Source organism: Onychomys torridus, chromosome 2 (genome assembly GCF_903995425.1).
Source record: "Onychomys torridus chromosome 2, mOncTor1.1, whole genome shotgun sequence".
In the NCBI taxonomy this organism is placed as follows: domain Eukaryota; kingdom Metazoa; phylum Chordata; class Mammalia; order Rodentia; family Cricetidae; genus Onychomys; species Onychomys torridus.
Window position 1 is genome coordinate 151181452 of NC_050444.1, and position 141504 is coordinate 151322955.

General features: G+C 51.8%; 2 protein-coding genes and 1 long non-coding RNA gene across 15 annotated transcripts; 2 read left to right on the top strand and 1 right to left on the bottom strand.

The window, feature by feature from the left end:
• The first annotated feature begins 366 nt into the window (after positions 1–366).
• On the top strand, positions 367–48902 carry LOC118578850 (RAP1 GTPase activating protein). Of its 12 annotated transcripts, none has more exons than XM_036180094.1 (26): positions 368–509; positions 2261–2296; positions 23296–23389; positions 29023–29058; positions 30060–30107; positions 30826–30864; positions 31229–31414; positions 34699–34802; positions 35037–35115; positions 35479–35532; positions 36457–36540; positions 36732–36832; positions 36964–37093; positions 38020–38175; positions 38638–38709; positions 39177–39263; positions 39555–39692; positions 41332–41463; positions 43209–43286; positions 44105–44214; positions 44915–45028; positions 46174–46297; positions 47018–47067; positions 47334–47468; positions 47635–47675; positions 47950–48902. In XM_036180094.1, the coding sequence occupies exons 1-25, from the start codon at positions 466–468 to the stop codon at positions 47669–47671; spliced, it is 2268 nt and encodes a 755-aa protein (XP_036035987.1). In that variant the 5' UTR covers positions 368–465; the 3' UTR covers positions 47672–47675; positions 47950–48902. The 12 variants fall into 12 exon arrangements, 10 of the variants coding, with proteins under 10 accessions (XP_036035990.1, XP_036035987.1, XP_036035988.1 ...); XR_004944297.1 differs by having other exon boundaries at positions 369–509; positions 46965–47067; XM_036180096.1 differs by having other exon boundaries at positions 370–509; positions 46965–47067; positions 47365–47468.
• An 8882-nt stretch (positions 48903–57784) lies between these two features.
• LOC118577736 lies at positions 57785–60561 on the top strand. Its single transcript, XR_004944222.1, has 3 exons — positions 57785–57825; positions 59875–59951; positions 60200–60561. It is a non-coding gene; the product is annotated as an uncharacterized LOC118577736 (long non-coding RNA).
• Alpl (alkaline phosphatase, biomineralization associated) lies at positions 60090–115367 on the bottom strand. 2 transcript variants are annotated; one of them, XM_036178363.1, is made up of 12 exons: positions 115277–115367; positions 79267–79420; positions 74231–74350; positions 73594–73709; positions 72515–72689; positions 71774–71949; positions 68651–68794; positions 66654–66723; positions 65332–65466; positions 61989–62180; positions 61510–61629; positions 60090–61013 (listed from the first exon to the last, which is right to left on the bottom strand). In XM_036178363.1, exons 2-12 carry the CDS (start codon positions 79325–79327, stop codon positions 60748–60750), a joined length of 1575 nt encoding a protein of 524 aa, XP_036034256.1. In that variant the 5' UTR covers positions 79328–79420; positions 115277–115367; the 3' UTR covers positions 60090–60747. The 2 variants fall into 2 exon arrangements, with proteins under 2 accessions (XP_036034256.1, XP_036034255.1); XM_036178362.1 differs by lacking the exon at positions 115277–115367 and adding an exon at positions 114677–114818.
• Positions 115368–141504: the final 26137 nt, after the last annotated feature.

Consider the following 141504-nt stretch of genomic DNA (forward strand, 5'->3'; position numbering starts at 1 on the left):
TCCCCAAAGGTGGATGTATGAGGGATCCTAGACATATTTCCAAACCTAGCCCAGGATCCCTCATGCATGCTGAGAGTCCTGAGGGGTTTCAGCTGAAACAACAGGAGGGTCCTTCATTCTCTGATCTGCAGAACAGGCTCCAGGGCACCAGCCAGGAGGCTTATGGGCTGTGCACGGTCTGTCTCGGCATTAATTCAGCTTCTCATCGCCCTGGAAGCCAGGCTGACCCAACTTTCCCAGTGGGACACCCTTGGCACCTCTCCCCGGGGAGGACTGGAGGTGGCTATGTAGATGGGGCCATGCGGCGGCCGGCGTGGGGGTGGCGCTCTCGGAAAGTCCCACAGCCTGGAGCGAACAAGCGACGCTTTCTGCGCCGGGGCCTCAGCTGGCTGGCTGGTCCGGGCCGGGGCGGCGTTGCCAAGGTGACCCCGCGCTGGGCAGGCTGCGGGCGGCGGCGACAACACCATGAGCGGCCGGAAGCGCAGCTTCACCTTTGGCGCCTACGGAGGGTAGGTGCGCGGGCAAGCGCTGTGCGGGGCTTGCTTGGGTGCGGTGGTCCCCCCGTGGTGGGGAGGGCTGCGGAGGCTGAGGCGAGCTTCCATCCGAGTCGTGAGTGGGATGAGTGAGCTCCCGCGTGCTCTGTTGGGTGTTCACGTGCACGTGTGGGGGTGAGAGTAAGTGTGGATTGCAGTGTCTATGAACATGAGCGTGAGCGTGTGGAAGATGCCAAGATGCCTGGACGTGTGTGTGTGCCAACTGGGTGGGCACAGGGCTAGGAGTGTGTGGTAGGTAGACAGTCTCAGAAGGCTTTGGAAGTTGGTCCCTAGGAACCATCAGTAGCCCCTTTCCTACACTGACCACCTCACTTGTGGAAGCCAAACACCCTATATATTTCCTGCTTGACCTGGAGGCCAGGGCTGGGGGCAGAGTAGTATATGGCCCATCTTAGGGTGGCTCACCTCCTTGACCCTAAGCACCCACCTGAGGGATTCTGAGGGATCCTGAGGGATGGGATTGTTGCCAGTAGCAGAGATTTGGCAAACCAGAGGGATCTGGTTACACAGACTAAGCCAAGTGGTCCTTGCTGGGCCAGCCAAGGGGCTGCGTGACCTTCACCAGCCTGAATTCATAACTCTCAGAGGGACACGGAAGGTTTGGTGAGGTGCTGTGGGGTACAGTCAGAGCCCCTAGCTGTGTGTAGGGGAGGTCCAGTCCAATGTGCTCTCTTCCTGGCTGCTCAGCCTCTGAGGGGACCTCCTGCTGAGGGACAGGGTGGGCAGACAGAGAAGTGCATTTTGGGGGTGAGACCCTGGATGTCAAGCAAAGCTAGGTGCCTGGGCTGGGTGGGGCTTCCTGGTCATGACATCCAGGGGCAGCCAAGAAGGTGAGGACAAAGTCTTCTCTGTGACCTTGGGTGAGCCTTGGTCTTCTTGGTCTTACTTCTTCCCAGCAGGAACTACTTTGCACCCTAGCTCAGTACCCCAACCTCAGCCATAGCAGCCCAGCCTCCCTTCCTCACTGCTCCCTGCTTGCCTCAGGCAGAAAGCAAGGGTTGTTTATTTTCCCAACAGCTGCCCAGTCCTGTGGAACCCCGCTAGGAAGGAGGGTGGAGCCCAGTGCTCCCCCACCCCAAGGTGCCCTCTCCAAGAACAGTGGGGCAAGAAGCTGGGGAGGCCCTACCCGCCCATTCTCCTTTAGGCTGGGCCTACAGGGCTTGGGGAATGCAGTCTGGGGGTGGGGTGCCCATGCACTCAGGCAAGAACATGTGTTGAAGTGAGGGGGGATTGTCTAGGTTCTCAGGTGATTGGTTCCCGGGTGGATATGAGCTGGGACAAGGCTGTGGGACTTGGAGAGGTCATGGGATTCTGCCATAAGCCATAGACACCTAGCTTATCTTCCAGCCTGTCCACACTCCTATAGCCTTGTTCTGACCGGAAACTGGGGCCACACGGTCCTACTCTGCTTGGCTCAGAACTACTGACTCCACCCCTGCCAACACTTATATTCCCTGCTTCCCTGAGCCCCAGACCCCCAATCCAGCTTCTGGTCCTTACTTGCATAGTCCCAGCCCACCTACCCAGGTGTCGTAAACTGACTTTAAGAGTCTGGTCACACACAGAATTTTGGAGGGCATCGGGTACCTTTAGCAGCAGTGCCTCCTCAGGCCACCAGGGGGCAGGATGGAATGGAGTGGGTCTGGTGTGCCCCGCAGGGCCGCGATGGATGTCCCCTCATGGGCTGCCCGCTTGCTGTGTTTCAGGGTGGACAAATCCTTCTCCCCGCATCAGAGTGTGTGGTGAGTACTGGGGACTCTCGGGAGCATCTGGCTACCTTGGCCTCTCCCTGGGGGCACCCCAACCCATTCCTACCCTCTATAATGACAAATTAGATCTACCGGCCCCTCCAGGAAGGACATGGGAGACCTTTCCCCCAGAACCCATGTATTCTCCCCACACAGTTCTGTCTGGAGCTCAGCCTCAGAGTCAGATCTTAGCTCATGCTGGCTGAGTGGTCACCAGCGCTTTGCCAACTCTCTGAACCTCAGTTTTCTCATCTGGGAAATGGGGGTATAGATGTCTATTTAGTAGTGTGAGGTTGGGGAACTCAGGCATGTGAACCTGGGCTGGTATATGAGAGACCCTCATTCAAATCGTCCCTTGAATCGTCCCCGTTTCCATTCTCCAATCCTTGCCCTGGTGGTGTTCCCAGCTGGGCAGGTGGTGGCCTGCCTTCTTATTGACCCCCAAACCCTCTAATCCCATTCATACCCAGTCCCAGAGCCACTTCCTGTGTCTGAGGCCTCCCTCTCTTTGGAGAAGGTGACATCTGCAGCTTCCCCAACACCAAGAGGTGCCAGGCAGTGGGTGGAGGTGCTGCATCACCTCGGGATTCTCACAGCGCTGGGCACCTGATGCCCCACAGGCGGGCACCTCCTGGCTTCCCTGGCACCAACATCACATGGCCCTGCCAGCTGTTCCTACAGTAGCCTCACCCCCAGAGAGAGGCCCCCCAGTGGCTCCAGCCTCCATTCTAGGTTCCTGTCCCTGCTGGGGGCTTCCTGGGGTCTGCACACCCCATGGTGATTCAGTTGCTATAAGATTTCTAAGCAGCCCCCATGGGCCTAGGACTCTGGGAAGCAGGAGGCACACACAGGTGTCCAGGCTGAGCTCCAGAGCTACTTTCTCACCTCCTTTTGTTACCAGCTGTGCAGTTGGGAGCCAGTGACTCTCTCTTTCTGAGTTTTACTCCTGATGCCATACTGAGTCAAAGTGGTGTGTTATGCCCAGAGTAGGGGTTAGAGCAGGGAGATGAACAGGTGAGGCAGACGGTTCACTTGCAAGGTTTCAATCATCAATACCTGCCATTTGTTGGTCCCTGCTGTGACTGATAGGCACTGGGTATGTGCTGACCACACCTCCGATTGGGGACTTCTCTCTAATTATGTACAGACGAGACAGAGAGTGGACAAGTGACTGGCCTAAGGTCACACAGAGTTGAGATTTGAACTTTGACCTGATGTAGAACCACGGGGACCAGCAGCTGCCTCCAGGCATGTCTGTATTCAGCTCTGAGAAGAGAGATCTCCAGGCCTCTGAGAGATTCTAATGGGGGCAGGTATGCAAGGCTGTCGCAGACGAGCACTCTGAGCCGAGAGCTAGAGACAGGGTACTACGGCTGAGAGTAACTGGCCAGCTGTCTGGCTTTGACCTTCCCCGGGATGTAAGGATCTTGACACCTCAGGATGCACCTGTTACCTACAATTCCTTGCCTTGTCCCATGGGTGCATGAGCCGCTGTCCAAGGTGCTAAGTACAGGCGGGTCCCACCCCCACCCCACCCCCACCCCACCCCGCCGCCAACCCTGACCTAGCCTAGTGAGTGGCCTAGCAGCCTTCTCCACAAGTCATAATCTGATACCTGCGCTTTGCCTCTGCATTCCTCCCTAGCAGGAGTTTATTTCTCACATGGCCTGCGTCTCTAGTCACCAGGGACACTTGATTAGAACAACCATGATGTTTTGCTCATGCGTCTCCCCTGCCATCCCCACATGCTTCCTCCAGGCACCTTCCTCAGCTGCTGGGTGGTGGGGGAGGGCGCTCTTTTCTAATCCCACATCACGCCTCCCTCTCCCTGGAACGCCCCCCCCCTGTTTATCTCACACACATTACTGACTGTTCCCTGGTTAGCAGAAAGAGCATGGATTGGGAAGGCTGACAGGTGTGGGTGGAATCCGCCTCTGCCATGTTCTAGTTGGGGACCTTGGGCAGGTCAGTCCCCTCTCAGAGCACCGCCTGATGCGCAACACGTTTGTTGAGTTGGAAGTTTCTACAAGGCAACTTCTGTGGCATTGAATGTGTCCACGTGACTCTGAGATAGGAGGCAGGCTCTGTACTCCTCCAAGTGGGGTGTGCTGAAGTTCCTCCAGGACTTGACTTCTTATACCTGTGTGAGTCCCAGATCAGCAGGGCTCTGTCCCCCGCAGAGTGACCACACCCAGCCAAGTGCCAGTGGATATCGTGGAATGAACCTGTGATTCTGCTTCTGCAGCCCTAAGAACCCAGCTATCCTGGTGTAGGGGCTGGGCATTTAAGGTCGGTCCAGACAGGGGCAGGAAGATAAAAGGTATTAGGGCAGCTGGTGGACTTGTTCAATGGCAGAGGCTTCTGGGAAGAACTGTGGGGAAAGCAGTTGATTCACCCTTAAAACTAGGAGCCTTGGAGGCAGAGGCAGAGCCCAACAGACAGGGCGCTGATGATTCTGGTGGCCTCAGCCAGTCATGACATCAGGCCTGAGAGTAGACTTCTGTTTCACAGGTCACAGTTTAGCCAGAGTATGGTAGAGGTCATGCAGCTGATGGAGGCTGGATTTGAATCCAGCTCCCTCTCTTCCTGGACAGGGGATCTTGGTCAGGCGTGGAAACTCCAGAAACAGGAATCTTCCTGTGGGAAGGGTAGAGAGAGGCAAGTGACCCCCAAACACCCCCAAAACAGGAGCCAGTGCAGAGTATTCCATAGGGAGGGCTCACTGCCACAGAGATGTGTCCCCAACACTGCGGCCGGCCCCTGTATTTCCCTTGGATTATTTTATTCTGGAGTAGACTTCCATCCCCACTTTACAGATGAGGAAACAGACACAGAGGGTTAGTGGCTGACCCAGGGCAGGAAGTCAGTGACTGATGAATGGGGCCTGTCAGTTCCAACAGTCTTCCAGACGCAGGAATCGAGAGGCGGCCTGAGGTGGTGACGCAGGAATCGAGAGGCAGCCTGAGGTGGTGGCCCCTGTCCTCAGGAGGCTCCTTCAGCCCACAGACAGCCAGATCTCTTCGGGCCTGGTACTGCTGCAGGAGGCACAGGCTGGCCTCATTAGCTCTGAAATGCCAAGCAGGTACAGCCTGCTGGGCCACCTCATCTATTATGCATCTGGTGGGCAGGCCCCCGGTGGGCAGCGGGGCAGAGCCCAGGCTGGAGCCAGCAGCTACTTCCTGAGCCCACACCTGCTCCCAGTTCTGGGCAGGGACCTTTGGGAGCAAACACCAAGGCTGGGCTGGCCAAGGCAATTCCATCTCTTCCAGCTAAGCTGGAGTGAGGAATCCCACTGGGCACAGGGGCAAGAACACATTCCAGCAGCCACTTCTGAGAGGGATCTAAGTTCCTAGACCTAGATGGGCAGAGGTGGCTGATGTAGTCTGAGGTGTGCATGTACTCTCCTGGTGGCCCAGAACCACAGAGGAGGGGAGCCGTGCTTATTTACCATGTATTCACTTGGCCTCAAGCAACTCTTGTGTACCTACTCTGTGTGGACATGTTTCCAAGAACTGAGAATCAGCAACAACCATTGAACGCCTACTATGTGCGAAGAGTTTGTGGCAACCACTAAGTACCTACTGTGTGCCGGCGGGGTTCCAGGTGCTGGAGTTAGTGAGCCATGAGACAGGCTGACCCTTCTCCTGAGACATCTATGCTTGGCCAGAGCTGGCTGTACTTCTCTGGGCCTGGGTATCCTCATTTGGGAAATGAATAGGGAAAAGGATTGTAAGTAGACAGAAACTGGCCTCTGATCTTGCACTGAAGTCTGAAGGAGGAAGCTAGCTGCTGGGGCTGTGCCACCACCCTTCACACAGGTAGACACACTGCCCCGTCCCAGTGACTCCACAAACCAGGTGTGGTTCCTGGGCCAGGAGGAAGCTGAGGCTGGGAGAAAAAGTCCTGAAAGGTTTTTTAGAAGATTCAATGTTTAGACTTTTGAGGAAAGGTGGAGCTGGGAAGAGCTGGGGTATCCAGAGAGCAGCAGGTGCAAAGGTCCTGAGGCAGGCATGAGCTCAACACATTCTGTAACAGCGAGGAGCCAGGTGTCTGGAGGGCTGAGGGAGTTTAAGGTCCGAGGTTGGGAGAGGCTTGGACTGTGGGAGTTCCACAGGTGAGATGGGACCTTAGGTATGCCAGCCACTGACCTGTGGAAGCACGGAGTCTCAAGTGTCTGCAGGCTTCACGGAGTCCTAGAGAGTGCAGGCCTCCTGGAGTCTTTGGAGGTGGAAGAGGCTTTGAAACACCTCTCCTGGCCTTCCACTTGGCAAGGAACCACTGCATTCACTCATGACCATTTAGAGTGTTAGAGGTGCCTGGGGGGGGCTTGTGAGAAAAGCACAGCCTTACTTTCAGGGACTTCATGGACCTCTTGAGTCCCTTGTACCTCATTTGAACCCTTCACCCCTTTTATATTTAATTACATTTATTTATTGGTGTATTTATTTGTGTGTGTGTGTGGGGTGCTAAGTGCCACAGCTTTCAGTAACCAATTCTCTCCTTCTACCGGATGGGTCCTAGAGACAGAACTCTGGTTTTCATGCTTGGCCGCAAGCCCCCTTAGCCCTGCTATCATGCCTTCTCAAATATTCCCAGTGACGGGCGGCTCCCTGCCCTTGAAGTGGCCCTGTGCAATGTTAAGCAGTTTAGATGGGTATCAGAGGGTCTTCTTTTCAGCTGCCTGAGCCTGTACGTGTTCTGGGGTCCCCCCTCCAATGTACACACAGCCCTTCAGAGAAGGGAGCTCTCTGAGGCTGCTCTTCCTGGTCAGAGTTGCATGTTTGCATCCCAGCTCCCCTTTCATCCTGCAGCTCACTTACTGCTGCCCTGAAGCCACAGCCACTCTCCTTGATGGGGCCTCAGAGAGACACACCCTCTCTGCCAGGACACTTCTTTATAGATGTAGGAGACAAGAGTCAGGTCCCTTCTGGGTGGGCTTTGGTCCCGGACTGCTGCAGGTTTGCAGTATGGCCTAGGGAATTGATAGCCACGAACACCATGAAGTTATTTTGTGTGTGTGTGTGTGTGTGTGTGTGTGTGTGTGTGTGTGTGTGTGTGTATGTGTGTGTGTGTAGTATGCTTTGCCTGGCTGTATGACTGTGCAAAATGTACATGCAGTGTACACAGAGAAGGGAGGACAGTGTCAGATCCTTCAGGATTGGAGTTACAGATGGCTGTGAGCCACCATGTGGGTGCTGGGAATTGAACCCAGGTTCCTTTGGAAGAGCAGTCAGTGCTCTTAACCACTGAGCCATCTCTCCAGCCCCAAAGCTGAGGTTCTTGTTCACGGTTCCTGGTTTTTCTTGCTTGGCCCTATATCCTGCTGGTGCTCAGACTGCCCACTCTGTCTCAGAAAGATCTGAACTCCTCAGTTAGGCAGACTCAGGTTTAAATGCCCACTTTGGTTTCCACTCCCCCACTGTATGGCCTTTCCCATTATCCACACCATGTCAGCAGTACTGCTGAGAAATGACTCCACTGTGGGTCTTCAGGGTTGTTTCCTGCCTTGTGAAAAAAAAAAAAAAAAAAAAGACTCATTAATCCACAGAGACCAAGTGTCATGTACCTGAGCAGCTGGGGCGAGGGGATGGTTGAGGAGGTGCCCTCTTGGTATCTTAGGGTGCAGGGATTTATGAAAGATCATTGCCCAGTGGTCCAATTCATGTATTAAGGTGGGGGAATGACCTGAGGGCCAAAGCTTGTGCAAACCAGGGGACAGGGTGTGTGCAGTGGAGACAGCAAAGAGGCCATGCCTCTTGGAGTTTCTCAGTCCAGCGAGGAAAAGGATGAGGCCACACTGAAAGTACAGACCATCACGGCAGAGAAATCAAGGTGGTAGGAGCCTGAAGCGGATGTTCACATTCCACCCACAACCAGGAAACAGAGCCGTGAATGCCTGCTGTCAGCTCGCTTTCTCTACTTAGACAGTGCAGGATACCAGCCAGGGAATTGCCACCCACAGTGAGCGGCTCTTCCATCCAATCAAAACAATCCCCACAGGCATGCTCAGTGATGCTAGATTCCATCAAGTTGACTGCTAACACTAACCATCTTACTACAGTGACCCAACATGGGCTGCATGGCATTGTGCATGTGTGAGGCAGAGGGGCCAGGAGACAGATTGTATCTGGTAGGGAGTGAGCCTCATGCAAGAGAATGTTCTAGCAGATCATGGTGGGGAAGAGCAGATAGCGTGTGTCGGGCACAAAGCCTGGGCTATGTATGCCTGGCCACTGAGGGCAGCTGAGTTACCCACCAGGCCATGTCTCTGACCTCCTTTAGGGGACTCTGGAGTCTCTGAACCCCCAAACCAGGACTTATCCTGGACTCCTCTTTGAAGCTGCATTGTTCCTTGGAGCTTTGGAGCCCAGTACCCTGATGATGCTCAGTGCAGGCTGAGCCACACACCATGGATTCTGGGCCTAGATTGTGGCTGTTTGGATTTAACAAGCTAGGGAGCTTTTCTGGACTGCAGTTTCCCCCCTTGTTAGGTCTTTAACCTGCAGAGATGGAGAGAGAGAGAGAGAGAGAGAGAGAGAGAGAGAGAGAGAGAGAGAGAGATTAACAAAGGAAAAAAAACAAGACCCAGGGAAGAAGGAAGTTCATGATGTCAAGCCACCACACACAAATCCAGGCTTGCTGTGTCTCTTGCCCAGACCCCAGGCAGATCCTGAATGAGAAAAACTAGAGAATGGGTAAGTTGTTTGGGACCCTGGCAAGAGTCCCAAAGAGTTGGCTAGAAAGTGTTGCACAAGGCAGTATGCATCAAGGACCAACTTAGGGTCTGACACAGAGCTGACCCTGACCACGGTAGTTACTCCACTGTCTTTGAATACACAGCAGGTCAGTCTGCTTGGTATCATGGAGGCCTCTGCCTGCAGATGAGGAGACTTTCCCCAGTTCCCCACGTGAATGAACACACTACTTACTGGTGCCCTGACACTGGCCCACACAGACTGGCCACCTCAGCTGATGGCTCTGCGGAGTCTCTCACCTGAGTTCTGCTTTCTTCCTCTATGCCGTGGATGTATGGGATTCCCTCTTCTGGGCCAATGAGGTAGGGGGACATGCTGGATGGAAGCCTCCCTGGTAACCCTGGTGACCCTCGTGGCCCTGGTGACAATTGGATGTATCACTTCTTGGAGGATTTTTTTAAAAAATTCTCCGTAAAACAAAGATTGTCCCCAATACAGTCTCAGCTAGTGAGGCCACAGCAGGGCTAGCCTATTTGTCCTGGTCTGGCTATTTGTTGTGTGCGTTTGGGTTAGAGGTTTGCCTTTGTCTGAATCTGTTTCTGCTCATAATAAATACATAAATGGGGATCTAGTCACCACAGACATGTCCTTCAAGGCTTGCTTTCTTTTCTTTCATTCCTTTTTGTTGTTTTGAGACAGAGCCTCTCTGTTTAATCCTGGTTGTCCTGGGACCCTATGTAGACCAGGATGGCTTCAAACTCATAGAGATCTTCCTGCCTCTGTCTCCCAAGTGTTGAGATTAAAGGCATGCGCTACCACGCCAGGCCCTGTAAAGGCTTTTAATTAGCTATTTGTTCACTTAGCAAATACCTTCCAGGCTCATGTCCTGGGCCAGGTGTTATCTGAGCTGCAGTTTGCAGGGAGCCAGATGAATGAGGTCCCCAGCCTCCCACAGCTTCCTTCCAGTTGGGAGTGGGGGAGGCATAAGAGGAGCTAAGGGACCAATGAGGTGATTTCAAATGGGTAATGTGGCCTACAAAAGGAGTCTGTCTGCCTTGGAAGGATACTGGGGTGGCCCCAAGGCCTGATGGGAAAGGCTATTGTGAGAAGAGTGGCCCAGGCAGCAGAGGCTCTGTTTTAGGGTCGAGAAACAAAAGGGATGATGTTCCTGTCGCTTACCTCAGCCAGCCTGGTGACAGTCCTCTGCCTTCCTTAGCCAGCTGCCTATGAGGCCAGCCAGAGGTTCCTTGAGGCCTCTTACACAGGTGCCCATGTGCCCAGGCACCTCCAGGTTTACCCTCACAGGCTGGTCTAGTAGACAGCTGCGTGGTGAACATAGGATCACATGAATACATCTAACAAGCTGGGCTTCCAGTGGATCTCACTGTGCACTGAGTAAATTCTGGTAGCAAGGTTCTGTGGGCTTGATCCAAGCATTTGAGGCATGCTGGTTAGTGGGGCACCTCTCCCGGTTTGGTAGGGACTTCAGGGGAGGCTGGAGAAGGGTAGAGCATGTGAGATTCTATTGCAAGCGGGGACAAAGTGTGTGTACAGGCCTGGAGTTGGGACTTGGGAGCTGCAGGGGCTGGGGAGGGAGGACCAGACTGAAGGGGAGATGGGGGCCACGTGAGACAGCACATCTTCATTCTCACACAGAGTGAAGCCATTAGGCAGGTGGGTGGCACAATCCCATCCGAGTACACTGGCACGCAAGCCCACGCACACCCCAGACACAAGAGCTTTCTCTGCCCCCTCTGCTTCCTGTCATGCACACCCAGACACTTCCCACCTATGCTGCAGCCGCTCTCCCCCCCCACCCCACTCTCTGCACCCCCCACTCCACTCGCTGCAGGGAACCCAGTACTCAGAAGGGACAGACACACCCAGGGCAACCAGCCTGGCTCCTGGGGCCTAGCCCCTGTGCATGAGGTGGCTGACTACCAGAGAACTTTCCCATGAGCCTGCAGGGTGGGGCTGCTGCCACCCCTGCACAGTGAAGGAAACTGAGGCTCCTCCACACACAGGCCACACACACAGATCTTGACACAGCCAGGAACTGAACTTGGGGCTCTCAGATCTCAGTTCTTTTCTCAGCCCCCTACCCTCTGACTCTGGCACCTGCAGGTGGAGCTGCTCTGCCTTCTCCCTGAGACTGGGACAGGTGACTTTCAAGGCCAAAGTCTTCCACAAACAAGTTGATTGACACAAAGTTATTCAGAGCTCAGGGAGGGGGCTGGGCCAGCCAGTACCCACCTGCCAGATGACCGGGAGGTTTCTGAGGTGGGACTGGGGTGTAGTGGGGCAAATGTACAGCTGGTGGCCAGATGGGCACAGAGCCTGTGTTTGCATTTACAAATGAGATAGACAGTGTTGGCTTCCTGAACACTGGTGTGACACTAGTGTCCTTCCTCAACCCTCGGGGAAAGAGTGTGGCATGCCGGGGAGGTGAGTTTCCGGCTCTTCTCTCCTGGCTCTGGGTGCCGATCTCCCTAGGTCAGCTTCTCTCACTCCTGGTGACTGGAGAAAGGAGCTAGGTTCTAGCAGTCTGAATAAATGCTCAGTTTCCCCTTGTCTTTTTTTCTTTTATCGATTATTTGCCAAATACTTCCTTCACATCCTTTTTTTTTTTTCCTGAGACAGGGTTTCTCTGTGTAGCTTTGGTGCCTTTCCTGGAACTACTCAGTAGGCCAGGCTGGCCTCGAACTCACAGAGATCCACCTGACTGTGCCTCCTGAGTGCTGGGATTAAAGGCGTGTACCACCACCACCCGGCTTCACATCCTTTTTATCTACAGTGTAATAATCTGTAATTTTGCTGGGTGGTGGAGGTGGCGGCAGCGGCAGTGCACACCTTTAGTCCTAGTACTCGGGAGGCAGAGGCAGGAGAATCTCTGAGTTTTGAGGCCAGTCTGGTCTACAGAGTGAGTTCCAGGACAGCCAGATATACACAGAGAAATCCTGTCTCAAAAATACAAAGAACAAACAAATAAACAAACAAACGATCTGCAATTTCTTGTGGCTCCATTAACTTTTCTGCATCTATATCTACAGTTCCAAACCCATATTTGTCTCCTGTGGCTGTGATGACCTCTCCTTGGTCCAAACGGTCTAAGCCCAGGTCTTGCCAATCTATCGAGCCTTTTCTTACATCAGTCTTGTCTCAAAGTTTCAAGACCTACAGAGGCTGATCCTCAATTCTGTCTAACTTCAAAGATGGAGCATCATTACACTGTCAGTACGCACGTGGAGCCTTCTGTGCACCTGCATGAGGATCAAGCTCACTGCATAGCCTTGGACCCCATCCATTCCCAGAGGCTCATTGTGCTGAGGGGCTGGGCCAGACAGTATGAAAACCCCAGGCACTAGCTTGAAGGCTGCAAGCAAGGGGTGGACACAAAGGACTGGAGTCACCATGGCTCCTCTGTTTTCTTAAAAGACAGGGTTGGGGCCAGAGAGATGGCTTAGCTGGTGAAAGGGCCTGCCTCCAAGCCTGGCAACCTAAGGTTGAGTCCTAGAACCCACATGGTGGAAGACAAGAACCAACTTCCCCAATTGTCCTCTGATTTCTACATGTGCATGAGGGCATGTGCTCCCCCAAGTAAACACACGTTTTGTGTTTTGTTTTTAGAAAGGAAGGGTGCTTAGTGAGGTGGTGTGCATCTTTAATCCCAGCAACTGGGAGGCAGAGGCAGGCAAATCACTGTGAGTTCAAGGCCAGCCTGGTTTACATAGTGAGTTTCAGGCTAGCTAGGTTACAGTGTGAGACATCATATTAATTAATCACAGTCAGTCAATCCGTATAAAAAGGCGGGGTCTAGGGCTGGAGAGATGGCTCAGAGGCTAAGAGCACTGACTGTTCTTCCAGAGTTCTTGAGTTCAATTCTCAGCAACCACATCATGGCTCACAACCATCTGTAATGAGATCTGGTGCCTTCTTTTGGTGTGCAGGCATACATGGAGGCAGAATGTTGTATACATAATAATAAATAAATAAATCTTTTTTAAAAGGCAGCGTCTAATTGCCACCCACCCTGTGAGTCTTTTCCTCAGACTCCCAAGGACCTGGGCCTACATATGGGGTGTCAGGGTTTTTTATTTAAAAAGAGTTTTTTTAGCCAGGTGGTGGCGGCTCATGCCTTTAATCCCAGCACTCGGGAGGCAGAGGCAGGTGGATCTCTGTGAGTTCAAGGCCAGCCTGGGCTACAGAGTGAACCCCAGGACAGGCTCCAAAGCTACACAGAGAAACCCTGTCTCGAAAAAAAAATTTTTTGAGACAGTTTCACAGTCTCAGTTGGCCTTGAATTTACTATGTAGCCAACAATGACCTTGAATTTTTAATCCTCCTGCCTCCACCTCCCAAATGCTGGGATTCTGGGCATGTGTGCCCCTATGGTCGACTTTTCTCCTTTTTAAATCACAAAACTAAGATCTCAGGAAGGGCTGAGGCTAGCTCTCAGTGGTAGAGTGGTTGTCTAGCCTGGGCAGGGCTGGAGGAGGGATCCTATGGCACGGTGCACTTGGCTCTCATTAAAATTGAAAATAGAAGCCGGGCGGTGGTGGCGCACGCCTTTGATCCCGGCACTCAGGAGGCAGGGGCAGGCAGATCTCTGTGAGTTTGAGGCCAGCCTGGTCTACAGAGCAAGTTCCAGGATAGCCAAAGTTGCACAGAAGAACCCTGTCTTGACCACCCCGCCCCCCCAAAAAAATTGAAAGTAGAAAAGTGTGTCACCGAAAAGGCAGAAGCTGTCACTGTCCTGCTTCTTAGACACAAGCTGTGGAGATGTTCACATGTAGTTTTGATTTTTATGAAAGATGGCATATTTTTATATTTTTGTTGCAGCTTCCCTTTCTGATTCCCTCCCTCCCTCCCTCCCTCCCTCCCTCCCTCCCTTCCTCCCTTCCTCCCTTCCTTCCTTCCTCCCTTCCTTCCTTCCTTCCTTCCTTCCTTCCTTCCTTCCTTCCTTCCTTTCTTTGAGACAGAGTTTTGGTAGTCCTGGAGTTCATTATGTAAGCCTCAAACTCCCAAAGATCTGTCTGTCTGCCTTGGCTTCCCAAGTGCTGGAATTTAAAGGTATGCACCACCATGCCAGACCCAGCTTGCTCTATTTACTTAACATTTCCCAAACCATTGGGACCAGAGGCCTCCATTATCCCTGCCACCTGGTATTTCACACTTTGCATGTACCTTGAACTATTTTCCAGTATTCATTTTATATTATGGTGGTGAGGGCCAAACCCAGGGTTGCACACATACTAGACAAATACTTTATCCCTGAGCTATATGCCCAGCCTTTGTACAGTTATTTGGGGTCGCTGTCTCACTAAGTTACCCAGGCTGGCCTGGAACTTTCCATTCTGTCTCAGCCTTTAGAATGATGGGTACAGGCTTTTGACCGTCAGTGTTTTAGTTTTTGCGATGCTTTGGGTAAACTCAGAGTCCTGTGAATGTCCTGCTGGTAGATTCGTCTTCAGTGCATCAGCTTCCTCTAATGAAAACCCTGCTGGCATCGAGTTGCCCGATCTCTGTGCATCCTTGTGTGTGTTTATAGAAGAGAAAGTAGAAACTGAGTTTCCAGGCCAAAGAGTGTATCTTTTGCTCTAGGAGATAACATTGCCTGAAATACTGTAGTTGTATCCTTTTTGCCCTGGTGCATCTAGGGAAATGCTGAAAGTTATGGGGGATTTATCCACTGCCCCATCCCTGGGATCTTAAGCAGCTAGCGGGGGTACCCAGGCATCTCTCTGCACCTTTAGCTGATATCCAGTGCTGCCCTGCCTTGACTTCCAGGGGACCAATCCCCCACACAGCTGGCTGTCTCACTGCTCATATTTACCTTCTAGAACAGAGACTGGTCTGTTGTCAGCAAAGAAAATAAAGAAAGACAGAAAAGGGGAAGGTTCAAGAATAGCATTTACCACGAATGTTCTGTGTATAAACTTATGAATTCTCACAGGCTAACATTGTTATTATCCTTCCTTTTAAATCTAAATGTGTGTGTGTGTGTGCACACAAAAGGCAAGCTCTGTGCCACTAAGCTAATTCCCCAGCTCTTCTTTCTGACTTGTTTGTTTGTTTGTTTGTTTTGTTGTTTTTTTAAAGATTTATTTACTTTATACCAGGCGGTGGTGGCATGTACCTTTAATCCCAGACCTCAGGAGGCAGAGGCAGCTAGATCTCTGTGAGTTCCAGGCCAGTCTGGTCTACAGAGTGAGTTCCAAGATAGTCAGGAATACACAAAGAAATTCTGTCTCAAAAAGACCAAAAAAATAATTTATTTTATGTGAATGAGAGTTTGTCTGTCTGTCTGTATGTGTGCCATGTATGTGCAGTGCCTCCAGAGGCTGAAAAAGGATGTCAGATCCCCTGGAACTGGAGTTACAGACAGTTGTGAGCCAACATGTGAGTGCTGGGAATTGAGCCTGGGTCCTCTGCAAGAGCAGCCAGTGCTCTAACCACTGAGCTATCTCTCCAGCCCCTCTTCATTCTGATTTTATAGATGAGGAAACATAGGCTCTGGGTGGTTAGGTAACTTTTCCAAGGTTACAAAGCAATTAAGTGTCAGACTTAGGACTAAAAGTGGGTAGCTTCATCTTAGGACCTACTCTGTGACCTATACTGCCTCTGCTGGCAGAAAGAAGTTCATAAGTCATAAAGTGCCTACTGTATACTCAATTCTAGGCTACTCAGAATATACATATGGCATCTAATTTATTACAAATAACAACCCTGCCAAGTAGGTGTTTATTATCCCATTTTGGAGACAAAAATACTGAGGCTTGGATCAGAGAAGCACCTCTGAGGGGTTTAAGGTCTTCTCAGTGAAATGTTTCCTTCTGGGTTTTGATTCCAAACAACCGTTGGCCTGTCCTCCCATCCACCTTCTGTGGGGTCTCCCAGCTAGCCTGAGACCCAATTGTCCAATGTCAAGGCTGATGCTCAGAGGGAGGTGGAGTCACCCACCCACGTATCCAGACATTCAGACACAGAAGCAGGGCTTGCCCTTGCCATCTTTGGTCAGGAGACGATGACCTTTTCCTTCTCCTGAGGTTTCTGTCCCAGCCCGGAGCCCTCAAGGTGGTAAACCTGATCTTTAGTAGGGCTGGTGCAGAGGGGAGGGTGGGTTAAACAAGGCCTCAGCATCTTGCTGGTAAAGTCAGAGGCATCATGGGCACAAGCTAGAGAATCTGAGTATCAGTATGAATTTGCTGGGGGGGGTGTCACCCACAGTGGGGGGGTCACCCACCCTCACCCCCGCCAACATCCAGCACCATTGTCTGGTTCAGAGCAGGCGGCAAACCATGTGCTTTGGGTAAATGACCAAGCGTAGGAATGAAGGGCATGGGGACGGGGTGGGGGGTTGCGTGGGGCACTGATGGGCTGAGTGAGCACAGGAATGCTAGGAGCTTGGAGAAGGGGGACCCCCTGGGCTGCAGAGGCTGATTAGGACAATAGGTCAAGGGTGGGGTGACACAGAGACTGTAGGCAGCTATGGAACTCTGTGGCCTGTGGGTGCTGGAAAGGGCACTCTGGCTACTCTTGCTCTGTGTCTAGGGTGGGGGTGGCAGGCCCATCTGAGAGAGCTGGCACATGATACTCTGTCCTATGGCAGTGTAGGCAAGGACTAGAAATAGACAGTGTGAGCTTCAGGTATCACCATGGGCAAGTCCCTGTCTTTCTGCTAGGGCTGCGGTTTTCTTCCAAGTATAGCATGGATTGTGTTACCTGCCAGTGGATTTCTGGGTAGCTGGTACAGAGGTCCTGGGGGAAGGCTGGTGGTGTGTTAATTGGAAGGTGCCTGGCTGCATTAGCAGATGTCCCCAGCAGGAAAAGTCCCAAGCTGGGTCTTTTCAGATGCCTTCTCCTACAGTATGAGAGCCAGAGTCCTTGCCTCAGGACCAGGGAGCTGGGAGAGCCAGGCCACCTGAGCTGGGCAAGCCAGCACCCCAGGTTGGGGCCAGCCCATGACCTCCTCTCTGGCTTGCCAACCTGCTGTTTGCTTAGGAGGCCACAGCCTGGCCCAGCTCCGGGATCCGGGTATCTGGGCTCCCAGCCAACACATGGTAAAGGCCCCACGTGCCACCTTCCTGCCCACTAGTGACCCCGGCCTGGAGTAGAAAGCCTCTTATCTGCATGCTCCATGGGGACCCTGGCAGCTGTAGCCCCAAGCCCATCCTAAGTCATTTTGGGGGGACCTGGACTCATCTCCAAAATGGGTGGTGGCAGCAGTGACCTCGTTAGGGGGTGTTGTTTTGAGGACTAAATGACATCACTGTCAACAGCAGCTCTTGGCCCCTCTCCACAGCCTCATGCTCCCTTCCAGTTGCTATGAGGTCAGAGGAACCTAAGACCTAAGGATCCAGGAGTAGAATAGCTCAGGCCTATGTCTGGCTGCCTAGACTCCTGCCTCCACCTGAACAGAAGACCCCTACCCACCCACCCCCAGCTCCCCACACCTTGCTTTGAAACCTGTTCACCTGGCTGTGCCTAGCCACATTTCCTGGTACCTGGGCACAGGCAGGGATGGGCAGGCAGGGCATGGGGCATGGAGGAGGGCTGAGCCAGATGGCTGAGCTTCGAAAACAATAGGCCTCTGTGCCCCCTGGGGGGGCAGCCCTCAGGCAGCCTTTGGCTCCCATTCTATAACCAAGCCCTCTTAGACTCAAAGCCCCAGGCTGTGCTGGGAGACTGGGGCTCTAGAGGGCATGCCCCCCAAACTCCATTCTCACTGGGAGATCTGTGCCCTTTTCCCACCAGGTGGGTAGAAGCACTTGGCGGGCAACCTCTGCCCCCAGTCTCTGCTGGCAGGCACAGGCTGGCAGGTACCCCTTAGGCCTCTGTCCCTGGCTAGCTCTGCCTGCCTAAACCTTCCTAAGCTGGCAAGCTCTCCCGACTACTGTATCTGGTTGCCCATGTGTGTGCCAGGTGGGTGTCCTCAGGACAGGACAGGCAGAGGAGCATGAGAGGTGGAGGCTGGGAAGGAAAGTCAGCAGGGGCCAGTTGCACTGGGGCCTTCATGTTTTGGGGACACCCGCGTTGGCTTGACTACCCTTCCGGTGCTTGGCATCGGCGTACTTCAGGGTTCTAGGCAGTCCTTCACAGAAAGCCCCTCAGCTCTCACTCTGTAGATTCAAGAGAAGATGGGGCTGTCTGGCCACTCTCCAGTTGGGTCACAGAAGGAATGTCCCCTGAGGAAGTGTGCCATCACTTATCTTCAGCCTGCCCTAATAAGTCCAATACCCCTCATGTTCAAACCTGGCTTGGACCCTGCTGTTTTGCAGGGCAAGACCTCATGAAGCATCAGAGCCCTGAAGGGTGTGTTGTGGGGGAGCTTAGCTTTTCATCTCTGATCTGCCGTCGAATGCTGGGCCACCTCCACATGGCACCTTGACCTCCCCAAGCCTCAGTTTGTCTTTCTGGGCATGAGGAGCCTGGGCCAGAGCCCTATCTGCCAGCTCAGTTGTTCAGTTCCGGTGAGAGTCCCAGGAGAGCCGATAAAGCAAAGGATAAAGAAAAGAAGCCTTTGAAAAGCTCAGAGCCTGCACCCCGCCCCCCAGGTGTGATTATTATTGTTACCTTGATTCAGTGATAAGTGCGATGCAGAACAGTTGCCAAGAAACCAGGTGCTGTCTGCAGCAGCTTCCAGCTGGCCCACTCAGGAGCTGGGCCCTGTCCCCTAGACCCCTGCCTGACTCTTTCTCGGGAAAGATGGACACCACCAAGAGGTAAGGAAACTGGGCCACCTGGCTTGTGACCAGGGAGTTGCAGGAGCTGAAGGTCACTCTAAAGTGTGCCTGGTCCATGCTCCCAGGTTGGCTCTCCCTGTGAAATTGGGCAAGTCACCTCGTATGTGGCTACAACCTGTTTGTATGTCAAGGATGTGCCCAGTGCAGATAGGGCAAGCTTGGAGCTAAGAAGGCCATGATAATGTCTGCAGAAGTCCAGGGCTGTGGGCAGGCCAGTTGATAAGATGAGGGGCCTGTGTGGTGGACAGCTGGGACATACGTAGTGGAGTCAGACCCCAGCCTTGCCCTTTCCTTGCTGTGTGATCTTGAGCTGCTTAGAGAAAGTCTCTGCTTCTGTTTTCATCTGGACGAAAGTTTGATGAAGCCACACCTCAAAAAGCCATTGTGTGTGTGGGGAACATCAAGATGGTTCAGCAGGTAAGGGCACTTGTCACCAAGCCTGAGGACCCAAGTTTGATTCCTGGAACTCACCTGGTGAAGGAGAGAACCAACTCCTGTGAGTTGTCCTCTGCACACATTGTAGTTAGCTTACACGCACATGGACGTACGCACGCACACTCACGCGTACACACACATACACACACGTACGCGTACGTGCACACATACACATCGTTTTCTTTTTAAGCACCTGTAGTGGTGGAAGGAGACTGTCTGTGTGAACTGTAGAAGCCGAACAGGGTATCTGGCAGGTGGGGCCCTTACCCCGGCTGCTGGAGTGTGAAGAGTGGGAGATACTTTTCACTGAGCTAGGCCTGAGGGTCAGGAAGTGTTTTGGAAAAGTGGGAAGGGGACAAGATTTAAGGAACCGCCTCCCGTGTAAACAGAATGACAGAGACGAGGATGGGCTAGAAGAGACGGGAGGGACCTAGAAGGCCAAGCTCGTGAAGGTGGTGGGAGGTGTGCAGAGGCCAGGGGCCGCAGGGATGAGGCTGGAGAGGAGCAGGAATGTCTGAGCAGAAGGCAGAGTTGAGGGGAGGGGGAGGAGAGGCTAAGTCGGTTGCTTCGAAGTGTTAAATGAACAGCTGCTATTTGCTAAGAGGCTCTGTCAAGTGGGGTTAAAGGGATAATTACTTCTTCACCCAGATCCCTGGGAGTGTTATGGTCTTGGACTCACTGAACGTGACCTTCGGCAAGCACTCAATCTTGCAAGGTTTTAGTTTCTTCTCTCAAAAATTAAGGACCCCAGCTGGTAAGATGGCTCAGCCGGTAAAGGTGCTTGCCACCAAGCTCGAGGACCTGAGTTTGATCCCTGGGACTGTGGTGAAGGGAGAGAACGGATTCCTCTGAGTGATCCTCTTTCTTATCATTATCCATGTGTCGACCCTGCTGCTGGTACTGGCATCTCTTCAACTGTCAACAGGGTGTGATCAGCAGTGCTCAGCCTTCAGGCTGGGATGGCTCTGTCAGGATTGTTCCCTCAGGGTTGGCCACACGTTAAGGAGTTCAGATCTTGACTTTGGGGGCCTCAAATGGGTGCAGAGGCCTGCTCTGTGCGCCTTTCTGAGCCTGTTTCCTCATGTAGGAAATAGGCAGTTTGAAAGCACTACCTTGTTAGGTTAGAAGGCTCTTTGTTATGCATGTCATTCCACCCATCAGGACTGAGGACAGAATGTCCTCTACCCCAGTCCCACCCCTCCTTTCCCCAGTCCTTTAGGACACAGCTGAGGAGTTGCCTAGCTGGGAGAGGGCCAGGACTCTGGTCAATACAGAGGAGGAAGCCCAGAGCAGGGAGGTGAGGGGTGGAGGTGGGGGGTAAGTACAGGATGAAGGTCCTAAAAAGGAGCTGAAGTATCCCCCCCATACACACACCCCACAGCTGTGAGACACACACCCTCGTTCTGTTCTGGCTTCAGTAGTTCTGAGAGAGATGGATGGGATCTGGGGAGCAGGCTAAGTTACTCTATTAGGACTTGCCAGCTGACCAGCAGCTACAGCAGCTATCAAAGCCTGATTCTGTGGCTATGAAATAGATAGAAAATACCAGTTATTGAGCCTGGCTATGGAAATCACCATCACATGCAGCCAGAGGGTCCCAGGAAAGTGGTCCTCACTAAGAGCACCTGTCCAGCCTCAACAGCACTTCAACTAAGCACATTCTTCTTTTTTTGGTGGGAGGAGGTTCAAGACAGGGTTTCACTGTATAGCTTTGGCTGTCTTGGAACCCACTCTGTAGACCAGGCTGGCCTGGAACCCAGAGATCCATTTGTCTCTGCCTCCTGAGTGCTGGAATTAAAGGTGCCACATTCTTCTTTACACTGCTGTGTGGGTAGAGTTTATCATTGGAACCACCAGCCAACTCTCAAATAAATGACAGGGAAACTTAATATTAATTATAAATGTTCCACCAATAGCTTATGCTCGTTACTAACTAGCTCTTACAACTTAAATTAATCCATATTTCTTATCTACCCTTTGCCATATGGTGGTACCTTCTTTCAGCATGGCATGTTCATCTGCTTCTCTTGCATCTGGCTGGCGACTCCTCTGACTCTGCCCTCCTTCTTCCCAGCATCCTCTTTGCCCTGAAAATCCTGCCTAGCCATCAGCCAATCAGCTTTTTATTAACAGTGAGAGCAATATATATTTGCAGTGTACAAAGATTGTTCCACAGCACTGCTGGGCACCAGCCATGCTTGGTCAAGTCTGTGAGCTTTGAAGTCCAGCTGTCCTTTGTCTGTAAAATATGGGGGTCAGCAGGGGGCCTGAGAGCTGACCCCAAAGGTAAAGGGCTTACATTGTAAGTATCAGGACCTAAGTTCAGATTCCCAGCACCTAGGTAAAAAACTGGCACAATGGCACACATTTTTAACCCTAGCTATGAGGAGACAGAGACAGGAAGATGCCTGGGTTTCAATGACCGCAATAGCTCACTAGCCAATCAGTGAGCTCCAGGTTCAGTGAGTGCCATTGCCTCAAAAAACCAAGAAAACAAACAAACAAACAAACAAACAAACAAACCAAGATGGAGATCAATTGAGGAAGACATGTGACATTGACCTCTAGCTTCCAGATACATGCACACCTACACACACACACACACACACACACACACACACACACACACTTATGGGGGGAGGAGAGACAGACAGAGAGACAGAGAGAATAAGTAACCCAAACTCCAGTACAATAAGGGCAGAGTGGGTCTCCACAGAATCTACCTGAACACTGTTATGGACCCCTGTCTAATCTTCCACCCTCCCCCCCTTCCCCACTGTCAGCGCACACTGAGACAACACAAGTTGTGTTGAGCACATTCCCTCGCTCACCAACCTTCCATGGCTTCTTCCTGCTGCCCACCTTCAGCCTGCCAGTCAGTCAGCAAATACTCAGTGGGGCCCTACCTGGGAGAGAGTTTGTTGTGGGAATGCCTGTGAGTGCCTAGTCATGGTGCTGAACTGTTTTGGAGACTGAGGCCCAGAGGGACTGCTGTGTCCTGGACTCAAGCCACACTAGCCAGTTAGTGTCTGCCATCATGCCTACACTGGTGCTGTGGCCTCAGAAGGCTGCTGCCACCAGGTCTGTCCTTTTGAGTCAAGCAATCTGGGACACAGACCTTGGAAGAAGTTGACAGCCCTTGGGGGTAGGGGTCCCCTGTGCTAAGCGGGGCTGAGGCTGGTTCTTCTGACCCAGGGAGACGCAAAGAGGCTTAGACTTGCCAGGGTTGTCTTCTGGGCCAGGATCCTATGGGTCCTCCCTCTCCTGGGTGTGTCTGCCTGTCTCTGCCTGACTCAAGCCTGCTACAGGCCACTGAAGCTCCTCTGGAAGGTGACTCACCCTCTTGGGACTAGCCTGCCTTGGTGGAACTGGGGCTGGGGTGCAGCCATGTCAGTTGGCCTCGGGCAGCGATAGAAGCCAGGCCTGCTTCATCAGGGCCATAGGTTCCCTGAATCTGGGAACCACTGGGCACATCTTCCTCTTGACCTGGGAGGTGGACTCAGCGGGATTGTGTGGGAGACAGGTGCTGACTTCACTCTTTAGACCTATCCTCTGTCCTTGAAGAGTTGTAGGTGTAACTTCATCTAGGCTTAGTGTCAGATGGGTCATAAACAGTGGCCTGTTGTGGGCTGACTATGTGACCTCTGTGTACATCGTAGTCCATGTCCTAAAGTGGAAGTGAGGAGTTGTGTCTCTAAGGCCTAGGGAGTGGCTCACACAAGTCTGGCCACAGTGGGCCCACTGTGTGGCACTTACTGGCATTAAGAATAGCAGTCTTAAGGCTGCTGCCCACTAAAGACCCTGTGAGGGACCCAGAGAGCTGGGGAACCTAATAGCTCCTGCTTCTCCAGCAACATTTGCTGTGCCTGACTCAGTTCCCATCTTCAGGATGGGCTGGAGAACTGGTGGAGAACTTGGGGGTCCACACCTCTGACCTCTGGGAAGAGGAGCACGCTTGTTGGCCCTGCTCAGGGAGCTATCTCCTCCTGCCCTTCCTCCTGGAGAGCTCAGAGCCCTACCTGCCTCGCTCCCCCAGTTCTTAGAGGACTCTTCTTCCCAGAGGCCCCAAATCTCCCAACCCGAGCCTCTCCCTGACCTCAGACTCCTTTTTATCTTCCAGGAAGAGTGATGGACCGAAGCAGCACTTCCCTCAGGCACTAGACCTGCTACTAGTGGACTCAGTCCCCTTCCACCCTGCCTCACCTTATCCTAAGGTAAGTGACCCCAACCTATGGCCCTGGTCTGTGCCCTGCCATGCCAGGGCTGGGAGATGCCTAAACGTGGCTATGGGGAAGATATCAAATATTTGGTCGATGCCATTGGGGCTAAGACCCCAAAAGGACACCATTCCTGACCGTTGGGTGGCTTGTGTGGTCTCAGAGGTTGAACCGATGTCTAGAAGTGTCAGAGGTGGAGCTTAGGGATAAACTATTAAGCAGAAGCTCCTTTGCCTTCTCTCCATTATCATCTTGGCCACAGCTGCCCCCACCATGGGCCAGATGTGCTAACAGTCCCAGACCACACGCATCAGGATTGGATAAAAGGCGTCTCTCCCACAGCCTGGGCCGTCTCTGGCTCGAAGCCGTACGGTGAAACCTTTTTTGGTTGCTCTCATCAACAACCAAGCTTTGCCTGGAACCGCTTAGTACCAAACTTAAAGATCCCTGGCAGGCCAGGGCACAGCCCCCACCCCCAGAAGCCTGGCCAGGAGATGAGTGTGCATTCATGGTTTCTGCACAATGTCAGGGGCCAAGGGCAGCTGGTGTTTCAAGGGATTTGGTCAGTGCCACATAGTACTTAGTGTCTTGCCTATAGTGTCACTCTGTCCCTCAGCTCTGTCCACTCTGCTGTAGCCACGGCCGTCCAAATCCAAGCTCAGTGATATCGTTATTCGCACAAAGGGCTGCAGGCTGGATGCTGTGGGGCCAGGACCAGCTGATGCTTTCTGGCCAGTCTGTGGCTCATGGACTCTCCAGTACTGTGGCAGGGTGTTCTGCAGTGACTAAAGCCTGCCTACAGCCTCCTTGCCCTTGGCCCTTTCATCGACCTCAGGCAGGGAAATTGCTCTCAACTGAGATCTAAATGCTCAGAGACGTGAAGGAGTCTTCCCCGGGGTTGCACAGCCAGGAAGCTTGAGAGGAACATCCTCCAGAGCTCTAGAATAGATTGACGCCTTTCCTAGGCCAAAAGGACAAAGGACTAAGGAGTGTTATCTACGTGTTGGACTGCTATCTCCATGGAAATCCCAAGCAGCATGCTTTAAGTCACATACAGGCCTCCTAGGATCTTCTGCCTTCCCTGGTGGGCAGCAGCCCCAGACAGGGCCAAAAGGGTCCCCAGGAAACAGAGGCTTGATGGCAGCCACTTGTTCAAGCAGCTGGCTTTGTGAGTGAGGTCTTCCTGGGCACTGGACTGTTATTTATCCTCTTTGGGCTTTTCATCTAGGAAGGAAGGTGGGTGTAGCACATCCTTGGAGCCTTGCACCTCAGACAGCCCAAGGCGGGTCCTTCTGATTACCATGAATGACCCTTCAGCCTCCTGGCCTCCACCCAGTTGGCTACCACTTTCCAATTGTGCTAACACAGCTCAGTGAGTTTCAGACCACTCCATTCCCACAGTCCACCGCTCCTCCAAATTAGGACCCATTCTCTGAACAGCTGTCCCTTTCCAGGGCTGGAAATCAACTCCCAGACACTGAGTGATTCCTCTGGGGTTTCCAGCAGGTTACTGGCTCCTGGAACCAGGCCTTCGATATCCTCCAGTTTTCTTTAGCACCCTTTTTTGGTACATATTTATCATGATACTGGAACTAGTCTGAGGGGCACACGACCTCCCTGTGCATAAGGGCAAGTTCTGCCTATAACAGAGTGGACAATGTCTTCTCTATCAACCTTGCCAGCTCACCACTGGGCGATGCCTGTGAAGTGTTGGGAATAATCAGTCTGCCTGTGTTCTCAGGGCTAGGCAGGGGAATTCTCTTCTCTTTGGTGAGCCACATTTGAATAGACACTGGCTGCCCTCTGCAGGACTCAGGGACTATAGAATCTACATACAAGTGCACAAGTCCTATACCTAGACACTGGGGGCCTGGCCACAGACAGACAGACAGACACAAGCACATATCTATAGCATATTCAGACTTGCACATGAACACATGAAGGAGATGGACAGTAAACACCCCTACACATCCCTTCCAACCCACCCCCACACTTCTGTGCTACAGAAATGCAGTTTGTCACATACAGCCACAACTAGCCTTGGAGTTGCACACGTACACACTAGAAGCACGCACAGTATCCACTCTACCCAGCCTACATATCGCTGGTGATATGAGCAGGCTTGGCCTCCCCCAGGGCCAGTGTGGGAAAGGATGTTCCTCTGGCTGCATTGTGATGGGTGCCCGGAAGTGTGCAGGTCTGGAAGTGGTTGCGTAAATCAATATTTGCTGCTGTTAATTATTAAAGCCAAAGCTACTTGGTGTCTGGAATGCACATCTCTGGCGTTCCGCTGGCTCTCTGGGCCCAAGCCTGACCTGGGGCTAGGTCTGGGAGGGAAAGGAAAGTACTGTCTGCCTTCCTTGCAGAGGCTCCCTGGCCCTGGGGACAGAGGGTAGTGGGCAGTGCTTCTGGGAAGTTGCAAGAGGTCTGGCCCCCCGAACTGGAGGACAGCCCTACCCCTGCAGCACCCAGGATTCTCCAGCCTCTGTCTGGAGGATGGGTGCTATGGCTGGGGACCTGTCCCCACTGCACAGTGACTGCACCAGCCCAAGACACAAGGACAGTATTGTCAGATGGGAGGACTTCAGAGGCCTTGTACTTCATATGGCAAATTGGGTCAACAGAGGTGCCAGAGACTCCCTTATACACTCTGAATTTGTAGCAAGGCCAGAGCTAGACCCTGAAGAACCTCAACTATAGAATACTGGTCCTAAAGTTCACATGTGCCTTTCTCTGCACTCCTGGCTTTCCCCCAGGGTTGGGCAGGGTGCTGAGGTGGAGAAGAGGTGAGGAGGAGGCAGTTCCACACTCTTCCAGGGATCCCTGGTTTTCCTAGTGGTATGATCTCAGATAAGCTATTGCACCTCTTCGAATGTGGTTTTCTTATCTGTCTAATAAGGATAGCCAAGTACCTCTTTGGCTATAGCAAGACAGTGAGACACGCAAAAGGGTCCAGCTAAGAAAGTGCTCAAGAAAATCATCATCTCCAGGACTCTTGCATTCCCTGGGCACAGCTGTCTGTCTCAAGAACCTTGTCCTTGAAGCCCAGAGGCAGGCAGGGTCTCCAGCCTGGAAAGACACAGCTGCAAACAGAAGTGCCTAAGGCTTCCTGCGCGCAGGCGCAGTGTCCCAGGCCGCCGGGGGGCGTGGTCTAGATGTCCCGCCCCCGTCCGCGCCTCCCGCACCTGGCGCCCCGCCCCCCCGGGCCAGGCCGCGGGGCGAGCCCAGAGAAGGCAGAGCGACGGCGGGACGGGAGCTGGGAGCTCGGAGCTCCGGCTACGGGGCCCGGGGCCGGGCCGGCTTGCAGAGCCACCGGGTCTGGGGCTCGGGATGGCGCAGCCGCGGCCCCCAGCACCCCAGGGCCGTCCGCGGAGGGGCTCGCTGCCGGCTGTGGCCGGCTGGCAGGTGAGGACGTTGCAGGGGCGGCCTGGCCAACGGGGGACCCTAGGGCCACCGCTCAGCCCAACTACCCCGAGTCCGGCAAGCAGTGCCCGAGCCCCAGCACGGTGGATGTGTGCACTTTTGGACTGACACCCGGACCACACGGAGCACCCTAGTCCCATGGGCAGTTTTCCACAGCTGCCCGTGGGACATACGTGAGGACACTGGCTGTTGGGCTGTAGTGGCATTGGATGTGTGTATGTGACTGCTACTGGGACTATTTGTTGCCTTTCCTACACGGATGAGGTACAGATGTCACAGGGTGACTTTGTGGTGGCTTTTCCCCAGGTCGGATGCCCTGACTTCTGGCTACACCACTCCTAGCCTTCCTTTGCCATGTGTCAGGGCGTCTGCTGCTGCCTGTGGGGCTGTAACTGTGGGTGTTACTTGTTGCTGTGTGTGTACACTCTGGGTGACAGTACCATGTGTCAGTGTTTATGTAGTTATGATTCCGGTGCAGCAGTGTGTGATGTTTCATTGTGCCTAGATGTTTGGTCACCTTTAGTGGGCCCCCTTCCCTCCTCAGCCCATTGCTGGGTGTCTTTGGAAGGGGTAGGGTCAGAGGCTGTCTGGCTGCCCCGAACAGATGGAGGCAGTGTTGTAAAACAGTCGAGCTGACAGGTGTGTTTGTCTTCCTGGACGTTAGGTGTATGTCTGTGCTGTCTGCCAAACTGCCAGTGGGATCTGTTCTTCCAAACTCAGAGGTGTTGGGTGTGGTCACAGGTGACCATGGCTCAGGGGCTCCTGGGTACTGCTGAAGTGGACTTTACAGGCTGGGTCTTGCTCTGTAGGCAGGTTTCAGACCTGTGCACATGAGGGCTTAGCTTCTGTGACCTTCACGATGTGCATAGGTGGTGTTGGGTGGCTGTACTCAGGACCCCGTGGAGCTTGACAACCCTGGCAGTTGCCTGGTTTCTCTTCCTTTTCTCAGAACTCTTGTCTGCAGTGTGGGGTGCTGTCTTGGGTCTGTTGTGCAGCATGCCTTGATCCTGGCAATGATGCCTGGGATTCTGTGTCTGTTTCCCTGAGCACCTAGCTGTCCCTGCCCAGGCCAGTGTGTCTCCGGGCCAAGGGAATGATTGTGTTTGCATGTGCAGTGACTGGGGTGCAGGCTGCACAGGTGTAGGTTTGCATATGTGTGAATCTCAGGTACATGGACCTGAGTATGTGTTGTGTGTAACTCAGGACAACAACATGTGAGTATGTGTGTTAGGTTATGTCTTTAAGAATTACTATGCATAGGTGCCATATGGACCCCTGTGTGTTTCTTGCTACACAAAAGGTATACCTGGTGCAGTGAAACTGTTCAAATCATGGTGTGCAGGCCTGTGTGTGTCCCACAGACAGAGTGTGTGTTTCCTGGTACACAACCTTAGCACGTGTGTGTGAGCTCAGATGGCTCCACCTGGGCAGTAGGAACTGCTCAAAGTGAACCTTGGAAGGGTTGTGGGGAAGGCTGCCCTGGAGACTCTGGGGGCTTCCCAGGCCTGGCCCCCAATCCGCCAGCCTCCATCCGGTAGGGATGCCGCCTTCCAGGAAGACTCAGAAGGGAGTTGGCGTTGAAGAGGCCCATGCTGCCAAGCAGCTGCCAGACGCTGCATTAACCCTCTGTGTGTCCTGATTTACCTTGGACAGGCTGGCTTGTGCATGTGGGGTACATGTGGGCTTCTGCACAGGTGAAGGACCAATGGCAGGCTAACATCTCTCCCCAAAGTGTCCCCAGCACACTGCTTGTCTGGCCCAGGCATTGGTAAACTGGCTCTTCCTGAGTGTTGGTGAACCACAGACCCTCTCTCCATGCCTGGTGCCTGGTGGGTCTTAGCTCTAGGGCTGGGTACTGGGGGCCCTCGGGAGTGCATACGCCAATCTTGGAAATGATATCTTGGTATTGGCAGAGGGGAAGATGTCTCTTCTCCTGAAGTAACTTCCTCCTCCTTCAGGAAAGCAGACTGAGTAGGGTGTCTGCCGGAGACCCAGGACCTAAGTTCTGGGCTCCCCTCCCTAGGTGACCAAGCTGGCCAAACTCTGGGGGGTTTGCCTTACAGAGCCCTCCCACAAAGTCCTGGTCACTTCCTCTGGCACCTAATGAGAGGACCAGGCAAGCTGGGGTGGCTAGAGCCTGTTCCAGGCTTGGTAGTATCAGCTGGGCTTCCCTCAGGATTGACCTCGCTCTCCCATCTCTGTTCCAGAACACAGATCTGTTTGAGATGATTGAAAAGATGCAGGTAAGGATGGGCCAGGGAGCCCCAGAGCTGGCTGGGCTAAAGGTGGCGATCCGCTGCCTGCCTCCTCACTGTGAACTCATCCAGGGTCCCAGCTCCCATCCCTTCCTGGGTCCCCAGCAAGTCTTCCCCACATGTACATACCAACCTAGCTCATCAGAGTCTTGGGAGGCTCTTGTGCAGTAACCCCATGCAGGATGGAGGAGGGGTAGATGCATAGATGCAGGTGGGGGAGGCATTAGTGAGCCAGGCAGCCTGGGCTGCAGCCTGCCCCTTGCTTCACCCCTGCTCACCCTCCACCTCCCAGCTCTGCTCTGTTTGTGGCATGGATGAGTGTCTGGATGGCGCGGGTGGGGGGGGGGGGGGGTAGGGGGATGGGAGGGTGGGGGTGGGGGGCTGGGGGGGCAAAGGGTAATGGGGTAGGATGAGAGGTGGATTGAAAAAAGCTCAGGAGCCTCCTTCATGTCAACACTCTGGCTTGCCTCCCTTTCCTCCAGTTTCTCTCCCCCCCCCCCCCCAAGCTGAGGCCCGAACCCAGGGCCTTGTGCCTGCTAGGCAAGTGCTCTACCACTGAGCTAAATCCCCAACCCCCTCCTCCAGTTTCTTTGCCTCTTCCTCTTCCCTCTCTTCCTCCTCCCCCTCCATCTCCTTCCCCTCCAAGTATCTCCTGATGCACTAGCCCCTCCCTACAAACACCACACACACACACACACACACACACACACACACACACACACACACACACACACCACATGCCTGCGTATACTTCCCTGCCCCCACTCCCAGCAGCACGTGCGTTCCTGCACAGAGCCCCCAGCTCCTCTCTGCTGCTGTACCTCCCTCAGCTCATCACCACGGGGATGTCAAAGGAATGATCTGGCCAACACCCCATTCTGCAAGTGCCCCTACATACATGGGCATCTCTCTCAGGGCTTTCTCTTCAGCCCAGGGAGGGCTCTGGTGGAAGGCATGGCAGAAGGGTAACAGTATACCTTCTCTTGCAGGGAAGCAGGATGGATGAACAGCGATGCTCCTTCCCACCACCTCTCAAAGTAGGTGGACCATTCACCCTACTGGGCTGGGTAGGGTCCAGGAAGAGTGTCCCAGTTGCCACTGTGTGTCAGTATTGGTGAGCAGGGCACCTGGCCCTGGGAATTCGGCAGCTTGTAGAGCCTTTGCCCCGACTCTGGCAAGAGCTTTCAAGCCAGCCCTTGCTGCCCTCCTGCACCACCAAAGGCACCTGCCCCTCCAGGCCACCTCATACCAAAGTGGAAGCCTTGGTTGCTGCAAAGATGGTTGCCATCACATGGTTGTGTTTCCTTATTGGCTTGTGAGCCCCTGCCCGACTCAGCCCAGGTCCTCAGATAGGCATGTACCTCCATTGATTTGAGAGTCCCCTAGAGGATGTGGCTGGACCCAGGGGAAGGTTCCAGAGCTACAGGCATGTGCTGAGCTGTAAACTTGAGGGCTGGGGTCTCAGAGCTGTCCTTAGACACCAGGTGCTTGGTAGGAATGTCACTTCTAAGGTCCTACTTGGAGTATTGAACCTGTCTGTCCTGGCTTTCCTCAGGGGAAGCAGGGAACCTCCCTTGTCCCTGGCAGAAAGCTTTGGAAGATATGAGACTCAGGGAACCTCTGAGCAAGCTAGTGTGTGTGCGTGCGTGCGTGCGTGCTTTGTGTGTGTGTGTGTGTGTGTGTGTGTGTGTGTGTGTGTGTGTGTGAAGGGTGAAGCCCCACCTCAGCTGGTCCTTGATTGTTTATATTTTGCAGACGGAGGAGGACTACATTCCCTACCCAAGTGTCCATGAGGTACCAGCCTCAGCCCCACACCCACCCTTCTTACCATGACCCTGGGAGGCCCTCATGCAGGCCTGTCCCATGGAGACTCACTTTCCAGTCCTAACAGTTCTGAGGTTATTTGAATCCGAGGCCTCTGGGCCACGTGTTTCAGCCCATGGCCCTGGGCCACACTCTCTTCCACCCACTCCCCCATCTTTTGCATAGTGCTGAGAGGTAAGGAGCCAAGCAGGTCCCCAGCGGGTGGATGAGAGCCTCGGGTTTCACACGCTGGACTGTCCCATAGTACCTGGTAGTCCTGGGGCTGAGTTGGGGGTTGCTCTGGGGCCCTTAGTGGGTGCCATGTGGAGTAGCTCTCAGCTGAGTCCCCCTCTAGGTTCTGGGGCGAGAAGGGCCCTTCCCCCTCATCCTGCTGCCCCAGTTTGGGGGCTACTGGATTGAAGGCACCAACCACGAAATCACCAGCACCCCTGAGACAGAGCCCCTGCAGTCTCCCACCGCCAAGGTCAAGCTGGAGTGCAACCCTACAGCACGCATCTACCGGAAGCACTTTCTGGGCAAGGTAAGTGGAGTGGCTGACTAGAGTGGGAGGCGGGGCCCCACAGAAAGTGGTGTTAGGCTGAAGCTGGTTCAGTATCCCGGAATTCTGAGTCTCAGGGAGCATCATTCATTCACTCGACAAATGTTGCAAAAGGCAGACAGGCATGGTTGTGAGGAGAAGAGACCCCATCGTGGTTTGTGCCTTAGCTAGGTTATCTACTGTGTGCCTCAGTTTCCCCATCTGCAAAAATGGCAGTTGTGACATCCATCTCATGTGGTTGCTGGGAATCCTTAATGAGGAGATGCCAGTAGGGGGTTTTGAATGGCATCTCAAACCAAGTAAGTGCTTTTCAGCATGAGCAAATTATGAGCACCAGCTGTGTACCTGGTCTCTGAGCACCAGTTGTATACCTGGCCTTGCACTAGATATGGAAAAAAAATTGAACCAGACTTGGCCCTCAGCAGCCAGGGGGAGGGGCTGGGAAGACACAGGAGTGTCATAGTTTGACTTAGACTGATGTCACCACAGCCTCAGAGCTAGGGACTCTGCCCAGTAACTGCTCCGTAGGCTGACCCACAGTGACACTCTGCTGAGTAGTTACTGAGCAAGGTGATAACTCTCCCCCTAGTTATCAGGTGTGCACTGGGAATGTAATGGCCAGCACTTGGGAATCTGAGGCAGGAGGATTACCAGAAGTTCAAGGCCTACCCTGGCCACAGTGCGAGATCTTGTCTCAACAGGAATGAAACGAAAGAAGTTACTGGGTGGGAGCTAAGAACCCCTGTGCTGGGACCCTAGATACCCCCGGGTGCTGTCAGTGTGCTATGTGCTCTGGGGCCTCAGGGCCTGGGTGCAAATGGCACCCTCCTCCTATTGATTTGGTCGTGTTATCTTGGGTGTTTTATTTAACCTTCTTTATTTAACTGCTTCCTTATCTGTAAAAATGGGGGTAAGACAAGTACATGCGAAGCATATAATAAACATGTGGCTGATGGTAGCTGCCACCACACCTGTCTGCTCCCTCTGTGAGAGCAAGACTCTCCCATTCTTGCGGAAGAGGAAGCGGAAACTCAGGTAAAGTGACTTGGTCTAGATCAGAGTGTGTGTGTGTGTGTGTGTGTGTGTGTGTGTGTGTGTGTGTGTGTGTACTAAGTGCACATAATAGAAGAAGGGGTACCCTTGCAGGATTAGGAAGCTATGTGGCCTCAGTGTGGCCCCAGGGTACCTGGCTGCTTCTAGGAAATACTGGTGCTATCTGGTTGGAGGTGGGGTGGACCCATTCGCTGTGTGGTGACTAATCCAGCCAGCCTTTGCCTGGGGACAGACCCAGAGCACAGCACTTGAGTCTACCCCCTGGCTGAGCCTGGGGAGGAGGGAGGGAGACCTTCAGTGCAAGTGCCTACTGTCTAGTACTCTCAGTTGTGTCTAGGAGTCAGGGACTGTGAGCCTGGCACATAGCTGGCACTCCAAAGTTTACTAAAGCGGGGGAGGGGTCTTCCACACAGCAGATTCTAAGGTACAGGTGGGGCCTGTGGTGACCAGGGTCACATCAGCAGGACAGAGGGGAGGTGGTGAGGTGGCTAGGGAAGAGGCAGTGTCTAGCACAGGACCACATGTTGGTAAGAGACAGTGAGGGCAGTCTTAGGAACCGATTTCCTGAGACCACGATCCCACCTCCACTGTATCTCTAGGGCTTCTCTGACCTTGTGGGGAACTCCCAGCCCTGGACTTCCTGGCCAAGTGCCTGCCACTCATCTGTGGACAGTGTCAGGCATTGGGGGTTCCTCCAACCCTGTGCGTAGGCTGAGGTTCAGGGGGGCTCTGGTCTAGGTCTTCATTGGACCTAGCTCAGGGGAGCTGCAAATTCGAGGGCACACCTCCAGCCCTGCCTCTTTCTCCACCCTGCCTCCAAATGCAGTGCTCCTGTTTAAACAAGATTCACTTCCAGACTGATCCTCAGGGCGGGTGTGGCTGAACATCTCCACTCCCAGGCCCAAGCCAGCAGGGGGCCCAGGGCCAGGCTGGGGCTGCAGGGCCTCACTTCCCCCCAAAAGGTCCCCCCCTCCCTGAAGGCCTGGGTTCCTATAGAAAGGTGCCATTCCTGACATAGGCGTCCCCTCTTCTCTAGGTGAGGAAAGCAGGAACCTGCCTGGTTAGTTAGGATGCGTCACTTCCTGTTTCTCACGGGCCTTGGCTTCAGGGGCCACTGAGCCACAGGTTGGGCAATCAGCTGTTCGGCTTCTTTTCCTTCTAGTGCCTGGCACATGCTAGTGGCCCCTATCCCTTCCTTCCCCTCCCTCCATTCTGTGGAGGTCAGAAGAAGGCATTGGATCCCCTGACCCTAGATTTACAGGCAGTTGTGAGTCACCTGACATGGCTTCTGGGAACAAAACTCAGGTCCTCTCTACAAGAGCAGTCCATGTTCTTAACTACTGAGCCACCCAGCCCCATCCTACACTCTTCTTTCTTGAGGCAGCCGCACTGTGTAGCTCAGGCTGGCCTTGAACTCGGGATCGCCTGTCTCAGCCTCCGTAGGCTGGAATGCCAGGTGTTCACTACCACGCCTGTCTAGTTGGCTTTTCTTTTTCCTTTCCTTTCCTTTCCTTTCCTTTCCTTTCCTTTCCTTTCCTTTCCTTTCCTTTCCTTTCCTTTCCTTTCCTTTCCTTTCCTTTCCTTTCCTTTCCTTCTCTCTCCCTCCCTCTCTCCCTCCCTCCTTCCTTCCTTTCCTTCTTTCTTCTCTCTCTCTCTTCCTTTCTTTTTTGGTTTTTTTGAGTCAGGGTTTCTTTGAATAGCCTTGGCTGTCCTGGAACTCACTCTGTAGACCAGGCTGGCCTTGAACTCACAGTGATCCCCCTGCCTCTGCCTCCCTATTGCTGGGATTAAGGCATGTGCCACCACCCTGGCTAGTTGGTTTTTCTCATTGAGCGATTGCTGGGTACTTACATACATACACATACATATACATACAGACACACAGATATGCATGTGGCTCTGACTTTAATAAGGAGCCAGAGACAAAGTTCCAACAGGCATTCTTGAGCATGGTGTCAGGCACTTTACCTCACTCCCCTGCCCCATCCAGGTGGCCTCCCTCCCATCTAATAGAATAGGAAGGTGAGGTGTGGAGAAGCAGGTGTGCTCCCCAGGCTGCCCAGCTGCTAAGGGGCGGATCCATCTGATGCAGAGTCCGCTGTTGCCCACGGCATCTGCTGCTTGGCGATAGACATCAGCCGGACCGAGTTGGCTGTCTTGCTTCCAGAAGCCAAGCCCTCAGCTCCCTCACGTGCTCTGCCCCTCCACCACAGGAACACTTCAATTACTATTCTTTGGACACTGCTCTTGGCCACCTGGTCTTCTCACTCAAGTACGATGTCATCGGGGATCAAGAGCATCTGAGGCTACTGCTTAGGTAAGGCAGTGAAAGGGGGAACCCCAAGACAGTAGAGGTGACTGGAGTCTAGAATTCAAGTGCACAGTTCCCCGTACCTGCTCTCCTGATGGAGGCCCAGAGAGGAGCAAGAATTTGCCTGAGGTCACCCAGCAAGGTAGTGCCTTAGCCAGGCTTGGTGCCCTGCTGTCCCCCTTGGTCCCCCTGATGTCTTCCCACTGTTGAGTCTCTCATCTGCTAGCTTTCTCCTCCCAGGACCAAGTGTCGGACCTACCATGATGTCATCCCCATCTCCTGTCTCACCGAGTTCCCCAATGTGGTCCAGATGGCAAAGGTGAGGCCATGAGCATCCTGGGTTTGGCACTTCCGGGATCCCCAGGCCTGCATAGGGCAACTGCTTCTATGGGCAGCCTCTTACCTGATCCCACCCAGTGTGCATGCTGCCCTGTGTTGTCCTGGGGCCCTGCACATGTGCTTCTAACTCTCTTTACAGCACCCACAGATCCCATGTGGCCCCAGTTCTCTGAGCCCCATTAGTGAGGGCCTCCAGTCTTTCACTAGCCTCTGTTGCTTCTAGACAGGCCCATATCCCCTCCTTTCTGCTGCTGTCTTCCCTAGACTTGCTTACCAAGACGCAGGAAGCCTCTCCCTTTCTTCTTGACCCCATCTCACACCCTCCCTGTCATTTTTTTTGCAGCTGGTATGTGAAGATGTCAATGTGGATCGATTTTACCCTGTGCTCTACCCTAAGGTACCTGCCCCGACTTGTTCACTCAGGGTGGGTGGCAGCGGGAGGAGTGAGCACCTGTTGGTGCCCCTTGTGGCTGGGCATCTCCCCCAGGGCCTCTTGTTTGCCCCTGTCAACCTTACCTTGCCCACAGTGTGCAATAGAAAACACCAGAGGGCTCTGTGTTTACTTATGGATGCATAGCTGATCAGGGGCCTGCCTGGAGCCTTGTTCATGCCTAGAATATCTCAGTGCTACCTGGAGAGCTTCCTAGGATGCTCTGTGCTCTAGATTTCTTTTCCATGGGCCTTGCCTTCTAGAGGATATGGAGAGGCAGAATAGCACTGATAGCCCCATAAATGAGCCCCTAACAGATGCCCTTACAGTCCCCATGATGCTGGCTCCTGTGGCTGACAATGATGGAATAAATACAGTGGCTTCTGTCTTCTGAAGGATAGGGCCTTGAAATGTCCTGGGGGTGGGGTATGTCCTGGATGAACTTTTTCATCAGGCTGTAGTCCTGAAAGGTGAAGGAAAGGGTCTCAGAAATCAGGTCCCATAACTTGGTTTCAGTGGGAGAAACAGGCTCAGAGTGAGGAAGGACCCACCTGCTCAAGGCCCCAAAGCAAGCTGGTTGGACTTGGGGTATTTAGGAGCATGAGAAAGTTTGCTGAAGTGTCAGGGAGTGAGCTGGGCATTGCAGAGTGGTTTGCGATGGCCTTGGCCATAAGAGGCAGGGTTCATGGTAGAACTTAGAAACCCAACAGAATCAGAGCCAGGTCTCAGGCCTGTGCTGACCGGAGGCAAAATGTTGAAGCTCTCTGAAAGCAAGCAGCAGGGGAGTGCTGGGGTCTCCCTCTGACCTTGTTTTGAGGATGGTGTGTGTGTGTGTGTGGGGGGTGGAGCATAGTGATACTCCCAAGGAACACTTCGCCTTGTTCTCTATAGGCCTCCAGGCTCATCGTCACCTTTGATGAACACGTTATCAGCAATAACTTCAAGTTTGGAGTCATTTATCAGAAACTGGGCCAGGTTTGTTTGCCCACCCCTCCCCTGGCCGGTCCCTGTGACCCACCCCACCTCGCCCTCAACTGTCACTTGCCAGAGCACTCAGTTTCCCAGGAGCTTGGGGACTGCCCATGGCCACTCTGGGAGAAAATGGGGCTGAGGGAGGGCCACTCAGGAGCTGCAGTTTTGTGACTTTGCCCCCGGGTGGTCCCCAGACATCCGAAGAGGAACTCTTCAGCACCAATGAGGAGAGTCCCGCCTTTGTGGAGTTCCTGGAGTTTCTGGGCCAGAAAGTCAAATTGCAGGACTTCAAGGGGTAAGTCCCAGGGTCAGATGGATAGAGCAGATATGACCATGTTCCTGAGCCGGGAGGGAGCCCCATCCTGGCCCCACGGAGGCCTGACTGGAGCTGGAGACTGAGCCATGGCCTGGGGGTCCTGGGGACAGGTTCCGAGGAGGCCTGGATGTGACTCACGGGCAGACAGGGACCGAGTCCGTGTACTGCAACTTCCGCAACAAGGAGATCATGTTTCATGTGTCTACCAAGCTGCCATACACAGAAGGGGACGCCCAGCAGGTAGCCTGGGCACCCATACTTGTGCCCCCATCCCCTTGTCTCTTCAGTATCCATCATGCCAGACTCAGTGATGGCTCTGTGATAGAGATACGGAGGAAATGACCCGTTCCCCCAGGGTGGGCTGTAGGTGGGACAGGGGAGGTGGGAAAGCCCTGGCGTCTGCCTCTGTGGAGCAGTGATAATAATGGCATCTACAGGGTAGAGACTTAGAGGAGAGGGAATGTGAACAGAGTAGATTATACACAGCAGGAGCCCTGCCTGGGTGAACTTGTATTTTGGCGAGGAGCAAGAGGCATGCATGGTGGGGTCCTGAGCCTTAGCAGAGCCAGGAGTTGGGAAGTGCTTTTAAGATAAAATGACAGGCTGCCAAGTTGCTAACAGAGGGAAGTGAGGAGTCCCACGAAGAAAAATAGGGGGTTCAGGCATGTTCTTAGACCTGACATCCAAATTCAGTTCTCTTGGCATTCCCATCAGGCCATCTGCTTGACTCTGCCCCCAGCCCAGGGTGCTGAGAGGGTAAAGATGATGGAGAGGTATATCCTTGCTGGCTTCTTTCCGTGGCTTTCCCTTTTAGCAACACTAATGTCTTTGTTCAGTGATGGACCATGTTTGGGGGTGTTGAGATAAGATTGAGATAGGGGAAGGGCTGAGGTGGGACCTGGGTTTGAGACATAGGTTCAGGTCCCCAAGGGCATCAGGAGACCTTGGAATCACTTTCTCTCAGCTTCCATTTTCTCATCTGTCAGAGGTATCCGAGGAAAGGGGAATCATTTTAAGACAGGAAGCACACATCCTAGATATGCTCTCTGCTTGCTCCATTCCCCCTCGGGCCCCCCCTCCTCTGGGCACCCTGTCCCACACCCTGCATGGCCAGGGCCCCACACCCTGCATGGCCAGGCTGTGAAGGCCTGTGGCCCTGTGCTTAGTTGCAGCGGAAACGGCACATTGGGAACGACATCGTCGCTGTGGTCTTCCAGGACGAGAACACGCCCTTTGTGCCGGACATGATTGCTTCCAACTTTCTGCATGCCTACGTGGTGGTGCAGGCAGAGGGGGGTGGCCCCGATGGCCCCCTCTACAAGGTAGGTGAAACTGGGGCCTCCCAGGGCTTGTGGGCTGTGAGGAAGAAGGGCCCCTCCTTAGAGGGGCCACTTACCTCCCATTCTGGTCTGGTCTCATCCCACCTCCTCAGCCTTCACATCCTCATGAGGTCTCCCTACCAGCCCCATCCTGCAAACTCAGGGCAGTGGCTAGAGGAGCTGAAATTCTGGTTTAAAAGGTCCCCACCAGGCCGGGTGTTGGTGGCACACGCCTTTAATCCCAGCACTCGGGAGGCAGAGGCAGGCGGATCTCTGTGAGTTCGAGTCCAGCCTGGTCTCCAAAGCGAGTTCCAGGAAAGGCTCAAAGCTACAAAAAAAGGTCCCCACCCAGAGCAGCCCCAGAGCCTCCTGAACCCCGTGGGATAGGAACTAATTTAGGGGTTTCTAGGTGCTGTGAGCAGGGTGGGCCCTGGACCCCACAGAAACAGCTTCCTCTCCTTCCAGGTCTCTGTCACTGCTAGAGACGATGTACCCTTCTTTGGGCCCCCCCTCCCGGATCCTGCTGTGTTCAGGAAGGTAGGAGGCAGCCCAGCTCTGTGCTGGGGATCTAGGTTCCCCCTCACCCTTCATCAGTGCTGCTTCTCTTTATCTTGATAAATGCTGTGACTTTACAAGGCCACAGAGTAAACCACAGGGCTGTTGGACGTTTTTCCTAGATGACTGTGGTCTTTCATTTTTCCTCCCTCTGAAGACTGTCCTCTAAAATGGTTTTTTTGGGGGGATGTGTGTGTGCACACACATGTCCCTGTCAACTCCTCAGTAGCTACATGGCAAACTTTGGTTTGGTTCCCCCCCTCCCCCTGCATGTTCTGCTGGGCCCTCCCAAGTTGGGGGGTCCCTTGCAGGTGCCTAGCTAGAGAGCTAGCCCAAGGAGTGAAGGTATGGCACAGCTCGGGAGCTCTAGCCGGACTCACCCAGCTCAGCCCCTGCCTGTAGTGTTCATCTGACCCCCCTTTCATCTCCTCCACTCTGGGGGCTCCCAGGGGCCTGAGTTCCAGGAATTTCTGCTGACGAAGTTGATCAACGCTGAGTACGCTTGCTATAAAGCAGAGAAGTTTGCCAAACTGGAGGTAACGTGGACTGGAGGGACGGGCGCCCTCCCTGGAGGGAAAAGGCATGTTCAGACCTTGGCTTGCGGGGCTGATGGGGGAAGACAGAGCTACAGGTCAAGTGAGAAGCAGCAGAGGGCAGTGTCCAGCATGGGCTGGAGGGGGCAGATGCCATGCAGGAGGAGAGAGTATTGGGGATGCCAGTGCAGGTACCTAAGGACCTCCCGATGCCTCGCATAGGGTAGGTGAGGCCAGGATTGGAATTGCCAGGCCAGGGGTTGATCTCTGGGGTTTCTCATGGCTGACCCACAGGAGCGGACACGAGCTGCCCTTCTGGAGACACTCTATGAGGAACTCCATATCCACAGCCAGTCTATGATGGGCCTGGGCGGCGACGATGATAAGCTGGAGAATGGCAGTGGTGGGGGCGGCTTCTTCGAGTCTTTCAAGGTGAAGGCCCTGGGCTCTACGCTGGCAGGCTGGGGCTTGGGTGGGCTAATGGAGGAGTGGGCCATGATAGCTAGAGGCAGCTCGGGTGTGGAGGAGCCTGGGGAGGGGCTCGTGGTCTTCTCCTAGAAGCGGAGTCTGAGGTGGGAATTATGGTTCTGTGAGGGAGGTGTGGCTAGAGGAGGGGTTAGGGCTGGTCTCCTAGTGTGAGTCCTGGGGATGTAGCTAGAGGTGGGGTCTGGCTGAGGGCTCATATCTCTGCTTAGAAGTGTGGCTAGGATTGAGGGCATAGCTTGGGGGACCTGCACTTTCAGGTGCTTTGAGATTTGGAGATGTGCTCTGTGTAGAATATGAAGTGGGGCTCTCGTTTCGGGGTAGAGTTAATGGCTGGAGGGGCTCAGGGGCAGGTCTACCTGGGAGCACCACCAAAGGGTGGAATCCTCTAGATGGCAGCAAGGAGCCGCTGTTGCCATGGGCTGTGGGCAGAAAAGAGAGGAGGAGGAGGCCTGTCATGTCTATAAGAAATAGGCTCAAGAGGCAGAGGGACCTCGCCATGTGACCTTCTCTGGTCCTTTGTGATTTAGCCAAGAGCACGAAGCCCCTGTGTTTATATCTGTTTTGCCGCTTACCAGTGTGGGGATCCTCCAAACCTCAGTTTATCTGCTGAGTAGGGAAATGGGGTCATGACAGCTCACCACACAATATGTTTTTTAATTATTTGCTGAGCAGTTAAGTTAGCATAATGTGGATGTCAACTCCTGCCCCATCTACCAGGATGCAAGGACAAACTAGAGCTAGGCAGTGGAGTGGGGCTTCTGCCTCCTTTGGATGGGGCCTGGACCCACCCAGCTGCAGGGCACTAAGCAGTGTTTGCTTTTCCAAGTCCACCAGTGGGAGGTGGCCACTTACTCAGACTCAGCTACAGTGGGAACTGTGGGTTCATATAAGAGGATTAGTCCAGTGGCCCACAAAGGACACCAGAAAATTGGCCTAGAGAGCCCTGGCCGTACCACCAGAGTCAGGGACCCATGGACCGAACATAGGTCTAGTGTTTTCTTTGAGCAGAATCTAGGGGTTTCTCATCTGGCTGGTGCCAGGCAGTGGCCCTGGATTGGATCAAAGGATGCCTCCAAGGCAACAGAGTCTACAGGGAAGGGCATAGGATTTATCCCTATGGGCCCCAGGCTCCCCTCTGCCTAGGTCTTCTCCTGGGTAAAGTGGTCATTACACAGTCCCACCTGATAGGGAGGCTTGTATGACAGAGTCTGTGTACACTGTCTGGCTCCCGGGGAAGCATTTGATCTAGCATGGTCTGGAAATGGACAGAAAGAGGGCAAAAGGACCCCGAGAGGGCCCCACAGGGCTCCTGATGAGCCTAGTCAGCCAGGTACCTGCTCAGTATTGCCTGCCATGACATCTACGAGACAGCATGCTGGTGAGACATCCAGAGAGCCCTCTATATACCTGCCTCTTGTGTGGCACAGAGGGAAACTGACACATCACAAAGAAGGGGGCTTCCTAGGGTCGCCCAGAGGGTGCCATGGGTGAGGAGGGACCACATGCCTGTGTCCCTGAGGTTTCCTGGAAGTAAGAGGCCCCCAGGAAGCCAATACTTCCTTTACGCCCACCCCTACCACCGCAGAGGGTCATCCGGAGCCGGAGCCAGTCCATGGATGCCATGGGACTGAGCAACAAGAAACCCAATACCGTGTCTACTAGCCACAGTGGGAGCTTCACCCCCAACAACCCTGACCTGGCCAAGGCAGCTGGAATAGTGAGTGTCCCCCAACTTCCTCTGCCCCCCCACCCCCCGCCCCTGGGCCCTTGGTTCTCCCTGCCTCCTGAGGCCTGGCCTTACCTCTTCCCACTGCCCTATTGTTCGTGTGCCCATGCTGGGCACTACTGGACTTGGTGTAGACACTGCTGTCCATGGTCAAGTGCCCCAATCAGGATACTGGGATACTGTTCCCCATCCCCTTGGCCTTCTCCTCCTGGACCTTTGTTTATTTGGGTGTGACTTTCTGCAGCCTCTGTGTCCCAGTCCTAACTAAATACCTGCTGTCATTTGTGTGCTGGGACCTGGGCTGCTGTGTGGGCATTTACTGCCAAGCCTTAGGTTTCTGGAAGCACCTCTGTTGTGTCAGGCATCACTGTGTGTCGGGACCTGGGCTGCTGTGTGGAAAATGCACTTTGTGAGCACCTACTCTGTGCCCCACCCTGGGCTGCTGTGTGAGCACCTACTGTGTGTCTGAAAATGGGCTGCTGTGTGGGCATCTACTTTGTAAGCACCTACTGTGTGCCCCAACCCTGGGCTGTTGCGTGAGCGTCTACTGTGTATCAGGACTTGGGCTGCTGTGTGAACGAATGATGTGTGCTAAGCCCTGATTATCGGGGGACATCTTCTGTCTTTCAGGATGTGTGTTGCTGTGTGGACATTTCTTGTGTGGCATTCTGTGTCTGCGGCCGCCAGGGCCTCAATGCCTGTGACTGCCTTTTGTGTGTCTGGAACTGGGCTTCTGTGTGGGCTTCTCTTGAGTGAACCCTTTCACTATGATTACTAATTGTCTGCCAGGCTCTACATCTGCTCCCCACACTCAGTGAATTCTACAAACCTAAATTATGACTTAGTTGCTTGCGCCACCTAGTGGCCACCTCAGACACTGCCCCCAGTTGCCCTCTCATACCTCCACCCACTAACTCACCCACACTTCCATCTCCCCAGCCACCTACCCATCCACCTGTCCATTCATCTACCCATCGTAAATCCATCTACCCATCTGTCTACCTATCTGCCCATTTGTACATTCCATCCACCCACTTACCTATCCATCCATCCATCCGTCCACTTATCCATCAGTCCATCCATCTGTCCACCTACCCAGCCTCCCTTCCTTCTCTTCCTGTCTGCTGCATGCCAAGCCCTGTGCTTCGTGCTGTGAGGCTGTGTCATGTGGCAGGAGTCTCCCCTCCCCCTTCCATCTCTCGTGTGGTCTGGTCTGGCCAGGGGAGCAAGGTGAGGTCTCTGCTGTCCAGTGGTCACCAAGCCCATTGTCATCTAGGAATTGGCCCAACTTCTCCCCAACCCAGGTTCTCAGCCCCTCCCTTCCTGCCCGTGGAGTGGCCTGGCCTCCTGTGGGTGGCTGTGGAGGGGCCCCGGGTTAGGGCCAGGCCAGCAGCACCGCCATGCAGTAACCAGACCCATTTCTGGTTTTGTTTTTGCACAACCTACCCCTCTCTTCACATGGCTTCCTCTTCTTACTCCTCCCGTTTCCTCATCCTTCTCTCCCTCCCCGTCCATCATTCCTCCTCTTATCCTGTCCGCTTGCACCCCCTTCCCACTCTTCCTGTCTCTCCTCCTCGCCCCACTGTGCCCCACTGCCCCTCCCTACCCCTCGGTTTCCCTCTGCCCATGTGGTGTGCTCTTGCGGTACCCACCTGCCACTGCCTCTTGTTTCTCTCTCTGCCTCCTTCCCTCGTGTCCTCTCTCCCGCCACTCTGTACCTCTCTGCCCCACGCCAGTCATTGCTTATTCCCGGGAAAAGCGCGAGTAGATTCGGACGCCGGGGCAGCGCCTTAGGCATAGGAGCTGTGGAAGAGGTTGTCATCCCATCCAGGGGCCGCGGCTCTGGAGCTGCCTGCACGTGCTGCTCTCTGCTCACTCTCAGGACGGAGGCCATATTGGGGACGTTGCCCCCCTTCCCAGGACAGGCCCAAGGGCGTGCAGGGCAGAGTCCCCAGGCCCTCACTAGGAGACTCTGGCCCCGGCCTGGCCCCTAGAACCCTGACTGAGTCCTTGCCGGGATCTGGTACTCAAAGACCCTCTGCCCAGCTGCACGTCTCCCAATATTGCCGGTTCTGCATGAAGTACCATCTCTCTCCTCTCCCTGTGTCCCCTCCACACCATGAGCTGCCTGCAGGTCCTGTCCTTCCCTTCATGCCTCCTCAGGGCCCACTTCCTACCTCCCCATGCTCTGATGCTGGGCATCCCGCCATAGTGTGTGGAAAGGGGATGTCCCTATTTGGGGGGCAGCCTGAAGTCTCAGGGTGCAAATGCCCTGGTAGGGGCTAGGGTTGCCACTGCTTTCTCACTACTACTTTTAGGCTGCAGCTCCCATGAGGCCCAGGGGCAAAAGGTGGGGCCGTCTGAGGATTAGTCCTTCCTTCTGACCCTAGTGGCTGCCCCCTGCCCTTCTCGGACTGAGGTCCAGCACAGCCATGCTGTGTGTTCTCCGGAGCAGCACTGGCCCTCTCTGGGTCTGCCTGTCTACCAGGCGGCCCTCCTCCAGAAAGCACGTTTTCTCTCCTTTCTTGCTCATCACCTGTTGGCTTCCGGGCGCGGTGGCAGGGCCCCAGGGGGAGGTGGGGGCCACTGGGGTTCCGAGGCAGGTAGGCACTGAGTTGGGCTCTCTTCACAGTCCCTGATTGTCCCTGGGAAGAGCCCCACAAGGAAGAAGTCTGGTCCATTCGGCTCCCGCCGTAGCAGTGCCATTGGCATTGAGAACATCCAGGAGGTACAGGAGAAGAGGTGGGTGAGTGGGAGCCTGACCCGCCACGGCATCCAGCCCGCCTTGACCTGTAGGGGGCGCCAGCGCGTCTCCCACCCTGACTCATAGGGGCCCCCAGCCTGCTGCTCCCCCCACCCCCCACTGCACTCTGCCTCATACCCTGCAGTGAGAGCTATCACCTAGGAGGAAATGCTCCGTTCCACTGGTTCCCTGGGGCCAGCACCTTTCAGATCAAGAAACAGCTTGCCAGTTCATTCAGCCAGCAAGGGCGGAGCATAGAGAGGGGCTGGCGGCATCTGTGAACGCCTGTGGGCAAGGCTGAGCCCAGAAAGCAGACAAGAGGTCCTTACCCTATTTCAGCTGTGTAGCCTTGGACATGCCACTGACTTCTCCGAGACTCATCAAGGCAAAGAGCAAGCGAGATAGGAAAACAGCCAGCAGCCTAGGGCTGTGGTGCAGGTTCCCTGTCGGGAACACAATGCAGTAGGCAGCAGTCTCGCACCACCTGGACTCAGCCTCAAGCCCAGGGGTAACCACATCCTGGCTGGGCGTCCTCTAGGAGACCATCATATCCAGAGGAAGGGCCAGCTAGCCAAAAAGCCCATCTGAGGCTACACCATGCCCATGACCACTCCTCACGGCCTGGGCCTCATTCTACCCACTGCCGGGCTCGGTGCTGAGTCATCCCCCCCCCCCCCGCTGCCCCCGTGTGCCCCGCAGGGAGAGCCCTCCAGCTGGCCAGAAGACCCCAGACAGCGGGCACGTCTCACAGGAGCCCAAGTCAGAGAACTCTTCCACTCAGAGCTCCCCGGAGATGCCCACGACCAAGAACAGGTAGGGCTTCGGGGTACACTGGGCTTAGGGAGAAAGCCTTCCATTCTGTCAGTTTTCTGACGTCCCATTGAGTGCCTGGTGCATGCTGTACCCGCTCTGTACTCCAGAACACAGCTGCACGCTGTGTGTACGTGGGGCCACAGAGCTGCAGGCCTGGATAATATACCTAGCAAACCATATCTGCACAGAGAGTAGGGGGAGACAGCAGGGGTGCAAGGAGGAATGAGGTGTCCTTAGTAGGTCTTTAGACAGAACTGAGAGAGGAACCTGCCCTGATGGACCTGGTAGAGATAGGGTTCTGGGAGGGACCCTGCAAGTGCAAAGGCCCTGAGGCACAACTGATGGATAGAAAGGCCACAGTCAGTTGGAGCAGACTGGGGGACTGGGCCCATTGGGTAGTGGTGGGAACAAGGTTAGAGGGCTGGGTGGAGACCTGCTCATAGCTTTGGAGGCTCTGTGAGAGCTTTGAGTTTTACCTTAAATGGGATAAAAGCCCATGAAGAGAGCCATGTTTTTAGACATGCTGCTTGCTGAGAGAGGCTGGTAAGTTGACAGGACCAGGGGCCTGAGGAGGCTGTTGCTCTGTTGGGCCAGTCCCTGCTGGAGTAGGGTGTGGGGTGGAGGTCAGGGGGATTCATCATGAGCTGGAGAGTTCGACTGCTAAACAGACACAGAAAAGTGTGACAGGGATAAAATTGGGTTGTGGGATTTTCTGGATAGGCAAGACTTTGGGCAGGAGACACGAAGGCCCTGCTCTATCTTGAGCGGAGTGGCCTGAGGCTGAGTGCCTCCCTGCTTGGGCTTCCGTGTCTGTGAGATGGGTCCCATGATAGCAGACCATCTCAGGGGACCAATGAAGTTTACCGGACTAAGCCATTTAGTGTCACAGTTGTTGAGCACCAAGCCAAAGCGATCAGACTTTCCCTGGGGCAGTGAGGAGCCACAAGAGGGCCTGAGCATAGCGGGGCCTATCCAGATGACAGGAACAGCTTCGCTGGGAGTCCATGGAGGCTAAGAGGCCGGGAGAGCTGTAATGGTAGTCATAGGCTGCTTGGCTGGCTCCAGGCTGAGCTTCGGGGAGGGCGGGGAACCAAGGGAATGGGGTGGAGCACCTGCGGCTGCCTGCTGACGGCACTGTGTGGCAGAGTGGAGACAGCTGCCCAGAGAGCCGAAGTCCTGCAAGGCTTTTCCAGATCCTCATCCAGTGCCAGCAGCTTCGCCAGTGTGGTGGAGGAGACAGAAGGTGTAGACGGAGATGACACAGGCCTGGTGAGATGCCCAAGGGGTTAGGGCCCCCACAGGGGTGGGACGGGGCCCCTCAGGCCTCTGGAGGTGCTTTGGGCAGAGGGATAAGCCTCTGGCTGTGGCTGAGGTGTTGAGGGGGACGTCCCAGCTCATAGGAGATGCAGACAAATCTCAGCCTTCCACGGCTCCCCGGTGCTGTCCAGAGAGACCCCTGAGGACCCAGGCGCTCCTCATGCCCTGTCTCATCTCTTCTTGAGACATTCTGAGCTCCTCTGCAGTCCCTTAGTGTCACAAGCTGACCCCACCCTCAGGCCTTTGTTCCCAACATTGTCATTTCCCTACCCTTCTCCTTCCCCCTGGGCCAGGCCGACTCACACTCTCCCTGTGGCCTGGGCCTCCCCTTCAGGACCTTGGCCATTTTTCATCTAACATACTTCCAGTGGGTACCTGCTACTGGCCTGGCCTGTACCCTGGCAGACACAGGTCCTGCCCGTTGGCCTTCTAGCGTGGAGTTACAGGGCTCTTCACAGCCTGTTGGCCTCTGAGACTTCAAGCTCCCTGAGGTCAGGGACTGGGTCTCTTCTATCCCTGAGACCTGGACCAGGAGAACATATGCAGATGTGTGTTGAGTGAACAAGGGATGGGGGTGGGTGGGGGCTGTGGGCGGGGCTGACCTCCCCCCCCTCCCCAGGAGAGCGTGTCGTCCTCAGGAACTCCCCATAAGCGGGACTCCTTCCTCTACAGCACATGGTTGGACGACAGTGTGAGCACCACGAGTGGGGGCAGCTCCCCAGGTATGAGGAGAGCTGTGCTGGGTGGGGCGGGTGGGCCACAGGCGGCAGGGCCTAGTCCATACTCCAGAGCGCGGGGATGGGTGGGACAGCCTCTTTCGTGGGCCGGTGGTCCAGGGTAGGTGGACTGGCCTCACAGGACAATAAAGGGTAGCTGGGAGGTGAGTTAAGAGTGAGGTTACCTAAAGGAGGAACTTGGCAGGCTTGGGGAACCCCAATACCAACCACCCATCCATGCCTGCGTCTCCTTGGTGCCTCCTCTTGGCCAGTGAGGTGGCTCCCTCCTGCCCCCTTTCCCAGGCCTCACGCGGTCACCCCACCCAGACGCCGGCAAGTCGGGGGACCCTGCGTGTCCCGAGATCAAGATCCAACTGGAAGCATCTGAGCAGCACACACCCCAGATGGTATGAGGGACCCCTCCTGGAAGAGGGTAGAGCTGGTTGGGGACAGAGATCCAGGGAGACCCCGATGGCTGGATGCTCCTCTAGGCCAGGAGGACTTGGGCGCATCCAGTGACTTCTGGTTCCCTGTGTCTCCTGCCCCCACCTCTGGCTGCATCTGTCCCCACAGGGCTGCTAGCTGCCACCTCATCAGAAGGCAAGACTGAGCAGGTCAGTCAGTACTTTCCTGATCCTATGGGGTAGAGGAGGAGACTGTCCTTGGTGGCTGGGGACTTGGGCTGGTATTGGTGCCTCGTGGCCTCAGTTTCCCTGTATGTGCAGTGGGGCTCAGAGTGCTGCCTCACCTCTGCCTATGAGTTTTTGGGGAGCTTGATGGAACCAAAAGGAACTGGGCAATCATGGACCATGGGGAAGGCTGGGGATGCCCATGGGATGGAAGGAGCCCATGCCTGGCCCTCCTAAGCTGTCATCCTCTTCCTGACAGATGAGGCCTCAGAAGCACAAGGAGAAGATGCTGCGTCACATCCAGGCAGCTGGCCCTCTGCCCCACAGCCACCCCAGCCCCTGGTACCCCTGCCTCCAACCCCCCTGGCCCACCCATCTGGGCTGTCTCCGCAGGGCGGAGCCATCCAGAGCTGGAGTGGATGCTGCTGGCATCACCCTCCCCACCCTGGGGTGAGGCTCTGGGTGTGGGCAGGGACTGTGGCCCTGGCTTGTCCCCATCTGAGCCTCTGTCCCCGGGGTCCCTTCTGGAGTCACAGGGAACAGAGTAGGAGGAGAAGGAGCAGTGTGTGCACACACTCCACTGTAGAAGCAGCTGGTGCAAGGTGTGCAGAGTGAGCAATGAGCAGGGAGTCCTGTGGGGCTTCTGCTGTGGGACCTTGGGCAAGGCACTCTCCTTCCCTGGGCATCTACTGCACGTGGACAAGATTATTTCAGAGGTCACTGAAGACTGAGTCCATGCACCTGCCCCAGAGGGGGCCATTGTCCTCCTGGGGACCTGCTGTCACACTGACTGCTTTCTGAGGCCCCAGGTGGGCTACGGGGCTGAGGCTGTTGTACCTGTCACCCTACCTGAGCCCCCAGCTTTACCACAGACCTGCCAACATCCTTTCACTGCCTCCACACAATGGCCGAGTATCCCCTGTTGGGAAGAGGGTCCTCCCTGGCTCCTCATCACCCAGATTAACCCTGCCACCCCAGGCTCCTGGGCATTCTGGGCTGAGGGGGTCTCAGCTGGTCTGGAGTCCAGACCATCCCCCTGCCCACCACTGCCGTGGAGGGGGCTGCCAGGCATAGCTGCTGTGAGCCATGTCCTTGTGTATACCTGTTCACTCTTAGGGGCCATGCCCAAGTCAACACCCACTGTGGAAGCCCTGCGGCTATATGTACGTCAGTAAGGGTTGTACAAAATAAATTCTATTTATCGCTATTGTACTGAGAGTTGACCTGGCTTTGTGTAAACCCTGACTAGACACACTTAAGACAAATGCCCAGAGGACCCAAGGTGGAGGGAATGAGCTTGTCCCCTCCAGTGCTGCTGAGTCTGGGGGCCCCTCCAAGGCCAGGAGGCCACAGGGTCTGTGAACACCAGCTGGGGCCTCCTCTCCATGACCCCACTCTTCCCCCTACCTTGTGCCCTTCCCCATGGAGGAAAAGTGTGGCTCTGGAGTCAGTCCTGATACCGTCTCTCCTTAGCTTGGTGGAAAGGAAGTCGGTCTCTTCTTAAAGGAGGAGGGTGAGCCTGTGACCTCCTAGGGGCTAGATCTGTGAGTATCTAGGGAGCTGGTGTACACAGTTACCAGACAGTGGCCAGCACACAGTAGGTGCTCAATTAAGAAGTATCTCCTTTCCTTGCTCATGTCCCGCAAATCCCAAGGGTTTCCTTTGTGTGGCCACCAGGGGGCACCAAAGGATCGCCAGCAGGGACAGAGGAGAGGTCAAAGTCACCTCAGGCGCTCACAGTGTAGCATCACAGGCCAGAGGAGGAAGAGGTCTCTGGGAGAGGGACCTCCGTGTGGAGAGGGTAGAGAGCCCCTCAAATTGGGAGGGGTCTAAAGTCAGGACCGTCCTAGAGGGGGTGAGATAGGCTAGGGTGAAGGCCAGAGACCATATGGTCTTGAATGCCAAGCCCAGGGCCATCATGCAGATAGCAGAGAGACACTTAGAGCTGTGGTGGCTGCTGATGGAGTCTGGGTGGGCCTGGCTGGCTGGAGGAGCCATGGAGGATGGGTTTCTTCAGAGACAGAGCCACAGGAGATTCATGGGTGGGACAGGGGACTTGAGGGTGGTGGCTATCTAATTGAGCTCAGAGGGAGCAGTCATGCTTAGCTTCTCTAGAAGCTTGGTACTCCTACCTCACTCCCACCTTCCCAGGAGGATGCTGAGGTATCCTAAGACACTATGAGGCTCTCTGAGATGTACCATGCCTTTCTTGACAGGGCCCTTCCATGACCCTCAGCTGCCTCAGGCCACCCAAGGACCATGACTCATACCCAGATTCCAGCCTTGACCATCAGGGTTTGGCTCCAAGCTGCCCTGGCTCAGTGGTTCCCCCTCCTAGGTCACCCCATCTCCCACCAGCTCAGCTCTACAGTGCATTCTGCCTCAGCCTAAGTTATACAGCCGTGACATCCAGCATAGGGCTTCCTGGACTGAGTTCACTCTCCTGGTAACCTTGGCTCTCCGGCCCTTCACTCCCTCTTCTATGGTCCCTGGCCTCACCATAATGGTCTCGGTACAGCTGGAGCCAGATAGTTGTGTGTAGGGGCTGGAGGCAGAGCTGAGGGAGCCTCGGAACAAAGGTAACTGTAGACATCCTTATTGCTAAGCCTTCAGACGGTGCAATCCACTCTGTGTCCAGTGGTGTCCCAGGGGCTGGCTCCACACAGGAGTAGTTGAGAGCCTCTGGAATGCTTCTAAGCTCAGCACCACAGGATTTTGGGCTGAGCATCCCTTCACAGGGCTTCGCTCAACTGTGTATCTACTCCTCTGATCTATCCCAGAGCTGAGCTAGAGCAGCAGGGCCCTGGAACAAAAACAGGTGAACAGGCAGGAGAGCAGGCCCCGGCCAGCCCCTCCCTCCCCTCTGCCTGTTTGCACCAGCCTGGCCGCAGGAAGAAGGCTCCAGGCCTCAGCGCATGGCCCAAGCCATTACTCTCAAGCTCCAAGGTGGGGCTCAGGGAGGCTGAGGATGCATCTGGCTTCTGGGATCAAAGTGGACAGGACTGTTTCTCTTGTCCCCACGCCAGTTCTGTGCCTGCCCTGGGTTCTGAGGTGGGGAGGGCAAGCCAGGACACCAACCCGAGGCTGGAATTAGGGTTAGGGCGGGGGGCACCAGCTCCGGGAAGCAGCAGGCTCTGTTAGAAATAACCCTGGTGCTGGAAACAGCAGCACTTCCCCAGGAGACAGGGGAATACCTCACAGTCCTGGTCCCCAGCTCCCTGAGGGCACATATCACCTTGACACAGGACAAACTGACTTATGGTCAGGGACACTGTCATACTTCTAAGGAGCCATGCATGAAGCCTGATGCAGAATCCAGGCCCCAAATGAGGGCCTTCACATACCACCCCACCCCCCACAGCAACTCCAGGACAACGTTGCCAAAGAGGTGGCTGAGGGCCAAGGCTGGTTCAGTACCAGGGGACCAAGACCAGGCTGTTCCCTGCTTCTCAGGCTGCAGGGGGTGCTCAGCCAGGGACCCTGGAATATAGAGGTCTCCCTCCCTCTCTTTCTCCTTTCCTGAGCCTGCCCTATTGAGGCAACAGCCTGGGATGAAGCCTCCTGAAATAAGCAGATCTGGTTAGTGAGGCTAATTTTAAAAGCCACTCTGGCGGCCCCATGGGCCCTTCTGGGAAGCTGTGAATGTTCCTATGTGTGCCCCTGGGAGGAGCTCCTACTGAACACACCAGGGTGCTTCCTAAGGCCTGTGAGCCCAGGCCTAATGCTTGGGCTTCAGGCCCGGGCTCCCCTCTGCCACAGTGTAGACCCTCCCCCACGGCAGCTCAGCATCTTTAGCTTTCTGTCTTGGTCTCTGGACCATCCCCACCCCTGTCTTCTGCTTCTGGGTCTCATGCGCCTCTGTCACGGTGTCTCCTCTGTCTCTGGCCCTCTAGTCCATCCTCTACAGTTGGGACTCCACCCCTCTCCACCCCTCTCCACCCCTCTCCACCCCTCTCCAGGCCTATCTCCCAGGAGGACTGGGTACAGCGTACCGGACAGTCCATAGCCTGCTCTGTGCAGGCTGGTGGAGGTGGGTGTCCACCTGGGATCGAGGGCAGGAGTCCCAGGGCTGACAAGAGCTAGGTCCGGCATGCAGGGGCCAAGTCCAGGCAGGACCTGGACCATCTGGCCAGGCCAGGTGCCAGCTGGGGGAATGAGCTTCAGGGTAAGGGTTGGCAGGCAGCAAACAGAAACATGCGGTAGCCAGTTAAATTTGAATGTCAGGTAAACACAGACTCATTTTTAGCTTAAGTATACCTCATACAATATTTGGGACATACTTATAGCAAAAAAAAAAAAAAAAAAAATCCTGTTTACCTGACATTCACAGTGAACTAGGCGCCCTTTTGTATTTTAGCTGGCAGACTCGTCCTGGTGGCCCTATGAGTGAGGGGCGGCCTCTCAGAGACAGCCTGTTCTAGGGTAGAGGCACAGGTCCTGCCTGCCAGGGGGTGGGGGTGGGAGGGCAGGGGGCGGGGCTCCATTTTCAAATGTGGAGAGTCTTTGGGAGACATGGTGAAGGGCACACGCCATCTAAGCACAGTCACGTGGCAGCAGAAGAGAGGGTCGTATGTCCGCTGCTGAGCCCCAGGAGCAGGCCCACAGTGGGACCTCTCTAAGTGTTGAGTGAATAAAACTACTCACAACCCATCCCTGTAGGGTGTGGGGCACATGGCCAGAAGGGGGCTCTAGCACCCCGCTCCTAAGTTTCTGGGAGTCAATGCCTGGTGCACTGGCTCCAGCCCCAGGCTCTCCAAAGGCAGCTGCAGTATGGAAAGAGGAAAGGGTTGAGGGCTCCTCTTTCCCTAGCCCACTTCATCCCAGGCCAGTGTTAGGGCTCAGCTCCTGTCAATGGTGCAGGAGCCGGGCCTGAAGCAGGGAACGCTGCCTTCTGAAGTGGAGGACCAGACCTGAGGTACTGTTCTATGCTCTTTAGGGGGCATCTGAGCCATGGGACACCTAAGACCCAGTGCGTTGGAAACCCTTGACCCTGGGGGATGAGGTTTCAACCATGATTCCATAGTCCACTCATCTCAGGGGTCTCCATGGAGGGGGAACTAGGGGAAGGTCTGAGTCCCTCTTATCCCTCTCAAGACAGAGCCCCTTAAATAGCGTATCCACCCACCTAGCCACTCATTTATCCACTCACCCATCTATTCAGCTACAAACATCCACCCACCCATCCATCCATCCACTATCCATTCCTCTACCCACACATCTCCCCATATATCCACCCACCCACCCACTCATCTACCTATGTATCCACATACTCATCTATCTACCTATACAGCCATCCCTCCACCCACTTATCCATTCACCCACCTACCTACCCATCCATCCATCCATCCATCCATCCATCCATCCATCCATCCATCTGTCTATCCACCTACACATCCAGCCTTCCACCTACCTATACATTCACCCATCTACTTATCCATCATCCATCCATCCATCCACCTGTCTGTCCACCAATACACCTATCTATCTGCATATCTAGCCCTCTACCCACCTACCCACTATTCATCCACCTAACTACCCACCCACTCATCTACATCTATCCATGTTAGCCATTTATCTACCCACCCACCCATCTATCTACCCACACATCCATCCATTCACCTATCTACCTGCCTGCTATCTATTCATTTATATATCTATCCATCTACCCACCTATCCATCCACCCGTCCACCTGCCCACTCATCCACTCATTTGCCCATACATCTACCCACACATTCACCCATCCATTTACTCATCTGCTCATCCATCCATCCCTCCCCCCAATCATTGACCCATGCACCCATCTCCTGCTTATCAGCTCATCTTTTCAACAGCTCATCCATCCACACAATCCTTCCTTCCACCACACTTCCGCCCTTGCTGGTTTGCTCACCATTTCTATTCACTCAGATGACTCATCCCCTGAGTTCCCTGCCCAGGTCTCCTGCTGAAGGGTCTCAGAGCAATTTGTCCAATTCTATAAGGGACACCTATGCTGTGCCATGCCTCATTCTGCTCCTGGCTCCAAGCCTGACAAGTCACTGGAGGCTCAGAACCTCAGTATTCCCTTCCCTAGAATGGGGCCCACACTAGCAGCTCTCTCCCAAGGTCTGTGAGGATGATAAGGCTTGCAGGTGTCCAGTGGGCACCAGAAGGGAACTGCTACCACTGCTCATTTTGACGATCAGGTCTAGGTCCCTGAAAGGTGAACATGGGGAAGCCAACTGGTTTTATGGCCATCACTGACTCAGAGATACCTGCTTCCTTGGGGGCTGAGTTGCCCCTCATCATCCACATGCTGCAGTAAATCCTTCAGAGAAAGTGGGATTCGGAGGGGGTATAGGGCATCACCCTTTTCCCCTGCGGGGGGTGGGGGTGGCTGGAGCCTGTCTCCTCCTACACTGAAGGCCTCTATTACCCCAGGATATAGGAAGGGGGCTGGGCTGACACCCTGTGGCCTGGCCAGGACCTCTGTGTCATCTTGTTAGTAACACTTCAGCTCTGAGCCTATAATCATATCTGTCCGGGGAAGAACCAGCCCGGCATTCCTTTAAATTGGGCTCTAATTGCGGCTTCTAGTGGAGTCAGATGGAACCCATCCCCCAGCTGGTGTGAATCAGTGAGGTTGTCCTGGCCTGCTCCCCCCACCCCCGCCCAGCCCAGGACCCCCCAGGAGCCATGGTGGGGCTGTGGCTAATGTCCCTGGAGGGTCCACTCTGTGCCATGCTCTGGGTCGGGCACGTTCTGTCCAGGAGACCATGTCATTTGTCCTCTGCTCTTTGACACAGGGACTTCAGCTGGGATGTGGCTGAGTCTGATCCCAAAGCTTTGTTCTTGGCTTGAGGCTCAGAAGTGCTCCCCCTCCCCGAGCCGTCCAAGCCTCCTTCCTGGGGTCTCCCAGGGTCTCCCGGTCACCTGCCTTCCTCATTCACAGTTGTTTCAACCATCTGCCCCTTCCCTTGTTCCAAAGACCCATCTGCCCTCTGCTTGCTAGTAGGCCTCCTGCACCCTCCCCCAGTTCAGAGTTGTGTTCACCACTCTGTTCCCCAGCCCATCCATCCCCCACAGACGTGGGAGCCAGGCCTGGAGAGTGGGGTGGGGCTAGGAGCCAGAAGCAGTTCCCTCTTCGGTGGGCAGGAGAGGAGCCTGCGGCTCTATGTTTGTTCTGGAGACCCAGCCGCTTCCCCAAGGAGACAGCCAGTGGTTCCCAGGCCACAGCCCCTCAGGCGGAGCCAGACCACGGCTGGCCAGGCCCCGACAGGCTCCGCCAGGGCCTGGCGCTGGGTGGTCTGGGCAGCAGCCAGGGAGGCCTCAGTCCTGGCCTCAGGGAAGGAGCCATGACCAGAGCCAAGCTGAAGGGGACCTGGAGGGGTCCCGAGGTGGGGGGGGGGCTGGACATGGGGCAGAGGCAGGCATTAGGCATTGGGGATGCTCAAGACTTCAAGCCCCAGATCCTAAGTCCAGGAACATCACAATTGGATGGTTTCCACCCAGCTCCTGAGTTGGCCCAGGCAGAAGCCCACCATAGAACTGACAGCCTGTGGCAACCTGACTCCAATCCCACCTCCTCAAGACCTGGGCTTTTCCATCCGTACCATAGTTAGGGGACAGCTCAGAAAAGGCTCCTCCAATTGGGCAGTGGCCCAGGCTGGAGGGATCTGTCTAAGTTCATTCTCAGGAGCTTCTCTTTGCCCTCCTTGAGTCTGGTAACAAGTGCACCCCATTTCTTCATCTACATCTCTCCTCACCCTCCCAGAGATGGATGGCTCTGGAGTAGAAGGAACACCCTGGCCATTGGCTCTCTGTAACCTTGGGCAAATCACTTCCTCTGTGTGCCTAGAATTCTGCGTATCCCCGTGATCCTGTCTGTGGGCAACTGGGGCTCTCCCTGTGCCTCAGGCTCCCCTGACTGCTCACTCCACCTCTCCACCCCAAGGTCCAGTGTGTGCTACCATCTCACTGTGATCCAAACCCAACTCTACTTATTCTCCCCGAATCCAGTCCTCTGTAAATGACACCTTCATCCACTCAGGCCCTGGGCCAAAAACTTAGAAGGGAGAGCCCCTGATTCTGCTGTTTCCTCTCATCTCCACATGCCATCTGCCAGACAGTGCTGCTGGCTTCAGCTCCCTAACATGTCTGTGATCCAGCCACCAGCCATCACCACCTGCAGCCCTGAGGACATAAAGGCTCACAGGCTACATAGCAGCCTCCACTGCCGTCCAGGTTCCTCTGACAGCGGCTAAGGCTATTTTTACAAAGCTAAGGTGCAGGTCACAGCCCTCCACTCTTTGGGCCTCACAGTGGCTTCCCCTCTGCTACCAGAACACACAGGCTGTCACATAACCATAGTCTCGGGCTTGCTCTCACCCACCTACCCCCACTGCCCTCCGTCTGGCGTCCTCTCTTTACCCCTGGGACACATCAGTTCCTACTTGCCTGGCTTTGTCCCTGTTTCCAGTGACCTGTCCTTCAGCTGTCTACAGGGCCACCATCTTCCAAACTGGGTCCCTGTTCATGTCACTTTCTCAGTCAGGTCTTCCCTGATTACCAGCTACATGGCAGTGCTCAGAATTTGTTTCTTATCTGCAAAGTGGCCCCAGCCATGGAGTACCACCTGCCCTCTGACCTGAGACCACTACCTGGAACTATTGGAGGAAGAGATACAACTCCTGAAAGTCTTTTGACCTCCATGCATGCGCTGTGACATACTCCTATATCTATGTTCACAGACATGTATCATGAACATGTGCAATAATAATAAATTAGATTAAAAAATTTTAAGAAGCCTGTGCTCTGAGCTGGTAGGTTTGGATCCCTGACTCCACGCCTCACTGATGCCAAGCTTTCCTGAAACTTACCACCTTTCTTGCTGAAGCTGTTGATTCATCTGTAAAATGGGATAATAGCCCTAGCCCTCCAAGAGTGGGTAGTAAAAAAATAAATGAGCCCATGCATGTCAAGGAGCACTTAGGGACGGACCCAGGGAACATCATGGAAATTGCTGGAGTCGGACCGCTTGTGAGAGCATTTCTGTGCCTACTGTGCGGATAGCCTACTGTGTGAGGAGCCTGTGTCTGTGTTCCCACAGGCAGAATGTAGGTGGTCCAGCCCCATCCCTAGTCTGTTCTGTCCTTTCTTTGCTATCTGCTTTCATGGCTACTCCACCTGGGGGTCACTAGTGCCATGAAGGAGGCAGAGGAAGCCACGTAGGGACTGGGAACCCGAATCCTTCCCTAAGTGTTTAATCATTGCCCCCTGCATCCTGGGGAACACCCCAGTGGGAGGTCTTTAGTTCAGCCCAGGGGGTAATTACAAACTTAGCTGTCTGGGCCTCTCCTCCAGTTCTCCCCAGGGAACCCACAGTCCTGTGGCTTGTGGGGCTGGAGCACTTGTCCTGGGGTAGATTAACACCTTAGAAGTACAGGAGGGGGTGGAACCTTCCATCTGCCAGTGATTGGGCCTGGAGCAGGCTATCATGCCCTTTGGACCTCAGCTTTCCCATCTGTAAGTGAGGGTGATACTGCCAACCAGACAGGATGATGGTGGGACAGATGTGCAAAGCTTGTCTTTCCCCTAGGTGGCAGCTCACTTCCATGTCTGGGGCACTAAGTATGGTGTGTGTCTCACAGTAGGTCTCTTGCTGCCTCCAGCTCTTGATCTCAGGGCATTTGTAGGGATGACACCACTCAGGGACAGGCCTAAACTCCTCCTCAATAACCAGGAGCCAGATTGCTGAGGGCAATGTCTGGGCCTTTTCCCACAGCCCCAGACTTCCCTGCCTGATCTGGTGTAGTGGTCTTAGTGTGGCTGCCCAGCCTCCAGCATCATAGAAATTTCCTCAAAACTGGCTGCTGAGAGGATGCTACACCAATGGTGCTCATTTTCCAGGTCCTAGACCTTCTGCGTCTCCTCAGGGTCTTTATCGGCAACCTGCAGGCTTTTCAGACCGGCACCTGAAGCCCTGCTGCCCATGACGCCTCTTCTGCGAAGGTAAAGGGCAGCTGCCCAACTCAAACTACATTTCCCAGCATCCTTTGCACTTGGGTGGACACGTGACCAGTTCCTACCAATGAACTCCAAGTGGAAGCTAAGACTGCTCAGGACCCAAAGCAGAGTGCTGGCTCTTCTACCGAGGTACTGGCCAGATAGAAAGGACACTGGTGCTGCAGGTAGAGATAGTGGCTTCAGGTGGGAAGGGCCTGGGTCTATACCTCTTAGCCAGGGTACTCATCCGTTGATATGGAAATAGACTCACACTGTGTTATGAAGAGAACCTGCCTGCCCATCTTTGTCCTTCTTGCCTGAGAAACCTGAGGACAAAGGGACTTGTGAGCCACTGGATGCCAATTGTGATGGCTGTGGTTGCTGGGGACAGAGCTGGGCCCATGCCTAGACCCCTGGCTCAGATTGGGAAGCATAGGCCACATGATCAACAGCCAGGGTGACAGCTGTCCTATGATGTGTGGGAAGCAGGACCCAGCCCTCTGGGGCATGAGCACCCGGACAGCTTTGACAACACCTCACAGAGGAAGAACTGCATGTTCCCAGTGGGGTCTTTGGTGCCCACAGCATGCTAGGCAGGGGTGTTGGGGGCTGCAAGGCCTTGCCCCAGTCCACAGCCCCTGTGGTTCTGATTCAGCCATGCTTACCCCCTTTCACACATCCCAAGGCTCAGCGCATGCATCTATGCCCTCCAAGATCCTGACTCCTGTAGCTGGTCTGGGGTTTCAGCCCTTCAAGAAGCAAGCTGGAAACTCAATGTGATCTTTCTCTGGTCCAGCCCTTAGCCAGTGAGGGGAGCTAGAGAATAAACATCCCATCCATCTCCTCCACACCCTGGGCGCGACTCCGAAGTGAGCCTCTTGTACCTTGCTGCCAAGGCACACAACCCTTGTTCTCCTTCTGTCTCCACTTCTTCAGTTTAATAACTCATGCCCAATTCACCCCGAGACACGAAGCCACAGTTCGCACGCCCTTGTCTCTAGTCCCTGTGGAGATGACTTTCTTAGCTGTTAACATTGATGGGCTGCAGGTAGTGCTGGGAAAGGTTTAAAAACGGACCGCTTCCATGCAAATAGAAGGAACCGCTTAAATGATAGTCCAGGGACTCAGCAAAGACTTCGAAGGTATTGGGCTAACGCCTCAATTCGCTGTGATACACAGTTCAAGGTGAGGCAGGGGGGTCTCTGTCCTGGAGAGACTGCATAAAATTTAATCTCTCATCCCAGCATCAGCTTGGCTGTGCTTTTTTTCCCTTTTGGCTTTGACTGCCAGGGAGCTCGGAGAAAAATTTGCTCAGTGTCCTTTCAGACCTGAAGGATGTCCACTCAAGATATTCAGTCTTGGTTCCTGTTTAACTGGTGTGGATTGTGAGTCATTGGCATTGGCTGGTACTGGGTGGGCAGGAATTTGGAAATGTATTATAAACAAATAAAAGATGTCATTAACTGCAGGAACGTTGGCATCGAGCAAATCTGGATTCAAATCCCTGTCCACAACGTGGGGGACCTTGACAATCATATGGCCTCCTGCTCTGTGGGTGTTCTCATTCATAAACGTGGGTGATGGGAAGAGTTTCCTCAAAGAGGAAGTTGAATGACTATACACAACACCAGGCCAGAGTTACTGACTACAGGCAGGGGCCACCAGTGTTCACTCTCATGAGCCAAGTGACTTGAGGCAAGAGAAGCAAACTTGGGGGACTCTGTGTACCCCAATGTCTGGAACATTCCCATGAGAAGTGGGCATGCGAAGATCAGTTGCTAGGGTGCTAGAAGCTATGCAAGAGAAAACACATGTCCACCCCATTCACCATGATCCTCTAGGACTGCGTGAATGAGCGTGTGCTGCACAGCACATGTGTGGGAAGTCGGAGGACAACTTTGCGGAGCCAGATTTCTCCTCCTACTTTCCATGGGTTCTAGGGATCGCACTTGAGTTGTTATGCTTGTGCGGCAAGTGGCTTAATGGACTAAGCCTTCTCACTGGCCACCGCCATGAAATTATTGAGTCTGTACCGTGCCTGGCACGCGCTCAGGATTTGCTGAAGGCAGTGAGCTATGCGCGCACCAGGCTTATGCAATGTATTTTGTGAGTGTCATGCTGTGAAGGTGCCCCAGGTCACTGAAGCCTTCCCTGCTGTGGGTTTAGAGACAAAAGACTCTCTTCTTTTTCAACTCACAGTGACCCACAAGGGGGTTGTCTCCCATGGTCATACTCCGGGGCCCTGAGACAAAGTCAGATTCACGCCGTTGCAGCTGGTGAGTGGTGAAGCCCCTTGACTGGCAGGAGCCCTGACATCCCTGCTCCCCGTGCCTTACCCTGGGACCCAAGTCCAGTTCTTTCCTGAGTGATGGGCCTATTTTGGTCTCTTTCCCACTGACCACAAAGACTCAATGCTGGCCTCAGAAATATTTGGGTCGTTTTTATTTAAATGTCTTGTGTTCCCTTTAAACCAACACCAAAAAGAGAAATTAATTTTTTTTTCTTTTTTTGCTGTTCCAAACAGGAGAACCGCTTCAGTGAAGGGCTGGCGTGTGTCTCTGGAGCTGGGTGGGGAGTGTGCATCCTGTCCGGCGGCCACCCTGGGGAGACAGCCAACCCCGGAGGTGGCTTCCTGGGAGTCACAACCTGAGCAGACCTGGTCTCCCCTCCAGGAAGGGCTGGGCTTGGGGACTGGCTGTGACTATGGGGCCCAGTGTTCCAGAAGGAAGGGATGAGGGGAGGGAAGGTCAGATCTGGAATGTTCCATGGAGGTTGCAGGGTCTGGAGAATATATTTGATAGAAAAATAAGGTGCTTTGGGAATTTGTGCAGTCTGTGCCCTGCCTGCCCAAGAGAGACCTGCCCTGCTGGCCAAAGGGTAGTGAGGAGGGAGTACAGGTAGAGCCTGGAATCTTCCAGCCCATGAAGGATTCCGGACGGAAGACAGGCAGCAAACTTCTGTTCCTTCTGGAGGCTGCCTGGGCCTCTCCCTTGAGTGTGGGCTGCCAGGTGGTGGGCCACATAGGGAGGGGGCTGGCTATCCATTGTGGGCTTGTGGGACCTGGGCCCTCACTCAGAACAGAGTGCTTAGTGGGAGCAGTGCCAGCGGAAGCAGTAGGGGCCCTAGGGCGGGGCTGCTGGTGGAGCTGGCCGAGGCACAGTGGTCGACGTTGGCCCCAATGCAGGAAGCATATGCCATCACGTGGGGGATGTAGTTCTGCTCATGGACGCCGTGAAGCAGGTGCGCCATGGGGCCCTTGGCAAAGACTGCCACGTCTTCCCCGCCGTGGGTCTCATGGCGCAGGGGGACAGCAGACTGGGCCTGGTAGTTGTTGTGAGCTGTAGGCCAGAAATATCTTTTGAGTGCCTGCCTGGGCCTCAATGCTGTGAGAGAAGCACCCCCTTTTCCTTCACCTCCAGACTAGCTTGAAGGACCTTTTCACAGAAGAGGAAGCCAGGGCCCAGGGTGGTGGTAGCGGGAGAGGGTGGGGGTGAGTAATTCATCAGAGGCAAGTAGGTTCAAACTCAAGCCTGCCTGACCCAGAAGTCCACACTCTCTGGCCCCTACAGAGTATCCGTCCAGGAAAACACATATGGTACCTACACAGCCCCGGCACCAGGCTCATCAGACCCATTTCATCTTCCAGGGTAAAGTCCCGGAAGGCAAAAGGAGAAATTAAAGCCGAGAAAGGTGAAATCATGTGTCCAAGTTGCTAAAGTACTGGAGAGAACCCAAACTGAGGCTCTGACCCAAATTTGGGCTTCTCCAGGACCACATCAGCCCATGTTGGAGGGATACCCTTTCCCCTCCCAGCCCTGGCCTTGGTGGTCTCACCATAATCCACCATGGAGACGTTCTCTCGTTCACCATCCACTACCTTGTAGCCAGGCCCATTGCCATAGAGGATGGCTGTGAAGGGCTTCTTGTCTGTGTCACTCAACATGGGAGCCAGACCTGCGCAGGGAAGGGGTCCCAAGGTCACACCTGGAAGTCTGCTTAGAAGCTCCTTGACCAAGCTTCTCGGGGTCTGTGGCTTGGTATTCCTCATGATCCTTCAGGACCCCAAACTACCTCCATGAAGCCGCCTTCCAAATGCCAATGGCTTTCGCCCCCCCAAATCTTTTCTCCTCTCCCCATCCTTCTACCCTTTCTCTCTCCCGTCCTCTGGGCTGCCACAGTCCACTTGCTCACCCAGATGCTCAGCTTGCTTGTATTCTCCCACCTGTCACCAGTATCTCATTTTTCTTCCTCAGTCCGCATGGGATCCCAGCCACCTTGCTGGCTCTCCCACCCCCAGGTAGTGGCCCACTCACCAAAGATAGAGTTGCCCCGGGGGGTGTATCCACCGAAAGTGAAAACATGGGAATGATCTGCAGTAACCACGGTCAAGGTGTCTTTCTGGGAAGTCATAGCACCCGCCCTTCCAATGGCCTGGTCCATCTCCACTGCCTCATGCAACGCCTGCTTGGCCTTGCCCTCGTGGTGTCCATGGTCAATCCTGCCTCCTAGGGACATCACGACAAAGGACTCCCATGAGGTGACAGGGGAGGGAGCCATGCCTCCACAGGCCCCAGGACACTGTCATCAGATTAACATCTCTGTGATAGGGGATGACAATGACCTTCATCAGGGACTCCCCAGGTCCACCTCAGGCATCACACATAGTCAAGTGACTTTCAGAGGGCAGGCAAGGAGAATGTGGCGCACAGGCCCACGTGGAGAAGGCAGAGTCACTGAGTCAAGGGAGAACTACAGGGTCAGAGCTTGGATCTTTCCCCCATCCCTCGGCTCCCAGCTCAGCAAAGGCAAGGCAAGGGAAGGGGAGCATGTGCAAGTCCCTACTGTGTGCTGGGCATGACAAAGATTTCACAGCAACCCTGGGCATGGTAATTCAGCCCTGTGTGTAGATAGAGCAACTGAGGAATCCTGGGGAGTAGCATTCCCATAGGGGTATTGGCTCAGGTCTGACTCATTCCAAAGCCTGTAGTTACGTTTCCTTCATGAACACATAAGCAGAAAGCATGGGGACTTCTGGATCTTCACGGTGGCACAAGCCCCCAAGTGTCTGGGAAGTGTCATGGTGGCCTTCCAGAAAGGCCAATGGAAGGTTGAATCCCAGGGAGTATTATATGCAGGCCCTTAGCAACTGCTTTTCTTTATCTGCCTGTGGGACGCCACCTGGTGGTCACTTCCAGTTCAGAGGGTCCTGAGCTGGGGCTCCAGGCGGAGCTCCCTCCCCCACTAACTTCGCCCTCACTGCTGGCCTGGCTGGTTGGCAGGGCAGGCAGGCTGGCCTTCTCTTTGTTGTGGTTCTGGGAGCAGCTGGCCTGGCAGGCTGGCCTGGCCTTGCTCACAAAGAGGACCACTCCCGGGGGACCCGTGTTCACCACCACTGGTTCCTGGCACTTCCTCAGATCTGAGGCCTGCTTAGGGGCCAGACCACTGCACTGGTGGGAACCCCAGGGCTTGGCAAGAAGGTAGCCTAGCTGAGCTGGTGGCCACTGGTCTCTGGAAGGTGGAGGGCCCGAGTAAGCATGTGTATATTGGGAATGTGTGTGTGTGTGTGTGTGTGTGTGTGTGTGTGTGTGTGTATGTGTGTGTGTGTGTGTGTGTCCGTGCGCCCAGACATACCCACATGTCTGCGTGGGCTGAGTACATGAATATCTCAGCAGGGCCATGCAAGGGACCACAGAGGGCAAGGGCTGTTGAAATTCTGGAAGATTCTGGAAACTTTGTTACTTCTCATTGTTGCTTTGGCTCCTATGTAATTACAATGATAGCAATGGAAACACTGAAGCCTAACTCTCATTGTCTACCCCCCAGGGCTTATGTGCTTGTTAGTTATGGGTGTGTGTGTAGACACTGGAGATTGATGCTACGTGTCTTTTCTCAATTACTTTCTCCTTATTTATTTTTAAAGTACTTTATTTATTTACTGGTTTTTTGAGACAGGGTCTTGCTGTGGATATTGCTCTATAAATAAAATACTGATTGGCCAGTAGCCAGGCAGGAAGTATAGGTGGGACAAGCAGAGAAGAGAATTCTGGGAAGAGGAAGGCTGAGTCAGGGAGACGCTGCCATGACAAGCGAGATGTAAGGTGCCAGTAAGCCAAGAGCCATGTGGCAAGGTATAGATTTATAGAAATGGGTTAGTTTAAGATATAAGAACAACTAGCTAGAAGCCTTAGCCATTAGGCCAAACAGTTTAAATAATATAAGAATCTGTGTGTTTATTTTATAAGTGGGCTGTGGGACTGCCTGGGCTTGGCGGGAGCTGGAGAGAAACTCTCCAGCTACAGGGTCTCACTGTGTAGCCCTGGTTGTCCTGGAACTTATTATATAAACCAGGCTGGCCTTGAACTTACTATGTAGACCAGGCTGGCCTGAAACTCAGGGATCCGCCTGCCTCTGCCTTCTGAGTGCTGGAATTAAAGGTGTGTGCCACCACACCCAGCTTTTATTTTTAACTTTAATCATACACACACACACACACACACACACACACACACACACACACGGTTATGCACATGTATGCAGTGTCCATGGAGACCAGAAGATGGCATCAGGTCCTCAAGAACTGGAGTTAGAGGCAGTTAGCTGTGAGCTGCCTGATGTGGGTGGTGGGAACCAAAGTTGATGGGAGAGTAGCAAGTACTCTTCACTGCTTAACCATCTCTCCAGCCTCAAGATTTTCCCCCCAACTCTCCACCTCTCTCCTCTCTCTCTCTCTGTCTCTGTCTCTCTCTCTCTTCTGTCTCTCTCTCTCTCTCTCTCTCTCTCTCTCTCTCTCTCTCTCTGTGTGTGTGTGTGTGTGTGTGTATAGGGGTTAACTACGAAGGCCAGAAGAGGGTGTCGGATCCCATAAAGCTGGAGATACAAGTGGTTGTGAGCTACCTGATGTGGGTGCTGGGAACTGAACTTGGGTCTTCTGCAAGAGCAGTACTTGCTCCTAACTGCTGAGCCACCTCTCCAGCCCCTCCACCTCCATTTTTTTGAGACAAGGTCTCTCAGTGAACCCGAAGGTTACAAATTCAGCTAGGCTGGCTGGCCATTGAGCCTTAGGGACCCACCCATCTCCACCTGTCCAGTGCCTCACAGATGCTCATCACCATGCCTGACTTCTTCCGATGTTTTGTGATCATGTCCTCATGCTTAGGTGGCGAGCACTTCACTGACTGAATCGTCTGCCCCAACACTTAGTCCTTGCTTTATACTTCTGAGCGCAACGGAGCCGAGTCACCGCTCTAGGACGGGACAATTTTTGGCCTTATTTTACACACATGCTTAGCGAAGGTCCCATGGCTGTGGTGACAGAAGGACAAGAACCCCACCACCATCTACCTCCCCGGCCTCTGACAGCCACAGCGCAGGTGGAACTGTTTTTGCATGGGTGATGCTTAGAGGCTGGATGGCCCTCCACAGCCAGGTCCAGAGGAAGACGGCTCCTCTGCCAGGAAGCCCTCTCAGATTGGGTTGGTGGAAAGGCAGTTTCTCCATCCTCTGAACTCCCTGTCTTTGCTGGGAGCTTCCACCACATCCTTCCCTAGGAGGGAGTTCTCTCTTCACCCCTAAACTGGCAGCTCTCCTTGAAAGCTGTACCACTTCACCGCCTAACCCAAGTCATGTTTCTGAACGGTTAGTCTTCATCGGCCCTACCTTCCACCAGCAGGAAGAAGCCTTTCGGATTCTTTGTCAGGATCCTGAGGGCCACCTCCACCATCTCAGAGAGCGAAGGGTCAGTCAGGTTGTTTCTATTCAACTCATACTGCATGTCCCCGGGTTCAAAGAGACCTGTGGGCATAGGTAAGAATGTGGGCGCCAAGAGTCCTGAGCCTGCAGGGAGGACCCCAAGGAACCTGGGGCGTCATAGAGGATACAAAGTGATACAATATCACAGAGGATACAAAGTGATACAATGTCACAGAGGATACAAAGTGATACAATGTCACAGAGGATACAAAGTGATACAATGTCACAGAGGATACAAAGTGATACAATGTCACAGAGGATACAAAGTGATACAATGTCACAGAGGATACAAAGTGATACAAAATCTCTATGCTCAACTTGGGGCAAATGTAGGAGGCGGGATCTTACCTGAGAGACTCTGGATCCAGACCAAATTAAAGTTTTCATTATCCTCTCAGGCCGCCTCATCAGGGCCACGGGGTCTACAGCTCACCTGACCAGGGGCACGGGGGTGGGGGTGGGGGTGGGGGGGAGGTGGGGGCGGTGCGCACGTGCGGGGCTGGGGGGGGGGTGGGGGAGTTGTCCATGGCCCACCTCTCAGAGGCTCTGAGTGGCCCAACAACTTGCTGTTTTCAGCAGGTGAAAGGGCAGATCTGAGACTCAAACCCAAGAGCACACAGCACCATATCTCTGAGGCAGTGGACTCTGGACCGGGCTCAGAGGGGGCAACATAAGCACATTTATAGGTGAGGTCTGAGGGCACAGCGGCCTGTGCGGTGAAGCGGCAGAAACTTAGGGGTCATTGTCTGTTCTGCTCGCTGGCCCTGGTTTACTCCCATATGAGAGCCATCTCTGACCCCGTCACCATGCGGCGACAGCTGAACAACAGCTGTGGGGAGCCCAGTGTACCCTCTATGCCTCCCGAGTATCTTGGAAGCAGAAGCTCCAGGATGGTGTGAGCCACTAGCCTCCTGCAGCTCAGGCCCTGTGGCCCTCCTGCTGGCAAGATGGCCTCTGTGCAGTAGGCCTCTGGAGTGCCTACTGTCCTTGCTGGTCCCACTCTCTGGGGACCAGGGGTCACCCTGACAACTGGCAGAGGCTGCCTGGCTGGTTCTGCCCTGACTGTGCAATGTAGCGCCTCCTCTCTGATCTTGGTTTTTATGCCAGCTGGGGTTCATCTCCCCGAATAGCTTAACACCTCTTTTCCTCCCTCTGGAAAGGCCCCGCAGTGGGGGCAGGGCGCTGCCTCTTACAGCCCCAGCCATGGGATCCCCACCTTCTCCACTTACCTAAGAGGTAGTCCACCATGGAGGGGTCGAGGGCCAGCAGCTCAGTGCGGTTCCAGACATAGTGGGAGTGCTGTGGGGTGGGAAGGGCTGTGTCAGTGCAGGTTGGGAAATCCGGGGACAAGCCCGGCAGGCCTCAAAGTCAGGGTGGTTCAGTTTCCCTGCATCATTTAACATCCTGCCCTGAGCACCTAACTTCTCTGTACTCAAGAAATGACAGATATAGAGGGATTATCATGTACAACCCAGGGAGATGAGGATCCTGGGGGTTGGATCAAAGAGGGCTTCCTGGTGGAGGTGACACCTTTTGGGGGGTCCTGAAGGCAGAGTAGAAACTGATCCACCTAAGATCAGGGAACTGCTTTTTCCGCAAGGGTGTCACAGGGTAAAAATGAGATGTGTGGGCCACAGAGACCTTGAATGCCCACAGAAAGGAATGAGTGATGTTTGGGGGTCCCTGGAGAGGCAGGCAGGCGTGAAGTCCACCTGCTGTGCCTTGGGAGTCCCACCCTCCCCCAGAGCACAGAAACACAGGGTGAGACTCTGCCTGGATTATCCAGGGCCCAGGTGTGTGGTACCAGCACTGTGAAGAATTTGCTATGTCCTCAAGAGAGCCCCTTGCCTTCTTTGGCCAGTGGCCTTAGGAGCAGGGTTGTTTTTGTTTTTTTGTTTTTTTTTTCTGTTTTGTTTTTCCAATACTCCAGGTTGCTCTCTGAGAGCGGGGAGAAGGGACACCAGAATCAGGCTCAGTCCCCGGTGCCCTGCTGTGTCAGGCATTCCCTACAGGAGTCTCTCAAGCTGTCCCCATTTTACAGATAAGGATGCTGAGGCACACATATATCAGGGTATTGAGGACCACTTCTAGGCCATACTATTGAGGCCTAGAATCTGGGATCCATCAGGGACCCCATCGGGCAGTGCTCAGAGCCATAGTATGGGTCCCTTCCCATGCCAGGAGTCTATAGAGTCCTGGGGCAAGAAGGATGGCTTGCTGGCCCTGATCATGGAAACTGAGGCAAGAAGAGGGTGTTTCTGGGTTGGAGAGATGGCTCAGAGGTTAAGAGCACTGACTGCTCTTCCAGAGGTACTGAGTTCAATTCCCAGCACCCACATGGTGGCTCACAACCATCTGTAATGAGATCTGGCGCCCTCTTCTGTGTACATAGTAAATAAATAAAATTTAAAAAAAAAAAAAAAAAGAAGAAGAAGAAGAGGGTGTTTCTTTGGTTTGCCTGCCCAAGCCGGCCCAAGAGGGGAAAGAGGACCAAGTCGCTCACTCCCACACCCTGTCCCCATGCATGGGGCTGTCCCCAGCCTCAACCACTCTTAGCTTAGCCTCATGCCATCAAGCCTCCCCAGGGACCGCCCTGGAACCCTGAGAAACCCAACCCCAAAGTGACATCAAAGTGGCTGCCAGGCTGCTCCCCACTGTCTTCAGCCCTGACCACAGTCATTTCCAGATCCAGCTGCCCGGCTGGCCCACAGTTGCAGATTTAAAGGGCCAGAGGCCTCTGGGAGGAACTAGGGCCTGGCCTGATCTTGCTCCAGCCTCCCAGCCCACCCATGCCATGGCCCAGGGGATGTGCTCTGAGGACTTTACACCTCCCTCTTCAGCCAGCAGCTTCTGTTCAGCTGTGTTCCCCTGTGATCTGCCTGCCCTGCCCTGCCCTGCCTCCCCTACAACTCTCACTTGCTCAAGGTTTCTGTGGTATCCTCTCTGCGTGCCTGTAGACCCCAACTTCCTGCCATGCAGGCACACAGCACTCCCTGTGTTTGTGTGCCCCTGTAGGTGCCCAGCCTGCCTGGGGTCCAGCCAGGTGACTCCCTGACCCTGTCACCATCCCCCTTGGTGCCCTCCCTGCAGGGAACAGGGGTGTCAGTCACGGGTCTGTAATAGATAGAATGAACAGGACCCTCACTGGAAGAGGACATTTGAGACATGGGTGGGGGTCCCGTGGCCCAAGGTCCCACAGCTGCCCCCATCTGCAGCCATTGGCTACCTTGTGTCTGGGTTTGAAGCTCTTCCAAATGCTGATGAGGTCCAGGCCGTCCAGCCTTGTGCCTCTGGCCTTCTCATCCAGTTCATATTCCACATCAGTTTTGTTCTTCGGGTACATGTACTTCCGGCCGCCCCCCATGATCACCTGAGGGACACATGAGCCATCACACCCAGGGTTCTAAACTGCCCAGAAGCCCCAGGGGTCCCAACCAGGAAAGCGACTACCAGAGTGGGTGGAGGTGTGGATGCTTGCCCAGTAGGTAGGTCCTGGGCCAGTGTTCTCAGCCTCTGCTTGTTCAGATTGGAGAGATGAAATTACTGATCTAGCAGAAGTGTGGTTTGGGGCTTCTAGGTAGAATATTAGTGTTCCTGAATGCTTACCCCACCTAACTAACACCCACTGTGGAGGAAAGACCATTTACCGTGTGCCAGATCCTGAGACGCTAAGACAGAGTAACTCACCCAACCTCCTACCCAAGCTGTAAGGGAAGCGGCCAGCATGTTCTCGATTAGACATGAGCACAGAGATGAGATTTCTTGCTCTTCAGCCATACAGTGGTGCACAACACAGGTAAGATTCAAACCCAGAACCCAGTGTTTCTCTCCCAGAAGCCCCTGATGGCTCTGCTGTATGCATGAATCAAGGAAGGGGCCCTCAGGAGTCTCTTCTCCCACAGTTAGTAGCTTCGGCCAGGGAGGTCTTGGGGCAGCCCAGCTGGGAACCAGCCCACTGCCTGGGCAAACACGGGCCGGCCTCACGTCTGTGTAATCACCGCCTGGCTAATTTTATCCACTGTGGCTGGCATGAGCGGGCAGACGGACGCGGGGTTGTTTGTTTGCCTAGGGAATCCATGTTTGAAGTCCTAACTATTTTTAAAGCAGCGGCCAAGAACTTAACAGCCACAGCCCATGGTGACCGCCATACCGTGTCCTCCTGTCACCGTGGGCAACAGCCCAAGTTGCTGCCCCTGGCTGCCACCTGAGATCCACTGTCCCCAGATGGGGCAAAGTTCTCTCTCTACCTTTGACTCTATTTCCAGGGTTCTACGGGGTAAGGAGAGAGATGGGTGTCTGAACTGCAGTGGGTGTGGGGAAAGTACCCCGGGACAGCCATGGGGACCCAGGAAAGCCAAAGACATTGAAGTAAAGAGCTGACTCTACTGCTTGTTAACCAAAGGCCTATTTTGTTTGTTTGTTTGTTTTGTTTTACTTTGCAGGGCCTCAGTTTCCTAGTCTATAAAATGGGAATGGCTGTCCAGAGAAGAAAGGCAGTCATCCAGTGTCACTGGGGAAACCCACAATGGAAGACGTCCTTACAGAAGAGGACTATGAAGATGCAGATTCATTCCTAGGGAGGCCAGGTCTTGTCCTCACCATTCGGCAAGGAGCTTGGATAGTGCACACTGGGATGGGGGAAAAGGACTCCAGGTCACTGGCGCCTTCTGTTCCCACAGAACCTGACCCCTTGACATTCTCAGAGTGGAACTGAAGCCCCCAATCTTCCTGCTGGGAGTACTTGGTTCCCAGCCCGATGGAGACTTCACACGGGCTCATTAAACTCCCAAATAACAGGCTCACTGTTTGCCTTCTGGGTTTAGGTTTGTGTCTTTCCCTCTCTCTTTAAAGCTCAAGATACTTGTTTTCAGAGTGGACACCACGATTTTCGTTTCATGAACGGTCTGGGGGGCTTTTGGAGTAGTAATGGAAGGGCAAATGGGACAGAGGGGCTTTCAGGGTTTCCTTCTCACTCCTTGGCTCATGCCCTCACGGCTCTAGGAGACCCCAGCTCCTTCACTGCCTCCAAAGCATCTTGTCCCAAATGCCTCTCCCTGCCCAAGGTGGCTCACACATGACCTCATCCTGGCCTCCTGCAGCACAGCCCGGGAGCCCTGGGAGCCGGCAGGTGGAAAATGGGAGGACAAGGGAGGGGAAGGGCTGCCTGGAAGGTGGAGATATGGAGATAAAGCCAGATGGATGGCTATGTCCCAGGTGGCTCTTTCCTAGGAGTCAACAGGACCACTGGTCCTGAAGGCAGCACTTCACCTGCTACTTGGAAAAGAGAGTGGGGTGTGTGTGTGTGTGTGGGTGTGTGTGTGTGTGTGTGTGTGTGTGTAAGAGAGAGAGAGAGAGAGACTGAGGAGGGCAGGGAGAGATGGCACCTGGATCTTAGGGCTTTTTCTGAGCCTCACTAGATCCATATTTCAGGTTCAACGGGCCTAAGTCATGTTCAACTCTTATAGTAGAAAAAGAACAATTCAGAAGTTCTCCCCAAGAGCTGAGGCCTGCATGTAAGAACGTGTTCGGGTGTTGAGGTGTGTGCGTCAAGGACAGGTGGCTTACAAGTAAGGGCTGCCTCTTGAGCACTCACAGGGCAGGCTCTGCACCAAACTCAGCTGGGATTTACTAACTTAGTTCTTGCAGTGAGCTGCTGGAGCAGGTCCAGTTGGCAGAAGGTTTGTACAAGGGGAAGCTCAGAGAGGTTAAGTAATGGCACAAGGTCACATAAGCTAGCGAAAAGCGGGGCAAGGGTGGGAAAGGCATGGCATGCATTGGACGTTTCTGGTATGTCAGCTCTGTGTGCAGGCATGTGCCGCTCTGTGCAAGTGTGAATATGGAGGGTAGGCCATCCCCTAAGACCACACTGTGTGTCAGTGCATACTGTGGGGAGTGTCATGGCTTACTGTGTGTATGGGGGGCTCATGTCTGTGCATATACTCCGTGTGTGTGTGTGTGTGTGTGTGTGTGTGTGTGTATCAGTGTATATTGAGTGTATGTGGGAGTGTATGTGTATGTATATTGAGTGTCAGTGGATACCAGGGAGGTGGCAGTGTGTACTGGGGATGGGGTGTAGCATCAGGCCCTAACTCACAGAATAATCCCTGGGCACTCAGTTCTCAGGGTGTGGCAGTCACATGGTGGTTTGTCTCACTGCTCCACCGCAGAGAAACCTTACAGTGGGTGCCTGACTCAACCACAAATCCCCTAATGGTTTGGGAGCTCTCCCAGGTGTATGGAGAACCCAGGCCTTTCCCAGGCCATCCTGGGACTAAGCCCCATCCCCTGCTCCTAGCACCTCACTGTCCCCCACCCTGTCACCCCATCCATGCCTGGTACTCCCACTTACATCAATGTCCCTGATGTTGTGCATTAGCTGATACGCGATGTCCTTGCAGCCCTGGCTCAGAGCCTCTGGCGGCATCTCATTATCTGAGTACCAGTCCCGATCAGCCGAGTGTGCGTAGGCTGCACTGGGGGTGGCATGATTTACCCGTGTGGTGGTCACGATGCCCACAGACTTCCCTGAGGTGTGGGACAGGAGAGGTTAGCACACCTTGTAGATAAGGAAGTCCCTTGGGACTTCTACCTCCCCCTCCCTGCCACAGACTGCCTCCCATCAGTTCCTCTGGTCGCCTGGGCCTCAGTTTCCCTAGTTTGCATGAAGGCAGATGCAGCTGAACACCCTTCCCTGTACCTGAGGTGGGCTGAGATCCTCTCCTGCTCCCGTGACTTGTGAAGCCCATGACTAAAGGAAGCCCTAGGCAGCCCCAAAGGGGCCTCAGATGGGGAGAGAAGGGCTCTGTCACCCTGCCTTCAAAGTCCCTGGGGCAGAAGGAAGGAGCAGTCACTCTGAACTGCTGCAGGCTGGCCCTGACTTGGTGCTTTGACTGCCACTCAGAACTGGGGGGCTTCACTGTCATGCCCACTCTGTAGTGAAGTGCACAGACCCCTCAGCTCAGGAGGGGCTCCCCTGGCTCCTTTGCATAGGGGAGCAAGAGGCTCTGGAGAGCCTGCTGCTACCCTCCCATGCACGGACAGGGAGGCTAAGACCCAGACAGTCACAGAACCTCTGCCCGTGATGGCTCACCAGCATCCTTGGCCCAGCGCAGGATGGAGGTGACCTCATTCCCCTGAGTGGTGTTGCACCTTGTGCGCTCAGTGGCTGCGCTCACTCCCACGGTGCCCTCATTGGCCTTCACACCACACAAGTAGGCAGTGGCAGTGCCCGCGCTGTCGGGGACCTGAGCGTTGGTGTTGTATGTCTGCAGGTGGGAGAGAGAGTCAGGGGATGGGCACCCACTGTGGACGCCCCACCTCCAATTCCATCAAGGGAACATGTGAGGGACGCTGCTGCTCATTGAGGTCCCCCGGAAGCAGAAGGTCACCTGACTGAGCTGCCTGCTTCCCATGTCTTGGGTTTCCCTCTGAGTCAGGGTCTATGGAACCAGCAAAGGGCGGGGAGCTGGTGGGGTGGGCAGAGGGGGAGGAAAAATGTCTCTGAGGGGAGGGGATACTGGGAGGGGATGCCGGGAGGGGTCTGAGAGACCAACTTGGCTTCTCTGCTGCCCCTGCAAATGGTCACCACTATGTCCAGACTTCCCAGGGAGATCCTATAGGCCTACCTCCTTGCCCCCCTTCATGAGCCTGAGAGCTCCCCAGAGGTCCAGAAGCTACAGCCCCCCCCCCCCCGCTCTTCCCCTAGAAGAAGCCTGGCTAGGAGGTGCCTGCTATATTATATACCTTCCCTCAATCACCACAGCTGCCCCCCGGCATGCAGGGTACTGAATGACTCACACTGGTCATCTAACCTGGGAGGTGTGAGCCAGGCTGACTCTGTTTACAAAAACAAGAGCAGGTACAGCCAAAGGTGGAGGAGTCAGGACAGTGGCTACTGTCAGTGGAGGAAGAGACAAGGACAAGACAATAGCAGGTCTAGCCAGGTGTTGGTTACACGGACACCAGCAGCTTGGGAAAGATCAAGCTAGACTGCACGTATTGTTTCCTGGGCATGTTACATACTCACAGGGTCTAGATCAATGCACTAAAAGCCTCAAAACCTTGGGAATGGCTGTTCCTGTCCTGGTTCCACAGTGGGACCACTCGACCCAGGAGGTCTAATGGCTTCCCAGTCCACTGGGTGGAGAGTGGACCTGGGCCAGGGCTCACCTTGGAGAGGGCCACAAAGGGGAACTTGTCCATCTCCAGCCGTGTTTCCTCTCCCGTGTTGTGGTGAAGCTGGCCCTTAAGGATGCGGGCGGCCGTCACTGTGGAGACGCCCATCCCTGTGTGGAGACAGACGGCTCAATTTTCCCAGCCATCCAGAGCTCTCTAGTTTAGTGCCAAGACAGTCAGGGCAGGGGGCAGCTGACAGAAGGGCATGGCTCTGTAAATGTCATGGGATGGTTTCTCTGTCCTTTCATACAATACTCTCAGGGACCACAGCTTGGTCTTTTCTCCTAAATCTATCTTTCAGAGCCCTCCTCCACACAGCCCTTTCACTTGCCATTGGGAATCATCCTTTCTAGCTACCCATTGTCTTAGGCTCCAATGCCCCAGCCTCAACACTCCCAGCCACAATATCTCCAGCCGCAACATACCCAGGATAACTGTCCCCAGCCGCACAATTCCCAGCCTCACTGTCCCCAGCCCCACCATCCCCAGCCTTACCATTTCCAGCCCCCCAATTCCCAGCCTCAGTGTCCCCAGCCCCACCATCCCCAGCCTCAGTGTCCCCACCCCCAACCATCCCCAGCCTCAGTGTCCCCACCCCCAGCAATCCCAGCCTCAGTGTCCCCAGCCTCACCATCTCCAAGGAACATGATGACATTCTTGGCCACATTGGTATTGAGCTTCTGAAGTTTCAGGGCATTTTTCAAGGTCTCCTGAGCTTGCTGTCGCCAGTAATTGGGATCTTTCTCTTTCTCTGCAGAGAGAGGATGTTATTTGGTTTGGTGGGGAATTGGCTATCCCTTTCCAATTTTACAGACACCCCAGTAGCTCATTGCTAGGGGATGAGATGATCTAAGCATGGAGGAGGAATTGAAGGTTTGTGAACAGGTTCCAGGCAAACCCTGTAAAGAAGCCTGGGGACACCTGCATCTTCACACATCTCAAAATGAAGAAACCGAAGATCAGAGACACCAAGTGACTCTCCCAAAGACAAAAAGCATGAACAAATTTGGCAAAGTTAGATTTCCCTGTGCAATCCACACTTGCCCTTCACCCAGCAGGGAGCAGGTGCAGCCACAGCCAGCAGCCAGGAGGGTAATCTTTAACCTTTTTACAGGAACAAACCGCTGCCCAAGTCCCTAGAGGTAATCAGCCATCAATGATAAACTCTACCTGGCTTGTTCATTACAGCGGGTTCAGCAGGACTGGGGCATCTTGATGAGAACCCTGAGAGCGAAGCTGGAAAGCAAGCCTTGCCCCAGGTAGAATGCGTCACATGTACAGACAAGGCACTCCTGTTGGGGTAGCTGGAGAGGGACTGGCTGAGGCTTCACCCCCACGCCTCCTCCCCAGTTCTCACTACCTCCCTGGGCCAGCACCTTAGTTAGAGTTAATAAGGGTTAGAGTCTCTCCTCTTCCTCCTCCCTGTCTACTTCTATCTCCTGTAATAACCAACCCATAGCTGTGGCAGTCTGGGCAAATCACTTCCCTGAGCCGAGCCTCAGTTTCTTCACCTGTCAAATGGGTTATTTGTACCTTTGACCCAGGCCTTTTGTTTGTTTGTTTGTTTTGTTGTTGTTGTTGAAACAGGGGTTCTCTGTGTAGACCAGGCTGTCCCCTAACTCACAGAGATCCACCTGCCTCTGCCTCCCTCATGCTCAGATTAAAGGTGTGTGCCACCATCGCCTGGCTAACTCAGGGCCTTTTTGAGGATTGTACTAAATGTGAAAGTGACATACCTGCTCCACAGAGGGTCTGAAGATGCCCTTTCACCTTTTTCCAGCCCTGTATTCCTGGGGTCCCATCTCTGGAAGTGGCGAAGGGTCTCCACTGTTTACAAGGCTTCTTTTCTGGGTTTCCCTGGCCCCACTGGACCCAGCCACAGAACTAGAAGTCCAAGGTTTAAGGCCCTGTATGGATGCCTCCTCCAGAGACCTCCCAGTTTGGCCAGGGTGAGACAGAGGCCAGGAGAGCTGAAGGGTCCAGTCCAGGGTCACAGTGTATGTCTGTGGGCTGGAGCTATGGTCACATGTTCCAGCCTGATCAGGCCCACACTTGCCTCTCAGGACAATGTGAAGCTACTCTGTCCTGGCACCTATGTGGATCCCAGCCTGTGTGCCAAGAGCTTGGAACACACACATCTTCTGTCCCTTCTCAGCAACCTCATAGGAGGGGCATCGCTTCCTCCCAGCAGGAAGGGAAGAGAGCAAAAAATGAGCTGCTGGAAGAGATCTGAGGACATTCAAGTCACCAAGCAATGGCCACTACGGACAACCCAGGCATGGGGGGCACTACACTCTAGCCCAAGCCTTGGGCCCCCCAGCCTCCAGCCCTCCTCCATGATCTCCTCTCATGTGTCCTGCACCCCAAACACACTGCCTGTTGTCTTCATCCCTAAGCCCTTCTGTTTTAGAAGTGTCTGCTGGGATCCCCAGTTTACACCTCACAGTGGAGACCCCCAGAGGAACCTGGAGGCCTGGGCCTTGCTGTCCAGCTGTGGCCATTGGGTAAGTTCTTTGCTCTAGTTTTTGACCAGGGTGAATGGAATGGGGAGCTAGTGATGGAGGTCATAAGATTATATAACAGATAGCCCTCCCCCAAGTTTTTTTTTTGAGACAAGGTCTCTCACTGGGCCCTGGAGCTGATTTGGCTGTGCTGGACAGCAAGCCCCAGAAACCCTCCAGTCCCCACTCCCTCAGTCCTGGATTACAAGCATATGGCCCTACATCTAGCCCCTATATCAGCTGGGACCAAACTTAGATCCTTATCAACTGAGCCCTCATCTCCCCAGCCCCTAGGTCAATGGTTTAGATCCCTAGTTCTGCAAACCTGGATGATTTCACACTTCCTCACACACACCAGAATGTCCTTGGTCACAGAGCATCACTTAGGGTTGAAGAACTTCAGCCCATTTTGACCACATGCCCATTACCCCCATCAGTCAGGCAGACACTGGGCCTGACTGACGCCAGTCTGCCCCAAGTCCATGATCTTTCTCAATACTGGCCCTGCCACCATTCTAACTGGTCTCTGCTAGATTGGGAATCCAAAGAAGACTCCAGAGCCTGTTTCTAGGAAGGGCTGAGTCAATATCAGACCAATCTCCTTGCCAAAGATCTGGCAGTATTAAGCAATAACAGTTTGGATGACTGAATACCAGGAGACCTTTGTTTCAGGGGACAAACAGCAAGGACCGATGTCCAGGATGTGACATTATGTCCTAAGGTACTAATTAGTACCCACTGCATGAATCCACTTACATGGGGTCCAGAACATACAGATTGATGTTTGGCACCAGGAAGGAGTTGTTGGGAGGGGCACTGTCCTATGCCTGGGAATGTCCCCCTAATTTGGACAGTGCCTACACACACACACACACACACACACACACACACACACACACACACACACACACACGAAAACCCATCATTCTGGACAGCTAAGATTTAGGCTCTTTACTGTTAGTTATAATGAATTATAAAAAGCAAACAGTGTATCAACATGACATTCTCCTTAGAGATGGCTGTAACAGGGCTGGTGAGGTGGCTCAGTGGGCAAAGACACTTGCTGCCAGGCCACTGATCTGAGTTTTATGTCTGGGACCCATAAAGTAGAAGCAGAGAATTGACTCATACAGGTTGCTCTCTGATCTTCCAGTATGAATGTGTGTGCGCGTACATACACACACACACACACACACACACACACACACACAAATAAATAAATAAATAAATAAATTGTAATTAAAATTTATTTTAAATGGCTAGAAAGAGAAATGAAAATGAAATTGTTGAATATTAGCAGATCTTTTCCATCTGTTGCTTTTAAAAATGTATATGGGTACTTTTTCTGCATGTCTGGGTACCACATATGTGCCTGGTGTCCACAGAGTCCAGAAGGGGTTATTGGGTACCCTGGGACTGGATTTATAGATGGATCCTCTGGAAGAGCAGCTGGTGCTCTTAACCACTGAGCCATCTCCCCAGACCCATTTGGGTTTGTTTGTTTGTTTGTTTGGTTGGTTGGTTGGTTGATTGGTTTTGTTTATCTCTCCCTTTTCTATCTCTGGCTCATCTCTCACATCCATGTGGCTTGTAAGAGCTAAGAAGCAGGGACCCTGACCTGAGACTGGATTCCCAAAGGTGCTCATGGATGGGCTGGCCTCAAGAGAACATGCTGGTCTGGAGCCCCAGCACCGTTGGAGCAAACACCATGAGCCCCATCTCCTCTGCCAAAATAAGGGACTTCCTAAGAGAAGAAGCCAGCATTCTCTGTGAACTCACTTCTCATCGGCTACCAAGTCAGTCCCTGCACCCCTTGATGGCTCCGAAGAGGAGCGGCATTATCTCCACCCAACAGATAGAGAAACTGAGGCTCACAGAGAGCAAGGCAGGACTTTGAGCCACAAGATGGATGGAGCCAATGAGGCCTTCTCCTTGCTGACTCTAGCTTCAGAAATGCCAGAAAAGATGAACTCAGGGCTAAAATTCTTGCTCTGCAAGCAGGAGGACCTGAGTTCAAATCCCCAACACGCATCTGTAATCCCAGTGTTGGGGAACCAAGGCAGGTGGAGATTCCAGGGCTTGCTGGCCAGCCAGTTTAGTTAAAAAGGTGAACTTGGGTTGGGGATTTAGCTCAGTAGTAGAGCGCTTGCCTAGCAAGCCAGGGCCCTGAGTTCGATCCTCAGCTTTAAAAAAAAAAAAAAAAAAAAAAAAAAAAAAAAAGTGAACTCCAAGTTCAGTCGGAGACCTCATCTCAGAAATAAGGTGAAGAGCTGGCGAGGTGGCTCAGTGGTTAGCAGCCACTGGCTGTTCTTCCAGAGGGCCTCAGTTTGATTTCCAGCACCCACATGGTGCCTCACAATTGTAACTCCAGTCCCAGGGGATCCAAGGCCCTCTCCTGGCCTCCATGGTCACTGCATGTTCACGGAGCACAGATACACATGGTGAAGGAAAAAAGAAATTCTGAGAAAGAGAAGCAACCGAACCAGTCCCTAAGCTCAAGAACGGAAAGGAGTGTGGTGGAAATCCCCAGAAGGACTTCAAAGGAAGATCAAAGATCAGAGGAGTAAACAGGGGTTAACGGTAGAACTCTAGGGATGCCAGGGCAGACACAGGGTCAGCTGAAGCTGATGTGACACTGGTGGATCAAGAGATGGAATAGGAGAGACAGCCTGTGTCTGACCAGATTTGAATTTAAAGCATAAAATATTGGTACAGAACTCATCTGGAATCAGTGGATCACCTGTGGCGTGGAAAGGGTTAAACACAATACCACATCACGGAAATGCTTCCATGGGTAAAACAAAGAAATTCTCATAAAAACATGGACCAGCAGTTAGGAAGGTACACTACTTGTTCAGAGGACCAGAGCTGGTTCCCAGCATCCATGTGGGGTGGTTTACAACTGCCTTTCACTTCAGCTCCAGGGGATCTGGTGCACTTTTCTGGCCTCTGCATGCACACACACACACACACACACACACACACACACACACACACACACTCTTTCCCACTGAAGGTGAGTTCAAAAGCAAGCTGAGGGGTCTTGCTTTGAGTGCCTGGCTCCCATCTCCTAAATACTTTGGATGAGTCTATGACCTCGAACATAGACCACAGTCTCATCCAACCCAGCCCACCCGCTCCTTCCACCTGAGTCCCACAGTCCTACCTGGCACAAAAGAGTTGGTAAGGCAGGTGCTGATGGCCAGTACTAAGAATGGTGAGATCATGATGTACCCCGAGACCTGTTCCTCTCTGGAGCCCAGACCGGTAGGTGGGAAGAGGTGGCCTGGCGGTGTCAGCCGTTAATTGATGTTCCGATTCTAGAAGTTAGAAAAGAAGAAAGGTAAGTGGGTGCAACCGTGGAGCCGTTTCTTCATTCTGGCCTTTGTTCCTTGATTCATTCAGCAAGAACTCGTTGAACACCCAAAGCCAAGCATTGGGCTACCACTCTGGGAACGGAATCACAAGAACAGTTGTGTAAGCATGAATACATCTGTATCATAAATAAATACCATCCCACTTCCTGGCTGCTAGCCTGCCCCAAGGGCAGGCTTTTCATGCCATACTTTTGATAGAGGCCAGTGTTGGGGTTGCCAGTCAAGGCAGCCTTAGGCCCAGCCCAGAGTCTGTTATTCTGGAAGCTCTCAGGCTCATGGACCACACCTCAAGAAGTAAAGCCTGCACCTGAGTCCACGGCCTTTGTGTGTCTCACACAGCAGGATAGAACAGTTTCCTCACAAGGGTATTTGTCCCTAGGACACCACGATTTGCCCTACCCTCTTCAAAGACCATTACTTTCCTGCTTGCTTGGTAGTCTAGGCTGGCCTTGAACTCACAGAGATCAGCCTGCCTCTGCCTGGGATTAAAGGTGGGTGCTATCAAAACCAGCTAAAAATACTTTTTAAAGGACCAGAAGAAAGACAGCAAATATTACTGGTAGTTTGCTCTGGTGCCAAGACTAGGAATTATTTCCTTCTCATTTTTTTCCCCAAGCTGCCTCAAATGAGTGTGTATAAATAGCTTAAGCATGTTTTCAACTGCGGTCATGTTGTTGCGATTCCAGGGACCGTCTGGCTAAGGATGCTACAGTGTGATTTTAACTCTCAAGAGCTTTGTTGGGAAATAATGTTACCAAGTCAGTCCAAGCTCGGATGTGATTATCTCATCTGTGGTGGGAAACAGAAATGACCAAAATTCTATGGTGAGAAAGGTGTTGGGACAGATAAGCCACAATCTACCAGAAGAAGGTAAGGCTCTGGTGTAGGAAGGGGCGGGTAGAAGAAGGTAGAGATCTGGAGGAAACACCCTCTATCTAGTATCAAACTGCACTTATCTCTGAGGTCAATTCAGGTGATTGCTAAATTTAAAAATAATTGTTTTAATCCTACTTTAAATGCCAAATAAGGGGCTGGAGAGATGGCTCAGAGGCTAAGAGCACTGGCTGCTCTTCCAGAGGTCCTGAGTTCAATTCCTAGCAACCACATGGTGGCTCACAACCATCTGTAACAGGATCTTCTGATGTGCAGACAGAACACTATATACATAATAAATAAATAAACATAAAAAGATGCCAAATAATTTCATAGCAAATCTTAAAATTAGAAAAGTCATTAAGTGCACATAAAAATATTAATGCGTTATAATATTATTCACAGCTGTTCTGTTTAAATCTGAAGTCATCTCTTTCAGGATGAAGTCCAACACATTTCCCCCAACTTCACATAGCCTCAGCTGTTAGCATGCATTTCTCTGTTTTCAAAATAATTCTTTCCTGGTCCATCCCAGCCACTACCCTGGCAGCCTCCTAATACTTTGACCCTTTAATACAGTTCTTTGTGTTATGGTGACCCCCAACCCCATAAAATTATTTCATTGCTACTTCATAACTGCAATCCTGCTCCTGTTATGAATCATAATGTAAATACCTGATATACTATCTATTGCAAGCTGCAAAAATATATGAAGTAGGATTTCAGCTGATTATGACAAGATGGAAGAAGCCAAGGGCCTTCCAAGGTCAAGCTGAGACTCAAGGAGTCTTGGTGATGATATTGGCCTTTGAGTAATCAGCCATTTCCTACTATGAATTTCTCATGTGCTATTGTAGCTTTTCCATTATTTCTTGCGCACAATTTCTCCTCTAAGGAATATTTAGATAACTTTCTATGCAGTAACGCAGACAGGATCCCTAATTTCAGGCCTTTCTGTCATTATTGTCACTAGCAGCATCTGGCCAGGACCATCCCTGGACAGACAAAGTATCTCTAAGAACAGACGTAAGCACCTAGACTACCTGTTTGAGAAGGCCTGGCAGATGTGCTAATTAAGCTTAACTTTCTCCTTTCCAAAGTCTTATCTCTAGTTTTACATCTCCCTTTAACTGTTAACTCAGGGTCTTTACTTTCAGGTACATACATCAAGTTGACTCAGGATGCCCAGCCATCAAGTACACTCCCCCACCCTGCCAGAAAGCAGTAGCCAAGACAGCTTGGACAGATAAGGGGCCACAGGAAAAGAAGGCGGTTTACTTTTCACTCATCACTGGTAGACTCCTAATGCTTTAACTAACCACTTCTAAGAGTATAGTTGAGCATATAAAGTCCCCTTGCTCAGCTATTAACAGAATTCCCTTTGGGGTTGCAGATGATGGCTGGCAATTACTGCTCTTTTTGTGGATCTTATTGCCCTTCCTTGCCACCCTGAGGGAATTCAAGCCTGGTGACCTTGCTTTAACCAGAGCATTGTTATTGCATGGGTATATAACTGTAAGCCTCAGAGACTTGGGAGGATGAGACAGAGAAGGGAAAAGAGAATGGAAGAAGTAGATGGGTAAGAACTGGAGGGGAATGAACTGAGATGGGGAAGAACTAGATTGAAGGGCAAGAAGAGAGAGCTAGAGGAACGAGATGCAAGATGAGGAAGAGCCAGATGGGGAAGAACAAGATGACGAAGAACACGATGAGAAAGGAGATGGGAGAGGAGCTTAGATGGGAAAGAACTAGATGGATGGGAACCTAGATGGGGCAGAACTAAGATGAGAGAATTAAGATAGCACTTAGTGGGGACAGCAGATAAATGTAGAGAGAAATCGGGCAAGAAAGGAGCTAGGCATGAGAACAGAACTGAAGCTGTGTAGACAATTTTATCCCAGAGGAATAAAGTAGATGGACAAAAAGCTCGGTGTACTTAGACTCTTTTCCCGAAAATAATTGACGCCGTTCGTAGCTTCTCTTCTGGACCCTGGAAAGGAGATTGTTAAGGTTGGTCCTTAAAAGTTTTTGGGAATGATCCCAAGGGGTTGCAACCCACAGGTCGAGAACTGCTGCCCTAAGGCTTTACATCAATTATCTGTGCTCCTAGCCCTGGGAGTCAAAGAAAGACTGAGGTAGCCATTCACTACCGAAGAGCGTCAGTGGACGCAACTTTGGGCACCTGGCATCATTCAACACAGCTGAGCACCACACAGCTGCCATGGGACCCCTTTTATTCCATGCCAGTCTTTGTTATGTGTGTCTAGCCCACCACACAGGGGAGTTGAAAACTCATGGTTGACAGTGCCGTCCAGCAACACACATGCCCCCAACCATGTGAGGCCGAGCCAGGAAAGCCAGAACCATAAGCACACAGCAGCATCAATAGAAGAATCACACAGGCTGCAGCACCCCTCTGTTTTTGGTACTTATCCCACTAGATAGGGTGGCATAAGACAGTACAAGGGTGTAGGCGTGGAGTCGGAAGGCGACCCTGGGAACTTCTGAGGTTCAGGTGCTGTCTGCTTACTGATGAGGTGCAGGTCTGCCCTTGGGCTTGGTTTGAAAATCGAGCTGTCTGTCTCTTACTTTATGGTGTGGGGACTTCTCTGCAAGTGTGTTACGGTCTGTAAGGACAGAGCCACCCTTTGGGAACACAGTCAATGTGAGATGACGGCCTGGTATGGGATTTCCAATCGGGTTCCCATGACCAACTTCTGCAGTGAACAAAGAGAAAACTTTACTTGTCTCCCATGACAGATGACCAGACCAAGGCTTTGAGAGGAGACATGGTTAGCCTGTGCTTACAAACAAGCCGATGGAGAGTTGAACATTGACCATAGGGCTTCTGAGTCCAGAAATAGCAGCAAGATTACTACGACAACCCCAACCCCTTCATTTCCTCAAGTGTAAAGCAAAGGCTGAGGTCTGACACAAGAATAGACTCTTTCCCTGCTGCCATGATTAGGGTGGAGACCTGCCTTGCCACCCAAGCCTGTGCTGTCTCTCTGTCATCAAGCAATCCCCATGGCTAAACCCAGCAGTCCCGATTTGTCCTCCATCACCACTTTCCAGCACTGTACAAAACAAATTGATTCAGCCGGTGAGGCGGTTCTGCAGATAAAGGCACTTGCTGCCAAGCCTGATGACCTGAGTTCAAGCCCCAGAACCCACATGTTGGAAGGAGTAAGCTGACTCCTGCAAGTTGTCCTCTGGTTTCACGCATGCACCATAGCACATGAGCACACACGCTGTCTCTCACACACAACCCACATAAATAAGTTTAAATTAATATAGGGGCTGGAGATTCAGATCTCTGGTTGAGAGCATTGGCAGAGCTCTTGGAAAGAGTGGTGCTCACAACCATCTGTAAGCCCAGTTTCAGGGACTCTGATGCCTTCTTCTGAACTCCGAGGGCACCAGACACACACGTGATACACAGACATACATGCAGACGAATTACTCATACACATAAAAATAAAATTTTAATATATATAAAGAAAGCCATTGATCAATGTGGGGAGAGTGCGGTGTAGATTTTTTCCGTCATGAACACAGTACTTCTCTCCATCCCTCTGGTACTTTGATCAGCATGTAGAATTTAGACAGGTTTTGTTACATTTATATCTATGCATTTCTCTCATGGGGGGAGTTACTGTATTGCATTTGCCTTTGTTTCTAATGCTACTATAAAGAAATACCTTGTTGTTTTACATTTTGACCTTATATACCGAACTCATTTAAATTCTAAGCTTTTGTGTATACATGTGGGAATTCCTTGGCATTTTCTATGTAGCAAGCATGTAATTTACCAAGAGCTTAAGGGCCAGCAAGATGGTTCTATTGGAAAGCTTGACAACCTAAGTTCGATCCTGGGGACCCATAGGATGGAAGGAGAGAACTGATTCCTGAAAGCTTCCTCTGACCTACTCTCTCTCTCTCTCTGTGTGTGTGTCTCTGTCTCTGTCGCTCTCTCTCTCTCAAGATTTATTTATTTATTATATATACAGTGTTCTGCCTGCATGCCAGATCTCATTATAGATGGTCGTGAGCCACCATGTGGTTGCTGGGAATTGAACTCAGGACCTCTGGAAGAGCAGCCAGTGCTCTTAACCACTGAGCCATCTCTCCAGCCCCCCCTCTCTTTTTATAAGTAAAAACAGTTCTGCTTTCTCCTTTCTAGTCACTTTTTCCTCTCTGTCCCGTTGCTTTTGCACTGGTCTAGTGTGAGGAAGAACAGAACGGTGAAAATAAACATGTCGTCCTTGTTTCTGATCTTCGGGAGAAAGAACTCATCTTTCAGCACTGAGGTGGCATTTGGAAGTGTGAGGTGGAGTGGATTTTGTGGGGACAATTCAGGGACTTGAGTTTGATGAGATGGGTTTGAGGTGTCATTGGGAAGAACAGACAGCTGGAGCTAAGCCTGGCAGCTCTTGGCCAGAGGCAGGCATGCACTTGGGGATCAAGGGCATCTAGTGCTGTCACAATCTTGATGAGACTCGATGTCTGTGAGAGGGACAGGCCATCAAAATAACGTGACAGGAGCCTCAGAAGCCAGGCTGAAAAGAACTCTGGGATCTTCCCCTTTTCTCCCCTCCCTTGCTTCTAGATAGAACCCCAGGCCTCCCATGTGGACAACTGCTCTGACCCCTGAACTCCATTCTAAGTGGGCCTGAAAAAATTATCTTTAACTTGGTAAAATGATGAAAGCCTTATGCCAAAACTTTAAAGAAACCATTATGGAGAACCATGGCACATTCCCTGTTAACACTGGCTTTGGACCCAGCGAGCTCTTGCCCATAACAAGGGAAACGTGTCGGTAACAGGACGCCACATCTATGGCTGTGATGTATCAGTAGCAGCAAAACTAGCTGTCAGACCTGCAGCATGGACAGAGCTTGAGGAGGGACCACAAAGGATCAAACACTGTGGGTAGCACAGGAGCTCAGATGAAGGGTTAAGGAGTGGTGGCGAAGCCACAGAACTTGTGGTCTGAGAAACAACACATTCCTCTCGCTCCGCACCCAGTGACTAAAGAACGGAGGGGCCCACGAAAAGGGCCCCGGCAGCCTGCGTGGTTAGTCTGAGGGTCCAGAGTCTCTTCCTTCCAGGGGGAAGCTCTGGAAACTGCAGACCCAAACAGTGAAGGTCTTTGCACACTGAGCCTGAGGCCCACAGTCAGCCTGGGACACCAAACTCTGGCCCCAGGGCCCTGCATTAAGAGGACCATGTGGCAGTGAGCGCCTGGAGACCTAGCAAATCCTCCAGCCCCCTGCCTCGGCTCACACTCCTCCCCTCCCTCACCCCAGGCAGCTCAGGGTGAGGGACTTTGCTGGGCCCGGTCTGGGGGAGTCCCGGCTGCCTGTCACCCATTGTTGGAGTGGACGCTGGCCTGTAGTTCCCTCCTACTGCCTAGCCTGGTCTCTCTGCCAGGCTTCCAGCTACGTGATCTGATTCTTTAGGACAAGAGCGCAATGGTCCTGGCTGGGCTCTGGCTTTGGGTGAGGAAGCAGCTACTTGGCAGGCCAGAAGGGAGGCTGAGCTGGCTGCGCCTGGGCCCTGACAATGGCATTCTGAGACAGTGGCTCCAGAGTTTGGCAGAACGCCAGTCTCCAGCTGGTATCATTAGAGCCAGGACAATCTGAAAAAAGCCAGGACTGAAGACGTCCATTACCAGGCACTCAGTCATGTCCACCTGTGCGTTCGCACGGCCTCCCAGCCACAGGTATTTCTGCCCTCACATCACAGTTGACAAAACTGAGCTAAGGCCCATCCAATCAGCTGATAGCCACACACACACACATCCAGGCTGACTCTGCCATCGCCTTCTCCAGGGGATCGTTCTCTTCTGGCCTCAGTTTCCCCACCAGGGAGAGGAGAGACTAGTGCCTACCCCCACCCTGTTTTTTTCCATATGAACTGTCACTTGGGGCAGAGCACTGGCAGGGGCAGGAGTTAGGGTCTCCTACCTGAGAGGTCTGGCCAGGCGACAGGTGAAGAAGCACAGCAGGCCCAGGGCCAGCATGAACAGGAGGAAGCTGCCAACCGCCGTGACCACCGTGTCCAAGGTGGGCGACAGGAGGGCCATCTTGGAGTGAAGAGCCTTTAGATGTGGTTGCCACACAAACCTGCTGGCCCTGAAGCCTGGGGTCAGTGGCCAGTGACCTAGCCTTACCCCTGAGTTAATCTCCTGGGATTAGGCAGGAAGGATGAGATGCAACCTACAAAGCTCCCCTCCTCCACTCCAGTCCTAGGAGAGGTTGTGGGGAGCGCTACCTGATGGCTGTTGGTTCAACTCTGTCCATTCACTCCTCACCCCAGAACATTTGCCGAGCGCCTGCTGTATACCCAACTCTATTCTAGTTCTGGAGAGATGACTGAGCAGCCAGTATAAACGAAGTACCTACTATGTGCCAGGCACGTTATGAGATAAAAGCTAAGAAGGGGCAGGGTCTGGCGCACACAGTCGAGTGCTTGCCTAGCACATAGAAAGTCATGGGCTCCATCCACAAACCCAGCATAAACCAGGCGGTGCAGAAGGGCCAGGAGTTCAAGGTCATCCTCAGCAACTGTGATGGCCAGTGTTAATGTCAAGACTTTAGAATCCTCTAGAAGGCTGGCCCATAGGGGGTTATTATGATTCAATTGAATTTCTAAGATCTAGTGACACCATTCCCAGGCTAGAGTCCTGGCCTGGGTAGGATGGAGAAGAATCCAGCAGCAGCGTGTGTTCACCTATTTCCTGTCTGTGGGTCTGTGCCGGCTGCTTTGGGCTCCTCCCGCTGTGACTTCCCCATCACGAAAGACTGGGCCTTGAGCTGTGAGCTAAAATGAAACCCTTCCTCTCTGAACTTGCTTTTGTGGGGATATTTGTCACAGCAAAGCAAAAGAAGCTAAGACATCCTCACAGTGAAGTAGCCTGGGTTACACAAGTCCCTGTCTCCCGGGGCGGGAGAGACGGCTCAGAGGTTAAGAGCACCGGCTGCTCTTCCAGAGGAATTCCCAGCACCCACATGGCAGCTCACAACTGTCCTTAACTCCAGTTCTAGGGGACCTGAAACCCATGACAAAACACACACACACACACACACACACCCTGTCTCCAAAATTTGGAAAATAATCAATAAAGCTCAGCAAGGAAGGAGACCCTGATGAGGACCTCACAGCAGCTGTTGCCCACATGTACCCCGTTCACAAGCCAGAATAAAGTACCTACTGTCTGTCTAACCTCATCTGAGCCATTTCCAGATGAGAAAACAGGTACAATGGTAGGGATGGAATCTGAACCAAATCTGCCAGCCTCAGAACCAGAACAGCACCAGGCCTTCCAGGCCCAAAGCTGGCAGTTACCTGAGAATCCACATGGGCTGGAGGCGGAGCTAAAGTCCACTGAGGGATTGCCTGCCCCCTAGCTAGCCTCTCACGGCGTCCTGTACTATCAGCATGGCAATGATGGTCCCACCTCACAGACTGAGAAATGGAGTCTCCAAGTCTCTCAATGCCCCCCATACGTGTGTGTGCACACACAAAACACACAAATAAAAACACGATGAAAATTTAAGTCACAAGAGCCCTCATTCTGCATCTGCCTGTCCTGTTGGAGGTTGTGAGCATTCAGTGAACAGGATTAAAGGGACATAGGGGAAGATGGTTTTCTGGAGGGGTGGATACACCTGTAGTCCCAGCATTCAGGAGGCTAGTGACTCCATGTTCCCCAGCTAGCCACCTTCTGGGCCCCAGGAAGAACAGAAGTGTAGCTGATAGATCCTGTTGGCTCGGATTCAGAGTGCTCCCTGCTGCTGAGGCCAGAGAAGGTGTAGTGGGGACAGGGGCTTACAGAAGCCACTGGGCAAAGAGACCCTGCTGAAGGCTGGCTTTAGCTGCAAGGTCTCAGAGGGGACCTGAGACCAGTCGCTCTACCAAAGCAGGTGTCTCTGATAATCCCTGCTGGCCGGGGCATTATTCACTCACAGATGGAAGTTATTCAGGGCTGCTGTGAAGGGCTCAGGAAGGGACATGCGCTGGAGAGAGTGGACTGCGGACAGATCCAGGAGGAATTTCCCTAGATGGGGGTAAGCCAGATGCTGGGGGGGACCTCCCATCTCCAGCTCCCATCTCCAGCTGCTGACGTCCCTTCTTGGCAAGAAACAGACAATTGGAGGACAAGATCGAGGGAGGGCATTGAGTTCCTCAGAGGGAAAACCAGCCCTCCAGGAATACCCCCAGCCTCAGCACAGCTGTATACCGCCCTCCCCGATCTGGAAAGTTCTCTGAAGTCCACCCAAGGACTCCTCTTGTCCCCTTTCCATTTCCCCCTCAGCTCTGCCTGCCAGCTGCCCTACCCCAGGCCCAGCCGGGCATCACCTCCTAACACAGCATGAGCTTCTCTGCCCTTGGGCAGTCTGTGGCTGGAGAGGTCGGTGCACCAGCCAGGAGGCAGGGAAGGCCTGCCAGGCCAGCCAGCAGTGGATGTTGGAAGAGGCAGCCTGGCAGCAGAGGCAACACTGGGCCAGGCTGCAGGGATGAACCTTGTCTCTGCCCCTTCAGCTGGACAAGCTGAGGTGAGAAGTCTCAGCCCTGCACCGGGCAGCTCCCTTGTGGAGTAAGGTCTGAGAGGGACTCCCTGAAGATTCAGACCCTTTTCCCTGTGGCAAAGACTCACCCTGGACTTGGGACAGGCAGGTGTGAGGGGTTGTGAGGCAGTAGCGCTAGGAATGCAGGGCAATAGGCAGAGAGAATGGAGGAGGCAGAGGAGAGCTGGACGGACTCACACACACACACACACACACACACACACACACACACACACACACACACACAGGAAGAGAGAGAGCCTGCCCCACATGCCTGCTCACCTGAGGCCGGAATGGTCTTCCTTGCTCTATAGCGCTCAAAGCAAAGCTCAGCATCTGGATCGAGGAGGCCACAGGTCCCTGTCCCCTGGCCTGTCTCATACACACTGGGAAGAAACAATCTCCAGGCAGCGTGAGGCTCTGTCCCCTTAGAGGGGACAGACTATTAAGGGTAGTCTTGGAGAGAAGGTTGCCAGGAAGCCTGGCAGCGTGGCTAGGTGAGAGGAACAGCCAGGGGGATCAACGGCTAAGAGGAAGGATGTGCAGAATTTCAGTCAGGGACAGTGGCCAAGCAGACAGCAGGTGTCTGACGACGATAGAGCAGCCTGGAGTGGCCCCAGTGGAGTCAAAGCAGGACCTGGCTTGTGACTTCACTCACCCTTGTCACCAGCCCTATTTCATAAGTGAGGGCGTGGCTGCTGGAGCTGGAATCAGAAGGCCCAGGGCAGGGTTCTGGAGCGATCTAAGGCTCACTTCACTGGGGTACCAGACAACCCTGTGGGCTGTAGCAAAGAGCTGCTGTGGGAGAGAGCCAGGCAGGCCAGGGGTGAGGGTGGGGGGCGGAAGGTCCAGGCTACCACTTTATAGGTACACAGGCTTCCTCCCTCCCACGCAGAGGACACATTCTGCCCTGAGCCTGGAGCAAGCAGGGAAGAGGGTGAAGGGACGCAGGAGCCATGCATCCCTGAGGTGCGTTTTAGGCCCCTGCTCCCTCCCACGCAGTCCCCAGCCCTTGCAGAGGGAATCCCTCCACTGCCAGGAGATGTGGTAGTCTCATCCTTCCACTAACATCAAAAACTGAAAGGCACAGAGAGGGTCCATGACCTTCCAGAGTCACACAGCACATTGATGAGACTTCTTCCCATTGGAGATTACTAGAGGTCAAAAGGTTGTCTGTAAGACACGGTGCAGACTCTGGGGTTCTGAAACTTAGGTTAAGCACATCGCCACAGGAAAACACGTCATACGTAGCACTAGAGAACAATCCTTCCTCATCCTGCCCTGAACTTACAGGGTCTGGCTGTGAAGCCCAGGCTAGCCCAGAGAGAGAGAGAGAGAGAGAGAGAGAGAGAGAGAGAGAGAGAGAGAGAGATGGTGCATGTCTTTCATACCAGAACTTGGAGACAGAGGCAGGTAGATCTCGCTGAGTGCAAAGCTATCCTGGTCTACATAATGAGTTCCAGGCTAGCCGGGGCTACTTTATCTCTATGTACTCATTTAATCCACAATAACCAGCAAGATAAACCCTGTAGCTATTCCCATTATACAGACGAGAAAACAGGAGCACAGAGAGGTTAAGTAGCTTTCCCATAGTCAAACAGCAAGTGACTGCGTCAGAATTCAGCCTTCCATGTGGGTGTTTTTCTACTTTTGGGAGGCTTCTTGGGGCCCAAGTGTAGATTCCTACAACAGCACCCTGCCAGGCTGGAAATGAGCCACTATTTGCTCTGCACAATACACACGCAATAGGGCCTGGATGACACCAAATGACTCATAACTCTTAATACAATACGTTCTTCCCAAATCTCAGTTTGGCATGCTTATCGTGGACTCCTGGGGGAGGGGCTCCCCTTACCCCAGAGAGAGAGATGAGGTTACCTGCCTGAGGTCACATGTTGAGAAAGGCCTAGAGTCTGGGCCCAGGTCCCTGGCCCAGCATCCATGGCCAGCTGGGCTGTGGAAATCCTGCGGGACTCGGGCAGGATGTGTTCCTGGGTACACCCTACCTCTCCCACAAACCCCAGCTTCAGTTCATCCCAGACAGGGACCAAATGCTCCCACTCTCAGACACCCTCCCCACCCCCAGCTCTGTCCTGGCTGCGTTTCCTCCCTCCCGGAGGTCCTCCCACCTGGTTGGCGCCCCAGACAACCCTGGGAGGAGGCTGAGGAGGCTCTGGACTGTGTGGAAACTGGCCTTCAACTTGTAACATGCTGGGTGGGCCTGACACTGGTGGCACACGCAGGGAACACGCAGATGCTGGTAGTTGACAGCTGCCCGCCCCCCCACCCCAGCATCCACATTCCAATGGAGCCTGTGAACAGCTGTCGGGCTCCCAGCAACTGGGGTGTTAGAGGCTCTCAGCAGTGGGGGCAAGGAGGGGACAGGAACATAGGCTTGTGGTGAGCTAATCAAGGCAGGTGTGGTGCCTCAGGCCTGCCATTCCAGCACGTGGTCGGTGGGAGCAGGAATGGCAAGTTCAGAGCCAGCCAGGGCTACATGAGCTCCTGACTCAAAAATGAAACCACCGGTGGGCGTGGGGGTGGGCAGTGATCACCCGGACTCTTGCCACTGTGCCTGTATGAACCAGAAGTCAACTGGACGAGGAACAATGAGAAAAATAGCCACCTGTTGTGATAATGACAGGGAGCAAACCAGGGAGGTTCTGATTGGTGGATGCTGTCTTTGCTCCCAGGGCAGGGAAGTGAAGTAAGTCGGTCAAGGTCACACAGCAATTCACAGGAAGAGAAAGTCTTCACAGGGCACCTACTGTGTGCTGGAAGCTTTCTGTGCAGTCTTCCTAGCACCCAGTGTGGGCAGAACTCTCAGGCCCAACAGGAGCGAAAACTCATGACTCACATGGCAAGGTGTGGGAAAGCTGGGAGCCAGCCAGGCCTGGTAGACCCCTCATGCCATGCTTTGGCACCCCAGCATCTAACAGGACCGCCTCCACATGGACTGGGTCTGTGACATGGGATCGTACGTCAGCAGTGTCTCCTGGCTCAGCCTGGGCTAGGAGGCTGGCAGAAAGCCACGCTCATCTCAGGCTCTCATCCAGCTCCTCAACCTTGAATGTGACCCGTCTCCCTTCCTGGTCACCATTCTGCAGAGACAGTGAGCCCATGGGGACTATCCTAGGCTAGCCTCCCATCCCTACCCCAGGGTGACCGCTCCACGAAGCTTCCAATGTCAGCTTATGAGACAAGACTTCTTCGAAGTTCTCTGCTGCCACCGTGGTGACGTGGTGACACCTGCTTGTCGTATCTGGCTATTCTGAATCCATCCCCTTCCTAACAGGGAAGCCCACTCCCTTCAGCTGTGGTGGTCGGGGTGACTGGCCGATGATGGAACCTTCACTACCTGAGGCACTGTGAAGGAGAACACCTGGAGGGAGGATTAGAAACGTACAGAGATGCCAGGCAGTGGTGGCACAGGCCTTTAATCCCAGCACTTGGGAGGCAAAGCCAGGCAGATCTCTGTAAGTTCGAGACCAGCCTGGTCTACAGTAGAGCGAGATCCAGGACAGGCACCAAAACTACACAGAGAAACCCTATCTCAAAAAAACCAAATAACAAATAATAAAACAACAACAACAAAGAAACCTATGGAGAAACCCATGAGTTGGACGATGGTGTGCAGGCCCTCCCTGGACGCAGGCATGCCTGAGGCTCACCTCTGAATGGGAGCCAGTTCATTCTCCTATTGTTTGCTTTGGCTTTTCTGTTGCTTGGAGCCCAGATTCTGGCCCCAGAACTTCAGTCAGAGGGTTTTCCTCAGCTCCCCACACTATAAACAATCACATCTGTCATTCACGCTCAGCTGGTTATTCACACCACCAAAGGGAAGAGATGGGACAAACACGCTAACGGTGGTTGGACACACTGCTAGTGAACGGTACAGGAGAGGGAGCCACACACGTGTGGAAGCCACGGCTGTGTGGGGTGATGCATGTCTGTAATCCCAGTACTCTGGAGGCAAAGGCAAGAGGATTGCTCAAGTTCAAGGCTAGGCTGAGCTACAAAGCAAGATCTAGGCTAGTCAGGGCTATATAGTGAGACCCTGTCACAAAAGAAAGGAAGGGAGAGAGGGAGGGATGTGTGTGTGGGGTGTGTGTGTGGAGAATTAGAGGGGATTCCTGGGCAGGACTGCCCAGCACAGCTATAGACACACGCCTTCCCACAGGTTGTTACGGGTTCCATTTAACATTGGGTACCAGGCCCTGTGCTAGGGCTGAAGGTGTCCGCTCTGCAACCCTGGGCCCTTCAGTCTAGGGTCAGTCAGTCCCCAGGAAGTCGCTGGTACAGAGCTGTGTAACACACATCTCAGGGGAGGTTAGAGGGACATAGGGGTGATATGACTTGCCCAAGGTCCCTGAGCTGAACAGAGGCAGAACCAGCTACGTATCAGATGTGCCTGGCCCCAAGCCTAGGGCCTTTGTCCCTGGCCACTGGGTAGCAGGGGCAGGGCTGGGCCACAGTCCCTCTGAGGCTGTTTGTTCTGCCTAACTGCCCTCAAAGCAGTTTTAAAAGTTAAAAGGAAGAGAAACACACAGTGTCCTGGGACTTGCTTGCCCCAGTGCTCAGGGACATCAGCAATGATTTCCTGGGAGCCGCTGCCATCCCAGACGACACCTTCTCTCAGGAGTCTGCCCTCCACCCCTGGGGCCCAGCTGATGTGGCCTTCATAACGCCCAGGACCTCCTGTGGTGCTCAAACAATGGCCCCTGGGCTGCTGTTTATTGGGCAGCTACTGCCTACCGGGGGCCAACAGAATAGGTCAAAACCCTGTCAGCGGGAAGGCAATGGAGGAGGAAATGAACCCTGCTGAGGGGAAGGCAGGTTAGGAAGGCAGGAAGAGACAGAGAGGGAGGGAGAGAGGGCTCGCTAGAACCCACCTCCCAGGCTCTATAGCAGTGCCACACAGCTGAGAGTGTGCATCCATCTGGGGAAGGGAAAGAAGGCTCAGGCTGCATAGCAAGTCGATTATCACAGCCTACCACAACCCAGCCAGCACACGCCACCACACTCACTAGGGCTGGCTGCACTCACACCTGCAGATACGGAAACTGAAGCCCGGAGGCAAAACCACAAGCCCAGGCAATGCAGAGTATACACAGCCAGTGGAGCGGGCCTTGACTGTGGTGTAGCTGGCCTCTGGAACTCCCTCCCGGTTCAGCCCATCCTTCCAGCCCAAGCTGGGCCCTCCTTTCCTGGGGCCTCCTTCTGTCTCACTCTGTGGCCTCAAAGCCCCTTGGGTTCTATCCCAGTCCATGTGAGTCCTAAACTGCCAGCCCCCTCTTGTCCCGTCTCCTCCATTAACTTCTGGCCTATCACTGAAAGCACATTTGTGTGAAGCCTATCAAAGCCATGTGCACACACCCAGGGCATACAATTGGCGCACACATCTAGGGTGGGGCTTCAATGAGCTTCCACATCTGGGCTCATCTGGTAGAGCTCATTTGGTCTTTCTAGTCCTGGGTGTGGGTGAAAGAGGATCTTGGTCTTGGAGGCAGTAGAGGGGGGGAGTGGGGGGGTGTCGTCAAGCCCCATGCTGTACCCACCCATCCCGCTGATGGTCACGCCCATGCTGTACCCACTCATCCTGTAGTTGGTCAAGCCCCAGGGGTCCCTGTCACCAGACTGATAAAGGAGTCATAAGAAAAGACTGAGTGACAGGAGGCAGCGGGTGCAAAGCCCCAGAGGCCATGAAATACTGGAGGAATTGTGAGTGATCCAGTGTGTGTCACAGCTGGGGAGGGGCAAGTGAGAAAGCTGCCTCTGTGTGTGTGTGTGTGTGTGTGTGTGTGTGTGTGTGTGTGTGTGTGTGTGTTTGAGTTTGGGAACTGTGTGTTTGTTTCTTGTTTTTTGTTTTTTTGTTTTTGTTTTTGGAGCTGAGGATGGAACCCAGGGCCTTGCTAGGCAAGCACTCTACCACTGAGCTAAATCCCCAACCCCTGTTTCTTGTTTTTTTGAGGTGGGCTAGCCTTAAACTTTTTTTCTATTATCTATCTATCTATCTATCTATCTATCTATCTATCTATCTATCTATTGAGATGGGGTCTCTCTATAGGGCTGGCCTCGAACTCACAGAGATCACTTGTATGGTTTTGAACTCTTTGGGTTTTTTTTATTTTTATTTTTATTTTTTTGAGACAGGGTTTCTCTGTGTGGCTTTGGCTGTCCTGGATCTTACTCTGTAGACCAGGCTGGCCTTGAACTCATAGAGATCTGCCTGCCTCTGCCTCCTGAGTGCTGGGTCTAAAGGCATGCACCATTACTGCCCAGCTGGTCTGGAACTCATTTTTTGGGGGGGTGGGGTTCAAGACAGGGTTTCTCTGTGTGGCTCTGGTTGTCCTAGAACTCACTTTGTAGACCAGGCTGACCTCGAACTCAGAGATCCACCTGCCTCTACCTCCTGAGTGCTGGGATTAAAGGCATGTGCCACCATCACCACCTGGCTGATCTTGAACTCTTAATTCTCCTGTCTTGGCCTCCCAAGTGCTGAGATTACAGATGTGAACCACTGTACTCGGCTCTCATTCTGGTTTCATTTGCTCATGTTTTTCTTTTCTGTTGTTGTTTTGTTTGTAATGTTTCTGATATTTAAAAACTACAGACCAGAAACGCAGCTCAGTGGTGGAGCACTGGCCCTGGGTTCCACCCGGCACTGCAAAATTTAGTTAATTAAATATAAAGGCTCAGACCTGTCTCTTCTAGACTGAGCTAGAGTCCAGGGCTGGTGGCTCCAGTGTGTCTGTGACCAGTTTGTGGCTCTGCTTTGGAGCTCAGGTCACTGTGCTCTGGGTGTGGTGGGGCAGGCCAGGGCCTGCACACCTTGATCGAAAATGAACAGAAGGGGACTGGGGATGTAGCTCAGTGGGTAGAGTGCTTGCCTAGTCCAGAACAGACTCTGAGCTGGATCCTCAGTGCCACGTGAACAGGGCATAGTGGTGCATGCCTCTAATCTCAGTACTCAAGAGAATCACAAGTTCTAGGTCATCCTTGGCTATAGAGTAATACCAGATTGAGCCACATCAGACCCTGTGTTTAAAAAAAAAATGCAATTAAACAAACAAAAACAAGTAACAGAGGTTACTCCTGCATCACTCCCCAGATAACCATGGAGCTAATGTGATTGAGCCCAGGCGACCGGGGAAACAGAAGTTCCCAGGAGATGAGCTGGGCTTGCATGTGCCCAGAGTGGGAAAAAGGCCAGATTGAGTGCTCTGCTCTCCTTGTGCACCACAGCAGGCACCCTTAGTCAGAAATGGACAGCCTAGACAGCATTAAAGACATGCGGAGTCACAGGAAGGAGAAGGGGACCCACACACACAATAACACCACACATGCCCTACTGGGCCAGGGTGTACTTTGACCCGAGTGGATGGCCCTCTCTCTCCCTCCAGATGCTCCCTGGGGAGAAAAGGTGAGACTCAGGCCTGCCTGCAGAGGGAACTGGCCAGGCCACCCCCTAACACCAAGCCAGCCTGTGGTCCAGGTCTCTAGCGTGGTCTGTCCTCTTCTTGGGGTGAAGACAGGAGTTAAGCTACTCCCTCACCCCAAAACACAGTACCCACAAACCAGGTGAACCACAAATAGTGCACCCTCAGCTAAAGAACTGTACTCACAGCACAGTGACTTTGAAAGGCAGACATGGCCATCAGAGACTCCAGAATCAGCTGCTTGGGGACAGAGGCCCCAAACAAGCACTGGGAATTGGGAAGCGAAGTTGGGGGGTGCGGGGGTCTTAGCAACACAAAACAAGAACTCGAAAATGCTAAAAAACAGAACAAACCAACTGACCAACCAACCAAATAAACCCTGGAAGGAATAGTCTGCACAAGCAACTCACTGAAATAACCCGAGAGAGGACAAATTTAAGGAGGTCCAGGCAGGAGCCAGGGTACCCCCAAAGGACACCACTGACTTTTGGGAGGGAGTGGAGCAAAATGAGGGCCAGTGAGCTGGTTCAGCAGGGGAAAGCAGCTTGATTCCTGGGAAGCAGCTCATCAATGTAACTGTAAAAGAATCATTAAGACTCTAGAGAAAATTATAAAAGGCTATTTTTGTGACTTCCTAAAGGAAAAACAAATTGTCAATGGACTTGATTAAAATTTTTATATGCCCTTCCTTTAAAAGATATTTTAGAGGATAGGTAAGATGGCTCAGCAGGTAACAGACGCTCCCCACCAAACCTGATGACTGAATTCGATCCTGGACCCACGTGATGGAAGCACAGGACCACCTAATTCCCTAAAGTTGTCCTCTGATCTCCACACAGGTGCTGCTGCTCACGTGTGTACACACACTCATACTAAATGAAATGTAGTTGAAAACTATTTAAAGATATTTAAGAAAGCAATAGACAAAATGCATGATGGGATTAAATGTTGCCGTCAGCTGTGTCTGAAGGGGACTGCTAACTAGTCAAAATGCACTCCCCAGGAATACAGGCACCCCAAGAAGAAAGCTCCAAGAACAAGGAATAGCTGGAGGGGCTTGACAACACTAGCTACCAGGCCAAGGGAGTGGGGCTCACTCACACCAATGGGAAAGCCCAAAACTGAACCACCAAGACCAGGAGAGCAGACAGCACAGGCCTGGGATCCCAGCACTCAGAAATGGAGGTCAGAGAATCAGGAGTTCAAGACTAGCCTCAGCTACACGGAGCTTGAGGCTAGCCTTCTCTATAGGAGAATCTGTCTCAGGCAATTAGTAAGTAAATAAGACTGGGTATAGTCCCAGCACCCAGGAGACAGAGACAGGAAGATCTCTGCGAGTTTGAGGCCAGCCTGGTCCTACCTGGTCTCCATACTGAGACCCTTGTCTTAAAAAAATAAAATAAATAATGTAAAATAAAACAGAATAAATAGACTAGCAAAACTAATCATTTAAGAATATAGAAAAACTTAGAATTGTTGAGTATTAGCCACAGGAGCATACAACAGCACTGTAGCTGTTTTTAGATTTGGTTTCCCTATGTAACCCTGGCTGGTCTGGAAGTCTCCATGTAGACTAGGTGGGCCTTAAACTTGTAGAAGATATTCCTGCCTGTGTCTCCTAACTGTTGGGATTATACATGTGTATCACTAAGGCTAGCACTGTATGTGTGTGAGCCCACGTGTGTGCACATGTGTACACACCATGAGCTCTCATGTATGCCCATGTGCATGAAGTGCACATATGCACAGAACACGTGTGGAGGGCAGTGACAGCCTCAGCTGTTGGTCTTCACCCTCCACCTTGTTTGGGACAGTGTCTCATTGTCACTGTGCATGCCAGGCTAGCTTCCAAGGATCTGCCCTCACATCTCCCTGCAGGAGTGCTAGAGCTACAGATGAGCGCTACTGCATCCAACCTCACAGGGGTTCTGCAAAGGTTTTACACATCCTTATGAAGCTGACATGTGTGTATCAGATGACCAACAATTCCACCCTAAGTATTAGCTCAAAGAAATGAAAGTCCATCTGTATGAAGATTCCTACAAGAGCATTCAAAGGAGGCTTATTTGTAACAGCCCAGTCTGGAAGATCGAAACACCCAATAGCAAATGAATGAGTCAACAATGATGGGTTATTGCCATATAAACCAACCTCACAATAGAGGAAGGGGCTTCTGACCCAGCAGGTGGGAATGCATCTCAGAAATGTAAGAGTGGCAGAGTTCACACTTAGCATGTGCAAGGAAGAGAGAGAGAGAGAGACACCTATTACAGTCAAGAGAACTACTAGAAAATGCTAGACCTTTATATAAATTAATGTTAAAGTGTAAATTAAATTCATACATTCCTTAAACTAGAGCTTACCAAAGCTGAGGTAAGCAGATGTAAAGAACCTAAATAAAGAAACTGAGACCACAGTGAAGAATCTTTCCCAAAGAAAATGCCGGGCAAAGATGACCTCACCGTTAAATGCTACCAAATTTCAAGAAACAAATGTTCTTGATTTTACTTGAACTTTTGCAGAAGGAGAGTTAAAAACCACCATCTAGTATGATGACCACAGTCACCACAACCCTCAAACCCAGAGGGGTGGAAGATTCTAGACAATATGTCACCGGCACAAGCCGAATACCCACTCAGCAAACCAGCCAGGTCCTCAGCCAGGTCAGTCCTGGGAGCTCAAGTTGAGAGGCTTCATGGGAAAGTCTTTTATATGATGAATGACATTAACAGATTAAACAGGAAAAGCTGTAATCATCTCAAGCATCTCAAAATCATTGCAAAAGCATTTAATGCACTCCAAACACAAATTAAGATTCTTTTAAAAGCTCCCAGTAGAGTTGGGGGTGTAACTCAGTTGCTAGAGTGCTTACCTAGCATGTACAGAGCTCTGGGATCCATCCCAGCACACCAATTAGGGGTGGTAGTGTCGCCTGTGGTCCCAGGGGAGGGACTTGGGAGCAGAGGGCAGGAAGATCAGAACCTTTCCTCTTTGTAATAGCCCTGGCTGTCCTGGAACTCATTTTGTAGACTGTAGGCTGGCCTTGAACTCACAGAGATCCACCTGCCTCTGCCTCTCAATTGCTGTGATTAAAGGCATGCACCACCACCACCCGGCTCTTTGCATATGGAGTTCAAGACACCTAGTACAATCACTATTTGTACACCTACAATTTATGTACACATGTTCGTGTGTGTGTGTGTGTGTGTGTGTGTGTGTGTGTGTGTGTGTGTGTGTAGAGGCACATGCATCCCATGGCAGTATGTAGAGGTCAGAGGACAATTTTCAGGAGTTGGTTCTCTCCTTCCACCATGTGGGTCCCAGGGACTGAACACATGTCTTCAGGCTTGGTGGCAAATGCCTTTCTTTACCTAGTGAGCCTTCTTAGGCCTCTCAACCTTTCACTTTTGAGCCAGGGTCTCTCACTAGAACCTGGGATGACTGATTAGGCAGCTAGCACCGGGATCAACCTGTCTCTAGCTTCAACACTGGGACCACAAGTCTATCACCAAGCACCACTTTCTACACAGGCTTCAGGAACTGAACTCAGATCCTTATACTTGCCCGGCAAGCACTTTACCGCCCCCCCCCCCCACCTCAAGCCATCTCCCCGGGCCCAGGTTCATCAGGATTTCTAAGCAAAAGGCTGAGGACCAAAGCCAGCAAACATGAATAGAGGCTGGGAATGTAGCTCAGGGGAGGGGTGTTTGCAAGCTGGAGACTGGATTTCATCCTTAGCACGAGATAAAATAAATATTGTGGAATAGTCCTTCACGGGAAGTATTATACAGCAGTGAAGAAGTGAGTCACAGATATATGCAAAAATATAGCTGAGCCTCAGCAATAGAAGACTGATAGAAACCAGTAAGAATTTACATACAGTGTGATGCTCGTTCACAGTTAAATGCATATTTTGCATATACATATGACATATACATGTGACTGTAAATACTAATCCCAAAACATTGTGGGAGAAATCTCAACCAGTAAGGTGCCTGCTGCACAGCATGAGGACACGAGCTCAGGTCCCCCAGAATCTTCTGGAACACCAGCTATCCAAAAACCACAAGAAGCGGTAGTGCATGCCTGCAATGCCGCAGGGAGGGTACAGAGATAGGAAAATCCCTGCAGCTCACTGGCCAGCCAGTCTATGAGCTAGAGGTTCAGTGAGAGACCTTCTACAAAAAGGTGGAGAGCAACAGAGGAAGATACCTGAGACCAACCTGACCACTACATGCATGTATACCCATGTGCACATACCCACAGGCATGCACACACTCACACTAGTGAGTATACACACCACACATACATATAAAAAATAAGGGATGATAAGCCAAATATCTACATATGTACATTTTTTAAATCTATATATGTACATTTTTTTTTTCGAGATAGGGTTTCTCTGTGTAGCTTTGCGCCTTTTCTGGAACTCACTCTAAAGCCCAGGCTGGCCTCGAACTCACAAAGATCCACCTGCCTCTGCCTCCCGAGCGCAGCCACCACCACCACCCAGCTATATGTACAATATTAATACTCATAAATAACAACAAAGATCAATAGGCTGGGCATGGTGATACATGCTTTTAATCCCAGCATGTGAAGGCAGTTTGTAAAAACTGTTTTATACTGTGATGTCTTTATTAATGTGTAATTTTGGGGATGAACAAGCAAGAAAGGCTGTGGCTTAACAATGATGTGTTTGTGTGTCAAGCTGACAAGGGATCAGCTGTCCTGGCTGGTTTTATGTCAACTTGACACAAGCTAGAGTCATCAGCGAGAAGGGAGCCTCCGCTGAAAAAATGCCTCTGTAAGATCAGGCTGTAGACAAACCTACAGGGCATTTTCTTAATTAGTGATTGATGGGTGAGGGCCCAGCCCATTGTGAGTGGTGCCACCCCTGGCCTGGTGGTCCTGGGTTCTATAAGAAAGAAGTCTGAGGTTAGGGATTTAGCTCAGTAGTAGAGTGCTTACCTAGCAAGCACAGGCCCTGGGTTCAGTCCTCAGCTCAAACAAAAAAAAAAAAAAAAAAAAAAAAAGAAAGCAGTCTGAGCAAGCCATGGTGAGCAAGCCAGTGAGCAGCTCCCCTCCATGACCTCGGCATCAGTCTCTGCCTCCAGGTTCCTGCTTTGAGTTCTTTTCCTGACTTCCTTCGATGATGAACAGTGATTTGGAAGTGTAAGCCAAATAAAGCCTTTCCTCCTGGGGTTGCTTTGGTCATGGTGTTCCATCACAGCAGTAGGAACCCTGACTAAGATATGGGGGTTCTGAATTTGTTGACATAAGTAACTAAACAAGGCTCAAGTTACAGAGCAGTGGCGAGACCCCTTAGAGACAGTCAGGTTGGCCAGGGACAGATCTCCAGTCCATAAAAAACAGTGAGCAGGACTCCCAGCAAGATTCGCACAGCATCAGGTAGACAGAAGAAACACCTGCTCCTCATCCTGGCTCAGAGAGGCCCAAGCAATCTTAGGAATTAATGACCACTTTGTTCTCCTGGTTTCTGAGGCTCAGCAGATCCATCACCCAGAACCCAGGTCAGGTCACTAAATCCCCTGTTTAGAAGAGCCCCGCCCTCCACCTGTCCAACAAGGCGAGGACAGGACTGCCTGTAAATGCTTAGCAAGCAGTCATTCTAGAGAAGCAACGTGGAAAAAGACAGGTAGGGGCGAGGAAGCCTAGATTTAGTCCCATCCCTCCACCGTGACCTTGGGAAGACCACTTCTGTCCCCGGGCGTTGCAGTCCCATCTGTACCTGAAGGGGGCAGAGGCAGTGAGCCACCAAAGCTGTTCTGTTGTGAAGGGGCCACTAACAAACAGGCCACTCACCTCTGCAGTGTCCCGTCAGGTCCTGCTCATTCACCATCCATCTGGGTCAAAGGCCACATGCCCCAGGTCCTACCTGTCTTCCTGACATCACCCCTAGTTCCAGCCCTCTGACCTCTGTGCCAATTTCTCTTATCCTAAGTTTTATTTTTTAATTTTTCTTCTCCCTTTCTTTTGGTTTGTTTTATTTTTGAGACAGGGTCTCATGTAACCAGATTGGCCTGGAACTCACTACGTAGCTGAGGATGACCTTGAACTTCTGACCTTCTGGCTTCCACTTCCCAAAGCTGGCTTATTCTCTTCGTATGGTTTAGGGCTTGCCCTTGAGCTCCTAGAACACTCTTCGTACAGGTCTTTGACCCCTCTCATCCTCCAGCTTAAAGGCCACCACCTACAGAGTCCCCACCTTCAATCCTCCATAAACCTGCTCCTTGTCATACCTGTTCCTACTGGAAATAAATTTTGTTAACTTTTTTTTTTTTTTTTTTTTGGTTTTTCAAGACAAGGATTCTCCATGTAGTTTTGGTGCCTGTTCTGGAACTCACTCTGTAGCCCAGGCTGGCCTCGAACTCACAGAGATCTGCCTGCCTCTGCCTCCCGAGTGCTGGGATTAAATGCGTGTGCCCCCACCGCCCGGCAAATTTTGTTAACTTTTGCTCTGTCTTTTCCCAGGTGATGGAGCTCAGGTAGGGGCCAGGTACTGCTGTGGCTCCTAAACCAGACAAGACACCCATACACACAAAATAATACATTCAAATTTGAAAGTAAATTAGTAGGGGCTGGAGAGATGGCTCAGTGGTTAAGGGCACTGACTGCTCTTCCAGAGGACCTGGGTTCAATTTCCAGCACACACATGGCAGCTCACAACCATCTGGAACTCCAGTTCCAGGGGACCTGACACCCTTACACAGACATACACGCAGGCAAAACACCAATGTGCCTAAAATAAAAACAAATAAATAAATAATAATAAGTAAAGTAGTATATAGAAATAAACGTGTGTTGAATGGCTAAATGGAGGTCCTCTTGCATCCTTCTCTCTTCTCCTCTTCCTGGCTCTTTTCTCCCTTCTCTGCATTCACAGGTACCAAAATGCTGGCACCCACTAAGGGACCCTTGAAATGCCACTCCAGCAGGAATTTCTTGGGACAAGGGTGCCTTTCTTCCCCCACCTGGAGCCACTCCAGGCAGAGAGGGACAAAGCTCTACCTAGCAGGGCTGCCTCTTTCCCTGGTGGCATCTGGGCCTAGGCTGCCACAGCCCCTGGAATGGACATTTTCTCTGGAGTCTGCCCCGGGCAGCTGGAATGTGCCACAGGACATGGAGGCTGGCAGAGGTCTGCACTGTGAGCCCTGCCTGGCCAAGAGCCATGGGGAAGCACTTGGTTATTCAGCCGGGGTAGTTGCCCAGGGGGAAAGGGTGCACTTCCCCCACCACAGGGAAGCAGGGCTGCCAGCCCGGCACAGCCTGGGAGCCCATGGCGGAGGAGGAAACTGGAGAGCAAAGCTCTTGCATAAGTCACTGCAGGAAGACTCTGGAAGCAGGAGACAGAAACTGCGAAATCAGGCCCAAGGCCAGAGTCCTGGCTGGAGGCTGGGCCAGTCCCACCACACAGGCTCCTGGGCTAGCAGTGCCTCCCCTGACCTGGAGACACAGGGGACAGATAAACTCTTCATGGTCGCTCTGGGGCAAGGGCAGGTCAGTTATTCCCTGGGGTGTTCTGTACACTAACCCTGCTGCTTGCTCAACTCCTGCCCCCCCCCCCAGTCTAGCTCCAGAAGAAGCCATAGGTTCAAGCATTTAGGCATCCAGCCCACAGAGACTTCTCCAGTGACTACGTGGACCAGCCCAGAATCTGGAGCCAGGCTGCTGGTGTTCAACTTCAGATTAACCTCTTCGAGAGCTTCATGCCCACCTGGGACACATCCCTTCCCTTCCCCTGTGCAGCTTCACCTTTGAGGGAAGGATTCTGGAATCCACTTCTTGGAGACATTTGAAGCGAATGAGAAAGGAAGGGGGTAACAAGCCCTCTTAGCAGCCCACACTGTGCAGAGCTTTGGTAAATGATAGCTCTCAGTAGTCACACCATTAACAAGCAGATTAAGGAGAAGCAGGATGGAAACTCTGCACAAATATTCCCAAGAGAGACATAGCTTCGCTCCCCAACGTCAAGCCCAGACTGGTACAAACCAAACCAGAAACCAGGGCACAAAGAGTCCAGGCTCTGGGTTCAAATCTCAGCACTACCATGAGCCAGCTCTGTAGGCCTGGGCACTTCAGGGTTCCTGTTTCTGTGTGACACACATCACATGGCTCCCCACCTACCCTGAGACTATGAGACCTTCCTTCCCCAGCTTAGAGGCACACATGGCAGTCTGCACACTGCCAGCTCTGGGCGGTGCCAGGAAATCCAGGAGCTGACATGTTGGGTCTGTCCCCAGATGGGGTGAGGTTAGTTACCTTCCCTAACAATCTCTTTGGACCCAACCTCCAGGAAAATAAAGGAAAGGCCTCCGGGAAATGAGGATACCGTTTCTTCCCCATGTATTACACAGAGCCCTGACTCTGCTCTTACATGGATCTGACTGCCTGGGGCCAGCCCAACGAGGTGCCAGAAAGCCAGCAGGAAACATCCAGAATCCTCCAGACAAAAGCCACAGCCTAACAGCTGGAGTGCACACCTAGACTTACTCATCATTCACCATTTATTGGCCAAGTCCCCACGTGTGACCAGAAACAGTGACAGAAACAGACATCCCCCACGTAAGAGGCAAGGAGAGGGAGCTGAGTTACTGCACCTACCACACATCAGAGTGGGAGCAGGACCTCTGTCCTGCTGAAGGCTCTCTGGTTTGCAGGTGGGTCTCCTTCTACCAGCTTCTACCCAGGGTACCACCGCTCCTCTCATGATGGTCACAAGACCCACCATGTGCTCCACGCTGTGCTGGGCGGGTGTTTTCTTGGAGGTTTCCCAGTCTGGGCGGCAGACATGCTCTCCTCACACCTTCATGCTCTTATATAACAGTCTTGAACTCTTGAATCTGGGGCAGGGCCCTGGGTTAGAGGAACTGAAAGCTGGGGGGAGGGGCGCTCCTATCTTACGCTCCTTAGAGCACATGCAGCTTTGGGGACAGTCAAACCTTTGTACTGGATAGCAACCGTCTGACCTGGAGAATATGTGCTCAATCTCCCTGAGCCTTGGATGCAAGAAGTAAATGAATAAATATCTGCGATGGGCTTAGAACAAAGCTGGACTCAGGCTAGACCATATTTTAGATAAGCATACACTGATATATCCATCAGTATACAGACCTCTGGTGGAGTTAGTTATTCAATACATGGATACTGAGACCCAGAAGTCACACAAGGTCACTTTTTTTTTTTTTAAAGTTAATCTCTGTGGGATTTTATTCTTCAAATATTTATTCATCTAACAAGCTTGTATGATGTGCCTACCATGCACCAGGGAGCATGTATAGGTGGATTCGGGAAATGACCCCTGGGACTGTTATTTATTTAGTTTTGGTTTGTCAAACCAGGGTCTCACTTTGTCTCTCAGGCATGCCTGAACTCTACCTTCCTGTCTCTATACTCCAATGGACAGAGCTAGGAAGACCACACAGGGGTGAGGGGAGGTGGCCAGGGTGAGGCCAGGAGTGGCTCAGGTGGTAAACATAAGCCTTCACATGTCCTTAGATCAGAGAGCTGGCAGCCTATGGCAGCCTGACAGGTGCACTCCTTGGAAGTGCAGGAGCCCTGAACCCTATGGGTGTTTTTTGTGGGGCTCTGCCCTCCTGGATCTCACACTCCAGGCCAGGCACCTGTGTGAGACCAGATCTCACCCACCAGGCTCTGATCAAGGTCTAGAAGACTGCCCATCAGGTCCCTATTAGAGGGACACAGGCCAGGAGAACATCCTGCAGGGAGCTGGGCAGGAAAGGGCAGAGCCTGAAGAGCTGGGGACACACTTAGGGGAGGCTTTTGGCTGGGCTCGTGACTTAAATTTGAGGGTGGCTTTTGCCATCAATCTGACTTTGAGCAAGGTGTCTTGCTCAAGGCACCTTGAGCAAGCCTTTTGACCTGACCAACCTTTTGACATTGTGACAAGATGTTGTCATCTGTAAAATTTACACTCAAGAGCCACACGACAGTTACTTCCCCCACCTCCCAAGACAGGGTTTCTCTGTGTTACAGCTCTGGCTATTCTTGAACTCACTTTGTAGACCAGGCTGGCCTTGAACTCACAGAGATCCTCCTGGCTCTGCCTCCTGAGTGCTAGGATCAAAGGTGTGCTTCAGTTACTTTTTTTTTAATCACACACACACACAAAAAAATCCCTAATTTTGAGCCCCACTTTTAGCTGACCTCAGGGCTGCAGACTGGACATGCCTGTAATAAAATATGGCTTTAATGCCTAGTATGGTGGCACACCTTTAATGCCAGCACTCAGGAGGCAGAGGTAGGTGGATCTCTGTGAGTTCAAGGCCAGCCTGTCTACAGAGAGTACCAGGTAAGCCAGAGATACATAGTAAGACTTTGTTTCAAAAACAAGAAAGGAAGAAATGGCTTTAAAAGTTGAAGTACAGCCAGAGCCTGGATACGGAGGCTGCGGGAGTTACAATGACAAATCCATGCTGTGTAGTGGATTGAAATAAACCTGGGATGTGCCACAGGGCAGGCCCAACCCCACTCATGTTAAAGCCACACTCCTGAACCCCCATCCCACCCCAGGTTCAAAGAACAATGTAGTGGGTAGCAGGACACTCCCTAGGGGAGCCTGGGCTTCTCCCTCCGAGCTTCAGTCTCCTATTTGCAGAGGTCTCCTTTTAAGTCTAGGGAAGGGCCAGTTTTGAGCACATGATTAGTCCTTGGGTTCCATTCTCCGCTCTGCTGATGGTAGCACACTTTCCACTCCCCTCACCCCCACACCCCAACCCCCACCCCCACACCCTCCCACACCCCCACACCCCCACTTGCAAAGGAATGTCACCTCCTAAGTGACACTGGTAACCCAGGAAGTGCTAACATGCAGGCTGGCTGCCCTACAGTCCCACCGGAAAACAAGCTGAAGACTCAAACAACATACTTCCCTTGAGCCAAGTTTTGGCTGGGCTGTTCTAGAAATTAAAGCGCGGATGCATATAAATGAGGCTAACAGAGGGTGGGTGGATAAGACATTTAGTAGGTGTTCCTTTCTGTTACTATTATTGTTACCACTGTTGCGGTTATTAGGGAGGGAGGGGGAGGGAACCTTCAGCTCTTTCCAGGAAAGCCTCAAACAGCCCCTTCCTTGCCCCTCTTACTAAAGCCAGGGCAGCAGCCAGACCCACAAACCAGAATTCTTCTTGAGGCTAAATGTGGGGACCTGCTGTGGCCCCGTGAAAGGTCTTACACCACACCAGAAGCCAGCTCTGGCACAGGCCGTCTCAGAGTCCTTCCTGCACGCACTAACCCAAGTGCCTCCTGGACCAGCCTGTTTCCCACTCCTGGCCCACCACATTGCTACATTTAATCCAGTTGTGGGTTGTCCTTCTTCCTGTGTGCCAGTTCTCATGAGTGACTTGTGGCTGTCGTGGAGTAGCATACTGTAGTGGAAGGAATTTCAGCAGGAAGGAGAGCAGCAGCGGTTGATTAATGATGTCTGACACAGGTGCAGGAAAGGGGAGTGGCAGCATGCTTGTCAGTTTTGTGTCACCAAGGAACTAGGAGAGTCCTAAGGCCCTGTTTCATTTGCATGAAAGATGAGTTTCAGGAAAGATACTAGATTGTGGAGACAAGGACAAAAACAAGGCTACTCAGCTGGGATTCAAATAGGTGCCCTCCGGGTGCTAGGAATGATTCCTGCTAGGACTGCACTGGCCTTCTGGAAGTCCCGGTGGTGTTAGGTCCCCTCCCTTTGGGGACCCCAACCCTGCTTTGCAAATCCTAGACAGACGGTTCAACTGAAAATAGTGTGTACAATGAAGTCTCCTGGGGACTTGAATCCAAACATCAAACCTCTTCTGACCAGGCGTGAGACCTAACCTCGGGCTTAACCCCTGGTAGTGCAGATACGTTGTAACTCAGTGGCTTTCAGAAAGTTACTTACCATCTCTAAGCTTTGTACTTTCTAAGATGGACAAAATAGCAAGTTAAAGACATTCAATGTAATTAGCTCAGCTTCTGACCCAGAAAAAGCTCTTATTATTAGGTATAAGGATGGGTCAAATTGTATTATCTACAAAAGATAAGCACTGAAGGATAAGGGCTTGAACAAGCAGCAAAGCGGAACGCTTACAGGCCATGATCACCGTGATTACCACGGATTACTAAACTTTATTATTTCAACATAAATAAGGAACTGATCCTTCCAGGAAGCTGGCTTGTGCCACTCGTGGCTCAGGGAAGAAAGCCACTCGAATGGGTAGATTGCAACAAGGAGAGATGTCTATTTCCCACTTCCCAGTGAGGGAAATTTGTGCCCCAATATCCAGGGCTGTCATAGGACCAAATGAATGTCACCATGAATGTTAGAGACAATTGACTAAGGGAAGGAAGGAATGCCTGTGTTACTGGGGACTTGAACCCGGGGACTCACATATGCTAAGCAAGCCCTCTATCCTCTCTCATTGTGCTGAGTTTCAACGCTTTGAGACATGCACTCACCTATTGCCCAGGCAGGCCTTGAACTTATTATCCTCCTGCCTCAGCTCCTAAGTAACTGGGATTGTAGGCCTGCAGCAGGCTTTTTTTCTTTTCTTTTCTTTTTTACAGATTCGTGTAATTCAGGTTAGCCTCAAACTTAATATATAGCTAAGGATGACCCCGAACTTCTGCGTGCTGGGCTTGCCATGCCACCATGCCCAGTTTACTTAGCACTGGTGATGGCCTTTGTGAATCATAAACAAGCATTCTACCCACTAGACACACCCCCCAGCTCGGTGGAGGCTTAATGATCAGAGGAGACAGTCACGGTAATGCAGCAATGGGCATGCCTAGAAGGAAGGAGTTGGGGACCGGGACAGTCCTATTATGAGTCAATTCCATGCAGAGGTCGGTTAGTCATTCTGGGGTAGGGTGGACAGAGAAGGGCTTGGCGTCTGCAGCCAGCTGGACCCAATGCCTGTTGACCGCCAGATGAAGGACAGAACTTCACCCTTCAACCCAGAGATCCCAGAGGATGAGGACTAAGCTCAAACACAAGCCCAGGGGAGGTTAATGTAATTATAGTATTTAACAGGCTGAGGCAGGAGGACTGCCAAAGGTCTGAGGCCAGCCTGAGCTACCTAGTGAAACTCTGTTTCAAAAAAACCAAACCAGAAGAATAACAAAAGACTGGGGTCACGGGTACATGAGGGGCTGGGGGCTCGCAACAGGGTCTCTCTGGACCTACTAAACAGAAAACACCTTCCAGACCCTTCCACAGTGTCTATCGGCAAGATAGGCAGAATAGGGCATGTGTACGTGAGTGCCAAGAGGTCGGGGTGGATCGAGGCAGGACTTTACACAGGGTATGTCAACCTCTGCAAGCGCATGGGGCAAGGGGCCTGACATCACTGTCGAGAATTAAGGTTCCCCCCCAGTTCATTTTGTGTCCCCCAAACAGCTTATTCATGTGGACCTAAACTCATGCCCGGCTACCCTCCAAATGTATCCACTGGGCACCACAGCCTCCCATGATGCCCTCTTGCTCATACAGTGATTCTGAGACTCCAACCAAGGCCATTTTGGCACCCACCTGTCATCAAAGACTTTTTGGCACCAGCAAAGGGATGAAGAAGAGAGTCGTGGTTAAGATTGTAGGCCCTGTGTGTGACACGGACATGAGATGAGGTGAGGTGACAGATAGTACGTGAGTCCCTTCTCCTAATGCCCAAGAGGAGAGAGCAGCTAGCTTCATGTTGACAGGTAGGCAATGACACCCCATCCCCCAAACTTCTGGAATCCCTAGATTCCAGTGAAGCAGGAAAAGGCTCCCCACCTAGCCAGTATCTTTCAGAGAAACATCCAGGCCACAGAAGCAGACCAACTGTGTTCCTATTCCAGGTCCCGCCCCAGCCCCCTGCAGGCTCGCCCCAGTCACCCATAGTCATTCAAATATGATCTGAGCCTCTGCTTAAGGCCTCCCTAACTCTGCGCCTAAACTACAAACTCAGGGGCATCTGGAGATGTTGGAGAGGTGAGTGGGCTGAGCAAGGGACTGGAGCACCTCAGGAACTGCAGTTATATGGATGGAGCAGCTGTGGCTCAGCTCCGGCCATTGTGGCCAGCCAGGGGCGTGGCCCCATACAGCCACATCTTCTGATCTTTCAAGAGAAGCCAGAAACCAGTGTTTTTATGTAAAATGAAACCAGCCGGGTTTAACAACACCAACAACTAAATTGAAGCTTTGAACCCACTGTAGGAGCCAAGCCCACAGCCCCCCAAACCTCCAGGCTCTGGGCCCTCCACACACAGTAGGCCAGATGTGAGGGACCTCAGTTAGGCCCATCTCAGATTTAAGAAAATCCCATCCTCCTTTTTCTTCAGACATCTTGGTTTATAGATGGGGAAACTGAGGCTAGAAAAGGGAGGTGACTTACCCAAGGTCACACAGGTCAACACCTCTCCTGAGCTCAAGATCTCTCCCGTCACCCGCACCATCTTCTTCCTCCCTTGAGCGATTACAGCTTTTCAAACAAAGGTAAGTTGGGGCTGAGGACATGTCTAGCATGCATGAAGCCCTTGGTTCTCATCCCAGGACATAAACCAGGCCTAGAGGTAGTCACCTGTGATCCCAGAATAAGGCAGGCAGAGGCAGAAGGACCAGAAAAGTACAAGGCCATCTTCTGCTACCTAGCAAGTTTCAAGACCCTGCCTCAAATAAATAAAGAAAGAAAGAAAGAAAGAGAGAAAGAAAGAAAGAAAGAAAGAAAGAAAGAAAGAAAGAAAGAGCAAATTAAGGACATATAATGGAAGTGATACAACAAAACACCAAGTTCAAGAGGGGCATGGTGGTGGTGGGGTCACTTTTGGAAAGTCCAAAGAGCCAGGAGGCTGAGTCTAAGCAACTGTCTGCCTCTGGGCAAACCTCTTTCCCTTCCTGGGCCTCACAGATACCAATGTACACAGCCAGCAGCGTCTGAAGACCTGGCCGGTCTACAATTCTAGGCATCCCTGAGGTCTCCTCTCCAGCCAGCACTTTGTGGCCTCTGATGACTATAAAGCAGTAATAATAATAATAATACTGGGAGGGCAAGTCCACGCTAGCCAGGAAAGAACACCACAGTTTTTAGAGAAACCCGACTCTTGGTTACTGGAATTCGAAAGGGACCATGGTAATAACATGGGGGGCAGTTTAACCACCATCCTAGAGTTAAACAAAAACACATCTGCTTCAACTTCTTCATCTGCTCCCCCAGCCCCCACCCTCATCTCAAATTTTACCCCTTCATTTGAGAAGTTAAATTAAATGCAAACAATTGATTTCATGCCACAGCGAGGCCGGGTTTGAAGCATGGAAAACTTAAAGCATGGGCTTTTTCTGGGAGCAATTACAAAATGTATGAGGCGGGGTATGAGGAGGCAGATAAATATAGAGAGCTCTTTGGAGTGTTCTTTGGACACGGAGCATCAAATAATGGTGCTGGGGGCCACTGTGAGCTGACACTCAGAGAGGGAAAGCAATCTTCTTCATGTCACAGGTGCTGAGGACTGGAACCAAGGTACTGACTCAAGCTACCACTTTCCCAGTTGTCTAGGCTCTGTCCCCTTGGGCTATGGAACTGCCTCCCAGGGAACACAAACTTCTCCAGAAGAATCCACACAGGTGAAGCCTCAAGTTGGTAGACTGCTTATGACCTGGCAGACCCTCGGCAACTTTGTGATGACCCCCTTACATGACAGATGGGAAAACAAAGGGTCCGAGGGGAAGAGAGGCTTGTCCAGGGTCACAGAGCAGCACAGATAATGAATTTTCAATCTACTGCCTCCCACTGTATTCTGAAGGGTAGAACAGTTCCAGAAAACAGAGGGAAAAGCCAGAATAACAAACATACCACACAGCCCAGCCCTGCCAATGACGGTGGGACTGATGTTCAAGGGAGCTCAGTCAGCATTCCTGTGGCCAACGCGGAGAATTCTGAGCACCATTTCTCAGCCCGTTTGCTCTCTCCCCACAACGCTCTCCTCCAGCTCCACAGTTTTGTGTTAATAAGCCCAGTCAGATAGACTTCATGCCTACCGAGAGCTTCAAGCTCCACCCTCGAATTCTGCCTCCCCCCCCCCCACCCCACCACCCATCTTCCCTTCCCCAGAAACCAGAAACCCACAGACTGTATAGCAGGGAGATGATGGGACTTGAAATTGTAGGTCCTTGGACCTAGCCCTGGATGCCCAAGTGGCTTCTACACTGTCCCTTCCAGAGGTTTCTTCACATGCAGGAAAGGATAACATCTCCTATCTTTGCAGAATAGAACAGGACAGGGCTTGGCACTGAGCTGCACAATGAGGTAGGGGTGGATGGCAGGAGATTCCGGGGCTGTCCCAGCCTGGAGCTCCAGGCTCCCTTCACAGGAGGGAGAAAGTGGGTCTAAGTAACAATAAGGGCAGAGTGCTTCCTCATGGCAGAGCCCAGCAGGGAGTGGGCAGAGCCTGGGCAAAGGTGGTAGACGGGACTGCAGGGTTCAGAGACAATGTCATACTCTCTGTACAAGGACTCTGATGCAATTTCTGCTGAGATGGGAGCTGAGAACAGCCACTGTTTTCTAACACATGAACCTGCTAAACACCTAGCAAGCTGTACTCCGAGAGTCCTCCCCACCAGTGGGTTCTCAGAACCTATCAACCATAGCCCCTGAATGGCCTCAAGGAGTTTCAGCTACAATGAGACCAGAGCTGTGCCCTGATCACACAGCTAGATGGCCTATCTTCATTAGTACCGCATGCTGGCTGCTCACAGTGGCACACATTGCTAGCTACATTTTTACCCCTTTCTTTGAGAATTACCTCATTTGGATTCTACCATAGCAGTTTTGACACTCAAATCCTCAAAGCCTGAAAAAAATCTTGTTATGCCAACGTCCACTGCCAGAGGGAGGTACTGTCATTTACGGTGCCACACTGTCAGCACCTAGAACAGCACTTAGCACAAAGCTGGTGTCTAGTAAGTTTGTGTGGATTGAAGATCCCCAGTGTTCTGGCCTGCCTGGTCTTTTGGTTCATTGTAGTCCTAAGGTATAGTAGATGGGACCATCACGGATATGGATGGGAACTAGCCTAGCCCTGTCTCACTCCACCAGTGGGCCTTTGAGAAGCTGGGTTCTCCCCAGGGAATTCAGGGACAGTTCAGAAACTGGACAGGGAGGCAGAGAGAGGTAGGAGTTGGTGGAGGGGACCAAAGGATGGAGGACACGGGAGGCAGGTCCAGTCCAGGGAGATCTGAAGGAGGCTGTCCATCTCTTGGGCTGCAGGAGAGCATAGGGACAGTTCAGCCACAGGATTCAAATCCTGAAGTCACTTGCCTACATTGCCACAGCTCACTTGTCCCATTTGTAAGTGAGATGCCAGCCAGGTGTCAGCGCAGGTTTTAGCACACAGTAGGCATTCAATAAACACACAGTAGGCATTCAACAAACACTTACCATTTTCACTAATCCTCACGCAGCCTGAGAATCTGGGCATGCCTCAGGGGGCCTTTGAGTTCTTCTTGGGGCCCGAACATTCTTTCAGGCCTGATACCCACCCCTCTTTTTACATGTATGTATGTATGTATGTATGTATGTATGTATGTATGTATGTATGATTTTGGGACACAATCTCCCTAGGTAGCCCAGGCTGGCCAGCTCTCCTCAGCCTCCAGATGCCAGCATCACCAATCCAACTCTCTTAATCAAGGATTCACAGGCACACCCCCGAGTCCGTTGCTAGCCCCCCTCCCCCAGGCCCATTACTGTTGAAAAGGATCACGGCGGACAATGCCTGGTGAGGATGAAGTTTTCCTCCGCCTTGGGTCCTGCTGCTGCGACTGTGCCTTTAACCCTTTCTTACCCAGACCGGGCAAGGCAGCAGGCCCACTCTCACCTGCACACAACCCAGAGCCGGTCTCAGGCTCCTTCCGTTTCCTGGGCTCCCCCACTCCTAGACAGCCACTAGCACGCGGTCTCCGATCTCTCCCGCCAAGGATCCCAGCACGTGCTTCCCAGATGCTCCCCGACTATTTTAGACACCAAGGGGGACAGAGTGGCTTGGAACCACGAAGAGCGCAGCTGTGGGCTACGGCGCCGCGTGGACACCGGGAGCAGGTGCTTAGCATGAGGATGAAGTCCTGGTTAGCGGCTCCGCGGACGCCTCGTCCATCATTCAGCCAGGCCCCAAGAAGTGAGCGCGGGGGTCGGAGAAGAACAAGTGGTCGTGGGTCCCCAAAGCACCTGACCTTCCACGTGTCCCCACCGTGACTGGGACAGTCACTGCGGGGCTGGCGGAGCGCGCAGGTTGGGGTCCAGCCAGCCGCGGGCGCACCATGCTTTCCTTACCTGCAGGCACTCGTGGGGAGGGTCCGTCCCGGCGCAAGCGGCGGCCCTAGGGAGCGCAGTGGCGGGAGCGTACGCTGGCAGCCACCTCCCCCGCCGGCTTATGAAGGCAGCCCGGCCCGTGCGCCCGCGGGTCTCCCCGCCCCCGCCTGCCCTGCCCCCGCCCCGCGCCCCGAGCCCCAGGCCGGTGCCTCGGTGTTGCCAGGGCGCCCCCTGCCGGGAACGCGACTCTCGGCCGGCCCGAGGGTTGCAGCAGACCGGGTAGCCAGCCTTGCCTCCCTATCCCTGTGGCTGATCCTGGCCCCTGGGGTGTCGCTGGCTACCGTCTTTATCTTGATTTCTTTGTAGGAGTCTTTGTCCCTTGATGGCCGTACCGGTCCATGAGCGTCTGTCTAGGAGTCTGTACACTCACTTGGCTTCCCTTAAGTCTCTGCCTACACATCCTTGTCTGTAATCATGTGTGCCTCCATGTGAGTCTCATGTGAACCCTGCACCCCTAGCCCTTTCCCATCCACTTTCTTTCTTGCCCTTAGCTAAGGCAGGAGGAAGCAGAAGGAGACACCACCCCCCCCCCCCCCCCCCCCCCCCCGGGCAGGGCCCTACCTCTCTATTGTCTTCAGGATGTTCTTTCTGTCCCAGCCAGAGGTCTCAGGACCTGCCGGAGGCAGGCCACCTCCCAGGCAGTGGAGCCAGACTGTCCAGGCCCACAAGCCTGCTCTGGTGGCTTCGGGGGACTGGCCAGCGTTCTTTCACAGGCAGACACTGGCTTCCCTTGCCTTCCGGTGATGGAGGAGTTATAAGGGACCATGTTTGGAAAATGCACAGGAAACAAATTCTAGATCAATGGGAGAGGAAAGGCAGCCGCTGGGTGCTTGTAGGCCTCACCCCATTCCCAGGAGACCACCACCTCCCTTCCCCAAGTTCTCTTCCGTAAGAGCCAGACTGAGTTTGAAGTCTTTGATCGTTCCTGCTGAAGCTCCTAGAGGTCCTTGAATGCCTCCTGTAACTGGGAGCTCATTTCCTCCTAAGGGCAGCTACTGAGGCTGCCAGTAACAGTTTGTGCCTTTAATCCCCGATGGCCAGAGATAGGAAGGCAGGGATCCCAAAGTTTCCCTGTACTCCATCTTCCTTAGCACCTAAGCCCCAGCACTGACCAAGTCTAGCCTGAAGTTCCATCTTAGGCCCCATGCACCTTCTGTATGAGATTTCCCAGTGAGCCCATTGTACAGAAAGGAAACCAAGGGCCAGAGCATGTCACTCACCGGGAAATTCAGGGCCAGAACTGGAGCCTGAGGCCAAAAACCAAGAATGTCTGGATTTATTTTTATTTCTTCCTGTATCTTAATAATTAGTGCTGCTTATTTACAGTAGTGCTATGAAATTTCCCTTTAGAAATAAGTTTATGTTTTTAAAAAATGAGTCCAAGTATTGGGTAAACACTTCTTATTTATGTATTTCGCAGTGAGGTCGGGATGGCAAAAGTCATGGGGACAGTGAATAAATGACACTTTGGACATTTCACATCCTGGTCCGGAAGAAGCTGGGAGTTAAGGACAGCACTGGGCACAGTGCTTGGCAATTGCTCACTGATGCCAAGGAAGAGCTCAAGGTTACAAAAGTCTTGAGATAGTATCAGCGGCTGTGTGCCCAGGGACATCGCAGGCACAGGTATTCCTTCCCAACATGGGCAGAGCTGAGAAGCTGAAGTGGGAGTCAGAGGTGTTCTTTCTCATTACCCTGGGCCCCCAGCACCACCCGCTGGCTTCTCATCTTTCAAGGTTGGGGGAATGGGCACTTCTGGCTTGGCTCATGACCAGCTGAGACCACTGTGCCTTCATGGTTTACCCTCAGGCATTCTCTAAGGGATTGGAGTGGCTGCTTGTCCGCCCCTGCCACCTTCCTCTCTCACATACTGTCCCCATTGCTGCTCTCCATCCCTCAAGAACTCAGTTGAAGGATGTAGCTCCACAAGCTCTTGCTTATGTGCATGAGGTCCTGGGTCCCAACTTTGGCACAGAACAAAGCAATCAACTGAGATGGTGTCTCCCAGCATCCCTTGCTTCCCTGCCTCTGGGTACCACTTTTGATGCTGCCTGAAAATGAGGAGGAAGGCAGGCCTTCACATCAGGAGCCCAAGCCCAGCTCTGCCCTGGCTGGTGAGCTGAGAAGGTATCTCTGTTGGGACCCAGATTCCCTCTAGCTGTTTGGTCTAGAAAATTTGTAAATATAGGCCAGATTCCAGGTGCCAGTCCCGCTCAGCTGGTAGAAGCAGCTCCTTCTACAGACATCATTTCACACACGGTCTCCAGGGTGCGACTCCCACCTGAAAGAATGAGCAAACTGTACTGCTTGACCTCCAAGCTCCCTTGCCTGAGAGCTAATCATTCAGTTTGTCCACATTAACTCTATGCCATGAGCTCCCCTGCCTGAAACAAAGCCCAGGTTTCACAGTCACCCCTGGGGTTGACCCCCACACCTGTAATCCAAGTACTCAAAAGGCCAAGGCCAAACAGCTACAAAGAGAGACCATGTTCAGGAAAAGATGAACAGTCAATTGAGGGCCAGAAGTCCAGAAACATGGAGTAGGAACCTCAGTAGGCAAGGGAGAGAGGCTGGAAGAGACAGTGTGGCCTCCACTCCAGGGGTGGGAAAGATTGTGTGAAATCTAGTAGATGTTTATAAGTGTGATTGTTTTGTTTCAGGCCTAGGTCTAACCAAAGCTCCAGCTTTTTGACTCCCTGGGTCCCCTGGGGCCCTGCTTTCAGTATGAAAATGAACTTGGAGATTTAGAATGAGAGAACCTGCTCTGTGGGTTGCTGACTCCACGAAGTGACCCACTGCCTTCTCAGAGCAGCCCCACAGTTAGGAAATTCACAGATGGGAAAGCAAAGTCCCTTGTGAGCTGTCATTTGAGGGATACTTCCTTTGCTCCTGTCAACCAGACATAAAGCTCTCTTCACAGTTAAGACTCATTTTGTAACCATAGAGGCAGCCTCTATATCGCTGTTCTCTCCCTATTTTAAGAGGGAGGTCTCTCCAGGTGTTGGTGGCACACCTCTTTAATCCCAGCATTTGGGAGGCAGAGGCAGGAGGATCTCTGGGTTCCAGGCCAGCCTGGTCTACAGAGTGAATTCCAGCACAGCTAGGGCTACACAGAGAAACCCTGTCTCAAAACAAAACAAAACAAACAACAACAAAAAAGAGCATGCTGTTATTGCAGATATGTGCCACCACATCTGGTGTATGTAATGCTGGGGATCAAACCCAGGGCTTCATGTATGCTTCATGTACCAACTGAGCTACATCACCAGCCCCACTGAGCATGATCTTAAACTCCTGCCTCGACCATCTGAGTGCTGGGATTATAGACATGGAACATCATGCTCAGTTGGAACCCAGGGCATTGTGTGTGTGTGTGTTTGGTGAGCATTCTCCTGAGCTACATCCCTAGCTCTGTTCTTTTTTCAAAGGAGGAAGCACTCAGCTCAGCTAGGACATGTTGTTTGAATCTTAGATGGATATGTGCTACTCCCATTGGCTAATAAATAAAGCTACATTGGCCTATGGCAGGGCAGGATGGAGCAAGGGGAGGGGAGGGGAATCCAAGAGAGACAGTGAAAAGAGAGACAGTAGGCGAGACGCCCAACTGCCGTCCAAGGAGCAACATGTAATGGGACACAGGTAAAGCCACAGAACACGTGGAGATACATAGATTAATAGTCATGGGCTGAGTTAAGTTGTAAGAGCTAGCTAGCCATAAGCCTAAGCCAATAGGCCATAGAATTTGCAATTAATATAATTAATTGCAATTAATGCCTCTGAGTGATTGTTTTATGAGCGGTTGCTGGACCGACCTCAAGGCCGGACACAGGAAAACTCCCTGCGACACTGGCAAGCAACATTGTGCATTCCACAGAGGTGTGTTAGACGCCTCGTATGTGGTCCATGCTGCTCCAGGATGTGCGGACACTAATGACAAAGCATCCTTAGGAAGACAATGCATATTTTACATGGGCAAAAGTGGGAACAAAGACGGTAAGGGTGCAGACAAAGGCAGAGCAGATCCGGGTGTGCTGAAGAAGGGCTGATCATAGCGTTAACTATGACTGCAAGGAAGGAAAGGGAAGGTGTCCACAGCCACCCAGACAGGAAGAAGGGAAATCTGAACCCAGGGATCCTGTGCCTACTGTTCAGCCTCTTGTGTAGTGTGCAGCACACCCTCCCAGGACCAACCCCATCCTCACCCCATCCCAAGCTTAACCTTCTGTTCCTGCCTCCCCTCCTCTCCCCCCTACCCCAACCCCAGACATTTCTTAATCTCAGCTCCTGCTGCTCCTGCTCACCTCCGGTTTCTCTGGTCCTTTATCATGGGCCTCTTCACACATGCCACTCTGTTCCCCAAGCTCAGTACCCTCCCAGCATGTCAGTCCCGCTCTCAGCCCCTGGCCTACAGGGTGTCCTCCAACCCCAACTGCCCTTCAAGGAAGTCCTGCTGACAAAAGCCTGGAGGAGCCGCCCTGTAAGAAAACCCTCATTGTCCGCCAAACACTGCGCCCATTTTGTCCTTATTCTCAAGGGACTTGTGAGCAGGGACTCCAAGCTGGGAGAGGGAGCTTGCTACTTCCTACTCTCAATCCCCGAAAAGGCTGCAGATCAAGAGCAAAGGGCAAGCCAGCCTTCTAGGAGCTGGATTCCAGAGGCCAAGGCAGAGGGCCCTGGCAGGCACAGCAGCCAGCCTCCACCACAGTGCAGTCAGGCAGGCAATCTCCTCTCAGTAGGGGAGAGCTTGGCTGTGTACAGCGGGACTGCAGGAAGAAAGATCTCTGTCCCTCAGGGATTCTCTTTACCTCCTCTTGTCTCCCTGTATATCATCCATCCTCCTGTCTGTCCGCCTTCCTTCTTCCATGGATCCATATGAAATGGACCATGCAGAGGCTCTGATGAATGCAACGGCGTTCAGCATCCCACTTGCTGCTAGGTGTGGCAATTTTATATTGGCAAGATGGGAGGTAGCTTTACATACACATAGCTGGTGCTGGGGATTGGACAGGGACTCACATACTAAACATGTGCACAGAACCAGGCCCCAGCTGCAACAATACATATTTTTAAAATGGTGTGTGTGTATGTGTCTGTATGTGTGTAGCATGCACACACACCATGCCACACCTGTGGAGGTGAGAGGACAACTTTTGGGCGTCTGTTCTCTCCTTCCACCTTATTGAGGTAGAATCACTCTTACTGTCCAAAGCACACTGACTCCAGGCTGGCCAGCCCACAAGCTTCTGGGTAATTCTCTCATTTCTACTTCCCATATCATCAACAGGAGTGCTGGGATTACAGGTGTGCACCTCTGCATCTGGTTCCACATTGCCGCAGGAGTGCTGAGATTACAGGTGTGCACCTCTGCATCTGGTTCCACATTGCCGCAGGAGTGCTGGGATTACAGGTGTACACTTCTGCATCTGGTTCTTTGTGCGTCCACCTGCCAAGCTACCTCCCTGGCACTAGCAGCAAGACTTTGAAATGTTCCCTTGGCGTCCAGTTTCTGTTTTGCTTCCACTTGACTGCATAAACTAGTGACCCAACTCAGTGATCCTGCCAGATCTCTGTGTCCAAAACAAAATCTGGGACTAGAACTGAGAAAAGATGTTGAGAGCCCAAAGAAATGGTTCTTACAGACAACTTGAGCACCCACATCAGGTGGCTCACAGCTGCCTGTAACTCCAGCTCCAGGGGATCTGATGCCCTCTTCTGGCCTCTGCAGGCACCTGCACTCAAGTGCTCTCTCTCTCTCTCTCTCTCTCTCTCTCTCTCTCTCTCTCTCTCTCTCTCTCACACACACACACACACACACACACACACACACACACACGGAGGGAGATGGGGGAAGGGAGAGAATGAGGAAGAATAAATCTTTAAAAAGGTTATTTAAAAAGAAAATGACCGCCAGGCGGTGGCGGCGCACGCCTTTAATCCCAGCATTCATGAGGCAGAGCCAGGTGGATCTCTGTGAGTTCGAGGCCAACCTGGTCTATAGAGCGAGATCCAGGACAGGCACCAAAATTACACAGAGAAACACTGTCTCTAAAAGCCAAAAGAAAAAAGATAAAAAAGAAAATGACCTACGACTCTGTGAACCCTAACCCTTGTTATCACAGATGGCCTCTAGCATGGCAGGTCAAAGCCATGGCAGGTCACCACTAACTGGCCTCTGGCCCATAGTCCCCATCTCAGTGGGAGCAAGAGAAGGAGTGGGTCTCCTTGTTAAACAAAGGCTTAACTGGGTATGGTTCGGAGGAGCCTAGATCTACAGTTTGATCTGTTAAGTCTCCTGCCTCCCAGCTTCTAAATGTGGTATAAGGTAGGGAGTTCAGCTTTGGGGCTGGACGGCTGTGATGGCTTTCCTATTAGCAAGGCCCCCTTTTCCTTCTCATCTACACAGGCCCAGTTCAAAGACAGCATGCCTCTTTTTTGCAGGTAGTTACCAAGGAGTGAAAAAAGTGGCCAACCACTCCTAAATCCTGAAGCTCCCTGCCACCCCTCAGGGGCAGCTTTGGAGGGACAAATGCCAATACCACAATCACTGGGCTGTAGGGCAGCCGATGCATTCACTGCCAGCTGTGTGGGAATGCTGACTTCCCAACTGGTGTCCACCTTCTTGCACCCATCTCCTTGGCTCTGCAAGGTCCACATGGCAGGACCAGTGGGGTGTGACACCCTGTTTCTGCTCCCAGTTTCTTTAGCAAGGAGTTGTCATGAGTGGATTTCTGTCGTATGTGACAGGAAACCCAACTTCTGAAATAGGTTTAAGAACTAAAGAATCTATTTTCTCACTAGTGGAGTGGCTTGATGTTAGCAGGACCCAGCTTCTCTCTTTTTTCATTTCTCCCTCTGTTTCCAACCAGGTGAGGTCCCCAGGATACATGGAAGTCACCCTCAGTGAATCAGAATGAGGGGTGAAGCTTGGGGGAGGCTCAGGGGGAGGCCTGACCTCAGCCTCAGGAAAAAGAGTAGAGAGTAATGGAGGAAGACACCCAAGACCACCCTCTGGACTCCCCATGCGTGCACCATAACACATGCTCACACACCTATACATGCACCTATACAAGTGTGCCCAGCCACAAAAACTGCATATATGTATACTTGAATACCACACATTCAAGAGACACACACACACACACACACACACACACACACAGAGAGAGAGAGAGAGAGAGAGAGAGAGAGAGAGAGAGAGAGAGAGAGAGAGCTGAGCACACCTTTAACCCCAGCACTGGAGGCAGAGGCAGGTGGATCTCGGTGAGTTTAAGGCCTGCCTGGTCTACAGAGCGAATTCAGGGCTACACAGAGAAACCCTGTCTCCGAAAAAAGAAGGGGAAGGGAAGAGAGAATGACTGGCAGGCCCAACAGGTAAAGCATTTGCCGCATACACCTGAAGACAACTCCACATAAAGTAAAAGGACAGAACCAACTCCATGATGCCATCCTCTGACCACCGCAAGAGCGCCACGGCAAGCTCATGCCCACATAGGAGTGCATAGCATATACACATAATAAAAAACAGGTGCATACATACATTTCAGACAGACAGAAAACCCATTGCCTTAAAAAAAAGTACAAGTTTTGAACTCTAGGAGACTTGTGGCCTGACCTCCATCATGGTTTCCTACACTCATCACCACAGTGACTGATGTTAAACCAATGCAGGCCCACCCACGGAGATCGGTGGATCCTACCCACATGTCTTCCCCAAGAAGGGGAGAGAATAGCGGGTGCTGGGGAGGCAATTCCCCAGTGCCCACACACGGCAGCTTTGGCATTCAGACAGTTCTCCACTCTGTTTTTCCTGCAGGGTTCTGTGTTTGCCAAAGCAAACGGCTTTAAGGTAAATAATAACAATAGTTAAGCAGTGTCTGGTGGCTCAGGCCTGTAATCCCAGCATTCAGAAGGCTGATGCAGGAGGATTGTCATAAGCTCCAAAGCCAGACTGTTCTACATAATTACTTCCAGGCCAGCCTTAGCCACAGTACAAGATCCTGTATCAAAAACAAATAAAATAAATCCTAACAGGAAGCTGGGATGTAGCTCCGCAGGCTGAGTGCTTACCCAGAATGCACAAGGCCCTAGGTTCAATCCCCTACACTGCATAAACTAGCTGTGGTGTTCATAAACTGTAATCCCAGTACTTGGAGTGGAGGCAGGAGGATCAGGAGTTTAAGGTCATCCTCTGCTACATAATGAGTTCAAGGCTACCCTGAGATACATCATTAATCCCAATGTTGAGGATAAAACCGCTACTACAATGTGAGCTAAATCTAAAGCAAGTTTGGTTGTTTTTTTTATTGGGTGTACCCAAGAGCTGGCCAGCAACTGCATCTAAATCGGGTTAGAGAGAGCAGCCCTGAATCCATCTCTTGGGCCCCTTTTAAGGAGCAAAATCATGAGCAGTTTTACAGAAGGGAAACAATGAGGCAATAAAGAAACACAAAAAGTCTTTTAAAAAATCATGTGGTCACCCATCATGTGTTAGGGAGGCTCCGGAGGGGGCAGGGAGGGCCAGGGAGGGCCAGGGAGGGCCAGGGAGAATAAGGATATTCTTAAAAACAAATCAACGCCGGTGGTGGTGGTGGTGGTGGTGGTGGTGGTGGTGGTGGTGATGGTGGTAGCGGTGGTGACAGCAGTGGCACACACCTTTAATCCCAGCACTCAGGAGGCAGAGCCAGGCAGATCTCTGTGAGTTCGAGGCCAGCCTAGTCTGTAGAGCAAGATCCAGGACAGGCTCCAAAACTACACAGAGAAACCCTGTCTCAAAAACAAAAAAGAAAAAGGAAACCCAACTAAGATAATATGTGAATCATTCCTGTTCAAGCAAGGAAGTTTAAATGAAGAAAAAAAGATTGGGTTGGGGCTGGGGAGGTGGCTCTGCAGTTAAGAGCATTTGTTGTAGGTCGTCTAGATTCAGTTCCCAGCACCCACACAGTGGCTCACAACCATAAGTAACTCTAGTTTCAAAGGATTTGACCCGCCTCTTCTAGCCTCTGCACACGGCAGGAAGTAGTAAGAGAAACTACGCCCAAATTCCCAAATATATCAAGCTGGTTTTGGAGATGGAATTGGCTCACTCCATCTCTAAACCCAAACATATTGATTAAAAAGAAAGGTTAAGAGATTCTTGTGTCCCAAATCAGAAGAGCCTCTGTTGTGGGACAAAGAAAAACTAATATTTTTATTTAAATCAGGTTGATTATAAATGCCATCTCTTTCTAAAGAAAAAAAGGGGATATTATATAGATATAATAGGATGAAAGGGTAGATTAATGAACTTACTTTTAAAGAGCAACAACTTGTTTAAAATGTTTTACATTGGTATAGATTTTAGTTTATTGATACAAACTTAAAGTTAATTTTGTTATACTGTGTGTATGTTTCTACTCTGTTTAAGGTATTATGTTTGTACAGCTCATTTAAAATTGTAATGGATAATTAAAAAATAGATTAATAGTCATCTATGATAATCATACTCGTAGCCATGTTAGTTAAGTCTTCTAGGTATACATAGATATAGTTCAGATAGATAGGTAATCTTCAAATACTTCAAAGACATACAGTATATGGCATTTAAAATATTTTTTAAAATTTAGACTTTCTGGACAGTGAGACATGCTTGCTCCTGGCAGCACCAATTTACTTCAGAGAGGGAGGATGGGCATTGAAGACACTCTATATGGAGTTTATCTTATTCTTGGCAAAAATAGCCATTTGGGCATTTGGACAAAACTGTTCTTGCCTGGACTGCTTAAAAAATGTATCTACTGGACATGCAGGGCCCATAGAAAGGTGACCACTGAACTTTGCTTTGTGAAATGGTCCTTCAGTTTCCTGCTTCGCAAAGGAAACTGCCAAACATTCTACAGGACACTGAGAAAAGTGACCAAGAGACTCTAGCCCTGTGGGCTGAAGACAGATGCCCCAACTTTACAAAGGAACATTAGGTGACCGTCCAGGCTGCCAGCTGTCTCTGTCTACCCTGCAGGACTCCCAAAAGTTGCTGCATCCTTATCCTGTTTCTCAGGTAATATTATATCTTTCTGAGGTCTTTGATGTAGTTGAAGCTAGATAGTTACAGTTTTACTTAGTTATGATAAAAGATAAGTTAGATATAAAACCTTAGACTCAAAAATACAAGATAGATATCTTCTTTAATTTTGCCAAATAGACTAGTTATTATAAATAGACTAGATATTATAACTGTAATTCTTGCTTGATAATTGTTTTGTTATCTGTAATTTTACTATGTGAAAGTTAACCTTACTTTAAAAAAAAAAATAAAAGGGGAAGTGCTGTGGATATTGCTCTGTATAAATAATATACTGATTGGCCAGTAGCCAGGCAGGAAGTATAGGTGGGACAAGTAGAGAAGAGAATTCTGGGAAGGAGAAGGCTGAGGCAGAGAGACACTGCCAGCCGCCACCATGACAAGGGAGATAGATGTAAGGTACCAGTAAGCCACAAGCCATGTGGCAAAGTATAGATTAATAGAAATGGGTTAATTTAAGATAGAAGAACTAGATAACAAGAAGCCTGCCATGGCCATACAGTTTATAAACAATATAAGTCTCTGTGTGTTTACTTGGTTGGGTCTGAGTGACTGTGGGACTGGCGGGTAAGAGAGATTTGTCCTGACTGTGGGCCAGGAAGAGAAACTCTACCTACATATATCCAAAACACTCATACCCACCAAACCATTATTTTAAAGAAAGATTAAGTTAAAATGCCTGCAACATCATCACACACAGGTATCCCATTGAATACCTTGACAATACCTTTCCAAAGTTAATTTATGCACTAAAGAAAAACTTTAAAAGAATTAGGTCATGGGATGCACACACCATTTCCTAGTCTCGTGCAGAGTTCTGCCCAGACTCTGTATCCCATTTATTCCTTTGGTAGTCATCATGTTCCCCATTGTAGAGATAATGAAATGAAGGCTTGAAGGCCATGCCAAGGTCTGCCAGCAGCAGTTCCTAGCAGGACCCTGACCTTGGTGCCCTAGCTCCAAGGGAAAGGACATACTCATGGGACTCAAATAAGAGCTATGTTTTGGTTTGAATGAGAATAGCCTCCAAAGGTCTGTATGTTTCAATGCTTGGTCCACAGTTGGTGGAACTGCTTGGGAAGGATTAGGAGGTGTGGCCTTGTTGAAGTAGGTGTGTGACTGGGGGTGGACTTTGAGGTTTCAAAAGCCCATACCAGGTCCAGCCTCTCTGTCTCTCTCTGTCTCTCTCTCTGTCTCTCTCTCTGTCTCTCTCTGTCTCTGTCTCTCTCTCTGTCTCTCTCTGTCTCTCTCTCTCTCTCTCTCTGCCTACTGCCCACAGATCAGGATATAAAGCTCCCAGCTACTGCTCCAGTGCCATGCCTGCCTGCTTCCTGCCATGATGATCATGGACTAACTCCCCCAATTAAAAGCTTTTTTGTTTTGTTTTCAAGACAGGGTCTCTTTGTGCAGCATTGGCTGTCCTCAAAATCACTCAGTAGACCAGGCTGGCCTCAAACTCACAGAGATCCCCCTGCCTCTGCCTCCTGAGTGCTGGAAAAGCTTTCTTTATAAGAGTTGCCTTGGTTGTGGTGTCTCTTCACAGTAATAGAATACTGACTAGGACAGGCTAGTTAGTTGAGTGCTCCCCTAGCATATACAAAGTTTTGATGAGCCCTAGCCATTGCATAAACTGAGCTTATATTACAATGCCTGTAAACTCTGCCCTCAGGAAGTAGAGGCAGGAGGATCAGGAGTTTGAGATAATCCTCTGCTGTGGAGTTTGAGGTCAGTCTAAGATACGTGAGACACTCCCCCCGCAAAAAAAAGACACAAGACATCCTCCACCACACACACCTTATCCAAGTAGTGTCAGTAAATGACCCCAAACTTTGATGTCCACAGGAGTGAAAAGTCAAGTTCTTAAATGACACCCCCAGCTAGCCCATGGTCCTTTTTGTTCTCTTCCAATGTGGTCCCAGAGGCCTCTGTAATCCAAGTGAAGGAAACCTGTAGGCTTAGGGCTTATTGCCCCAAGTAACGAATCGTCGAATCCCAGGGATGAAGGGACTCTCCCTCCATCTCCAGGAAGTGGGAATGGTCTGGGGAAACTGGGGGAAGAGACTGGGTAAGCCCTCCTCAGCTACCCCTCCAATCTCAGCTGGCTTGGAGTGAGCCAGGCTGGGCTAGAAGGCCTGAGAGCTTCTAGGATTCCCACTGAAAGGCTACAATAACAGGCCACAGTTCACATCTGAAGGACTATCTGGATTCAACTGAGACACTGATGGCTGTACAATTCTGAGCAAGTGGGCTGCTCTGTGCTCCTGCATTCCTTGGAAGAATCCAGGACATAGGCTTCGATTGGTGGCCAGAACTCCTGGCATTTGAGTACCTATCAATACTAATGAGGGTTAAGTGAGAGGCAACCGAAAAGTTCTCCTGGTGATTTGCTCAGGACATCCCAAGCCCCATAGAAGACAGCAAGCCAGAATTTGGTCAGTCACCAGAGCAGTGTCGATCCCCCGAGCCCCATCTTTGGCTTTTGCAGCATGACAAGGCCTCCCCAGGGATCTCCCTGTGACCCGACCAATGCATCACCATGACAGGGCCCAGGCGAAAGAAAGAATTGGATTGAGCCAGTTAGGTCACATGTCCACTCTTTGTGGCAGCTCCCAGAGATGAAGGCACTGGCCTAAGCCTGGGACAAGACGCCCCAGACTAAATTGGATCATCCAAATTCTTGGGATCACACAGGATGCCTCCTGTTTCCTTCTCTAATGGAGAAGATATGCCCTCATTGTCAGGCTACCACACAGCCAACTGTCCCAGGTCCAGTCACTCCCTGGACTTATCCCCAGATACAAAGTGACATTGTACCAACCAAGTTCACAACTGAGCCTGAACTAAGAAACTGTCCACAAGAGGTGAAAGGTCGAATTCTCCTGTGTGCTGGACCAGGGAACCTGAGGAAGAAGAGCCCACTGCTGTGCTGGGGGATGGGAGCACGGAGGAACTAAGGCAGCGCCATCCAGGCTCTATCTTCACCTTTCCGGTTTCTGCTTCTAGGACCTGAACAGGCTGGCTGAATTGAACTTCTTTAGCATTTCAGTCACATCTTCAAACTCCCCCACACTGTGTTTCATGTGACCAAAAAGGGTCGTGCCCAAGAAAAGCCACTTGCTAAAAGCTGCAAAAATCAAACACCAAAAAACGCTAACTGGCCAGTCAATAAGTGGGTCGATGAACTAGAAGGTCTTAGAAGAAAGAGCACAAATGGTCAGGAGATTTTTTTTTTTAAAAAGTGTGTGACATCCTTAGCCATGAGGGAAATGCAAATTAAACCTGATTTGAATAGCTAACACAGGAGAACATGATCATAAATGCTGACAGGGACATGGGGAGAGATGAATCTTTATTCACTGCTGGTAAAAGGATAAACTGGTGTGGACACTATGGAAATCAGAGGGGAACTTTCTTTAAAAAAACCTAAGTATGAAACTATCATGACCCAGCTGTCATATTCTTGAGAATATACTCAAATGACTCCATATCCCACCACAGAGACACTTGCACATCCACGGTCAATGCTACTGTACAATAACCAGTAAATAGAATCAGCCTGGATGTCCATCAGTTGAAGAAAAGATAATAAAAATGTGGTCATACACACAATGGGATCTTTTTCAGTGGTACAGAAAAAAATCAAGTTATGACATTTTCAGGAAATGGATGGGATTTGAAATTCAGTGAGGTGGCCCAGGGTTAGAAAGAAAAACGCTACATGTTCTCATCCATGGGTCCCACCTGCTAATTTTGTTGTTAATTTTTGTTTCCATTTGTTTGCTTGAGACAAGGGCTCTCTAGATAGTGTTGGCTGTCCTGGAACTCACTATGTAGACCAGACTGGCCTCAAACTAACAGATCTGCCTCCTGGTTTCTGAGAATAAAGGCATGTCCACTACACCTGGCTGCTAGCTGCTAATATGAGTGTGTGTGTGTGTGTGTGTGTGTGTGTGTGTGTGTGTGTGTGCGCGCACACGTGCATTTATGTGTGAGTGAGTATATGTAGTTAAAAAGGCGTCCATAAGGCCGGAAATCGGCTCTCAGAGGGAGGGGTGGGGAAGGAAATACAGCATATGTGATATTGTAGTGTAAGTCTACTTTGGGTAGACAGGTATAGAGAGATGGGAGGAACAGCCCGAAACTAAGCACATGTGAAAATGCCATGAAGAAACCAGCTCCTCTGTACTCGAAACTCACTGTCTCATTCCTTCCTAACAATACAATTTCTTTCTCTCTGTGGGTTGAGGGAGAAGCCACATTCCACTTGCCCCTGCATTCCTCCTGAGGGAGACCCCGTAGACACAGATACAGGCGCTGGAGCATGTTCAGAGCCATTTAAGGACACTCTCGTTGTTGGTCCGCACCGTAATACTATCCTTGTCCTGGCATTGCCTGACCTCTGCCAGGAGAGAGCAGGCAGGTGTTAACCTGCCCTAAAAGGTCAGTAGAAACAATAGCATGGCCACCAACTTCAGAGCCTGGGCACTGTATCCCGAGGGCAGAAGCAAAGGAGGACTCTCCAGGCCTCAGAGCCCGGCTGGTTAAAACATGTCAAGGTAGAGCCTGAGTGGGCTTTCTGGAAAACATTAGCCCCAAACATCAATCTTGATTGGATACAGAAAGCTGATTGCAGACCAGACTTTGAGACAGTGGGTCACCTCATATCACCTACACCAGACTAGAACTTGTCTAAGTGACTAGGGAAGTAAAAGCTGAGTTCACGTGTGACAGTGCATGCCCACAACCTCAGCATTTGGGGGGAGGAGGCAGCAGGACTATCAGGAGTTCAAAGCCAGCCTAGTCACTCTCAGCTACACAGTGAGTTCCAGGACATCTTGGATTATATGACAACCTGAAGTAATGAAGGAAAATGAGAGGAGGAAGGGGGAGGGAGGAGGGTGAGGAGGAGGGTGAGGAGGAGGGTGAGGAGGAGGGTGAGGAGGAGGAGGATGGGGAGGGGGAGGAGGGGAGGAGGGGAGGAGGAGGAGAGAACTGGAGGTTTTAGCTGGAAAGAAAATGGCAAGCCTATGGAGATACTGCTGCCGTGAACAGGAGAGTCAGGGCAGTTCTTGGAGGAGCCTGGGGTTGGTTAACCAGGAGGACAGTATGTTTTCTTTTGTTTAGAGTTTTGGTCTCATGGCTTGAGAGGATTTCCCATATGATACAGATGGGGCCCCTTGGAGGCAGACTAACATTCTCCTGCACCCGCTGTCTCTTTCCTTGTTAAATGGGGTGGGGGGGATGAGCAACAGACTCAGTCCATTCAGTGTTAACAAGAAAAGGGACCAACTGGGTGATTGACAGGCCTTCAGGACTAAGATGTGGGAACCCAGTCTCTTGTCTTGTCACCATTTTGCTGTGTGCCTCCTGTGCCCAAGCAGGTGCCCTAAGACCTGGCTGCAGCTTTCCTCTCCTCTTACAGTCAGCAGAGAGTCTTTCTGAATCAATGACAATTTTCTTGCTCACCTGCTGTGTCAAGTTCACGATTAAATCCCATACTCACTCCATCCCTTATAGGAGCCACAGGTAACAGGAAACTTGTATTTCCTGGTTTCTCAAAGGACAAGGTTGAACAGGTATGGGGCCTTGCCCTGCCTGCTGCTGGTCTAGAATGAGCCCCGCTGCCACATGTGTGTGTTAAGACAGTGAATGGCAGACCATCCTGGTCCCTCAACCCTTTAAATCAGGTCTCACATATCCCAGTCTGGTCTCAAACTCACTAGGTAGCCAAGGATGACCTTGAACTTCTGATTCTCCTGCTTCTGCCTCTTCAGCGTTGGGATTACAGACATGCAACACCATATCTGGTCTTCTGCAGTGCTAGGGCTGGAACCCAAGGCTTCCTACTGACTGAACTATACCCCTTAGCTCCCTTTTCTTAGTCAGTTTTTAAAGACTTTATTTGTTTTAATTTCATGTATATGAATGTTTTGCCTGCCATGTGCATGAAATGCCTGCTGAGGTCAGGAGGGGGTGACAGATCCCTTTGAACTGGAGTTACAGTTCACAGACAATGGTGAGCTGCCATGTGGGTGCTGGGAAAGGAACCCAGGTTCTCTGCAAGAACAGCAAGTGCTCTTAACCACTGAGCCATCCCTCTAATCCCCTCACCCCATTGTCCTTTTATATTTTTATGCTTATTGGTGTTCGCCTGCATATACGTCTGTATGAGAGTGTCGGATCCCCTGGAACTGGAATTACAGACATTTGTGAGCTGGGAACTGAACCCAAGTCTTCCAGAAGAGCAGCCAGTGTTCTGAACCGTTGAACCATCTCTCCAGTCTTTTTATTCTTTATTCTTTGTGTTGCTGTTGTTGTTTTGTTTTGTTTTTCGAGACAGGGTTTCTCTGTATAGCCCTGGCTGTATGGAACTCTCTCAGTAGACCAGGTTGGTCTATAACACCCAGAGATCCATCTGTCTCTGCCTCCCTAGTGGTGGTGTGTGCCACCACCACTCAGCCCATTCTTTATTCTTTAATCATATTCTCCACTTGTAAAAAGAACATATTCTGTATGCAGATCTTCCCATACCTCTGTGTAGTACTGCAGGGGACTTGTGTGGCATAAACTAGAATAATTGCTAGCCTGACAGCTGGAGATGGGGAGCAGGAGAGGTCCCTGACTCACTGGCCTGAAGGAAGTCTGATTGCAAAGACCCTGACAGGTGACAGACATTTCTGCCAGGTCCAGTCTTGGCTAGGGTTCAGGTTCTGAGGCAGGGAAGGGGTGTCAGCACAAGGAAAACTTCTGACCGCCAAGTGGATTGCACTCAAGTGGCCCTGAATAGCTCAGGCTGTCTTTATTTATACTTAAACAAAGTTTTTCTTACCAGGGTTACATGAACAACTTTATTATTGGTTTCTATTTTTTACTTTAAGAAATGCATCATGCCAGGCGGTGATGGCACATGCCTTTAATCCCAGCACTTGGGAGGCAGAGCCAGGCAGATCTCTGTGAGTTCAAGGCCAGCCTGGTCTACAGAGCGAGATCCAGGACAGGCACCAAAACTACACAGAGAAACCCTAAGAAACCCAGAGAAGGGGGGGGGGGGGAGAAAGAAAGAAATGCACCACAATTTAAGGAATACATTGTAATCATCATGAAAGGCCCCATTGTTCCCCTTTATGCTTCTCCAAGTACACCTTCCCACCCTCTGCATAACCTTATTCTAGACACAGAGTTCAGCACTTTTGCAGGCTGAACTAAATATCCTGCTTTCGCAGCACTTATATCAGTTGGCAGCTACTTGTGGTTACAAAGTTCAAAAGTAATAGACATGGACACAGTGCTTTAAGGACAACAACATTCAAACCCAGACAATTCTTTCATGTCTGTAGGATATATTTTTATACAGCTCCCTTTTCTACAAGAGGGTCTCATATCTCAATCTCTCTGTAAAAGGCAGACTTAGACAAAGTACTCTTTTCCCACCTCACAGTACCATAACGTCTTCCACCAATAGAAGCTCCTATGTATGGTAAAGATGGATCTATCCATCCCACATTTTGCATTGTATTTTTCCCTGTTGGAGCATATCAGATCCTACCAGTGATTCTATGCTTGGTGTCCAGGGAGCCTACTCTCAACAGCTGACACTATGTGTGTTCCTGCGACTTTCCCCCTATTCTGGGTATTCATGTCCTACTCTCCTTTCTAGAAGTGTGAGATATGGTTAATGTTCCAAGTGTTGTTTTCTCCTATGTACCTGTTGCTGTTGGTTTTTTACTCTTTTGGGGGGCCTGCCACTTAGCTCCCAAATAAATCACACACAGAGGCTTGTTTTTAATTATGAATGCCCGGCCTTAGCTTGGCTTAGTTCTAGCCAGCTTTTTTAAATTTAAATTATCCCATCTATCTTTTGCCTCTGGGATTTTCCTTTTTTCCCTGATACTTTTTGTTATTGTTGTTTTACTCCATGGCTTGCTGTGTGGCCAGGTGGCTGGGCCTGATGTCCTCCTCCTTCTCTGCATCCTCTTACTCACTCCTCCATCTCTCTCTTCTCCCTCCTCCCAGGTTTCTCTCCTATTTGTTCTCCCCGCCGGCCAGCCCTACCCATCTCTCTCTCCTGCCTTGCTATTGGCCGTTCAGCTCTTTATTAGATCATTAGGTGTTCTAGACTGGTAAAGCATCACAGGTTCACAGAGTTAAATGAAAATGCAACATAAATAAAGGTAACATATCTTAAAATAGTATTCTACAACACCTAACTGTCTCTATTGAGTCAGAAAAGTTCCCAGGATTGGGAGTTTAGTTAGGAATTCCGGATAAGAGATTTGAGAAGCATTAGCCCCCTGTTGAATTTTAGGGGAAAATATTTGAAAAGGAACAGAATTTCCAGGGGAAATTACAGCTGTTGTATGTGTGACTGACAAAGTAAAACTAAAATCTTCCCAAAGACTCACCAATCTAACAAGAGAGAAGAGCCTGTAAGCTGCTCAAGGGTTGTTTGTTTGTTTGTTTGTTTGTTTGTGTTTGTTTGTTTGTTTTTGTTTGTTTATTTTTGTTTGTTTGTTTGTTTGTCTTTGCAGATTCCTATGCTGTCCAGTGGACTGCTGGTTCTTGCCAAGTGAGAGTCCATTTCCATGGGTGCCTTGCCTTGAGGAAACCCACTGGACAGGTAGTCATGTGCCTATCCCAGACTAGGCTGCACAGCTCCCAACACATTTGCACATTTTAATCCTGGGCAGACACAGCAGCAACACTTGGGCTGGCCCAGTCCCACCCCTATCCTGCCCTCACCTTACCCTCCCCTAGTTACTAATGGCCACTCTAAAAAATGTGTCCAGGGCCAGCAAGATGGCTTAAGTGGCACTTGCTGCCAAGCTTGAGGACCTGCATTTAATACCCAGGACCCACATGATGGAAGGAGAAAACAGACACCTGTAAGTGTCCTCTGACTTCCACACTCACAGTGAGGCATACACACACACACACACACACACACACACACACATGCACACACACATATATACACACATACACATAAACACACACACATAGACACATATACATACAAACACACATATACATACACACACTCACATACATACAAACACACTCACATACATACAATCACATACACATACACACATACACATACATACACACATACCACACATACATACATACAAACACTCATGCATACACACACAAAATTTAAAAATTTTAAAAATCTCTAGAGTACCAGGAAGATTGCTGGAGTCTGAAAAGACCGAACAAAAGCGGCCTGAGCAAAGTTGGCTCACGCAGTTTTATCTAGTATTTTGCAATCTGTAAGCTTACCTAGGCATAAGAATTTTGGCATACTTGTTAGGTATGCATTTGTGACTTAACGATATTTGTGTTAAGAATTACCTAAGAGGAGGGTGGTAAGAGGCATGGCCTGAAACAGGCCACCTGAGGTCCAGAGTGGGCCCTGCAGCCAGGAGCCTGGTCCCCAACATTGGGACAACTGGTCCCAGGCTGGTGTTCTGTCTTGTCACCCTTCCTCCCATCCTCCCTTTCCCTCTCTGTAGACCCCTTGCAACATCATGAAACCTGAGCTGTGAATGTTGGACCTCCCCAGTGTTGACTGAGTCCTGGTGATTTGTTTGTATGTATTTTTCCCCAGGGCTTGAGGGGGTGGGCAGGAAACAGTCCCCTGAAAACAATACCACGTTGTTAATTGCTCCCTTGGCCCACCAAGTCCCCGCCAGTTGATCCTGGGCCAAAAGGAAAGTTCTCTGATCTTCGGGCGTTTTTTTGGAAAGAAGCCGGACAGGGACTCCAACAGGGTGAATTCCAGCCCTTGACACTGGGTGGGAGGCAATGCACTTCTTCCTCTTCCAGAAATTTCTCTCCAAATTCTAGACAGCTGTTTTTCCTGTCTCTGTGGCTGACATGCTTTCCTTTGCCCCACCGCCTGAACTGGTGCTTGGTTGCTATGTTGCTTCTGGTGGCTTTTTTTTCTTTTTAAACACCAATAGATTTATTTTAGAATTAAATAAGAACTGGAAAGCCAATCTCACTTGCTATAAATAGAAGGCAATCGTGAGCTTAGGTTTCCATGAATACAAAATGCATCAGTAAATTCTAGCTCCAATCTGTTGCCTACCATGGACCTTAGCAAATAGCAGGGAAGGCTAAGGGCATATTGACTCAGGTAGAAGGGGAGAAAATTGAAAACTGAAAAGCCTCCTTGGCTTGTGAATTGGGGTCATTAAGAACACATCTGGGTCTTGTGCTGGGCAGCAAGATTGTGAGCACCCCTGCAAAGTGTCTCCCAGAATCTTGTAAATTCAGAGTGCTAGGTGAATGCTCCCTGCATGGCCAGGTGGGGGTGTGTGTGGGTGGGGCTTGGGCATGAACCCGAGGGCAGCCTGTGATGGCTGTGACAGACCAACCCTGAGACCTCTAATAGAGTGGGGCTGTAACCTGTGGTCTTATGTGCTGGGGCCAGCCCCTGCTGCTGGCTTTTAGGGTCTCCTACTCAGGGATGTGGGGGTGAAGGGTCTCCTTACTTCATCCTCCCCTGACTCTGAGCCCTGTGGGGAGAATGGGTGATCCATCTCTGCCCTGGGAGCACTAAGTCCCATCGGGACTCACAGCATCAATACTGATAGTTCTAAAGAACACGCCTCTGTGGCCACTTCTCCCAGACTTTCTTCTGACTTCTGTGACACCTCAGGGCCAATTACCCAGCAGGCTGCCAAGTCTAGGCAGGAGGGTGTGGCGGCTGTTTCCCTAGCTGGGGAGTTTTACCCCCAGGTGTGTGTGTGGAGGGGGAGGAGGTGTTGAATGCTTAGGACCAAGCTGAAAGCTAGCTTTGCCAAGACCCTCTCTGGAATCTCTTACACCCCAAGGAACATCAGGACAACTTCAACCTCTTCTCTGGGTTCCCACGTCCTGTGTGTTGTCCTGTGTGTCGCCCAAGGGAGTGGAGCTGAAACTTCACATTGGAGTCAGCTATGTGTCCTTGAGCAACTCCTATGCCTGCACCTCGGTCTCCTTCATATAAGAGCGAGGATTACTTGCCTTTCAGATCCCTCTGGAAATGAATTCCTCACCATAGATATAGGACTCTTGTTAGGGTCGGCGTCCAAAACAGAGAGCTTCACTCCGATATCGGGTCACAAAAGAAGCTTTATTTAGCATGAGCTTGTGGGCCACCAGCGCGAGAAGTAACTGGTGACCCCGAGTCTAAGGCTCGCAGGCCTTTTATGAGGTGGTTCTATCAGGGCAGGGGAGCGGGGTCATCCAGAGTGCAGACATCTGGAGGCCAGATGTCTCCACGGTCTTTCTCAGAATCTGGGTGGGTAAACAAATTCCAAGCTTATCTAGCAAGGGGTTATTTGGCAAGCATTCTTCTCAAGCAATTTATCTTGCAAGCACAACCGCAGGCAGTTATCCTGCAAGCATCCTGTTAGCACAGCATGATGGGCTAACTTTCTGGTATGGGGCGTGGGAGCAGAATGCAGTACTTTTCCACTGAATCTACAATTAGCAGAGCTTGGGGGGGGTCTCCTTATTTCTCTTACAATGGTCTTTCACTCTCACCTTCAGACACTTTCGTTTTTCTGAGAAACAGGTTACCATTCTGCCTATGTGCTACGTGCAAGCACATGTGTGGAGATGCCAGAAAACAACCTAAGGTGTCTTCAGGTGCCATCTTTTTTCTTTTCTTTTCTTTTTTAAGACAGTGTCTGCCATTGGCCTGGAACTCTCCCCAGGCTAGGCTCATTGGCCAATGAGCTCCAGGAATCCGTCTGTCTCCATCACCCCAAGATTGGGATTGCTACCCCAGGGCACTGCCTTTCTGAGGTCTCTGGAGCTGTGTCTCTACTTCTGTCTTGTTGGCTCTGTCTTCCTGGTGAGATGGGCAGGGTTTTTGGCAAGGGAGGGTTTCCTCCTCTACGCCTCCCTCGCCGGAAGTGCAGGTGTTCTGAGCAGTGTAAGCCACCATGTGCTTTCTCCACGAAGAAACTCAGCTTCTTAGTTCAAAATAATGCTCTGACGCAGTGCTTCTCAACCTGTGGGTCTCAACCCCTTGGGGTTGTCAGATACTCTTTTACAATAGTAACATAACAGATAGCCTGCCATCTCTTCCACCTCCATCACTGCCCCAGGTCCAGGCAGCCAGTTCCTCACCAGAATGGTTGCAGTATTTCCCGTTGCCTCTGGATGGCCCTGTTGTCCCTTCAGCACACATCTGAGATGCCACTGCTCTAGGTCAGATTTTTGAATGTTCCCCTAAGTCCACATGTTGAGTGAAGGTCCCCATCCTGTGACACTACTGAGGGAGGGTAGAGCCCTTAGGAGGTGGAACCTGGTGAGGCAGTAGTAGCCCAGCCCTGCTCCTCCTCTCCTGGACTTTGCTTTGCCACAGACCTGAAAGCAACAGGAAAAATGGCTGTGGACTAAAGTCTCCTGTGCTGACTGAACACAGCTAAAGTCATTTGAGAGGAGGAAACCTCAATTAAAAAGATGCCTCTGGGGCTGGAGAGATGTCTCAGTGGTTAAGAGCACTGACTGCTCTTCCTAGAGGACCCAGGTTCAATTCCCAGCACCCACATGGCAGCTCACAACTATCTGTAACTCCAGTTCCAGAGGATCTGACACAATCACACCAATGCACATAAAACAAAGCTAAATAAATTATTTTTTTAAAAAAGAAAGAATGTCTCCATAAGACAAGACTGTAGGAAGGCCAATAGGATATTCTCTTTCTCTCCCTGACAGGGTCTCTCTAGGTAGAACTGGCTGTCCTGAAACTTACTATGTATGCTGATCTCGAACTCACAGGGGTTCCACCTGCCTCTGTCTCCCTGAGATTTAATCCTCTGCTGGAATTAAAGATGTAAGCCACTATACCTGACTTATAGGGCATTTTCTTAATTAGTGGTTGATGTAGGAGCATCCAGCCTACCTCTGGGTAGGTGGTACTAGGGTGTACAATAAAACAAACTGAATAAGCCAAAGGAACAAACCAGGAAACAGCACTCATCCATGGCTTCTGCACCAGCTCCTGCCTCTGGGTTCCTTCCCTGCTTGAGTTCCTGACCTGATCTTTTTCAATGATGAACAGTAATGTGAAAGTGTAAGCCAAATAAAACCTTTCTTCTACAAGTTGCTTTGGTCATGATGTTTCACTAGCAACTGTAAACCTAACCAAGACAGAAATTGGTACCAGGAAAGGGGTCATACTTTGTTTGGAAGAAAAAATGACCAGATGTGTGATTGTTCACTGATTGATGGCCTGTAGCCAATGGACTGGCTGAATAGTCATGGACTTAGAAGGAGCATAATTGGAAAATTGGTAAGAAAGATATCTGGAGAAGTTTGTGGGGAAATCTCTCCAAATGGGCAAAGGATGTGAAGGTACTTGTATCCTATGTGAATGCTCATCAAAGATGGCTTCAGGGGTTGCTGGAGAGATGACCCAGTGGTTAAGAACACTGACTGCTCTTCCAGAGGACTTGGGTTCAATTCCCAGCACCCACATAGTAGCTCACAACTGTCTGTTAGTTCAGTTCTAGGCACCTTCACACAGACATACATGCCGATAAAACATCAGTGCACATAAAATAAAAATAAGTACATTATTTTTTAAACAAATGTGACTTTTTAAACAAATGTAACAGAGAAAGAGTTAAAATCAAACAGATAGGATGACCCGTTCTCTGGACAGTCAGCCTCTTTCCCCAGCCATCCCTGTCATTGCCCAGTGGGTCCATGAACAAAGCGGCCATAATGGCAGAGATGGGGGTTGTGCATGGGCTCAACAACATGGACTTCAACTCACCAAAGCTGACCTGACTACAGCTGCTGCTGAGCGCCAGATCTGCCAACAGCAGAAACCAAAACTTAACCCCCCAGTATGACATCATTCCCTGGGATGACCAGTCAGTGACCTGGTGGCAGGTTGACTACATTGGGCCACTTCCCCAATGGAAAGGACAATGCTTTGTCCTTACTGGAGTAGATACTTATTGTGATTATGGATTTGCCTTCCCTGCACCTAATTCTACCAAAATCACCACCCATAGACTTACAGAATGCCTTATCCACCAATGTGGTATTCCACACAGTATTGCTTCTGACCAAGGAACTCACTTAGTAGCCAGAGAAGTGCTACAGTGAGCCCATAATCATGGAATCCATTGGTTGCTGTGGAATATTAGTTTAAGATGTGTTACATTTGTTTACGCTGTGGAACATTTAATGATGCAAAGATATGTTGTATTCTTTTACATTGCATTTGTTTAACTCTGTAAAGCTGTGTTACTTTGTCTGCCTAAAATATCTGATTGGTCTAATAAAGAGCTGAATAGCCAATAGCAAGGGAGAAGCGGTAGATAGGTGGGGCTGGTGGGCAGAGAGAATAAATAAGAGGAGAAATTTAGGGAAGAGAGGGAGGAGTGAGAAAAAGAGGAGAGGAGGACACCAGTGGCCAGCCACACAGCCAGCCACACAGTAAGAAGGAAAGAAAGATATATAGAATAAAGAAAGGCAAAAAGCCCAAAGGCTTTTAAAGAGAAACAGGATAACTACAGTTAGAGAAGCTGGCTAGAAATAAGCCAAACTAAGGCTAGGCGTTCATAAAGAAGAATAAATCTCTGTGTATTTATTTGGGAGCTGGGTGGTGGGCCCCCACAGAGCGAAAAAAAACCAACCACAACTGATCTTACCACATTCCTCACCATCCTGAAGCTCCTGGCCTGACAGAATGCTGGAATGGTCTTTTGAAGACGCAGTTACAATATCAATTAGATGTCAGCAGCCTGGAGGGCTGGGGCAGGGTTCTCCAGAAAGTGGTAAATGCTTTGAATGTGTGGTACAGTGTGTGGTACAGTTTCTCCCAGAGCCAGGATCCACAGGTCCAGGAATCAAGGAGTGGAAAAGGAATAGTTCCACTCACCATTATCCCTAGTGACCCACTAGGAACATTTTTGCTTCCTGTTTCTGAGAACTTAAGATCTGCTGGCCTAGAAGTTTTGGTTCCAGAGGAGGGAGCACTCCTGCCAGGAGCCACAGCAAACATTCCATTGAACTTGGAGTTCAGACTCCGACCTGGTCAGTTTGGACTTCTGATGCCCCTAGGCCAACTGGCCAAGAAAGGAATAACAGTGTTAGGAGGGGTGATGGATCCAGATTACCGTGGGGTGATTAGATTGCTTCTCCACAATGGAGGTAGGAAGGACTATGTCTGGAGTGCAGGAGATCCTTTAGGATGTCTCTTGGGGCTACCATGTCCTGTGATTAAAGTTAATGGGAAATGACAACAACCTAATCCAGGCAGGATGACAAAGGGCACAGGCCTGTCAGGAATGAAGGTGTGGGTCACTCTTCCACAAGGGGAGCCAATACCTGCTGAGGTGCTTGCTGAAGGTGGAGGAAATACAGAATGGGTAGTAGAGGAAGGTAGTTATAAGTACTAGCTAAGGCCACATGACCAGTTGCAGAATTGAGGATTAAAATTGACATGAGTATTTCTGTTATATTTTGTCAAGATTGTGTTTGTGCAAATATTTGTGTTCTCTTTGCTTGGTTTATCATGTAAAATAACATCAAGTGAGAGAATATCAGCAGTGAGAACCAAAGTTACATTTTAAGTTTTAATTACTATGCCTAAGAGATCCATGAAACCAAAATGTCTCTGATCTGCAAGCTCCTTACTCAAGGACAGATAGTTCATAAAATGCTGGAGGCTATTAGTTTTTTTGGGTTTTGTTTGTTTTTTCAGAGCTGAGGACCAAACCCAGGGTCTTGCACTTGCTAGGCAAGCGCTCTACCACTGAGCTAAATCCCCAACCCCTGGAGGCTACTGTTTATGGAGATAAGAAGTCACATGTTTTTCATTCCCCTAAACAAGTAAACATCTGCACCAGATGTGCTTGATCACAGGTGGGTGGGAGGTCCACAGGCTGGAGGTATGTCAGGATGTATGCTGGCTCAGGCAAGTTCTTCTAACTAGCCTTCATCTGAGAAAAGTGACGTACAGAGAAATTAGGTAGCCTGCTACCAGTATAGTAATCATTGGGTGGAAGGCTGCATCTGTAGCTGCAGTACCACCATCTCCTTCCTCAATTTACCCCTCCGTGAAATGGCAAAGAGCATATCAAAGGCTATAGAGGCTGAGCCCTTATACTCTCTTCCCAGAGTTCCCGAAGAGATGCTGCCAGTGGCGAGTTAATTAATCGGAGGGATGTCGAATGAATCTAAGTACACTGAGTCCATTCACTTTATTCTTCTAAGTCAAAGTCTCTCTACACAGCTTCATTTCTGTTCTCACACTTAGCTCTTCTCTGTCCCTTCTTCTACTGTTCTCTCATTGTTCTATCAAGTTCTTTCCATCTTCACCCTTTAAGTCAAATCCCCCCAGTGCATGGTATATACACACTTACAAGCAGTAATACTTCGACAATGCAATACCAGGCTTTCAGGGCCACAAAGAGAGGTGATAAGATCCACACAAAGAGCTGTGATTGCCAGCTTCATTTATAACCCAAGAGGGGTCAACTAAGGGTTACAATCAGTTAAGAGATCTGAAAAGGGAATTTATGTGCTCAGACTATATTCTTAGAAGCAGTTAGGTAAAACATTAGGAGTTTTATGTCACTATAAGTCATGTATAAACTAAAACTGCCTCTTTTTCCCTTGGAGCCATATCTGTCTCAGTTTATCTCGGCTGCACCGTTTTCTGGCAGGGTGGGGGAAGTGAACTCAAAGCTAGATAGCCTGTGTCACAGCTTGA

Coding starts and splice junctions, on each gene's coding strand:
- LOC118578850 (XM_036180094.1), top strand. CDS start 466: ATGAGCGGCCGGAAGCGCAGCTTCACCTTTGGCGCCTACGGAGG. Junction 34,803..35,036: donor CATCTGAGGCTACTGCTTAG/GTAAGGCAGTGA, acceptor TTCTCCTCCCAG/GACCAAGTGTCGGACCTACC. Junction 36,541..36,731: donor TTTATCAGAAACTGGGCCAG/GTTTGTTTGCCC, acceptor GGTGGTCCCCAG/ACATCCGAAGAGGAACTCTT.
- Alpl (XM_036178363.1), bottom strand. CDS start 79,327: ATGATCTCACCATTCTTAGTACTGGCCATCAGCACCTGCCTTACCAAC. Junction 66,724..68,650: donor GCTTCAAACCCAGACACAAG/GTAGCCAATGGC, acceptor CCCACCCCACAG/CACTCCCACTATGTCTGGAA. Junction 65,467..66,653: donor CATGGTGGACTACCTCTTAG/GTAAGTGGAGAA, acceptor CTATGCCCACAG/GTCTCTTTGAACCCGGGGAC.